Genomic DNA, 136,681 nt, shown 5'->3' on the forward strand with positions numbered 1-136,681 from the left:
ATATATAGCTTTGGATTTACTATATTAATAATGCATATTATTAATTTACTAGGATTATGATGTTATTACTGTAATTCTTGTTGTAAATCCGTGTATATTTTAATTTTTATATAAAAAAATAGGCTGTGTTGGCCTCACCCTAATGTAATTTTTTGCTTCCCAAATTGTTATTAACCAATTCTGGAACATAAAGTATTCTTACTCTGCTGTAACTTGCCCAATTTCTTATCCTCGAAATTCAACTTATTTTTCAAATTCGCATTTTAACAATTTGTCAACTTCCCGCAAGCAATGATTACTTTATATTCAGATTTCCATCATCCCCAATAACAATTGTGTTATTCTACTTCATCCCTATGCAATATAATATGATTTTAAATTTTAAATACCACATCTTTCTGTAAAAAATTAACTAAGTCACAAACTTATTACATGATTTAATACATAAGTAGAAAATATCTCTTTCAGAAAATAAAACCAAACATACATCATAATTTCCATTTTTTCTGAAAATAAATTTTCAGAAAATATTAGCGAAAAACTGAAAACGAATCCAAACATAGCTGAAGCATTTCTCTTACTCTGCTGGAAATTTTCCCGGATTGTTGTCCTTGAAGTCAACAAGTTGGGCAAATAAGTAAGCTTCCGCAAGAGAAAAAAGGGTGTCGATGAGAGCATATTCAGGCTCATCGAATGAATCACGAATTAACGTATTTCCATAAGTGGCAACTTTATCTTCCTTCGATAACTCTCTGAATCCATGATAAGCCACCTTTACATATTTGTGTCGATCCATCTGTTGATCGTACCAAATGAGAATTAAAAGTACATATAACCAGATTTCAAATTGAAAAAGAAAAAAAGAACCAAAAATGGTAAATGCATTACAAGTGAACTGCACCTACCTTTAATATATTGCCTCTCTTTTTATCCAGAACTAGTCCTCGGACCATGTAAGTCCAATCAAAGGACCAGTCCAGCAACTACACAAAGCCAGTTAACGTTAAGTATCTTCATTATTGAAGATAGGAAGTTAACATAAAAACAATGACACCTCCACATAACATCATTCTCAAAACAAACTAGGCAAAGTTCTTTTTGCGTGTAAGATTGTGGAGAAGCGGGGATTCAAATTATAATATATAACTAAAAGAACTTGCATTAATTACTGCTTCATCTATAGACATCATTATATGCTTTCATTCTTTAGACTCGTTCTACCGGAAATGGTTTAGTAAATAAAATAGTCAAACCTCATTAGGATACCCCAAATCATTGACCAGCTTTCTGACTGTGCCTTCATAGGCAAGTGATTCAAAAGTCTCTGATTTGTATTGTGCCAATGTATAATCCATATCAAATCCTACAGCGACGATATTCCTCATGTTTAAAGATCTATTGCAAAAGATTTGCTTTCCACTAACAATCGTCCGCCCTCCTGGGGATGACCACACCGATGAGTACTTATCACCCTCGCTGTCCATGATATTACTTGTATGAAGTTGATTATTGCCTGATTCCATTAAAAAAACAAAGAATGAAAAGAAAGGGAAAAAATAATGTTGCTGAAAATCAAACACCGAAGTAATTAACTCACAACATGGTATCTACAGAATTATAAATAAATCAGCAGGAGAAGATCAAATTAGTAATTCTGAGTCCATTTCTCTGCAGATACATGTTATTTAAAATATGTTTCTACCATAGTTCTTCAGAGAGATTTTGACGTTCAATTCTATTACATAGTTAATAAAGAATAATCAATCATAAGGAAATTGATGTATTTCACCAAGAATGGAGGCATCATATGAAAGTTTACAAAATAAATGCTTTCACTCAACATTTGATGGAGACGTATTCTGTCACCGACTAAATATATCCTTCAGAAAACATGTGATAATAAACAGTAGAAACCAAGAAAGGACGCTTGACTAATATAAACTCAACTCAAGAACAAAAACAACTTTGCATGAAACATGTGCGGACCGAGACCCAATAAAATCTAGGTGATATTTCCAAAGACTTAAAATTTTTCACTAAAGCTACATTGAATAGTTACTAGATTTTAGAGTCCGCCCTGAATAAACCATGCAAGAAAGTAAAACTTTCGAGCAATGAATAGAGCTAAATATCAGTCATAATCAAAACGACAAAAAGCTGTCCATGTTCAATTTCAACAAGATTTCATGGAAACCGATTACCAAAAAAAGAAGAAAGAAAAACTTTATAGTAAGTAGCATAAACCACGTCAGTCGAGCAAGTGAACAAACCTCTGCTAGGATTCACCTTCCTTTCACTATGAAAACAATGATAAATCGAAGAACAAAAAACCCCGGAATGAAAATGTGGACCTCTCGATGAAGAAGGTGGATACAAAAACTGCTCGGGAAACGTCAAGGGAGAGGAAAAGATCGAAAGGCAAAGGGAAATCGAACGGGCTTTCGGAACGCGCATCTTTAAATTATATACCCGTTTCCCAACATGCGAAGGAATTTCAATCAGCAGCACAAAATGCCAACCACGAATGGAATTCGATATTCCTTGCTGTTGCACCGGTTGATGCATTTAATACTCAGCTTCAGCAACAAGCCTTACTCCATTTCCACCAAGGAATTTCGCATATTTCTACCGCTTTTCAAGTTTCTCACCTTTCACTTACGCGAAAAGTGCGGAGGAATCTCAGCATCAAAATGATTCAAAGGCATCAAATTAGCTGTAATCGGAGTTAACTCCCGCCACGTGGCGACGGACAGCGGAGGTGCTCGTGGTGGCGTGGCGGGCGGGGCTTGGTAGCGGCGTAAAATGCGTGAGTAGCTGACGTGGCGGTGGTTGTGGAGTCTTATATAAATTTTTTTCTTCGGTAGTACATAACTGACAGATAGCGTAAAGGGCGAAGAGATGCCGGGTAAGGAAGCCACCGGCGTATTTTAGCAATGTTCAAAGGTTGTGGATGGAATTTTCTCCATTTAGTTATTACTAGGCAAGAGGACCTCAAATTTTTATGCCTCTAACTCAGATTTATAGTTCAATTATATGAATATTTATATTTTTTTCAAAAAGAACTAAACACGTGTTCATATTTCAGTAAGTCTTATTTAATAATTTATTTTTTGTTAACGTGTAATAAATAAGTAAATATGAATTAAAAAATAATTAGTGATTTTTTCGTAATTAAATAATATAACTAACAATAAATACTTCAAGTTTTAAGGTATTAATAAAAAATAATCGTGTCAAATATAAATGTTAAAATAACAAAAATTGGGAGATAACTTATGTCAACGTTAAATATGAGAAAAGTGAATTGAGTGTTGTAATGTATTTAAAAAATAAGGTATATTGTGATGGATCGGTTCTCACAGCTACGAAGGTACTTCAAACACAATATTCTCACTGAGCTTCAACAGCTCGTGTTTTAAAAATGTAAACACCGATTAATTAAGTATAGTTTGGTTTTAAACCAAGCGGAAGACACTCGAAATAATCATTCGTTAAGAAAACTGATTAATTTGAAAGTTTTTTTCCTTGTGTGGACTGAATAACTGAAATGAGGGGATCGGTTCTTGCATGTATCAGTTCAGTTATGGTGAAAACTGAACTGATAACAGCTCGAACTGATCAAATCAAATTGAAAACAATAGTTAAACAGTTAAAAACACAAGATATGTTTATGGATGTTCGAAGACTTCAACTGCTCCTACGTCACCTCTTCTGCCACCTCGGGTAGGATCCACTAGAAGACTTTGATTTATACAATGCCTTGTACAAACCCACTCATCTTAGGACTTACCCTACTGCCTAACTGAACTCCTAGCTTAGACTGAAGGCAACACCTTGTAGCCAACACTTGTTTAACGTCTATGTGTTAAAGACTGCATACACAAGTTTAACGTCTTTGTGCAAGACTCACTCAACTTATCAATACGCTCTATTTTGTATATATGTGAGTGATGGTGTGTGTGTGTGTGTGATAGAACTGATCTATGAATACAACACGAAAATGTTCTCGCACATTGAGGAAAATGTGCTTCTAATCTAAGCTGATAACACTTTGAAGTGTTCACTCAAATCTGGGCTGATTGCTTCTTGAAAGCTGATATACGTTGAGCGTGCCCTTCTTCTTCACACAGTTCTCTTATTGTTTTTGTTGATGGTCTTGGTCTTGTATTTATAGAGGCTACGTGACAGTTCATCAAGACTCGTCAAATATGTCCGTTGCAGTTTGAATTCGTTCCTCGATATTTGTGTCTTGTCCTTTCTGACAGCCATTTTGGAACGTCTTGACTTTAAGCTCTGCTGCAATGTTCATTATTGTCCTTTGACTGGACAATAGCTTTTCTTAAATGCGCACAACTGTACTCCACTTAGATAAGTTTGTCGTGTTCTGTAAACTGGTCGGCTCCTAACTGATGTCATGAACTGATCAGTTGAACTGGTCTTGAACTGGTTTGTTGAAATCAATTGGCTCGTCAGCTGAACTGATTTCACTGCTTCAGTTGAACTGTTCAGCTGGGCTCTTCATCAGCTGGCCGAGCTTCTGAATGTCTTCTGCTGACCTACCTATCAACTGGACAATCAGTTGAAATGGTTCAGTTTGGGCAATCAGTTTGCACTTTCAGTTTGCGTCTCGATAGATTCAGTTTTGGCTCGGTAGCTTTCTACGCATTTAGATAAATTCATTAAAAACAAAATAACAAGTTTTGTCAACATCAAAATCAAGACTACGAACATGAAATGTTCCAACATATTGGTTTATTTATATGTGATATGTTTGGGTATAAGATGATATGTTATATGTATAAATCTATAAATTTAAGAGTTTGTAGACTTTGAAATTTTAATCTTGCTAATACGTGTATATTGTAATGTATAAAAAGTTTATTGCTCCTATTTAAAAAGTGATTTAGCTAACCAGAACGAATGCCTTGAATATTATTATTTTCGGTTAAAGCCATATGTATTATGATTACAATGATCTTTTTTATTTTATATTTTTAGTTATAAGATTATTATTTCAGGCTGGAATTACGTTTAAGGAAATAAAAACACGAAATTAGAAGGAACATATAGAAGTGAAAATAGTTAGGAAAGAAAATTGAGTAGGGGATAAAGTGGAAGAAGTTTAACAATCAGTCCTAAATTGGACTTACAATATATGCTCATCTTAAAATCTAGTCATATATCTATTCCGCAAATAGCGTATTATAGATTTGAAATAGAATATCCATATTTAAATCGTGGTAGCGCCTATAAGGTTTTCACACCTAATAACATTATTGATGTTGGTAGATTTATGAATTTAGTAACTTTCACTTAAATATTAACTGTAATATGATCTATTAAACAATCAATAAGAGCACTTAAAACCTTAGTTTAATAAAAGAAATTTTGAAAATTGTTAATGTAGATAGGATCTCAACAAATATAAAGTTTTTTTATTTAAGAATTTAGTCGACATATTTATGAATTTGGTAACCTCAGTTTTTTAAGATATTTAAACATGAGAGTTAATTTAATTAGTAAGACAATCGAATTTTACGACAATGATGGATTAATAAAAGAAATTAAAGTATATGAATAGAAGTTGCTTGGAGCTCGTAGTAAGAAGAAAGAAAAGTTCAGTATCATGCAAGTAAAAGAAATTCACAGAGAGGCAAATGATATGCTGTAAAGAAACTAAAATGTAAATACATAGAAGTAAGAAATGGAAAATAGTTTCTATATACGTAGGTTTGATAAAGTATAATCTAAAAATTCAAATAAGTTTACACATATATTTTACAACTAAATATTTTCGTTCCTATAATATAACTGTTTTATGATTCATTTAATGTACATACTGGTTTTGTGGAGCTCGTTGATATTTAGGTCTGTCTCAAGCCATTTGCGTAGTCTAGCATAAGTGAAAGCTTTGAATCCATCCTAAGTATTCTTCGTAAGATGACTGCCCATACTGGGTTGGAGTAAAATCTTCTTATTAGTTTTTCAACTTTTTTCTGAAATAGATAGTTGTAGTGACATTGTTCGTAGTCGATACATGTACAGTAAGGATTGTTTTCCATTGGATTTGATTTATACACTGAATTTGCAGTTAGTAAAAGATAAGTATCGAGAAATTATAACATAGTAATCATGTTAAACTTCAAGTAATTAAGCATATGAATATATCTAATGTGGCGCCCGGTTTAGGAATTCATAAATATTCCCTTACTAAGTGCCACATTTTCTACAATCTTTCTTTATTGAACTGCTATCTTTATTTTTTCTATTATAATTATGAAAAAGATATTGTAGATAAAAATTTAAATATTTTCTACTATCATTAAAAGATTATATACAAATATTTACATTCTTATTTCAAATATGTACAAGTATTTTACAGCGGAAGTTTAACATTTATTTATAAACAGATCATCACAACTTTCAAATGCTCTTATTTAAGCTTCAGTTATTTTCCTCCTGTTCCAATTATGGAGTTCCTGTGTCTGAAAATTACAATAGAAGAAAAGAAGCAGATGGTTAAGTATTTGAGGACTTAGTGAGTTTAAATTAGTATATAACTTTTAAATAAATTAAAATAGCGCTTCATTATAATTATGCATGAAGTAATGGGCATAACAATTTAGATGTTATGAATGTTGTGTAATGGAATAATACATAAATGAAAATTTCATAAATTAACATTGGTGGCTCCAATTGAGAACTTTTTACGGGCCGAGTGAACCATTCTCCGGACCGAAATGTTCGGTGCGCGTTATTCAGATGAACCATATACCCGGGACTTTTGACCCGTTGTTCACTGGACTCATTTTTCGGGCCGAAGCCACGTTGTCCAGTGGACTCAATTTCCGGACCGAAATCCGTTGTCCATGACTCCATTCATTAACGATATATCAATCCATTCATAAATATGCAAGAAAATATATCATTAATTGAAATGAACCGTGGAGGATATTTGAACATTAAATAAATGCTATTGAAATTTCCAGGCCAAATGCCAAAGGGTTTAATAGAAGAATGAATAGTAATTTCCTCACCTGATAACTTACAGTTTAGGCTTGATTAATAATCCGAGTTGCTGGAGCAAGTCCTAAAAATATATTATGAATGATATTTATATGTTAGAGTTTTTAAGTAACTAGCTAATCATTTTCAGATTATTTTTTTTGTTCAAAATTTAACCCGGTTGATTTTACTTAAGATTGCAAAATTCATATTAATTAGAAAACATCTCCAAACATTACGAAAGTTGGCCAAAAAGTCGAAAATATCACCAGGAATGTTCGACCACCGGAAAACATGCGATACGGCGGCCCGTGCAGTACACGCGTCGGCGGTTCCGACGCGTGAGTGGCCTTCCGACAGCCACGCGCGGCCGGTTTTTTCCAGCATATGTAACTTTTTATGATCTTGAATTCTTATGTTGAAAGTATTTTCAAATTCCTACCCGATCAATACCAGATTTAAATATCGTCGTATGATTAACTAAGGTACTCTGGCATTCCGAAAATGTTAGTTCCGGCAATATTTTGGGACGACGGGCAGTATGTACCTTATCTATGCAATAAGAGGTACAACTTTCATGTTCAAGCCGACCTCTAGTTTGGTGTGTAGCCATAAGAAAAATGAGCGAAAAGTACCTAGCTTGAATACGGGATATCGTAGCCGTTTCTCGGAATATCTTTGTTTGATTTTCTTGTTCTTTGATCAATCTTTTTTCATCACCTCCAGTGCTATATTGTTTTTGGTTATGAGGTGAATAGTTGGTGATTTATCGGAATTTTTCGGAAAAGGGTATAGTTTTTTTCTTCTCTTTTTCCCTTCCTTCCTTCCTTCCTTCTTCGGTTGGTCTTCTCCTCTCTCGGCTGGTCTTGGAATTGCAAGGAAGAAGGTTCAAATATATATAGTGAGGATTCATGTTTATCCATTTAATTTATTTATTTTATTTTTATTTATTTATTTATTAAATGTAAAAAATGTTATGTTTATCCAAACTTAATATTATTATATTCTTGTATCTAATTATGTATTGAACCTAATTATAATTGAACTTAATAATTATTGTACTTAATTACTTAACATATATATTGAGCTCAATTATAATATTTTATTATATTTTGGGTATTTAATTTTGGAATGGGAACTTCATAGTGCTTGATTAATTTTTAATTGTATTGTGATGTATTTTAATGTATTTCTAGATACTTTGGACAAATAAAATTTGTACCGACAAATAATGTGATAAAATTTTAAAAATAAAAATAGTAAAATTTATACTAATAAAAATGCATTTATGCACCTTGGTTTTTAGGGTGTCACAATATCCACTCCTTTTAAAAATATGGTCATTAGATTTAAGAGTTATTGGAATAAATGAGGATATTGATATCTCATATCTTTCTCTGTTTCCCACGTTGCTTCTTCATTGTTGTAGTTTTTCCATAAGACTTTTATCAACTGAATTGGTTGACCACGAAGTTCCTTTATTCTTTGGTCCAAAATTTTCACAGGTTGTTCTTCCAGATCATCTGTTGGTGGTCAATCAATTGAGCTGAGTCTACTTTGCATTTCCTTAATTGTGATACGTGGAATACGTTATGTATACCAAAGATATTTTCGGGTAAAGATAGACGATAAGCCATTGTGCCTACTCGTTCTATCACTTCAAAGGGTCCAACAAATCGAGGATGCAACTTTCCTTTCTTTCCAGTACGCTTGATTCCTTTTCTTGGTGATACTTTTAGTAATACAAAATCTCCGACTTCAAATTCCAAATCTTTCCGCCTTTTATCTGCATAACTCTTTTGTCGACTTTGAGCTGTTTGTATTCGTTGCCTGATAAGTTGTATTTTGTCGATAGCTTCTTGTATAATGTCAGGCCTGATTGCTCGTTCTTGTCCATTCTTTGTGCCTCTCCATTCATCCATATCCCAGTTAAGAGGAGAGCGACATTTTCTTCCATATAATGATTCATATGGTGCCATTTTTATTGAGGATTGATAACTATTGTTGTATGAAAATTCAACTAGAGGCAAATGTTTTCCCCAGTTTGCTCCAAAATCCAGCACACATACGCGAAGCATGTCTTCCAATATTTGAATGGTTTGTTCAGACTGACCATCAGTTTGCGGATGCGCTGCTGTGCTAAAATTTAATTTGGTACCAAGACATTCCTGAAGTTTTTTCCATAGTCTTGATGTAATCTTCGGATCTCTATCCGATACTATGGTAGTGGGGATACCATGTAACCGTATAATTTCCTTCTGATAGAGTTCAGCCAGTTTTTCCACCCCATATTTGTGACTTATGGGTATGAAATGTGCTGACTTGGTCAAGCGATCAACGATCACCCATATGTTATTAAAACCTCCTGGGAGCTGGGGTAATCCAGTCACAAAGTCCATAGTTATTTGATCCCATTTCCATTCTGGTATAGGAAGTGGTTGCAAAAGACCTACTGGTCTTTGATGTTCAGCCTTTATCATTTGACAAGATAGGCATTGTGAAATGAAATTTGCAATATCTCGTTTCATTCCTTTCCACCAGAAGTGTTTTTTAATCTCTTGGTACATCTTAGATCCTCCTGGATGAATGATGATCCGAGACTGATGTGATTTTTCCATTATTTCCTTTTTTATGGAGCTAGGCACACAAATACGGTTATGATAGAATAGTATTCCTTGTGAATTGGTGACGAAATTGGGATCAGTACGGAGTTTTGAAACTTCTTGGTCCAATTCTCGATTTTGCTTGATTCTGGTATGAAATTCAGGTTCGATTCTCAATCCGGCCAAGTGCCCACGTGAATGGATGTGTACCCATTCTCTTTTTTCTTTCATTTCCAAACAAGCCATGTTAATCTTTCTACTTAAAGCATCAGCCACTACATTAGCTTTACCTGATTGTTAAAGAATGGAACAATCGTAATCTTCCAAAAATTCAATCCATCTTCTTTGCCTCATGTTCAACTCTTTTTGATTTAATAAATACTTCAAGCTTTTGTGGTCTGTATAAATATCAAAAGTGGAAACGTACAAGTAGTGTCTCCATTTTGCTAATGCAAACACTATTGCTCCTAATTCCAGATCATGAGTGAGATAATTTAACTCGTGATTCTTTAATTTTCTAGATGCATATGCAATAACTTTATCGTTTTACATTAATACACATCCAAAGCCTTCTTTTGAGGCATCTGTGTAAACCACAAATCCTTCTGTTCCTTCTGGTAAAGCTAATACAGGTGCACTAGTAAGCATTTCTTTTAATTTGCAAAAACTTTTCTCACACTCATCAGTCCACAAGAAAGGGTTGTCTTTGCAAGTTAGTTGTGTCAGGGGAACAGCAATTTTCGCAAAATTTTTAATGAATCTTCGGTAGTATCCTGCTAAGCCGAGAAAACTTCTAATTTCTGTGATGTTGATTGGTTGTTTCCAGCGAGATATGGCTTCTATTTTTGCAGGATCTACTTTCAGTCCTTTCTTAATGATAAAGTGGCCAAGAAATGACACTTTTTCTAGCCAAAATTCACACTTACTGAATTTGGCATACAATTGATGCTCTTTCAAAGTTTTGAGAATCAATCGTAAATGTTGAGCATGTTCCTCATGACTTCTTGAAAATATCAAAATGTCATCTATGAATATGACAACGAATTTGTCCAAGAATGGTTGAAATATTCGATGCATCATATCCATGAAAGCTGCAGGAGCGTTGGTTAATCCGAATGGCATTACCACAAACTCATTGTGTCCATAACGGGTATTAAAAGCCGTTTTGGATATGTCATCCTCCTTAATTCGCAATTGGTAATATCCTTGTCGCAAATCAAGTTTTGAATATACTTGAGACCCTTGTAAAACATCAAACAATTCTTCGATATGCGGTAGAAGATATTTGTTTTTGATGGTAACATTGTTAAGTTCTCGATAATCAATGCACATCCTTAGAGTTTCATCTTTCTTTTTGACAAATAATATAGGAGCACCCCATGGAGATGTACTAGGCCGGACATATTTCTTGTCCATGAGCTCTTGTAATTGAAGTTTTAATTCTTTTAACTCTGAAGGTGCCATTCGGTATGGAGTTTTAGATCTGGGTTGTGCTCCAGGTATTAGATCAATGGAAAATTCTACGTCTCTCTGAGGAGGTAAAGTATTGATCTCTTCAAGAAAAACCTCTGGAAAGTCTTGTACAACTGAGATTTCTGAGATCTTGAGTTGATCTTTTGTCTTATTTATCAAATAAGCTAGAAATCCTTGTCTGTTGTCTTTTAGTATAGCCCTAACTTCTGCTGTTGATACTATTCCCATGGTATGGTTAGCTTTGGAAATGATTGAATGAGAAGTTTGAAGATAAACTTCTTTTGTGTAGCAATTGAGCTGGGCTTGGTGTCTAAATAACCAGTCCATTCCAAGAATAATATCATAGTTCTTGATAGGTAATTCAATCAAATCTGCTAGATATTCTTTTTCTTGGAAGTGTAAGGGACAATTTTTGTAAATGATGTCAGTAATCATTGTTGTCCCTAAAGGTGAGCAAATTTCGAAGCTATATGGTAGCTGCTCCGAAAACAGTGGTAATTTATGTACAAAAACTTTTGAGATAAAAGAATGAGTAGCTCCTGGATCAAATAAAGTTTTTGCAGAACTGGATAATATGGTAACAGTACCTTCTACGACTGCAGTGGAGTCAACTTCCTTCTCTTTGTTTCCTAAGAGGGCATAGGCTCGAGCAGGTATTTTTTGCTTTGTTGTGGGTTGAGTCTTCTGCGTTCTTTTTGGACAATCTTGAATACGGTGTTGCGCACTTCCGCAAATAAGACATTTCCCACTTTTTCTCCAGCACTTTTCTTCTTCATGATTTGGTAATCCGCAATATCCACACTTTTTATTGTTGTTTCTTGGAACTTTCTTTTAACAGCTTCTCCTTGCCCGACTAGTTGTGTTCTCTTTTCAGATTTTCTTTTCCGGTTATTATCCTCAAAAAGGTTGGGCTTCCTGATTTTCTTTTCTTCTTCTTCTTTTTTAAGGAGTGCCTTTATGTCTTCTTCCACTCGTAGAGCTTGATTAACAGCAGAAACATAGCTGGCAACTTCTGTGGACAATGTTGCCCAATGAATATCTAGATTTAATCCTTGAACAATTTTTTTTCTTTTTCTTACCTCATCTTCCATGTAGTGTGGTGCATAATGTATAAGACGGTGAAATTCTGCCTCATATTGAGGTACGGTCATGTCACCTTGGACTAAATCCATAAATTCACGTTCTTGGGTATTTAATATAACTTGAGTTATATATTTACCTTCAAATTCTTGCAGAAAACTGTCCCACGTTTTTGGGGTGTGATTTTTTGTCCACTTATGATCCACTGTACGCCACCAGTTATGAGCTGCTTCTTCAAATACGTAAGTGGAAAAATTCACCTTTTGTTCTTCAGAATAATTGAGAATAGAGAACATTTTGTTGATTTTGCTTAGCCAAGATTATGCTTGATAAGCATTTGGTTTTCCTTCAAACTTTGGCGGTTTGAATCTCAAAAATCTCTCAAGAGCTCGATCATTTGCCTCAATGTGATGTTCTTGAGCTTGATCATGAGGTCGTGGTGGATTTTGATGACAAAACTGCACAAATTGATGCATTATTTCAAACATATTTTGTATGTTTTGTTCTTGGCGGGATTGTGTTGAGCGTTTCTGGAATTTCCACCAGTTGCCGAGTTGTGGTCATCTTGAGGGGGAATGTTTTGTCCGATTCTGGCTTGAGTACTATTTTGTGAAGACGTCATTCTAAACACATAAATGTAAAATATGAACATATCTTGCACTATATATATATCATAAATGCACATAGTTATGTCAGAGGATAAACAGTCAGTTTTATTTATAAACAAGACATGTTTCAAATATTTACAATACCCAAGCATAATATAAACAGAACTAGCAAACTGGGTCATCATGCCTACAAAAAGTGATGACTTTGATAATCATCATACCTACAAAAGATGATGATTATTAATACAAGTTATATATTAGTGCCAAATAGTCATTGTCTTCATTCGTCGTCAGAGAGATCTATAAAAGTTGTGTGGCTCGAGCCTTCATTTGTGCCTGTGGTTTCCATGGTAACATTTTGATCCGTATTTGGCAGTGATGTATGTGGTTCAACAGGGTCCGGTTCATAACTAAGCTCATTTTCATTTTCATTTTCAGGTAGGATAGTCATTGGAACAAGTTCATCTACTCCAAATACAAAGTTTTTCCACATGGGGTCAGGAAGAAATTCTACTTCCGGTGACTGCAACAGATAATCTGTTATCATAAAGGGGTTTTGATATATTGTTGTGTTCATGACTCCAGAATATTCTACAAAAAGGGCTGGTACATACGGTGGGATATTGTTAGTCAAGCTACTACCTCCGGTTTCAAATGTGCTAGTGATGGGAGGAGCTGTGGTCTGATTAGGTTGATTTGTGTAAGATGGACCGATAACACCAGGTTCCATTCCGTGGATAGATTGATAAACCAGTTCACGTCCATGCATGATTAAGTGGTCAATGTGGATCGACGGGTGTGATACTCCTTTTAAGAAACTAATCAAACCTCGGTCATAGAATTCATGCATGTCTAGTAAGTATATAAAAGCGCGGTCTCTTTCATACAGTACATGACCCAACTCTCCCTGATATGCCAGATTATCAGCCCTCATCCGTTCTTCAATAAATCCATGAAAAGTTTCAGTTGTTCCAAAGGTTTCAAAATGCTCTCGATACATATTCATTAGGCATTTCAAATCCGAGTTTTCTTTGCAAATTTTGTTATCTCTTCCTCCATTTGTTTGATGATTATAGTTTGTTTATTCTTTGATGTCCCACCAAACTCCATCATCCTGAAATGAGACATTTCAGTTATGAGGAAAACATAAAAATTAACATATACATTATAATAAACCTTAGGCTCATGTCTCTAGACTCTAAGAAACCATGCTCTGATACCACTTCTGTGGCGCCCGGTTTAGGAAATTCATAAATATTCCCTTACTAAGTGCCACATTTTCTACAATCTTTCTTTATTGAACTGCTATTTTTATTTTTTCTATTATTATTATGAAAAAGATATTGTAGATAAAAATTTAAATATTTTCTACTATCATTAAAAGATTATTTACAAATATTTACATTCTTATTTCAAATATGTACAAGTATTTTACAGCGGAAGTTTAACATTTATTTATAAACAGATCATCCCAACTTTCAAATGCTCTTATTTCAGCTTCAGTTATTTTCCTCCTATTCCAATTCTGGGGTTCCTGTGTCTGGAAATTACAATAGAAGAAAAGAAGCAGAGGGTTAAGTCTTTGAGGACTTAGTGAGTTTAAATTAGTATATAGTTTTTAAATAAATTAAAATAGCACTTCATTATAATTATGCATGAAGTAATGGGCATAACAATTTAGATGTTATGAATGTAGTGTAATAGAATAATAGATAAATGAAAATTTCATAAATTAACATTGGTGGCTCCAATTGAGCACTTTTTACGAGCCGAGTGAACCATTCTACGGACCGAAATATTCGGTGCGCGTTGTTCAGATGAACCATATACCCGAGACTTTTGACCCGTTGTTCATTGGACTCATTTTCCGGGCCGAAGCCACGTTGTCCAGTGGACTCAATTTCCGGACCGAAATCCGTTGTCCATGACTCCATTCATTAACGATATATCAATCCATTCATAAATATGCAAGAAAATATATCATTAATTGAAATGAACTGTGGAGGATATTTGAACATTAAATAAATGCTATTAAAATTTCCAGGCCAAATGCCAAAGGGTTTAATAGAAGAATGAATAGTAATTTTCTCACCTGGTAACTTACAGTTTAGGCTTGATTAATAATCCGAGTTGCTGGAACAAGTCCTAAAAATATATTATGAATGATATTTATATGTTAAAGTTTTTAAGTAACTAGCTGACATTTCCAAATTATTTTTTTTTGTTCAAAATTTAACCCGGTTGATTTTACTTAAGATTGCAAAATTCATATTAATTAGAAAACATCTCCAAACATTACGAAAGTTGGCCAAAAAGTCGGAAATATCACCAGGAAGGTTCGGCCGCCGGAAAACAGGCGATACAGCGGCGCGTGCAGTACACGCGCCGGCGGTTCCGTCGCGTGAGTGGCCTTCCGGCAGCCACGTGCGGCCGGTTTTTTTCCAGCATGTGTAACTTTTTATGATCTTGAATTCTTATGTTGAAAGTATTTTCAAATTCTTACCTGATCAATACCAGATTTAAATATCGTCGTATGATTAACTAAGGTACTCCGGCATTCCGAAAATGTTAGTTCCGGCAATATTTTGGGACGACGGGCAGTATGTACCTTATCTATGCAACAAGAGGTACAATTTTCATGTTCAAGCCGACCTTTAGTTTGGTGTATAGCTATAAGAAAAATGAGCGAAAAATACCTAGCTTGAATACGGGATACCGTCGCCGTTTCACGGAATATCTTTGTTTGATTTTCTTGTTCTTTGATCAATCTTTTTTCATCACCTCCAGTGCTATATTGTTTTCGGAAATGAGGTGAATAGTTGGTGATTTATCGGAATTTTTCGGAAAGATGTATAGTTTTTTTCTTCTATTTTTCTTCTCTTTTTCCCTTCCTTTTTTCTTCCTTCCTTCCTTCCTTCTTCGGTTGGTCTTCTCCTCTCTCGGCTGGTCTTGGAATTGCAAAGAAGAAGGTTCAAATATGTATAGCCGAGGATTCATGTTTATCCATTTAATTTATTTTTTTTATTTTTATTTATTTATTTATTAAATGGAAAAAATGTTATGTTTATCCAAATTTAATATTATTATATTCTCGTATCTAATTATGTATTGAACCTAATTATAATTAACTTAATAATTATTGTACTTAATTACTTAATCTATATATTGAGCTCAATTACAGTATTTTATTATAATTTATTATATTTTGGGTATTTAATTTTGGAATTGGAACTTCATAGTACTTGATGAATTTTTAAGTGTATTGTGATGTATTTTAATGTATTTCTAGATATTTTGGACAAATAAAATTTGTACCGACAAATAATGTGATAAAATTTTAAAAATGAAAATAGTAAAATTTATACTAATAAAAATACATTTATACACCTTGGTTTTTAGGGTGTCACATATAAGGTAAGGTAGAGGAAGCTAAGTGAATTTTCATATATTATTTGAAATAGGTTGTGTGAGAATCTAGATTTTCGAGTCTTGAATTAATTAATCACGTATAAGATTTTATTTTTATAAAGTCAATATTTGTATAAATTATCTACTCGATACCATAAATTCGAATCCATGATTGTATATTGATCAAATCTACAAACTATTAAAACTCTAGTACGATTTTCATGGCATGACAATTATTATGGAAGGATTTTTCTTATATTTAAAAGGGTGTGTATACATAAAATATATATTTCACATATATGTAATAATATATCACTAAATAATTAATTGGTGCTAGAATGTTTTATAGGTGGATACATGAGGTTTCTTTTGGTAATCAATCATCAAGATTGGAAGCCAAATCAACCATGATTAGAACCAATTCATGTGACCGAAATTTCGGAGCTTGAGTGGCTGAAATTTTACTCATGAAATCGCCTAATAATTAGACCATCTAATCACCCTAAATCTAGGCATCAATCCACCTATTAATTGAGGGGCTAACCATCGAAATTTAGGAGCCAATCATAGCCTTAATTCATGCTTCTCAGCCACTATATATATGCGTATATATATGCGTGTGAGTAGTGGAGAAAGGGCACCACTTTTTCCTAGCATTTTCCTTGCCTTTTTCGAGCTACTTGGAGGTGGAATTCATTGTGCTTCTTGGGGATTCTTGTTAGATTCTTGAGATAGTAGCAAGGCGTCACTCCGTCCAACATTCACGTTTCATCAAGTACTACTTTGTAAGTTGGGTTTTTTGCTATATTATAATTTGCACACTTGTCTTTCGTGAGTGAACCTTTGTTATGTGTATATTCTTTCGTAAGTGAGTTTTTGTTTGCCACACTTGTGCTTTGTAAGTGGGCTTGATTTAAAATTGTGATATTGTTACGCGCTCCTTCGTTTCTTTGAAATTTTGGTCAAGCATCATTATTCCGTTTTTCCCTTTTTCATATGATGATCATGTGAACTATGTTATGGCACTGTGAGGATTCCACCGGATATGGGAGGAAATCCCAAATATTTGAGATGACCCTAACGTGGTGGGGATGTAACTGATATATGGTCTAGCCCCCTTAGAAGAGTAAAAATTAGGGACTGACGTCAGTAAACCATATAAATTAGATGAATCTCAGTGTCTAAGAATAAGAAAGGAAGTCTATGTTATGAAGGATGTTGTACGAAATTATTTCGGCATGATATGTTCTTTCCTTCAAAATCATGTATATTGTTATGTATGTGCTCGATCGGGCCCTCATAGATAAGAACAAAGAGCAAATAGAAGAAGAGGAACAAGAGCAATTTTGGGGATGGTAGAAGATTTCGAGATATCCCCGAAGTATTAAATATTAGTTTATGTTTATCGCTTCCACACTGTTAAGACATTTTTCAGTTTATTTTGGCATTCAAGTTGTAAAGACAATTATTTTTGTTAATTATGAGAAATAAACTAGTTTAGGCATATACTGTACTACGAGGCTTATTGTTTAGCGATTATGTGATTGTTGAAAACGTCAGTGTCGACTAATCTCGATCTCGGGGCGTGATGTTTAAGTGGTATCAGAGCCGCCAGGTTTATAATCCTGATGGGGAAATATTTTTGGAAGTAGTAATCCGATTTAGGGCCGAGCTTACCTTTCGTAGGAAATTCTAAATTCGATTCCACCACTTGTTTTGAACTCCATGTAACATATGCCTTCAACCCATATGTTAATATCGAAAATTCCTATTTTCGGAAATTTTTCGGAAAAAAATCTTGTTCGATCAATTCGACGGTCCCATTTATTTCACAAGTCTACTGTTCAGTACCTTACATGTTGATTATTCATATCTTTGATTGTATTCTAAGCATTTCATTTTTCTTGATTTCAGGAAATGGCTCGTACCAGGATCACAGCTCGCAAAAGTGTAATCTCCCCTGTTCTAGACAAGGATTAGATTATCGAGAACCTTCAGGCATCCCTAGCTAAAGAGAGATAAGACAATGCAGAGTTGGTAGGATATTTGAATAAGCTTCTAACCACAAGACACGACTTAGAAGAGCAGAGAGAGCACCTCCAAGCAGACGTCTAGAGGTTCGTTCACTACCATGATAAGGTGGAACATGATCTTGATGCGACCAAAGAACTCCTAGCAGCTGCTCAGGCCGAGATAGCGGAGCTTAAGGCCCAAAGAGAACATATCTGCTTCACGGCGGTGCAACGTCATAATCAAGATGCAACGACAATCCAGGAACTGCAAATGTCCATGCAGAACTTAACCCTGCACAACGAACAAATCTTCAAAGAAGTCCATCATTTAGGGGAATTCCTTCTCAACATGCAACTCAAAATAGAACCAATGGAAGACCCAATTGAGGATGAGGCAGTGGGAGACTGCGAAATTGTAGACGATTGAGTGTTAGAGTCCCTGGTCGTAATAAGGATTTGTAATCCAATTTCTTCTCTTGCTTTCTTTTACATTTCAAAGACTTTGATCTGTATTTTCCTTCAATTGAAATCAATAAAAAGTTATTTGATTTATTCTTTGGATCATTTCGTAATTAAGTTATCGCACTATCCTTGTTGTTGCAACAATCTTAGAACTGTTGTGCTTTTATATGCAATGGATCGAAACAATCGCAATAATCGCAACCGCAACCGCAAACGCAACCAAAACACCAACACTAATAGCGGGACTGGGAATGAGAGTCCACCTCCACTCGGATTCAATCTAAGCCACGCGGTCTTAATTTCTATTGCCACAATCATAACAACTACCTTCCGAGATTAAGAAATCAGAATCCTAACCAACCACCTCCTCCACCTCAGAATGGGATCAAATTCCACTACAAATCCCTACAAAATAATAGATGCCCGGTATTTGTGAGTGATTCAGATCCTGAAGCAGCCCAGAGTTTGATCAAGAATGTGGATACGCAACTACGACTGCTCAAAATTCCTGAGATACTCAAAGTGGACGTGGTCGTACCTTTTCTGGAGGACAAGGGGAGTAAGTGGTGGGAAGCAGTTTCACCTGCCATGACCGCTGCAGGAGCAATAACGTGGCAATAGTTTAAGGACGTCTTCCTTAAGCAATACTACCCAGTAGAAGTTAGACTGCAGAAGCTCGGTGAATTTGAGAATTTTGTCCAGACTCCGGAGATGTCGGTGATAGAAAACACCTCTTACTTCAATGCGCTAGGAATGTATGCCCCGACGATTATGGCATATGAAGTTCTGAAGATACACTGATTTAAGAAATGATTGAACATCAGGATTCAGTCGGCGTTAGCAGTTTATCAAGCAGCCGACTTCACAGACTTGATGGGGGCAGCCATCCGAGCAGAGACGGCTATTCGACGTAGAGAAGGGGAATTCAACAACGAGCGACCCTTCTCTGGACAGTCTTCCCAGAATGGACAGAAACCAAACCAGTCTAATGGACCATCCAAGAAGCCTCCAATCGCTTCGGGCTACCAGGAGATAAAGTCATATCCAACCTGTCATGTCCGACACATCGGAGAGTGTCGTAAATCTAATGGCGCATGTTTTGGATGTGGGAAGCCAGGGCACCGTATAGCCAACTGCCCTGATGCAGCCAATAGGGCAACAGGACCCAACAAGGGAACCTGGCCAAATGCAGGAGCAAACCCCAACAAGCCGAGGGAGAAAAAACCTAACGAGGGTGTTTGCCATAACCCAGGAAGAAGTAGACGACGCCAATGATGTTGTGTCAGGTACCATCCAAATTCAGAAAGTGCTTGCTTATGTATTGTTTGACTATGGTGCTATGCATTCTTTTATGTCTAAGAGGCTTGCTAAGAAAGTTAGACATGAGTCTGAAAAACTAGAAGAACCTCTCAAAGTAGCCACACCTACGAGTAAGGCTATTGAAACTTCTGAAATTTATAGACAATGTAGGATCAATATCGGTAAGGGAATTTTCAGTGCTGACCTGATACAACTAGTTATGGTCGACTTCAACATCATACTTGGAATAGATTGGTTATCAAGGAATAACGCCACCGTCGATTGTAAAGGTAAGAATGTCACACTCCAAATCCCGGATAAAGAAGAAATTATATTCCATGGCAAAGCTAAAGAACGGAAATCACTTCTTTCCGCTTCCCAAGCATGGAAGGCCATGAAGTCCGGAGACGTAATCTACCTAGCAATGGTTAGTGAAATTAAAGGGACTATCGAATCCAGATTGGAAGACATTCCAATAGTGCAAGAATTTCTGGACGTTTTCCAGGAAGACCTACCCGGAATAGTCCCAGACCGTGAGATTAAGTTTGGAATCAATTTAGTTCCTGGCGCAACACCAATCTCTAAGGCACCATATCGAATGGCGCCAGCAGAACTCAAGGAGCTTAAGGAGCAACTCCAGGAATTTCTAGACAAGAAGCAGATTCAACCGAGTGTCTCACCGTGGGGAGCTGCAGTACTGTTTGTAAAGAAGAAAGATAGGAGTATGAGACTGTGCATTGATTATAGAGAGCTGAACAAGATCACAATCAAGAATAAGTATCATCTCCCTAGAATAGACTATATATTTGATCAACTTAAGGGAGCCGGAGTATTTTTCAAGCTTGATCTAAGGACAAGATACCACCAGTTGAAGGTTAAGACCGAAGATATTCCCAAGACAGCCTTCCGAACAACGCGCATTCATTATGAGTTCATTGTGATGCCTTTCGACTTGACAAATGCATCAGCAACTTTCATGGATTTAATGAACATAGTGTTCAAGCCATTCCTTGACAAATTCATTGTGGTATTTATTGATGACATACTTGTCTACTCTCCAAACGAAGAAGACCATAAGGAACACATGCGCCTGACTCTTCAGACGTTAAGAGAAAAAGAATTCTATACCAAGTTCAAGAAATGTAAATTCTAGCTAAGGAGCGTGTCTTTCTTAGGACATGTGATCTCACAGCAGGAGTATCAGTGGATCCGAAGAAGGTAGAAGCAATTGTGGATTGGCCAAGACCCAAAAATGCCATGGATATCAAAAGCTTCCTTGGATTAGCAGGTTATTACCGAAAATTTTTCGAAGGTTTCTCTTTAATAGTCGTACCTTTTACAAAGCTCACACAGAAAAACTCCAAATTCACCTGGAGCGAAGAATGTGAGAAATGTTTCCAGGCATTAAAGGAGAAGCTTGCATCCACTCCGATGTTAGTATTGCCCACTGAAGATAAGTACTTTGCCATCTACAGTGATGCATCGAAAGAAGGTTTAGGATGCGTGCTCATGCAAGAAAGAAGAGTCATTGCATATACCTCAAGGCAACTTAAGCCGTATGAGTAGAACTACCCGACTCATGATCTTGAGCTTGCAGCAGTAGTCTTCGCCTTTAAAATTTGGAGACACTACCTCTATGACGCTAAGTGTGAGATCTTCATAGACCACCAAAGCCTCAACTATTTGTTCACCCAAAAAGAATTAAATATGAGGCAAAGACGGTGAATAGAACTTTTGAAAAACTACAACTTAATCATAAGTTACCACCCGGGTAAAGCTAACAAAGTGGCTGATGCTTTGAGTCGAAAGAGGATGAGTAAAGCGATCTTAGCTTCACTCTCTACCCAGCCATGATTGCAAGAAGCTGGCATGTTGAGCCAAAGTCGAGACCCTGTATTGATAGAACTCAAGGAAAAAGTCAAAGAAGGGAAGTCTATAGAACTACTGATCGATGACAAATGAGTCATGGATGAAATGACGACTTTTTGTACCTGACATTGACAATCGATGACAAGAAGTAATACATATATGATGAAAGGAAATTTTTATGATGAAAGGAAAAATGTTTAAAGATATGCATGTTCATGAAAAGCTATTTTATTAAAAAGTATCTTTCACTGTTGCTTGTAAATATATATGTATTATTTGTTATCATGGTTAAGGTTTGCTGAATCAATAGGCTCACTAGGTATGATCGATGCAGGTGAGCATAATGTAGTTGATGATGGAGGACTCGATGGTTGAGCTAGCTGGACTTATGGTGCACATAACCTAAGGACCTTTGCTAGTTTTCCGCATTAAGATTGCTTTTAAGATTTTATGACTTTATGCTTTTAAGTGATTTTGAGAGATTTAAGAGTTTATGATTTATTTTGAAAAAATGCTAGTTTTAGGTTTGGTTTGATGATTTACGATTTTATGTTTTGAATTGCGTTTTTGGATTTTCAAATAATTAGTTGGTGAGTTTATTTTAAATGGTACAAAGTATAATCATATATATATGGCCGAAATTTTTTTTTACTATATTTTAAAGAAAAAAGAGCAGTGGACGTTTCATAAGGACATCTTTCAATTTAGTTGGTTATTTAGATGCAGACTATGCAGGCTGTAAGCTTAATCGCAAAAGTACAAGTGGATCATGTCAGTTTCTTGGAGACATACTGATCTCATGGTTCAGCAAAAAAAAAACATTCATCGCGACTTCCACAACTGAAGATGAATATTTAGCTGCTAGAAGTTGTTGTGCTCAACTGCTCTGGATTCAGCAACAACTGAAATATTTTGGAATAATAGCTGAAGAGTCACCGATCTTTTGTGACAACACTAGTTCCATTGCGATTACATACAATCCGGTTCTTCACTCCAGAACCAAGCACATTGATGTCAGACATCATTTCATCAGAGACCATGCTCTCAAGAAGGACATCAGACTAGAGTATATCTCAACTGAACAACAAGCAATTGATATCTTCACCAAGCCACTACCAGAGACTGATTTTTCTTACTTCAGAAATATCTTATGGCTTATTAATTTATCTTAACTGCTGATATCTTCACCAAGCCACTACCAGAGACTGATTTTTCTTGCTTCAGAAATATCTTATGGCTTATTAATTTATCTTAACTGCTGATATCTTCACCAAGCCACTACCAGAGACTGATTTTTCTTACTTCAGAAATATCTTATGGCTTATTAATTTATCTTAACTGCTTAATTTAGGGGGAATATTGATTTTCAGTAAGTCAAATGATAAGATAGCAGTCAGTTGTTCATACATTGAACTGTATCAGTTTCTAACTGATCAGTTGGTATCTGAATAAATTGATCTTATCTCATATGTTGACTAACTTTAATTCGTTTTAAGTTCCTTAATCGAAATCGTGACCAAGTACAATTTATTAATTTAAATTTTGAATTTCGAACTTCTTATTTCCGTTTTTATCTAATTGCTCAAACCAGTTACTAAATGACCAACGGTAGAATATCTTATTTATTTGGTCAAAACCTCTCACGAGCTGACAAGTGTACAAAATTTGAACGGACACGAGATATAAATAGAAATCGCCTTTCAGAAGTGTCTCACCATTTTCAAAACTTATAACTTTCGTATTTTCAGAGCTAATCACTTGTGTTCTTCTCTTTTTTCAGCTAAATTCATTCAAAACGTTGGCTGTGGTGATAGTTGAAGACAAATTATGATCTAGCTAGTCTTACTGCCTATGAAGACAGAGCAGTGTTTTAACAACTAGAATCTGATCTCATCTCCGTTCAGATGAAAGTGAAAAATTGGGAAATGGGACATCGGTTATATGTTCCAGTACAGACCAGCAGTTCAAAATCAGCCGAGGAAGAAATTCCAACTGAGTTAGCTGTGTAGGACTTTCCAACTGAAACTGCAGAGGAGCAGTTGATGGCTCCAGCTGAAACAGAGTCAATTGTGGTTCAACAAGTTGAACTAGTTTCAGAAGTCCTTCCTCCACTCTCCACCGATGAACAACCCTCCTCATCTGTATCATTGATTATCCTACCAGTTTTTGAACTCACAGTGCAGCCGTCCACATATATTGAAGAAGATATGATATTGACAAATGTAGATGATCTGCTGTAATAAGTTGCTGAGAATATTCAAATGGAATTCAAAGACGATTCATCTACTGATGACGTTGTTGAACCTACTGAAGATCAAGTTATGATATCAACAACTGAGACAGAAGTTCAAACTGAAGTTGAACTGAACAAATAATTACTCCCTCATTCCAGGAACCAACAGGTGCAACTGCTTTGCCATGCATCAACCAGCTGCTTCCTGAGACTTCTTTATGTCAGAAGTCACTCTTCAGTTTTTTGTTGCTCAAAAGACTGCCAAGGCATCCAGCTTTTCAACTGATCAACATGATCACCCTCACAGTTAGTCAGTTCAAGAAGAAGCAGTAGAAGAACTCGCAGCTGATATCGACCAAGATGTTGCCACAAATCAGCTTGCTGTCGTGGAATTTTCTCAAAAGGGAAAGGGGAAGAAAAAGTTCCTACTGAAGTATTCTCTCCTGAAATGCCACTAGCAGCTTCTAATCTACTCAGCTATTGCACTCTTTAAGTCTGGACACACTTAAAGATCATACCATGAAGGACTTAAAGAAGCTGAAAAAGGATGGAATAGCCCTTTTCGACTCAGTCGAAAAGATTAAACGAGAATTATTTACAATTCCTACCCTGCTCTACTCTCAAGAACTACACAACAATCAGATTGATTTTGTTCACATAAGTATCTATAAAAAGATTGACTCAATGCAACGTCATATGGCTGAGGTATCTGCTCAAGTCAGTTCAACGTTCCTCCTCTACACAAAAGTGGCGGGTGTTGACAAAAAGCGGAAGAACAGAAGTCAGAGGCAGCATGAGCAAGCAGCAAGAAGAAAACTGAACTAGACAAACCAACTGATAATGAACCAGCTGAGAAAAAGTCGAAGCAATAAATCGTGTCCTAAGTCAATTGTTAGTCTAAAGGATTGTTTTCTTTTTTGAAATATTTGTACGAATTTGTACTTACCTCTTTCAAAATCTATGAAATTGTTATTGCTAAATATGTACGAATCTGTACATTATTTTTTCTACAATCAGTTTTATTCTCTGTCATCAGTTCAAGAAATCTAAGTTTTGTCAAACACCGAAAAGAGAAAAATTGTTGAAATATTATAAGTTTCAGAGTTTGACAATTTAATCAATAAGAGAATTGAAGAATCTAACTGAACGAACAATCAAGTAATCGTAACTGAAGAATTCGCTTGAATTGAACTGAAAAAACCTTATCAACTAAAGTATTCGTAACTGATATGATATCAGTTACAAATGATAATGTCCAGCTGAGCTGATCGGCTGATCAGTTGACTTCTAATCAGTTGACCACATTATCAGTTGAAATATCAGCAGACAGACTGACAGGTCGTGCCCAAGCAGAACTGTTGAATCAGAACATAACAGTCTGAATACCTCGTACTATTGTAAGATAAAGTAACTATACGACGATTCAACAGATATTTGTCATTAAATGTTCATTAAATGCGTTCAATACGACCGTTGAGATCGAAGACTATATATAGCTGATCGAATTAGTTGAAGAAGGTTAATGAAAACAAGTTAACACACATGAACCAATCAAACAACAACCTTCAATCAGTTGCGATACATTTCACGAGTATATTTTCAATTTACAGATCGCATACTCAAGCTCTACATTCATTGTATTTATCAGTAGCATTCATGTTACCAATTTAGAGCGTTTCAGTTAATAACTGTATAAAAGTTATTAGACTAAGAGTTTCAGTTTGACAGTGTATAAGACCAGCTGAAGTGGATTATTATAATTTGTTGTAATATATCAAAGTCTTTTAGTAAAATAATATCCTCGTGATAGAAGGGGTGATGTAGGAATATTTGAACTCTCCAAACATCCATAAAAATATGTGTGTTTGTGTCAGTTATCATTTCAGTTTTGCACTATATCAACCCTAAGTATTCAATCTATATTTCAGTCAATTTCCACACTTTTATCAGTTGATTGATTTATATTAACAAACAAGATTTTAGGATCAGTTCCTCAAAAGAATTGATTCACATATTTGAAAAGAATACAAAAATCTTAAGTGTTTATTCAATCCTCTTCTAAACGCTTAAACTCCATTAACCGATCCTATCAGGAATATTCTTGGCATGTTGTGATATATGGATTTAATCACATGATTTATAGATTTATTTTTGTTGGAATCAGAATTTTGGAGTTTGACAAATTGAGCGTTTAAAGACTACTGAATTGATCAACACAACTGAACATATCGTAACTGAAATTACGTAACCGAAGTTGCTCAAACTGATTATTAATGAGCTAAAAATCGAAGACAACTGAAATGATAAAAGCTAACTAAAACTGTGTAGTTAACTGGACGATCAGTTAAGACTAGTCAGTTACACAGTCAGTTTATCGAAAAGCTGAGTAACAAACTGAACTATCAGTTACACAGTCAGTTCATCAATCGGCTATGAAAGCCAACTGATAAATCAGCTTAACACGTCATCAGTTGAGGAGTGTATCTATCAAGCGACAATTTCTACAAGAGCAGACTACAACCTGTAGTGGGAATGCCGCATATCCGAATGCCACAGTGTACGATTGTCAGAAGAATGATGACGTGTCTACTAAAGACAAATCAACGGATATAATTATTTGAACAAATTCAATGTTACTGTTGGGGAACAAAGCCTACAAATAGCCGAGAAGATCAGCTGAGAAGAATATTTTTGCGCGCGCACATTCATTCTTGAGTTAAAAGCTTTCAAAAATCAGTTACAAGAAGCTCACGCTTATCAGATTTATTCATAGATTTTAGGCTATATCTTGAGCATTAGCACATGCATTCATTGTTATTATATTCGATCTATTTTAGATCAGTTGTGCTTAGAAAAACACATCAGTTGCATACTGATAATATTGTATTGATACTAAGAGTTTCAGTTTGACAGTGTTAAGTCCAAACTAAAGTGAGTTGTTACAGTTTCTGTAATTAATCAAAGTCTTTTAGTAAATATCATATTCTTGAGATAGAAGGGGTGACGTAGGAGCATATGAAGTCTTCGAACATCCACAAATCTTTGTGTTCCTTATTTTCAAGTATTCAATAAGTTTTTCAGTTTGTTTCCGCACATTAAAGTTAACTGATCAACATTAACAACAAGATTATCAAATTCATTTTTTCACTAAACTGATTAATTCTTTCGAAAAGATTGGAAAATAGTAAAGTGTTTATTCAACCCATTTTCTAAACAATTTCACTCACTCACCCAACCGATCCTAACAATTTTATTAAGTCTCCAACATAACAAACTCAAACTCAATAAGAGTATTTGTTTGAGATCAAAATTCGCATTTCCACTCCATTTGTTTTTGGTTTATGAAAGCTGATTGTTTTCTTTGCATGGACAAAAACATGTGTAGAAGTAGCCATAAAAGTATAATCTTGTTTTTCCTCAAACTAAAATGACGAGGGGGTGTCTCGATCAATTCCATTAAACAATACTGTTTTCTTTTATGGAACTAGATCAAGAATATGATATACCTTATTGTAGAGTTTTGTTCGATGCATTCACAATATGCTTGAAGTCATTTTTAGCTTTTTAGGAATTGATATTTATATTTGATCATTTAATAAAGTGGGGGTCTGTTGAGTTTTCGGCACAATGTTGTTGAGGGGGTAAGTTTTTTTAGGCACTGTATTAGAATTTATTTTTCAAGGATCTAAAAAATTATTCTATCTACTAAATACTGTAAAATTAGTTCAAATTTTTCTATGAAATGGTTGGAGCATGATAGATGACTTATTAGACAAAATCTTTTGTTACACATCTTGGTTTTAAGCACCGTGTTGGCGTTGTTCACTAGTTATTATTATACAAAATGTTTGGGTCAATTTTATAAGACATAATTCTTATCCGAATCGATTTATGAATATATATTATTTTTTATGTCAAAAAATATTACATTTCGCTCAATATATAGATTAGATCGACCAGTGTTACGAAATATTATTATTATTATATTTTAATATCATTTTCCAAATTAAATTTTGAAGGGAAAAATTAATTCAGGGATTGATTTGATTAGTTTTAGAGAGCTCTTCCTATCTCATCTAAATTAAAAAAGAAGTTATTATATGATGAGTAATTTTGACTCCAAATATAGATATTATGAAACCAATTAAATACTAAATCATCAAAGAAAACTTCAAAAGCAAACTAAGGTTTGGAATAAAAAATTTAAATGGGTAATTTAAAACTTGTTAACGTTACTATATAAAGCCACAAATAGATTCAAAACATTTTATTTTGTGTTATGGCGATCATTAAATATTTTACTTTTAATTTTATAAAATATTCCGAAGACTTAAATTCAACAAATCAGAGTGGCGCAGCGGAAGCGTGGTGGGCCTATAACCCACAGGTCCCAGGATCGAAACCTGGCTCTGATAGAAGAGAGCAACTTCCCGCGTTAACTTATTTTCATAGATAATTTTACTATTTTGATAATTATTTAACAAATTTCATGCGAGAGGCACGGGAATCGATGCCGCTTCTTTCGATTTTTTTTTTTGCTGTTTTTCAAACCCATAACATCTACGGCCCAAAAAGCTTCCGACCAGTACCCCACCAGGCCGCCGTTCGCCTCCTCCCTTATCCCTTCCGTCCCTCCGGCCGTTAAGAAGTCCTTAAATCCACCATTTCCCGGACCATCCCTGGAAACTGAATCCATCTATCGCAGGAATGCAGCCATTTTGTATTCGTCAATTATCGCTTCTGTCCTATCTTCTTTCGTACGACCACTTCGGCTTCCGCATTCTCATTTGGCATCTGTACTCATTCTCCATTATTATATTTCATATATTAAGTATAAAATTGCCACGATTGTTCCCTGGTTGATTGTTGTTTTTTGTTTAATAAATGATTAGCAGGACCAAAGGAATGGTTTAAAGAGCAAAAGAAAAAATCTTACAAGTTTTTGTTGACGCATCGCGCAACTTCCTTCAATTTGCTTACCTCTTATTAAGCAACTTTGTTTCCATGGATTTGTTTGTTTGTTTTATTTTACTTTGGCATTTGATATTGTTGGCGCGCGGAACATAGCGGAACGTGAAGTAGAGTTCAGCAAAAAATGATTTGGAGCAGGTTCAGAAGCTGCTTGTTTCTGCTGCTGGAGATTGTGTCCCTCAGGACAGGAATTGAGGGACACAAATTCTTTTGTTGTACTCCAATCCAAAACTAGAGTTGAGGTAACTTCATTTTTTTTCGGTTAGTTCAACCTTAAAGTTTGTAGATATTGTTTTCTCCTTGTCCAAATTGTTTATTGTACCCTCTGTAAGAAAATTGTGACCCGTAAAATAAACGTGTTGAAAATGACGACGGTCATTGCCAACAATTGTTGAAAAAATTTGTACACGGCAGCCTCAAATTTTGAACATTGAGATACGTATACAAATTTGGTTTGAATCTCGAGCTCCCAAAACACTCGGTGATGGTATGAGTGTGCTTATAAATACCGAAGAAATTGAGGTCCCTAAACACACAATCTCATATAGAAAATACACCATCTAAAGGAGTGTTGAAGTGTTTAGAAGGCTTCAATCGAAAAGAAATAAGAAAGCTTCAACAAATTTTCAATGGCCGGAGGTAATTATTGATTAAGCTTCCGTATATTATATATCATGTTTATATATACGTAAAAATATGATTTTGATAAAAATCCCTAACATTTGGTATCAGAGCAGTGATACCTCTGCCTTGAAAATTTGTTTTCATTTTTTCAATCTTATAAAGTTTTGGAAAAATTTGTTTCTTGAAATTTTCATCAGAAACATGAAAATTGAAAATTTTAGATAAAACAATATTAAGAACTTACCTTAAGATTTTATTCTCGGTTGAAATCTTGAAAAGAGAAAGTTTATGAAATTTCATATACGAGAGGAGTTGCCGAAGGTTGAAGATGAAGTATCAAATAATGCATGAGAAATGAAGTCAAATACATGATAATGATGCATTTATGGAATCTGCCAATTGAGATATAAAGACTGTCGGCAGGTTATTTTTTTTTTAATTAAAAAAAATTAAATAAATAAATTGATTAAACATGTGGACGTGCCCACATGTTGGTTATAATTATTTTATTATTATTATTGTTTTTAAATAATAATAATAATAATAATAATAATAATAATAAATTTAATATTATACTTGCATTTATTTTTGAAGTTTTTTAAATGCAAATTATATTGAAAAAATATTTTGGTAAATTAATATTCACATTATGTTCATATTAAATTATATTGAGTTGTTTATAATTTGAAATGAACATATTAAGTAAAATGTGAATATAATAAAATAAAATATTTCAGATGTTCACAAATGAACAAATAATCCTCACTTTATCACTACTCTGATAAAAGAGAAAAATTGATGAGGAGCCCACATTTTCACGTAATGTGATCCTCACTTTATCACTACTCTGATTGAAGAGAAAAACTGATGGGGAACATATTTGTTCATATTAAGTAAAAAATGTGAATATAAAGTTATTTAATAAAAATTTTGGCTTATAAAGATTCATATAAATGTGGATAATTAAGTAGAATAATAATTATAAGGTGACGTAAGAAAACATGATCTGAAGGAGTTCTTCATAGATCGGTTTAAACTGCCTTGACTAGCCACTGGTCTCTCTGAGGAACGTTGCTCTGTCTAGGAGTTAGGTATTTAAAGTGCCTTGGCACTACCTATCTTTCCTGGGAGCACTCTTGGAAAGTGTTGATTGCGAAATAATTATATTATAAAGCATTAAGTAAAGCCAAAATTTTGTCCAGTGAACCGTATAATTTTAAATAATTGAGGAATAGCCACAGCATCCTTAATTATGAAAAATTATGCATTAAGTGGATTTGGATCACATAATGGACATCAATTGTAATTAATTATATAAACATAATAAAATTTACCCCACAGGGATTTTTATTATATTTATATAACTAATTAGGTTAAAATATTAAATTATATTTTTCTTAATTTACCCACAGGAATTAAGGAAAATACATTTTGATAGTTTTATTATAAAGTTACAGAAAAATCTTATTGAATTAAAATTTTAGCCCACATACAAATTTTATGTCACTGGATTTTTAAAACATGAATTACATTGGTAAAACATGATATTGTCTCAAAATTTTAAGCATGTGATATTTTGTGCAGTTATGCAACCTGCGAGTTTTTCTGATATGAAATGTGACATTCCCGAACTAAAGGGCGATAATTATAAAATATGGAAAGAAAGAATTCTTCTTCAATTAGGGTGGATGGATATTGATTATGCTATACGGAAAGATGAACCATCTGCTATTACTGAAAACAGCATTCCGGATGATGTTGATCTTTATGAAAAATGGGAGCGATCTAATCGACTCTGCGTAATGTTCATAAAAACCAAAATCTCTGCTGGTATGCGTGGTTCTGTCGACCAGCATAATAATGTCAAAGAATTACTGAAAGCTATTGATGAACAATTTCAGTCTTCAGATAAGGCACTTGCAAGCACCCTAATTATGGAATTCTCTTCATTAAGGCTCACCAGTGTGAGAGGTGTGCGAGAGCACATAATGAAGATGCGGGATATAGCGACTCGGCTAAAGACACTTGAAGTGGAAATGTCTGAAACTTTTCTTGTGCACTACATTTTATGCACTCTTCCACAGCAATATGGACCTTTCAAAATTTCTTGCAACACACATAAGGATAAATGGTCAATTAATGAATTAATGACCATGTGTGTTCAAGAGGAAGGAAGACTCTTGATGGAAACTAGTGATAATGTATTTATGACTACACAAGGAAAGTACAAGAAGGAAGCCAAAGTCAAAGGAAAAGGGAAAGGAATAATTCCACCCCAACCTGACATTAAGAAAGAATCCAAGTGTTTCTTCTGTAAAAAGACGGGACACATGAAGAAGGATTGCAATAAATTTAAGGACTGGCTTGAAAAAAAAGGTATTCCTATTTCATTTGTCTGTTATGAATCTAATATGGTTGATATAATTTATAACACATGGTGGATTGATTCTGGTTCTACAATCTATGTTACAAATACCTTGCAGGGTATGCAAAACCTAAGGAAGCCAATAGAAAATGAACGAAGCATCTATTCAGGAAACAAGATGTCTTCGCATGTGGAGGCTATTGGGACTTGCTGCCTTATATTGGATAGTGGTTTTATTTTAAAATTGGAAAAGACATTTTATGTTCCTAGTTTTTCTAGGAATTTAATTTCAGTTTCAAAACTTGTACCCATTGGTTATTCATTTCAGTTTTTGGATAAATCAATAAATTTGTTTTATAAATCAAATCTTATTGGTAATGGTACAATGGTTGATGATCTTTTCTCTATTTCTTTACAAAATAATAACACCACTATGCATGTTCAAGGAGGTATTAAAAGATGTGTTATAAATGAAGATTCCTCTATATTGTGGCACAGGAGATTGGGACACATCTCCATAGAGAGAATTAAAAGATTAGTAAATGATGGAGTACTAAGTACTTTAGATTTTACTGATTTTGAGACATGTGTGGACTGCATAAAGGGAAAGCAGACCAATAAGTCTAAAAAGGGTGCCAAGAGGAGTACAGAAATATTAGAAATCATACATTCAGATATTTGTTGTCCAGATATGGACATTCAAAGTCCGAAATACTTCATCTCTTTCATTGATTATTATTCACGATACATGTATATCTACATGCTTCATAACAAAAACGAAACACTAGAAGCCTTTAAGGTTTTTAAGGCTGAAGTGGAGAAGCAATGTGGAAAACATATTAAGATTGTGAGAACAGATAGAGGTGGAGAATATTACGGTAGATACACTGAGAATGGACAGGCACCTGGTCCGTTTGCGAAATTTCTCCAAGAACATGGGATTGTTGCCCAATATACTATGTCTGGTTCTCCGGACCAAAATGGCGTAGCTGAGAGGAGAAATCGAACATTATTGGACATGGTGAGGAGCATGTTTAGTAGCTCTAAACTTCCTAAATCCTTGTGGACTGAAGCTCTTAAGACAGCTGTGTATATATTAAATCGAGTTCCAACTAAGGCTGTCCCAAAGACGCCATTTGAGTTATTTAAAGATTGGAAACCGAGTTTGCAACATATACGCATTTGGGGTTGTCCTTCTGAAATAAGAGTCTACAACCCACATGAAAAGAAACTGGACCCAAGAACTATAAGTGGATATTTCATTGGGTATGCCGAAAAATCCAAATGGTACAGATTCTATTATCCATCTCACAACACTAGAATTGTGGAATCAAGAAATGCAAAATTTCTTCAAAATGACTTGATTAGTGGGAGTGATCATGACATAGTCTTTGATAATGATCACATTAATGCACAACACTCTTATTCAAATGACAGATTGGTCGTTATTCACACCCCTCAAGACCAAATAGGTGTTAGGCAACCGATTACTGATGTTCCACAAATCGCTGATGAAAATCCAGTAGATCAAGTTGTTAATGAAGAACAACAAGAAATTGTTGATCAACCAATCAACCTAAGGAGATCTACTAGAATAAGAAGATCAGTTATTTCTAGTGATTATGTTGTGTATTTACAAGAATCGGATTTTAACATCGGAGCCGAAAATGATCCTGAAACGTTTTCACAAGCTATGAGTTGTAATGAGTCAAAACTATGGTTTAATTCTATGAAAAAAGAGATGAATTCTATGGCAGCTAATGGAGTCTGGGATCTTGTTCAGTTGCCTGATGGTGTAAAAGCCATTGGATGTAAATGGGTCTTCAAAACAAAGAAAGACTCATTAGGCAACATTGAAAGGTATAAAGCAAGACTCGTTGCTAAAGGATTTACTCAGCAGGAAGGAATCGATTATAAAGAGACTTTTTCTCCTGTATCTAAGAAAGATTCTCTCCGTATCATTCTAGCATTAGTTGCACATTTTGACTTCGATTTACAACAAATGGATGTGAAAACAGCTTTTCTCAATGGAGAACTAGAGGAAGAGGTTTATATGAAACAACCTGAAGGATTCTTCTCTAGTAACGGTGAGCAATTGGTTTGTAAGCTTAAGAAATCTATATATGGATTGAAACAAGCTTCCCGTCAATGGTATTTAAAATTTCATGATGTTATCTCTTCATTTGGATTCGTTGAGAACCTCATGGATCAATGTATATACCAGAAGGTCAGTGGGAGCAAGATTTGTTTCCTTATTCTATATGTGGATGATATATTACTTGCAACCAATGATAATGATTTGTTATATGAGGTGAAACAATTTCTCTCTAAAAACTTTGATATGAAGGATATGGGCGAAGCATCTTATGTCATTGGCATTAAGATACATAGAGACCGAATTAGAGGTATTCTAGGCCTGTCTCAAGAAACCTATATAAACAAAGTTTTAGAGAGATATCGGATGAAAGATTGTTCACCGAGTATAGCTCCCGTTGTGAAAGGCGATAAATTCAATTTGAGCCAATGTCCAAAGAATGTTCTAGAGCGGGAACAAATGAAAAACATTCCTTATACTTCTGCTGTTGGAAGCTTGATGTATACTCAGGTTTGCACTAGACCTGACATTGCATTTGTTGTTGGGATGTTGGGAAGATATCAGAGTAATCCAGGTTTAGATCACTGGAAAGCTGCAAAGAAAGTCATGAGATACCTTCAAGGGACCAAAAATTATATGCTCATGTTCAGACGAGCTGAGAATTTGGAAGTAATTGGCTACTCTGATTCAGACTACGCTGACTGCATTGATTCAAGAAAATCCACTTCAGGATATATTTTCATGCTAGCTGGTGGAGCTATATCTTGGAGAAGTGCAAAGCAAACATTGACTGCTACTTCCACTATGGAAGCTGAGTTCGTATCTTGTTTTGAGGTAACCTCACATGATGTATGGTTGAAGAATTTCATTTCAGGGCTTAGAATTATGGATTCTATATCTAGGCCATTAAGAATATATTGTGACAATTCAGCTGCTGTATTTATGGCTAAAAATAACAAAAGTGGTAGTCGAAGCAAGCACATCGACATTAAGTATTTAGCCATACGAGAACGTGTTAAAGATAAGAAGTTACTTATCGAGCACATTAGCACTGAATTGATGATTGCGGATCCTTTGACTAAGGGCATGCCACCATTGAAATTCAAGGATCATACAAAAAGAATGAGACTTGGTTCTTTTATGTAATTTTGTTGTAAAAACAAAATTAATGAAATTCATTAATTTATGTTATTTTTCATATTCAGTTATGTACATATTCAGTTACCATGAAAAATATCAATAAAGTTGGACCTCGAATAAACATAGGGTTTATTCATTAAGTTATTTGAGAGATATAATACATTGTGATACATGGAAGATAATAATCGTTTTTTTGGATGACATATCACCATGATTCATGTATTTTAATTTCTCCTATGATAAATGAGATATATGGGTCAAGTGGGAGAATGTAAGAAAATTGTGACCCGTAAAATAAACGTGTTGAAAATGACGACGGCCATTGCCAACAATTGTTGAAAAAATTTGTACACGGCAGCCTCAAATTTTGAACATTGAGATACGTATACAAATTTGGTTTGAATCTCGAGCTCCCAAAACACTCGGTGATGGTATGAGTGTGCCTATAAATACCGAAGACATTGAGGTTCTTAAACACACAATCTCATATAGAAAATACATCATCTAAAGGAGTGTTGAAGTGTTTAGAAGGCTTCAATCGAAAAGAATCAGAAAGCTTCAACAAATTTTCAATGGCCGGAGGTAATTATTGATTAAGCTTCCGCATATTATATATCATGTTTATATATACGTAAAAATATGATTTTGATAAAAATCCCTAACATTTGGTATCAGAGCAGTGATACCTCTGCCTTGAAAATTTGTTTTCATTTTTTCAATATTATAAAGTTTTGGAAAAAGTTGTTTCTGGAAATTTTCATAAGAAACATGAAAATTGAAAATTTTAGATAAAACAATATTAAGAACTTACCTTAAGATTTTATTCTCGGTTGAAATCTTGAAAAGAGAAAGTTTATGAAATTTCATATACGAGAGGAGTTGCCGAAGGTTGAAGATGAAGTATCAAATAATGCATGAGAAATGAAGTCAAATACATGATAATGATGCATTTATGGAATCTGCCAATTGAGATATAAAGACTGTCGGCAGGTTATTTTTTTTTTAATTAAAAAAAATTAAATAAATAAATTGATTAAACATGTGGACGTGCCCACATGTTGGTTATAATTATTTTATTATTATTATTTTTTTTAAATAATAATAATAATAATAATAATAATAATAATAATAATAATAAATTTAATATTATACTTGCATTTATTTTTGAAGTTTTTTAAATGCAAATTATATTGAAAAAATATTTTGGTAAATTAATATTCACATTATGTTCATATTAAATTATATTGAGTTGTTTATAATTTGAAATGAACATATTAAGTAAAATGTGAATATAATAAAATAAAATATTTCAGATGTTCACAAATGAACAAATAATCCTCACTTTATCACTACTCTGATAAAAGAGAAAAATTGATGAGGAGCCCACATTTTCACGTAATGTGATCCTCACTTTATCACTACTCTGATTGAAGAGAAAAACTGATGGGGAACATATTTGTTCATATTAAGTAAAAAATGTGAATATAAAGTTATTTAATAAAAATTTTGGCTTATAAAGATTCATATAAATGTGGATAATTAAGTAGAATAATAATTATAAGGTGACGTAAGAAAACATGATCTGAAGGAGTTCTTCATAGATCGGTTTAAACTGCCTTGACTAGCCACTGGTCTCTCTGAGGAACGTTGCTCTGTCTAGGAGTTAGGTATTTAAAGTGCCTTGGCACTACCTATCTTTCCTGGGAGCACTCTTGGAAAGTGTTGATTGCGAAATAATTATATTATAAAGCATTAAGTAAAGCCAAAATTTTGTCCAGTGAACCGTATAATTTTAAATAATTGAGGAATAGCCACAGCATCCTTAATTATGAAAAATTATGCATTAAGTGGATTTGGATCACATAATGGACATCAATTGTAATTAATTATATAAACATAATAAAATTTACCCCACAGGGATTTTTATTATATTTATATAACTAATTAGGTTAAAATATTAAATTATATTTTTCTTAATTTACCCACAGGAATTAAGGAAAATACATTTTGATAGTTTTATTATAAAGTTACAGAAAAATCTTATTGAATTAAAATTTTAGCCCACATACAAATTTTATGTCACTGGATTTTTAAAACATGAATTACATTGGTAAAACATGATATTGTCTCAAAATTTTAAGCATGTGATATTTTGTGCAGTTATGCAACCTGCGAGTTTTTCTGATATGAAATGTGACATTCCCGAACTAAAGGGCGATAATTATAAAATATGGAAAGAAAGAATTCTTCTTCAATTAGGGTGGATGGATATTGATTATGCTATACGGAAAGATGAACCATCTGCTATTACTGAAAACAGCATTCCGGATGATGTTGATCTTTATGAAAAATGGGAGCGATCTAATCGACTCTGCGTAATGTTCATAAAAACCAAAATCTCTGCTGGTATGCGTGGTTCTGTCGACCAGCATAATAATGTCAAAGAATTACTGAAAGCTATTGATGAACAATTTCAGTCTTCAGATAAGGCACTTGCAAGCACCCTAATTATGGAATTCTCTTCATTAAGGCTCACCAGTGTGAGAGGTGTGCGAGAGCACATAATGAAGATGCGGGATATAGCGACTCGGCTAAAGACACTTGAAGTGGAAATGTCTGAAACTTTTCTTGTGCACTACATTTTATGCACTCTTCCACAGCAATATGGACCTTTCAAAATTTCTTGCAACACACATAAGGATAAATGGTCAATTAATGAATTAATGACCATGTGTGTTCAAGAGGAAGGAAGACTCTTGATGGAAACTAGTGATAATGTATTTATGACTACACAAGGAAAGTACAAGAAGGAAGCCAAAGTCAAAGGAAAAGGGAAAGGAATAATTCCACCCCAACCTGACATTAAGAAAGAATCCAAGTGTTTCTTCTGTAAAAAGACGGGACACATGAAGAAGGATTGCAATAAATTTAAGGACTGGCTTGAAAAAAAAGGTATTCCTATTTCATTTGTCTGTTATGAATCTAATATGGTTGATATAATTTATAACACATGGTGGATTGATTCTGGTTCTACAATCTATGTTACAAATACCTTGCAGGGTATGCAAAACCTAAGGAAGCCAATAGAAAATGAACGAAGCATCTATTCAGGAAACAAGATGTCTTCGCATGTGGAGGCTATTGGGACTTGCTGCCTTATATTGGATAGTGGTTTTATTTTAAAATTGGAAAAGACATTTTATGTTCCTAGTTTTTCTAGGAATTTAATTTCAGTTTCAAAACTTGTACCCATTGGTTATTCATTTCAGTTTTTGGATAAATCAATAAATTTGTTTTATAAATCAAATCTTATTGGTAATGGTACAATGGTTGATGATCTTTTCTCTATTTCTTTACAAAATAATAACACCACTATGCATGTTCAAGGAGGTATTAAAAGATGTGTTATAAATGAAGATTCCTCTATATTGTGGCACAGGAGATTGGGACACATCTCCATAGAGAGAATTAAAAGATTAGTAAATGATGGAGTACTAAGTACTTTAGATTTTACTGATTTTGAGACATGTGTGGACTGCATAAAGGGAAAGCAGACCAATAAGTCTAAAAAGGGTGCCAAGAGGAGTACAGAAATATTAGAAATCATACATTCAGATATTTGTTGTCCAGATATGGACATTCAAAGTCCGAAATACTTCATCTCTTTCATTGATTATTATTCACGATACATGTATATCTACATGCTTCATAACAAAAACGAAACACTAGAAGCCTTTAAGGTTTTTAAGGCTGAAGTGGAGAAGCAATGTGGAAAACATATTAAGATTGTGAGAACAGATAGAGGTGGAGAATATTACGGTAGATACACTGAGAATGGACAGGCACCTGGTCCGTTTGCGAAATTTCTCCAAGAACATGGGATTGTTGCCCAATATACTATGTCTGGTTCTCCGGACCAAAATGGCGTAGCTGAGAGGAGAAATCGAACATTATTGGACATGGTGAGGAGCATGTTTAGTAGCTCTAAACTTCCTAAATCCTTGTGGACTGAAGCTCTTAAGACAGCTGTGTATATATTAAATCGAGTTCCAACTAAGGCTGTCCCAAAGACGCCATTTGAGTTATTTAAAGATTGGAAACCGAGTTTGCAACATATACGCATTTGGGGTTGTCCTTCTGAAATAAGAGTCTACAACCCACATGAAAAGAAACTGGACCCAAGAACTATAAGTGGATATTTCATTGGGTATGCCGAAAAATCCAAATGGTACAGATTCTATTATCCATCTCACAACACTAGAATTGTGGAATCAAGAAATGCAAAATTTCTTCAAAATGACTTGATTAGTGGGAGTGATCATGACATAGTCTTTGATAATGATCACATTAATGCACAACACTCTTATTCAAATGACAGATTGGTCGTTATTCACACCCCTCAAGACCAAATAGGTGTTAGGCAACCGATTACTGATGTTCCACAAATCGCTGATGAAAATCCAGTAGATCAAGTTGTTAATGAAGAACAACAAGAAATTGTTGATCAACCAATCAACCTAAGGAGATCTACTAGAATAAGAAGATCAGTTATTTCTAGTGATTATGTTGTGTATTTACAAGAATCGGATTTTAACATCGGAGCCGAAAATGATCCTGAAACGTTTTCACAAGCTATGAGTTGTAATGAGTCAAAACTATGGTTTAATTCTATGAAAAAAGAGATGAATTCTATGGCAGCTAATGGAGTCTGGGATCTTGTTCAGTTGCCTGATGGTGTAAAAGCCATTGGATGTAAATGGGTCTTCAAAACAAAGAAAGACTCATTAGGCAACATTGAAAGGTATAAAGCAAGACTCGTTGCTAAAGGATTTACTCAGCAGGAAGGAATCGATTATAAAGAGACTTTTTCTCCTGTATCTAAGAAAGATTCTCTCCGTATCATTCTAGCATTAGTTGCACATTTTGACTTCGATTTACAACAAATGGATGTGAAAACAGCTTTTCTCAATGGAGAACTAGAGGAAGAGGTTTATATGAAACAACCTGAAGGATTCTTCTCTAGTAACGGTGAGCAATTGGTTTGTAAGCTTAAGAAATCTATATATGGATTGAAACAAGCTTCCCGTCAATGGTATTTAAAATTTCATGATGTTATCTCTTCATTTGGATTCGTTGAGAACCTCATGGATCAATGTATATACCAGAAGGTCAGTGGGAGCAAGATTTGTTTCCTTATTCTATATGTGGATGATATATTACTTGCAACCAATGATAATGATTTGTTATATGAGGTGAAACAATTTCTCTCTAAAAACTTTGATATGAAGGATATGGGCGAAGCATCTTATGTCATTGGCATTAAGATACATAGAGACCGAATTAGAGGTATTCTAGGCCTGTCTCAAGAAACCTATATAAACAAAGTTTTAGAGAGATATCGGATGAAAGATTGTTCACCGAGTATAGCTCCCGTTGTGAAAGGCGATAAATTCAATTTGAGCCAATGTCCAAAGAATGTTCTAGAGCGGGAACAAATGAAAAACATTCCTTATACTTCTGCTGTTGGAAGCTTGATGTATACTCAGGTTTGCACTAGACCTGACATTGCATTTGTTGTTGGGATGTTGGGAAGATATCAGAGTAATCCAGGTTTAGATCACTGGAAAGCTGCAAAGAAAGTCATGAGATACCTTCAAGGGACCAAAAATTATATGCTCATGTTCAGACGAGCTGAGAATTTGGAAGTAATTGGCTACTCTGATTCAGACTACGCTGACTGCATTGATTCAAGAAAATCCACTTCAGGATATATTTTCATGCTAGCTGGTGGAGCTATATCTTGGAGAAGTGCAAAGCAAACATTGACTGCTACTTCCACTATGGAAGCTGAGTTCGTATCTTGTTTTGAGGTAACCTCACATGATGTATGGTTGAAGAATTTCATTTCAGGGCTTAGAATTATGGATTCTATATCTAGGCCATTAAGAATATATTGTGACAATTCAGCTGCTGTATTTATGGCTAAAAATAACAAAAGTGGTAGTCGAAGCAAGCACATCGACATTAAGTATTTAGCCATACGAGAACGTGTTAAAGATAAGAAGTTACTTATCGAGCACATTAGCACTGAATTGATGATTGCGGATCCTTTGACTAAGGGCATGCCACCATTGAAATTCAAGGATCATACAAAAAGAATGAGACTTGGTTCTTTTATGTAATTTTGTTGTAAAAACAAAATTAATGAAATTCATTAATTTATGTTATTTTTCATATTCAGTTATGTACATATTCAGTTACCATGAAAAATATCAATAAAGTTGGACCTCGAATAAACATAGGGTTTATTCATTAAGTTATTTGAGAGATATAATACATTGTGATACATGGAAGATAATAATCGTTTTTTTGGATGACATATCACCATGATTCATGTATTTTAATTTCTCCTATGATAAATGAGATATATGGGTCAAGTGGGAGAATGTAAGAAAATTGTGACCCGTAAAATAAACGTGTTGAAAATGACGACGGCCATTGCCAACAATTGTTGAAAAAATTTGTACACGGCAGCCTCAAATTTTGAACATTGAGATACGTATACAAATTTGGTTTGAATCTCGAGCTCCCAAAACACTCGGTGATGGTATGAGTGTGCCTATAAATACCGTAGACATTGAGGTTCTTAAACACACAATCTCATATAGAAAATACATCATCTAAAGGAGTGTTGAAGTGTTTAGAAGGCTTCAATCGAAAAGAATCAGAAAGCTTCAACAAATTTTCAATGGCCGGAGGTAATTATTGATTAAGCTTCCGCATATTTTATATCATGTTTATAAATACGTAAAAATATGATTTTGATAAAAATCCCTAACACCCTCGGTTTTGAAAGATCATTTCTGTGTTTTGAAGTCAATCTTGGATCGTGTGTATGCTGTTTTTTAAAATTTACAGATACATTTTTTTGTGTTGTTCAGTGTCGGCGCAAATGTTCTTGCGTTGATTGCTGAACTAGGAAGCTTAGCTTTGTTAAACTGCTGGATGATTATTTATAATTTGTGCTCGTCGCATAAGATATCATACTTGTTGTAAGAGCCGTCTGAATCTGAGGTTGAAGACTCATGCAACTCAGTAAAACACGAAAAAACAGGAACTGGTCTAGGACCACTATCCATGTTTTGATAGCAAAGTAGAATTTCAGTAAGCATATGAGCTGGCTTACTATTGAGAAAACCCAGTTAACTGGGCTCCAGAATTTATTTTAATCTCAGTTTTCCACTTTCATATGATTTAACATATGATTTTATCCATTACATGTGGTTCTATTTTATAATAGTGCTCACTAATTGAAAGGACAAACCTCCTTTAGTGCTGGAAAAAGATGATTGCTGGTAATTTATAAGTGAGGAGAAAATGTATGTTGACGAAGTTTATGTTAGAGTAGGTTTCCATCAACTCAACTTGTGGCTTGAGTTTTATTGACACCGATGTAAAAGCGATCTTTATTTTAATAATATTTTATCAACTCAGTTGCCCAAGCATTGGAACAGATGTCTCATCAGTGATCCTAACATATACCGAGGAAGTTCCACGTAATTCGAGAGATTGTGGGAAGATGAGACATTTAAGTAGAGATGGTCGCATCTGCAAATAACACTGTTGATCCATTGACGAAGCCCTTACCAAGACCATTGTTTGATAAACGTCATGAAGCTGTGAGTCTAAGATCTATGGGTAGTTGGTTATAGGGCAAGTGAGAGATTGTTAGAGTAGGTGCTCAACAAGACAACTTATGGCTGAAACGTTATTGACTGATGTAAAAACAGTCTTTATTTTAATATTATTTTATGGTTTTATTTAATTATGACATTTATTTTATCTGTATACCCATCCAAGCAGGACAGATAAAGTCCTTGAATACATAATAGGTACCATGAGGTTTGCCTCTCAATTTAAAACCGTGAAACTCATTAGGAAGTGTACCATATATTTTAATAAGTTCCTAGTCGAATCAGTCGTCTAAAATAAGGATAAAGGCGCTTGAGCTTGAGACTAGCATCTGTGATGTAAACATGATGTTTCATTGGTAAGGACATGAAGATATCCTTTCATAGAGATAATTGATCATTTGTTGATTCACTAAACAACCCCCATTCGGACTGTCCAAGTGGTCATAATTTATCGAGTGGAATAATCGGTGGTTATGGTTGTATACCATTGGTCCTTTGACCTGGGACAACATGGAGGCTTTGCGTACTAGCACTGCACTTTGACTCGTTTACCGACTCCATTGAGGGTCATCGAGTGGCGAGGTTGAGTGTAGTTTTGAAATACGTAGGATCCAATGCATTGTAGTCGGAGATTTACCGTTTGCTTACAATTAAAAATATACTATGTAATATTGCAAGGTGTCTCTGGCCGGAGCAAGAAATGTGTTTTAGGGAAAGATGTTTTCCTAGTTACACATACGATGTCACTATTATTTCTCATAGATACATCACATCGTTATCAAATTCATATGCAACTCTCGATATACAAATGGTTGCAGATTCGATCTTGATATATAAGTTGAAGGCTCAAGGGACCGTACCGTACGCTAATAATAACTTAAGGTTCTTGCAGACATTATCAGTGATACCTAGGGGATCATGGGGTGATGCTACTAGACGCTCTTTCCATGATCCGATTGGTGCAATTAGAAATGAGTTCTGACATTCTTGATCAAGATGTTGATGAAAATAATTAATTAGCTCGAATAAAAATAAATGTTATTCTGAATCTCATGGAGATGTAAACCCACAACTAGTTGTATCCATGAACTATTGAATGTCACACAAGTATCGGATTCTGTGTTCCTATTGAGAAATTCAAGGAGTTGAAGTTGACGACTAAAGTTTGATCGAGATCTAATAGAAAGGCTATAAAAGAGTTTATAAGTTGATTTCATAAGATGAAAGAAATTGAAGTTGACTTAGTTATTAATTGAGTGAGGAGAGTGGGTGTAAAGTCCGAAAAACCAGCCTACGTAAACCACATGCATGCAAATTATTTTAATTGCTTAATTGTTTTAATTAATTGATTTTAAATGTTTGCATGATATTTATTATATGATTAAATGTATGATTGCATGATTAAATGATAATATGACACGATTACATGAAATTAAAGATTTTACCCGAATATTCGATAATAGGCAGGGGAAAGGAGACCGGGGACGATCAAGACAAGAATATGTATTTTTCAATAAATAATGGCAAGGCTTCCTAATATGATTTAAAAATGATTTAATTTTCCTAAAAATGTTGGAGTTCGAATTATTTTACGAGTCGAACTGGACTGTCTGTTTTGGTGAAGGAGTTCACAAAACTGACAACTGCCAAACATGGACAGTGAAAATTTCGATATTCGAAATTTTAATTTTCATTATATGAACAAAATTTGTATCATTGGTATATCGGCGATGTCGGATCGTCGATCGGAGTTATAATGAGTTCAAAATTATTTATTTAGTGAATTTTGAATTTACTAATTAAATAATAGTACTTAGTAGTAATGATTACTAACATGTACAAAATTCTCATGAGATATTTTAGAGGGTTATAGAATTAATTAACTAATGAGTTAATTAATAAAATAAATAATAGTTATTTAATTTAAATCAATATGTCTATGCATGTATTAAAAGTGGATGTTTAAATATATTAATATTTTTATATACTTTATTTATACGGTGATTTAAAGATGTGTATATATATATTATAAATATATAATATATTGTCAAAAGTTAATAAATAATGATATAATAATGATATGAGAATTTTAATTAATGAAAATTAAGGGTCCTCGTGAGACTAAAATTAAGAATCCTAGCGGTGTACAACTTGTGTATTTTAATAAATATATTATCAAAGGTTGATAACACATAACATTAAAAACACAACACAAAATTCCTTCTTCCCTTGCCAACAAGTTTCTGCCATCCCAAGTTTTGAAGAAAAAAATTCGGTCGAGATTTCTTCCTTGTGTCGCCGTACAGACTCCTGATTTCTGAAATTTTGGTGTCCTATTCTCAACGAATAAATTGTTTGTGATTTCTAGTGCAATTTAGACAAGGAACATAGTCTCTGATAGTTGGCTTGATATGAAGATCAAAGACGAGAGATCCGTTCGATGGGAGATAAAAGATGGTTTATCTCTGTTCAATGTAATTTACGTGAAAGTAACAATACTAAACACCTTATGAACGTTTAAATGCATACGACGCCCATGGAAAGTTTCGAGCATTGACACTAAAATTTTAAAATTCCGTTGCATCTTAAGTGCGAGAAACGGTGTCCCAACAATTTAATAGATGATATTTTATATTTTTCATTTTTAAAGGAAAATTAAATGCAATCTCCATACTCTTGCTTTTAGATGTGTGCATTCCAGTTGATTCTGAAAAATGCATCTTCTTTACTTGATGATAAAGATCCAATCAAGTTGGAAGCCGGTACCAAACTAAGTGTCTTATACAGTATGTTTTCATTTGGTTGATTGATCCTTAGCCTGTTGTTTCTTTTATATCTCCATTATCTCGGAATCATTTAACTGCGCACACATCAAAAGACTGGAACTGAGAGATAATGACCTGAGGGATTTAAAATTTCTTCAGCAGATTCATTCAAGAAAATTCCTCTCTTATGCAGATTCTTTGCATCTCTTAGTGGCATGACTAGAGAAGGGGATGTTCCTCTAACTTCTATCAGGTATGTACGGCAAGTGTTTTAATAACATACATCACGCTTTTCTAAATCAATTTTCAAATTTGAGAAACTTTTGAAAATTTATTGATTTGGAATGACAACATGTTATGTGTCAAATTTTACTGTCAAGCAGGCAAAGAGTTGTGTTGGGCTTAAGGATGCAATAACTTCTCTGAACAACTTTGAGCAGGGTATCAAGAATTGTCTTGAATTTTGATCGCACTAATTTTTGGCAAGGCCTAAACCACCACTTCTTGGACATGAATTTAAATGAATTGTGAAACAGGTGCATTATTGTTTATCACCAATTTTAGGCGCTGTTTATAGCGGCTTCTATGGAGACCTTGTATAGTTCACTCGGTAATGCAATGTCATGTTTGCGTATTTGTAGGCTTTTAATTTGATCTTTTGGCATACATCACTTTCACATGATATCAAAGTTATCCGACTGAAGCTTTAAAATTTTGATTTATATAAAGATTTTTTGATGTACATGGTTTCAAGTTTCTAGGTGACAGGTCATTTAGCCTCTCATTTTTGGCCAATCTTCTAAATCTTGACAAATGTATGTTAAAGTGTGAGTCCAGATATTTAGGAGCACCAGATCGGATTCCTTTGACATTTTTTGATTGATATGAAATAACAAAATGAAAAGACTATAGGCTGTGAAGCACATTCCATTTGTCAAGAACTCTCTGTAATTTGTAAATATCGTTTTGCATTTGTGGATTGCAAATGGAAGAGTTTAATGGTTTATGTGTATTTGCAATGGATGGGACTGTTCTATCTTCTTGTGTTGATATCATACATATGGAAATCATCCAATCACCCATTATAATTGCGTTGGTCGAAGCTTTTTGGAAATACAAAGAGCATGCTGATTTTCTTATAGTTCTTCATGGTAGTACCATGTAACATAGGCGCACATTTTATGCTAATGCCTTTAAATCAAGTTGAAGATTGCCAGACACTAGAATTGTTGCAGATTTATGCCTCAAAAAAGGTTCTGCTCCTCCATTCACGTTGAAATCTACCAGTTCAATTATGACTGCTTAAAGTTAAAGGACATTTGTAACTATAAAGTGAACCATTTTTGTTCTTTATTAATGCTTCATAGTTCTTTTAGAGTTGCGAACCGGATGATTTGCTCTCATTTAATGTGATCAAGTTCTATGAAAACATGTAAATGACACTCATAAGATTTATCACCTACCTCTATAATGTGAAAGTGCAAGTTTAATATGTATATCAAGTATTCTACTGAAACTTCGCCTCATGAAATTGTTTGATTGGGTGAACCAGAGGCCTGCAACAAATACAAGCGGCCACATGGTGTACCGTCATCTGGGTGATTTTGAATAGATCTAGGCAAGCTGCGCAACTTATTGAACAAATTTAGTGGATCTTCCAATAATCCGAAATTAGCATCTGGGTCACCAATCTGAGAAAGAGTAACATCGGAAAACCCTAGAGATGGGAGTAATTCATCAGGCCAATCACAGTAGAAATGAAAAGTGGAGCTAGAGAGTGTTGTTGCCTGTTTGTTCATGAAGTCTGCTAAGAGAACTGTATGGGTAAGCCGGCACTTTTCGGCAATGATTTTAAGTACTTTCATAGCCTGACAATGTGATAGATAGTACAAGATACCCTCCAAAATCCATACTGTACTCTTCTTTGGCTCGAATCCTGATATTTGAAGCTTTTGAAGCCAGTCATCTTCAGTCAAGTCAGCTGCCACTCTACTCAATGATTTGGCTTTCAAAATGGGTTGTTGTTTCTCATCCATTGCATTCACAGCTGCCTCAAGAATATCAGTTTTTGCTTTCAAAACTTCTGGAAAATCAACCTCGAACATACTGCTTTCTTTCAAGCAGCTGAGGCGATATGCCCTTGCATCCATTCCTGTGCAGGTAAGAAAGAACTTCTTTCATCTTATTTATTGAAATTTTGATATTTGTTTCTTGTGTTTCTTCCATTTTTATTAACTTTACTCATTATAAATAAGTCTTGAATTATTTTATTGTGTAATGATAGTGTCTCTAGGAAGGATGAAGTTTATACATTCACTACATCTGTACTTCGCTTCATCATTTGACTGGCAGTTTACAAACAGATTAGGGGGTCAAATCTAACTAAAGTTCCAAGATTTATACATGTTCTAATAGTTTTAATTGTTTCTCTGATACAGGGAAAACAGGAGATGAGGAGAGTTTCTGGTTTTCACTGTGTTTACATAATAACTGCAACGAAGTTTGAGATGGACTCTACTTCTGTGCTCTTTATTTTGGACAAGATTATGAGCATTTAAAACTTTTGGGCTTCAATATCATATATGGGTGATCATTAAAAAAATTAACTTTGTGTTAGACAAATTAACCAATATTTTCCGTGTAAGTAAAACGAAAATGTTACCACTAAAATGGTTGCTTTTTTCCAGCGGCTCAAAATTTCTAAAATTTAATGAATATTAGTCTTTATGTTGATGCTGAAATTTATGGAAACCCATTTTTGTTTTTTACTCTGCCATATGTTTCTTGGTCACATTAAATAATGTCTTGTACACAGTACCCGCAAGAAGGTGGGATTATTTACAATGGGAAGATGCTATTTTATCGATCACCAACAAAATTGACGAAGACAACTGTCATTTGTAAGTATAGCATTTCGGCTGAAAACTTACTTTACAGTGTCAACTAATTTTCCTGTTCCTATGGTGCTTCATAATTGAAAATTTGTAGTGCAGTGGTAAATTATCATAATGCGAATTTTGTGTAGTTAGTGGTTAGACTAGAAACTTTTGCCATGTCATTATGGTGTTGACAAGCATCTCCGAAATTATATTTATTCTGAATTGTCCAGTTTTTTCGTTCTCAATTGTCAATTTTTCCTTTTCCCATTTTCAGTATTCATACATTGGAAACACTGATACACCATCAAATATGGGGAACAGATGCTGATTTTTATCTGAAATATTAATAGTGTAGCAATGGTGATTCCAGTTCAATTTTCTATAATAGACCACTTCAAATTAAATCTTCTCAATGTCATTTCATTTTAGTAAATTGCAGAACCAAAACTATCTGTAGGATAAAATTCAAAGAGCGTTGACACCTTACCTGCACCCAGCAGCACCACCTGAGCTCCAGCACCATGAAAGGAATCGAGTGCCGCCTCGAGTTTCGAATCAATCCAGAGGGTTCGAACAGCAAGAATCACCCCTGAAATCTCCCTGGCATTATTAAGCCTGTCTTTCTTAATCTTTTCATAAATGCTCCTCAGGTACGTCTCGCCGGCTAGCAGCTCTGCTACCGGATCATGTATCATGTGTTTCCAAGACGCTCTTCCGGCTGCCGTCTGGCATCCTGATCGACGAAGGGAGTCCCAATCAGTTTCAATAGCTGCATGAAGAGTTCTAACGGTGCCATTACTTAGCAATTCAGGTAACTCAAACTCTGGCCAAGAATTGTCTTCCGGCAATCCATTTCCTTGACTCGTCATACTATTATTATTTGACTAGTGTTATCTTTCATTCAAATGAATAGATGAAAGGGAAGAAAGAAAGAGATATAAAAATTTATATAATGAAGAAGGGAGGACATTGTAGGTAGGGATAAGAAAAGAGAGCCACACACAAAACCAACGTCTCAGAAAGGTGCTCGAGTGTGATATCCAAACTAGTTTTTTGAAGGCCAAGAGAAGGTGAAGAAAGAACCACGAATTGCTTCCAATTCATATCTTTGTTGCTTTAAAGGCCCTTTTTCCCTTTCGTGCCTCTCTTTTGGCAAGTTGCAGAACATGTCCTGTCTGTGGTGGTTCCCACTTGCATCTTTCTAGCTAAGGTGTCGCATATAGCCAATTGCTCCCTTTCTTTCCATTTCATATATTTTATCGTACACTAGCTACTCCCGCTGTCCCCATTTTCTTGCCAAGTTTACCACTATAACAACCTGGCGTTGGGGAGTGATATCAGCTGAAAATGTTGCTAAATCCCTGTTGTAGGTTGAGGAGAAAAAGAGAGAATACGCCGGGGAAGTCTATGCTCCTCTTGGAGCTTTACTTCCCATCCCATAAATTGGCACTTGCTTTTTTGGGTTTTTTAACCGTTTACCGTGAGAAAAAAAAAATAAATTGAATAAATAACGCAAGCGATAGAAGATTAACAATATACCGTATCACGCCAATTTGATTGGCGTGAAAGCTTTTTGATGAAAAAGTCCCGCCATCCAAGATGACGGCGTCAAGTCACTCCATCTTGGATGGTGGGACTTGTTTTTTTTTTAAAATTCACCTTACTTTATTTTTTAGTCACGCGATGGTGTGACTTGAATTTTTTTTATAATTAATAATTATAATTGTGGTGGCAGAGTGATGGGACGTCACGAACAGCTCAAAATAATTTGCGATCACTGAGTGATGGGATGTCACGAACAGCTCAAAATAATTTGCGATCACTGAGTGATGAGATGTATCGATTGAAATCAATTAACACGCCCTGTTAAATGGTGTTTTTGACCGAATATTGAAAATTTGCTTATAAAATCGATGAACGTATAAAGAACATTTGTTATTATCATTCTTCGTTGGTCTGAAAATTTTTGAAGCGTTCTTCAAATTGTTTCGGCCGATTGAAGTGATACGTTTTCTTGCAGTGTTGAATATATTTAATTGTTGAAGCTACTCAATATCAGTTTCTTCTTTCACATACGAGATAAGGTACTTATACTCCAAATTAAATTTTGTAGTTTGATTGAAATTGTTAAATTCTTTATTTGTGATTATTTTTTGCTGGTAAAGTTTTGATTATGGTTAAGTTTGTTCTTAACTGCTTACATACAAATAAATTTTACAATTAATTTCGTTTTTGATTAATTTATTTGACATGCGTAGTATGAAAACTTATTATTATAAAAATTATTATTTGTAGTATTATTGACTTATAAGATACAACTAAGAATTATAATTTTTGTAATTTACAATACTAATTAACGTTTTTTTAAAAAATAATAATAATAATAATACTTATATTTATAATTAGTATTGATGTTGTTGTTTTATTTAGACATGCTTTAAAAAAATTAAGTATTACAATTGATATTTTTTACAAAAGTAATAAAAAAGCTATTATTATAAATATTTTTTTTTCTTACTTTATTAAATAAAAATAAGTATTAAGATGTTATTGTTAACTTTATTCGTATTTAATATGACCATTTATGTACTGTACAGAATTAATATAAATATTATTATTATTATAAAAAAATGGTTATTCAAAAAAATGTACATTAAAATGATTTTACTATTCAATTGTAATATAAAAAAAATTGTTATCACATTTTTGTTCTGTGTGACCTATTGAATTTTATTTTATAGGAATGGACAGTGTGCTGGTGTTTTTATTCGTAGGTAGCAAAGTTATTATAGGACATCACACTGTAAAATATAGTACAACTGCGTTGAGGGCAACACGAATACCAAGATCTATTAATTTTCATGAATTGAAGGAAGTAGTGTACCGTCTGACAAATATTGAGAAATCAAAATTTAACTTAAAATTGTCAACAAAATATTCCTACATGGATAAGTCACATTGTGTAGAAGTGCATCTTGACATCAATGATGACAATAATTTACAGTTTATGCTGGATTCTATTAACGAAATGCGATGTATCGAATTGTTTATCGAAACGGATTTCGTCGAGCATAATGTACATGTTGAGGTTCCTGAATCATACATTCCATGTATAACTAAAGGGTTCAATTTGATGGGATTTAATGATGAAGCCGGTACTTCCGCTAATGTTTTTTCGAACCAATAGATGAAAATCGATTTAATTCGGATGATTGAACTGGGGATGGGATCGGTATATTACTGGCACCGTAGAAGAAAATGTTAATTGGCCTATTTCTACACGAAGATGGGATTCTGGTGCAAGAGGATGGTACTCGGTTGACACAAATCATGCAGGTTTCGATTGTTCACCGAGTGTGCATCGTAGTGGATCGAGTCATGTATTGACACCTGTCGCACTTGATGAACAAAGATCACATGAGTTGTCAATAGATGTTCACCTTCACGCCACCGAAATATTTACTGAACCTGATACAACTGCAAGTGAAACAGATGAAGATGAGCATGAAGACGAAAATGCCACATTTGCTGATATTGGTCCATCTCAAACCGACTCCGGTGATCATATGCATGCATATCCTTTTGAAGTCATTTCAAATCTTGAACACCGACCCGATGCAATACCATTATCGCCTGTCGGTGTATCCTTATATGACGTACCTCAATTCTTTAGTACAATATATGATGAGCAATGCCCTGATTCTGTTGGAATTTCAGCTGCATCGAATTTGAGTTATTACAATGCAGATAGAGGAGAACTTTGCACAAACATGATTTTTAAAGATAAAAAGCATTTGATAGCAGCAGTTAAGGACTTTTCGGTTAGAGTTGCTCGACGTGAATATCAAGTTGTGGAGAGTACAAAGACTTTGTGGAAAGTTCGTTGTAAAAATAAATATTCAAATATCAACTGTACGTGGGTTCTTCGTGCATCGGTAAAATCAAAATTGGGGTATTTCAAGATCACGAAATATGGTGGTTCACATACATGTATGTCTAGCCAGGTGGGGTTGGACCACCATAACTTGGACAAAAATATGATTGCAAAAACACTTGCCGGTATTGTTCGGTGTGATCCTTCGTGTGAGATTAAATATGTTATCCAACTTGTCAAAGATCGATATAAGTATCAAATCTCATATGGTAAGGCATGGTACAGTTTAAAGCGGGCGGTGGAAAATGTATATGGTACATGGGAGAGTTCATTATGTCTTTTGCCAAGGTACATGGGTGCCCTTGTGAAGTACAATCCAGGCACTATTGTAAAGTGGAACCATTTACCGAGATACAATTCTGAATTGAAGGTGTTAAACTATGTGTTTTGGGCCTTCCGACCATGTATAGATGGGTTCGCACATTGTCAAAAAATAATTAGTATTGTTGATACTCATTTATACACGAAGTATAAGCACAAGATGCTTATAGCTGTGGGTTTAGATGGAAACAACCAAATCTTACCCTTAGCATTTGCCATAGTCGATGAGGAAACCTACGACTCCTGGAAATGGTTTTTGAAACTTCTATGCAAGCATGTGGTTCGAGGATCAACAGGTGTGTGCCTTTTCTCCGATAGACATCGTGGAATCATTAATGCTGTTGAGGAGATACCCGATTTTAGACATCCACGTGGCATACATCGTTTTGTCTTACACACGTATGTTCTAATTTCAATACACATTTCAAAAATGTGCACCTAAAAGATCTATGTTCGAAAGCAGGCACACAACATCAAATACGTAAATTTGATTCCATCATTGATGAAATTAAAAATCTCGAATCGAGAGCTTTTGTTTATCGCTCTGAAATTGATAAACACAAATGGACTCTTGCTCACGATGGGGGATGGCGACGTGGTGTTATGACGTCCAACATGTCAGAGTGTCTTAATTCTGTTCTGAAGGGTGCTCGTCGACTTCCTGTATCAGCGTTAGTTCAGTTGACATTCAATCGTTGTGTGCAATATTTCATCGATCGTATCACACGAAGTCAACGTATGATTCAGAGCAAGCAGCCTTGGCCTGATTACGCCTTTCGACTGTATGAGAAATGGTCTTCGAGATCTAGTGAACACACGGTTGTTCGTACCGAGATTAGAGACCAATCGACATCTGTTGTTGGAATTCCGTGTTCACATGCAAGATGTACCGCCAAATGGTATGGATTAGATCCTACACAATTTGTACAACGTTGGTTTCAAATGAGTGAATACGTAGACACGTACGAGGGAAGATTTCGTCCAATTGCTGATGAGGAATATTGGGATGAACAAACATTCGAATTCTGTCACAACCCGAATAGGCGTCAAAGACGGAGAAAAGGGAGAGACCGAACTACAAGAATCAGAAATGAGATGGACCGGCCTTCCACACGAGAAAGACAACGCATCCAGCGAGAAAGCTCATCACAACAACGTCGTAATCAGAACATGTAAAGGTAAATTTTTTATCTTTTATTTTTATATTTCAATCATCATGAGAAAATAATCTATTATTTAAGTGTTTACGTGTTCATTGGTTGCAGGTTTGAAGGAACAATATGAAATTCAATGTGTTACGATTGTAATTGNGATGACTTTACACAACAAATAACATATATATACCTAAATTAAAACAACATATGACATACGATCCAATTAAAACAAACAAACCNATGTTATTTGTTGTGTAAAGTCATCTCGTTCTGTATTTTATTTTATACATTCACCATTATTTCCTAATTATAGATTGTGTATCAACAAATATATATTTATCGTATCATATGTAACACCTATTTATCTTATTTATTATAGCAACACAATCTAATGTAGTTAGTAAAAAAAACAAATCAATTATTTAAAACTCAAAACAAATAGATTTACTTGTATTCAATACACATAACTTATACATTCAAATATTTTATTTTTTATTCCTACCCAAACGATGTCCAGTCCCACAATCCCGTGGATTTGGGATTCGTTTACTTTTACGCACCAACTGTGGGGCATCAACTTCTTCTTCTACATCTTCTTATTCATTAACATTGACTCGAACGTTGGCAGACACGTTTATATCAATGTTCAGGGGAACCTGACTTGGCCATTGAGGATGAGAATATCCCAAGTATGAAATTGGTGATACGTTATAATTTGGGCGGATTTCTTCGTACTGCTGGAGATGACCGTCAAATAAGAGTTCCGTAAAAGAAGGTTCGTAAGCCTGCTATGGAGTTTGAAACTCATTATCCGTTCGCGAAGTACCTAACCCAAAAGAAACATTTAAAGAATCCTTATTTGGCCAATTAGCATACGAGGAAGGCACACTATATGAATGAAGTGGAGCTCGAAATACAGAATCTCCATGCGAAGTTCCCTCCCCTGAAAGTTAAAAAATATGATGTTGAATAAAAACATATTCTTCGATAATATACTTCGATAATGTAAAGAAATTGCATTGATATTTTAAAATGTACCATGTGAAGTGGGAGCCCAACCGAGAGTTACGGGCAACTGTGTAGTCGTACCATGCGAAGGATCATCAACTAAAGGTGAAATAAATTACTATTATAAGAACATGAATGTGAATTTAAACAAAGTAGTTAGATAATAAAAACATGTACCGTGTGAGGTGTGAGACCAAGAAAGAGTCGTGGGAGATTGTGTACTCATGCTTTCTCGCCAGTCAGGAGTTGAGAATGATGGTTCATCGTCTACATCATCAACTCTCGGTCGTCGCCTTCTGTTTGAAGACTTATCATGATGATGTTGTTGCTCGGGTGTTCTGACGGCCATTTCATACAGTAACTCACCGGTCTGGATAGTATTTTTAACAATTTCGGCTAGTGCTTCAAGCGGTGTATCGTCAACAGAGAGTCCTCCAAACAAAATTTTTTAAAATTGATGCCTCTCTAATATAAAATAAATTAAAAAAACTTATCAAACACATGCATAATAAATTGTAATATAATAATGCAAAGTGTTGAAAATATATTGTTTAACAAGCACTTACCACAATACGTTTGAAATATACATCTCCGGGCTGATAACCGTAATCGATTTGTTGAGGCTCAATAGGAGATATGAAACGTCGAGTTATAGAATCATACCATGTCTCATAATCATATCCCATGCTATAATTTTCAACCAAATCACTCTCAACAATCAGATTACGACGATTTTCCCACGCATCCACCATCAATCTATGATGTTTGACCCAATCGTAATTTTTGCGTCCTCGTCTTGAGCATTCACGTAAATGATCTCCATCAAGTGCTGATATTGGAATGTTTTGTGACATACCAAGTTGCCGAAGAACTCGATTTGGGCAATGCATCTCCACAATCTGAAAACATATCAATGAGCACGCACTTCGCCAGAGAGTGGGATGTCTACATTCTAAGGGCAATGACAAAACATCCACAGCTTCGAGGTCGTAAACAAGTCATTTGAACTACAAATAATGAAAAAACGAATCATGTACCCAACCGATAATATATGACATACACGAAATTTATATTTTATGTAAGGTAAACACCTGACAATCTCCCATCTTGTCAAGTACATCACGAATCATTCGCACAGAATGTGTAGGTGTATGTGTCCAAGTGAATACATTTTTCCATCTGTATGCACATTAAATTCGTAATACTATAAAATAAAGTTGACGTTATCAATTTTATATCATATGTTGCATTTATTACCTTGCTCCGTATGGTGGAATTGGAAGAATGGTGATTTTCAGGTCGAGCGATGAGACATAAGGGAATCATTCTTGACCATGCCCAAATCTACAAAACAACCGAGTTTAATAAATGTGTATAAAAAGAGTATATATTGAAATAAAAATTGTAATAAATATACCTGCAATATGTATAAAGGGCCTGCGATTTCTTGTTTTCCTAACACAGATGCGGAACACAATTCATGATATAAATATGCAAGTACAGCACTTGCCCAACTATAACTACGAACCTTACGCATATCTTGCAGAAAATGCAAGTACAACAGTTTGACCGCACAACCTTCAGAATCAAGTAACATACACCCACCGATAACCAACATCGCAACACATCGGGAGTATTGTGCCACTTCTATGTCTGTACTGTTTTCATCAATTATTGTTTGTGTACAGTGTAAGTACAGAGTAGTCAACTTTAAACTATTGGATCTGAAGTCTGCCTGAAATGGCATAAAACCTAACCAATCATAACAATAATCCTGCCATACACTAAACTTGCAATATACATCAGTCCCGATGATAGGATCACCATCAACATTTATCACCCAAATTAACGCAACATCTTGTAGCGTGATTGTGGCCTCGCCAATTCGTAGGTGGAAAGTATGAGTTTCTCGGCGCCATCGTTTCACAAGAGCGGTTATCAAATGATTATCATAAACACAATCACCACATAAGAGTATGCCATAAAATCCCATTTCGTTTAGACATGATCGGACACGATGGTGTAGTATACCACTTTTCCACAATTCCCAAATTAAATTATCAGATCGACGCACTCTTAGGGTGTTATCTAAGTTGTTAGGCGTAATAAAATTAGATATATGTGTTTATTGCTGATAAAGAATAGTAGGATAAACATGTTCAACATGTAACGACATCCTATAATCAATAATAAGAATATATTATTATTATTATTATTATTATTATTATTATTATTATCTATCACAGTATTGTATAAACAAAAAAACAACTACAATATCAATTATCAAAAGAATTATAATATAAAACATTAACTACAAGTAAAAAATAATAAATACACTAAAAATAATATACTTACATTGTACGAGTTTTGGAAATACCAAGTTATTTTAAAAATAAAAATTTAAATACATACACAAGATTTAAATTTTCGAATCTATCTTAAACAATTATTTGAATCTAACATTAATGTAGTTAATAATAACGATTGGAGAATGTATTTTATTAAAATATGTATTTTATTAAAAAATTTAAGAAATTTTTTATTATTTTTTAAAAAAATTAACAAAAGTCACGGTTTTTTAAGACAAACAAGTTGACAAAAATCTAAATACAAAACATATTATATTTAAAATTAGTTTTATCTTAACATGTGATTATAAAAACATTATAAAAATTAACAATAATCAACAAAATAAACATATAACATTATCGTTACTCATAATTAGCGGATAACGTATTTTTTAAAAAATAATTATTCAAGTTAAAAAAATTTATAATCAAACATATGTCAATAATTAATAAGAATCTATTTTTTAAAAAATAATTTAAAAAAATTATATCACTCTAACACCCGAATTACAATTAAAATTTTTTTAACTACGTTTTTGTAAAATTTAAAAAATAATTGAAACAAGCATATGTCAATAATTAATGTCAATAATTAATAAAGATGAATGTAATTCTTTACGAAAGATGGTTTTTCAATAACAAGAGTCACAAATTATTTTTTTAAAAAAAGTAATCAAGTCACGCCTATTCAATTGGCGTGACTTGATTATTAAAAAAAATAATTAAATAAGACACGCCTAATTAAGTGGCGTGACTTGCTTTAAAATTATTTTTTAAAAAAAATAAGCAAGTCACGCCCAGTACATTGGCGTGACTTGATTTAATTTTTTTTTTAAAATTTAAGCAAGTCACGCCCAATCAATGGGCGTGACTTGGTTTTAAATTTTTTTTAAAAAAAATTAAGAAACTCACGCCGAGTTAATTAGCGTGACTTACTTTTATATATTTTTAAAAAAAATTAAGCAAGTGACGCCCAATCAATGGGCGTGACTTGGTTTTAAATTTTTTTTTAAAATTAAGCAAGTCACGCCGAGTTAATTAGCGTGACTTACTTTTATATATTATTAAAAAAAATAATAATAAATACAAAAAAATAATAATTATAATTATAAGAACAAATATAAATCAGCATAGCAAACAAATTATATTTTAATATAAATAGTAATTTTTTCTATAAATTTAATATTTAACATAAATAATTATATTAGAATACATTCATTATATTAACGGTTGAATCAAAATTTATCTGCAAAAAAATTAAAATTAACTCAAAATTTGAGTCAATCCAATAAAAAAATTACATAAAAAAATTAAGAGAACTTACTCGAGATGAAAGTGAGAAAAACTTAAAACACAACTCTTCCTAATATATAGGCAAAGTGGGGGGATGCTTTCAAAACAAAAAAGAGCACATGTACATGGCTTTACAGTCTTTCACTACCCTCCAATTTTCAATAAATCAATCTCACGTGGCTTTTCAGCCTTTGACCAATTTTATTACATTGCATCGATCAACGAAAATATTATGCAGCTTTAATATTGCATATGCTTGTTGCAGTCTTTGTCTTTAATATATGTGATGAGGCGTGAAATAATTAAAGCAACTCATATTATTATTTTTTTTAAAAAAAAAAAGAAAAATGTAAGTCACGCCTTAAAAAAAATAATTATTAAGCAAATATGCCATCTCAGATGGCGTGATTTTTTTTAAAAAAAAAAGAATTAAACAAGTCACGTCATCTGAGATGGCGTGACTTGTATTTAAAATTTTTTTTAAGTCACGCCTCTTGAAGAGGCGTGACACGGTAGTTTGTCAAACTTTTTTGTTTTACTTTATTTTACTAAAACATTACGAAATGTGCGGTAAACAGTTAAAAAGTCCATTACACAACCAAAATATAGGAAACTAAAAATATCACACACTAATAAAAACCTAACAAAGAAGATTTTTATAAACTTAGGGAATTTCCACAATGCAAATATTTTTATTAGTTTTAAATTGTCAATTAAAGACTAATGGCCCATATCAAGAGTTTCTGATACTGCTAAACTAATTAGAAATCGAAAAGTAGTGGCATCCATCACATATGAATATGTTTTCTCATAGTCAATCCCAGGTCTCTGCGATAAACCTTGGGCTACGATCTGGACCTTGTATCTTACAATTTCACCATTTTCATTTCTCTTTCGTACAAAAACCCATCTGTATCGTACTGAGATTACATTTTCAGGTGTTCGTATTACAGGTCCAAACACTTTATGTTTTTTTAGTAAGTCTAATTCAGTTTGTATGGCCTTCTTCCACTTTGGCCAATCATCTCTTTATTGACAATCCTTAACGGATTGTGGTTCTGGGTATTCATTGTGTATGATGTCAATGACGACATTTAGGGCAAAGACATTGTCAACAATTGTGTTATTTCGATCCCACAATTTTCGAGATGATATATAATTTATTGAAATCTCATTATTTTCATGAGAATTTGATTCTTCAGAAATAATATTATCCAAGTTTGGTTCATTGATTTCTCTTACTATATCATCCAAGATTTTTTCTTCGGGAGCTTTTGAATTTTCTTTCTCTTGTACTTTTCTTTTTCGAGGTACAGTATCCTTGGAACCAATTGGTCGACCACGCTTCTGGCGTATTTTAGATTCATTTACAGGTTGAATAATAGCTGATCCTATGGGGACATCAATTTTTACAGGGGTATTCTCTGCATGTATATGTGACTTTGTCTCATTCTTTGTATTAACAAAAGCATCGGGCAATTGATTTGCAATTCTTTGCAAGTGAATGATTCTTTCAACTTCTTGCTCACATTGATTATTTCGAGGATCATAATGAGATAGTGTTTTCCCATTCCAACAAATCTTTTGTTGTTCTTCGGGACACAACTTTATTTCCTCTAGATTTGGAAATTCCAATTCATCGAAGTGGCAATCTGTAAATCTCGCAGTAAACAAGTCTCCTGTTAAAAGTTCTAAATATCTAATAATAGATGGTGAATCATATCCCACATAAATCCCAAGTCTACGTTGTGGGCCCATTTTGGTTCGTTGTGTAGGTGGGAGAGAGACTTGTACTGCACAACCAAGCACTCGAAGGTGAGAAACATCAGGCTCTCGACCATAAGCAAGTTGTAAGGGTGAGTATTGGTGATAATTAGTTGGCCTTATACGAATCAATGATGCATCATTTAATATGGCATGGCCCCACACATATGATGGAAGTTTGGTTCTCATCAGTAATGGTTTAGCAGTTAATTGCAAACGCTTAATAAATACTCTGCTAAGTCATTTTGTGTATGAACATTGGCAATCGAATGCTCAACTGAAATCCCTATTGACATACAATAGTCATTAAGTGTCTGCGATTTAAATTCAGCAGCATTATCAAGACGAATTGTCTTGATTGAGTGATTTGGGAATTGAGATCGTAATTTAATAATTTGCGCAAGTAATCTAGCAAATCTATATTTCGAGTTGAAAGCAAACTAACATATGACCATCTAGTAGACGTATCAATCAATACCATGAAGTATCGAAATGGTCCACATGGTGGGTGTAGCCCAAAAATATCCCCATGAATTCTCTCCAAAAAGGTTGAGATTTCAACATCAATCTTTGTAGGGGAAGGTCTTATAATTAGTTTACCTTGTGAACAAGCTACACATGGATAATCATTGTGTAAAAGAATTTTTTGGTTCTTTAGAGGGTGCCCATGTGAGTTGATTATTATTATGCGCATCACTGTTGCCCCAGGGTGACCAAGTCGATCATGCCATAATTTGAAGCTCTGTTGGTCAACAAACTTCTGGTTTGTGACAATGTTTGCTTCGACTATTTTTATTGTTGTAAAATACATTCCAGAAAGGAGTGCACATAATGTTTCTTTTATCTGCTTCTGGCCAGATATAATAGATGTTATGCAAAAGTATTCGAAATTATTTTCATTTAATGTTTCAATATGGTATCCATTTCGGCAGATATCTTTAAAGCTAAGGAAATTTCTACTGGATTTGCTCGCATATAGGGCATTTTCAATATATAGGCTTGTATTATTTGGTAAAATGATTTTTGCCTTTCCATAACCTTCAATAATTTTTGATGCACCCGATATTGTTGTAACATTATTTTCAGCTAATGTTAACTCCAAAAAATACCTTTTATTTTGAAGAATGGTATGTGTTGTACGACTATCCACTAAGCATTCATCCTGACATTTCATCGTCAATCTAAAATAAAAATATAATACAATAAGCTAAATATGTTAAATAATGTGTAAGACTTTCAAAAGAAAATATTTTATTCAATAATGAAAAATTTATTGAATAACAAAATAAAGCTCCACGACAAATCCTAAACATGAACTGAACATCAAAATAAAAACGAGAGCACGATAACTTAATAAACAATAGAAATTCAAAGTAAGAACAAGACCAATGAAAGTAATTACTTATTATTTTCTAACACACCACCACCAATCAAATTATCTATATTTCCATCTGGATTAGCAAAGAAATCAGAGACGTCCAAGTGAGTTATATCAATTGGATCATCATTGTTCACAAAATTTATCTCAGTTTTTCCATTTTTCTTGATTTATTTTTTGTATAGATCCACAAGATGTTTTGTCGTATGACAGGTACGAGACCAATGCCCTTCCATTCCACATCTATAACATTTTTCTTCATATACTTTGGAACTCTTCTCCTTTGCTACTTCATTATTGGAATTCAACTGCTGGTGGCTTGTTTTATGTTTCTTTCTATTTTGTTGCTGATAGTATCTTCTTTGGCTACGCCCACACCCACACCCACGTTAACTTTCATTGTTATGATTTTGAGTGGAATTAGCATTCGCTTCAGGAAATGCAATTTCATATTCTTCAGGAAATGTAGTTCCATTTGCTTCAGGAAATGGTGTGGATCCAGTTGGGCACATTTGGTGATTTTTCATGAGCAGCTCATTTTTTTTGTTTAGCAACTAGTAAGCATGAGATGAGTTCAGAGTACCTTTGAAATCAACGTTCACGATATTGCTGCTGCAGGAGCACGTTTGATGCATGAAAAGTGAATAATGTTTTTTCTAACATGTCTTGATCAGTGACTTTCTCTCCACAAAAGTATCAGTGTGGAACTAGTCTTGAATAATGCAGAGTTATAGTCACTTATGGACTTAAAATCTTGTAACCGTAGGTGCATCCATTCATATCGGGCTCTTGGAAGAACTACAGTTCGTTGATGGTCAAATCTTTCTTTTAGATTTTTCCAAAGCTCTCGTGGCTCTTTCACAGTGAGATATTCGACTTTCAACCCATCATTGAGGTGATGACGAAGAAAAATAAGTGCCTTTGCACTGTCCTGCTGGGATATTTCATTTCATTCTTTTATTGTATCTCCTAAATTCATAGAGATAAGGTGGACATCGGCATCCAAAATCCATGATAAATAATTTTTTCTAGTCAAATCAAGTGCTTCAAATTCAAGTTTGTTGATGTTCGGCATTGCAACTTTAAAAAAAATTTATATAATTAGAATTATGACAGAAATAGAGTAAAATTGCATTACTATTATTGAAAATAAATATTATAACAAATTATGCACATATTACCTCTTTTACCATGCAATTTTGTTATTCTATTTGTTAAACTAACATCGATGCATATAAATAATGAGTTATTTTATCTAACCATTATCTAGTTTTCATTTGTGCATAAAAAAATATATATATATGAACATGATATCATTTAGTCTATCAAATTTGGTGTACATTGAGATGTACTCAACTACTAATTTATGTATCTATTTCAAATTGCACTAATTACAAATTATTGCATTATAAACTAAAGAGAAAATAAAACTCTTTTATGCACAATTATTCTAAATAAGTAAAACTAATATCACATAATTCTGTCCAACTTCGTAAACAAGGCATATATTTCTTGAAAAAATAAATAAATAATAAAATCCAACACTTTGGACTTAAGAAATACAAATTAAATTATAACAAAATTTATGTCTTAAAAAAAATTACTCCCACACCTAGAATTTCTCACATTGCTGTTGCGGTTGTGAACAAAAAAAAATTTATTTTTTTGTCCAATTAATATCAATTATAGTTTTGTGATTGACTCAAAAATTATCATAAAACTATTAAATACTTGTATTCACATAATATTTTAGCGACTAGTTAAATCATCAAAATCCAAATAATATAAATCTTAAACAAGCAATTCAAGATATGATATAAAAAAAACTTGAATCAAAACAACAATACATTTACAATCAATATTCTTCAAGAATATTGTCGAAACATATGATAGTTATCTAAATTCTTCATGAATATGATGACGTTATATTTTATATCAATATTATTCATAGATATTAATAGATCTTTATGATTTTTAAATCAAGATTTTTCGAGAATATTGGTAAATCTTATTCATCTGTATTTTATTCATAGATATATCAATTTTTCAACATGAAGTCGTGTTATGCTACTTCAGGAGCATCAACATAAAATTAAAAGTTGTGCTTCTTCAGGAGCATCAATATAAATCTATAATTTGAGTTACTTCGGGAGCATCAATATTAAATCTAAATATTGTGCTTTTTCAAGAACATTCATACAAGAATAAGAATAAATTATTTATAAATTTTACATTGAAGACACTCGTGCTGATAACGTGTTGTGAATAGTAGAAAATATAGATAAAAGAGAATGATTTCGTTATAAAATAAATTTACAGAATTTGAATAGTTAATAATATCATTAGTATCTATCATATCTTTTCAATAATACTTTTCAACTATTTTTTTTAAAATATAATCTCCAATTTTTATGTTTATATATTCCAATTCTCATCACCGTCAAATACTCGCATCTGAAATTTCCGGGATCCAATCCCAGCCGTCGATTACTCTACATAACCTATCCACACCGTTCAATAAATAATGCCCTTTTCACCAACCAATCAGCTGCTTTGCAATCTTTTATTATCGCCGCCTCGCTATGAAGCCCACACCAGCTATTTAGCTCGCTCTTTTTTCTTAGATTTCGCTTCGTTGATTCTCTTTTGCGAAAATTTCTTTCATATTATGTTGTATCGTGCGACGATCTGCGTTTCGATCATGGATTTTTTCTACGATATTATCCGTTTCTGGGACCTTTCTTTCGGTTCCGTTCTTGATTTCGATCGACCAAGCTCGGGAGATTTGTGGAGGATTTCGACTGATCGATGAAGGTAGTTTACGAATCTACTCGTAGTATCCATGGTCTTTGATGAAGGTATTTTATGACTGTTTTGTATTTTTAATATCATTTTACCCTATGCAGAGATGATCTATGGCTGAATTGATGAAGGTTTATGACGCAAAGGCCGTATTCCTCAAGAGTCGTGTGTCTATGACCTCTGGCGAGTTTTCATTCGGATTTTCTTGATTTTGGATTGTTTGGATCTTATTTTTACCTTTTTTGCTATAGTTTACGTCCGTGATCTTATTTTTTTTTTTCGTGTTTTGATTGATCTTAAATCCTTAGGTGATCTTTGTTCGATGACAAGGTTTTTCGAACAGTACTTCGCTCACCGGATTCAGCCTTTTTCTCCCGTCTCAGATACAATCGATGCGTGGAGGATTTATGCAGTGGAATAGCGAATACCATGCGGTTTGAAAGTTTTTAACAAATAATTGTGTTTAATTGCATGTTATTGCTTCAATAGCATCGTTGTGTGATTTGTTGTGAAAGAATGGTGAGGAAATAGTCGTGTAACATGGTGGTTTATGTGTTGCTAGAAAGATGAGGCGATCGGTTGTCGATTTTGACCTTTGCCATGATGGGTGCGCTCGCATGGCAGGTCTCGAATTCAATGAAATTTTTTTTTTTGTTTTGGAGGGGAGATGGTACGGGAAATTGCCCGACTCTCCTCTCTCGTGCGCGTTGTGTCTTTTTTTTTCTCTCTCTCTCTCTCTCTGTTCTTGCCATTTGCTTTTGTTTCCTTCTATGGTGTTGGTGCGCATCCGGCAATCTATCCCGCAGTTTGGCCTTGAATGGGATACTGATTACAACTAATCAAACTTTATTCCAATCCATTCATTACCTCACTGAATCTCAATTTTGCGAGGAAAGAAGTAAGCAAGCAAACAAGGATTCTCTATCACCCAAAGTATCAATGAATTCAAAGGTATAAATCAGCTTTCCTTCGTATCTTGTTTGATGCATCGCCCAAAATGTTCACATCTAATTTTTTTTGCAATTTTCACACATCAATTTGTCTAATAAATTTATGATAATTGGATTCACAAAAACGAAACTTCGTGTCTTTGTATGTTTAACTGATTATTATCAAAATTCAGAACAATGAGAAGGAAATGTTTAACTTATTATTATTATCAAATTAAGAACAATGATAGTTTTCTTTATGAAGGACGTTGTACGGTTACAGCCATCACAATGTTGTGGGACTTTCTCAGTTCTTGAAAATTTTCTTTATACCATTTTAGCTGTAAAATTGGAATATGAGGTTTTCCATCTACAGGCATCCTGATGGGGTAAATGTTAATCATGCAATCCAAACAGTTCTGCTACACTTTCTTCTTGCAGTAATCACAGCAACTGTGTTTGTTGGTCATCGTCCGATCCACATCTAATTTTGTTCTATTAACTAGTCCGTGATTTACATACGCATCGGTGTTTACATTATGCTTCTGATGTTTGGCATTGTGTATCATAATTTATACATTTCGTCATATATTTCCAAGTTCTGCGAATTTTCTGTTGTACATTAGAAACTATATCAATTAAGCCATTGAAACTTTTGTTACACTCTGAGCTATCAATGGTCAATATGTTGTAATGTAGAATATGTTAGAGGAAAGCTTTGTCATGAAAGTTTGGGAGGCATCTGTCAATTGTAATAGATGAGCAATCTTCACTCTGTGGCTTGCCAATTGACTGTTGGAGCCTGGCCATGAATTGCTTTCACGTTTTTGTACTTGTGGAACTGCTGTTACCCGTGCATGTTTATTATGAGATTCTGTTGTTGTGGTGGTTGGAAGATCGGTATTTGAATTGCTTATCTACCCTGATTCAAACTGTCAGCTTCATCCATTGAGCTAAGAAAGATATATGGTGAATATTAGTTTGCTACTCGGAGAAAGAACTTGGTTCATCTGTTGAAATTTGTGAAGATATTATTTAGTCTAGTTGCGCATGATGCAGAAATTTGTCGTCAAACGATCCGAGGAAGCGCTATTATTTTTAGGTTAACAGGGCTATCATAACCAGGTTCTTGGAGGTGAATATGCTTTCTTGATATATGATTTGACGTTTCAATTTATGTTGCCGTGTCCTTTTGTTTTGGTTATTCATTATTTGGCTATTCATTATTCGGAATAATTCCGTTTTTATTAAGTTGCATGAAATTTTACCTGTGGAAACTTGGTACATGAAGACCTAAGGCTCGAATGATCCTCCGAAGTTGTCTTATTTGGACTCGAGTTTTTGTGACTTTTCATGTTCCGGTCAATGTGGGGAGAAGAATCGGACATATAATTTTTTCTGGATCATAATTTTTTAAAAAATAAGTATTATTGGTTTTTAGCTCAAGAGAGAAACTGAATATCGCATTCAACAATGGTTAGCAGATGGATAAAATAACCAAATTTCTATGTAAAATTGAATTATATTATGTGATACAATATAAAACAGACTTTATGTTATATTATAGTACCTTATATTGTGACAGCCAATTTTTTCGTTTTTGTGAACTTTTAGTTTGAGGGTCCTTTGAAATTTAAAAAAAACTTCATTCTTTTTTCTTACTCATGGATACCAGTTTCTTGCTTTCAGTTTGCTCTTTTTTGTGTTTTTGGGTGTTCTCTCTGTGTTTTTATCGTGTGAAGATATTTGGCAAGTGTTTGTTTCGTGAACAAAAGTGCAAATTTTGAACCTTTTTCCCTGCCCGTTTCTGCTTTTAAATCATATTTCTGGTTTGATTATTAAATTTTTTTTGCATTGATATTTGAGATTGTTTCTTATAGTGTCTAAAATCAATATACGTATGTCGTATGTATAATTTATTAAGTTAATTAATTTGAATGAATTAAATGGTGTAGTTAACATGTTTAATTTATTTTAAATATTTATATGTTTATTTTATGAGATTTAATTGTATTTTTTGGGTTGAATTTTTCAAATGAATATTGGATGTATAGTCGGGAATAGGAGATTGGGACGATTGATGTGCTAAAATTATATGTCATTTTTTATTTTAAGTCAAGAAATTAGTTAATTTAAATGATTTATGAATTTTAGCATTTTAAAGTCAAGTTTAAAATTTTAGGTGAATTGAAAGATTTTAAAGAACCTAATGAGCAAATTTAAAAATTAAGAGATTTAATTCTTGAACATGGTATTTAATATTTTATTATTTATTTTATGTTTTAATTAATAATTAAATTGTTATGTTAGCATTTAAATAAATTTGCATAGTTTTTTTTTTTTACAAAAAATTATAAACGCACACACCCACCACATGCGCGCACACACGCACAAAAAACCTAACGTTTTTGGCTCTTTAGCTGCCACCACCACTTCTCCTTTCCTATATTCATACTTCGGTGAGTTTTTTTACAAGTTTTGTCAAGGAAAAACATTTTGCGATCGTTCTCCGTTCATCCTCCACGTTTTTTTGCATCGATATTCGTTTATTCGAGTTTTTATACGTAAAGACCATGTTCTATATCTTTCTTGACGGATCAATTTTGTTATATACTGCTATTTGATGATATTTATGCATGAAAAACGTTTTTATATACGAAATCTTGAATTAAAACATATATTTGTATGATGAAATTTTTCTGCGCAAGACCCTTCAAGAGTTTATGATTTTTGTTGCGTAGGCGTCGTGTGGATCATCCGGGATGTTATTTATCGTTCTTTCAAGGGTCGGAAGTTGTTGGTCCCACGAAGAACATCGACGCGCTTGGGGGTTGCTCTTCGGATTTGGATGGTTGGGGGTAGGTTTGGGCTGGGCTAGGACAACGTGTTAGGTTGCTGGTCAAAGTTGAGTCGAGTCTCGAGTCGTGAGGGTAAGTCGACAGAGGTTTTAATTAATTCGGGAGTCGTACTGGTAAGATGAAAGTTTCCGAGATGTTTTGAATTGTAAGTTATAAGTGGTGGCACCGGGTCCGGGGGTCGATCCAACGAGGTCCACGACATTCTTAAATAAATATAACCTGCAAAAATATTATTTTTGAGTTATGTAAGTTGTTTTATGACCAAATTCTGCATGTACGGGTCTGGAAGATGGAGAACGTGTCTGGGGACTTTTTCAACTTATCTTATGAGTATCTTATGGTTGGTAGTGAATATCCAGTCTAAGGATTATGGTCATCCTTGTCGGCCAAGCGTTGTGGCGTTAGTTTGATCAAACGAATTATGTTATGGTGCCACATTTCAATGAATAGAACTCTACGCAAAATGATTATGTTTATCTTATGTCAATCATGAAGCAAGTTTATGAAATTATTTATGCAGGGAAGTCACGTCGTATTTATTTTTGTCCAAGTTATTTTACATATTAATTTTGTTTAAATCACATGGTTTGCTTTTATTATGTAGTATTTGCTACTTACAGTTTATATATACCGAGTCTTTAGATTCATTAGACTTGATTGATGCAGATGACGTTGTTGAGGAAGTTGGAGGCGATTATCTGGGAGCGAACTCGGGCTTTAGGCAGTGCAAGCCCAATGACCTTGCAGTTTATGAGTGTTAAAACTGATTTAGTATTCTGATTTATTTTGTTTAGTCATGGCTGAGAACAAATTATTTTGTTGGTTCGTTGGGAATATTTTATGGACGTTGACGTGGATGTTTTTTTTATGCCTCAAAATAATCAGCATTTGAATTATTTTTTTTTTTCAAATTTTAGGTTTAATTAGTGAAATTTTCGAAAATGATGTGTATGTTGTTATTGAGTTTAAAAGTTAAGAATTATGAAATTAATTAGATAGAAAAATTTTATTTTTCGCATATTTTATGTAGTATATTAAGTATAGGTCGTTATAGTTAGTATCAGAGCAAGTTAATGATAAAAAGTTGTGCCTGCTGTCTGTTGCGAGAAGCTCAGGAAGTTACGCCTCAAGTTTATTTGTTTTTGCAATTTTAAATGTAATCAATATTAAAGTGCGAGTTTTTTTTAATTGCGTGTTTAAGTTTTGAATCACATTTAATATGTTATATGAATATTATTGTTATGCATGTTGGTGATGTGTTGGTTTGGATTATGGAACAGCATACCTCTCCGACGCATGGTTGATCGCGAGGACCGTGGGGCTCGTGAGGAGGAGATAGCTTACCTTCCACGTCCACCACCAGTTACAATCCCTATTTTACTCTCGTCTTAGGAACTACTAAGCAACATGATTGATTTTGTCCACAAAAGTCTCTCAAAGAAAATTGACTTGGTACCAGATCAACTAGTTGAAGTTTCTGCTCAAGTCAGTTCAGTAGTCCTTGTCTTCACTAGATCAGCAGGTGTTGACAAAAAAAAGGACGAACAGCTGACAACAACAGTGGGGACTAGCAGCAAGAAAAGGACTGAACCAGACAAACCAACTGACAAAAGAAGTCCAGGAAATGATCAAGAGTCCTAAGTCAGTTGATAATCTATTGGACATCTGTATTTTTTTTTCATTTTGAAATGTTTTACGAATTTGTACTTACCTCTTTCAAACTCAATGATCTTTTCTGATTATGTACAAATCTGTATATTATTTTATCTACAATCAATTTCTTCATCAGATTAATCAGTTCATCAGTCCAAGACATCTAAGTTTTGTCAAACACCATGTTAGACTTAATTTTGTTGTGGAGATGTTAGTACAAAACCAGTAGATGTAAATAAGTAGAAAACCAGAAGCACTTGTGCCGCGCTAAAACCAGTAGCAGCACTTATCAAGTACTGCTTAATCTAATTAACAAATGACTTCTTAGCTAAAACCAGAACTAGAAGAAATACAAACTCGAAATAGACACTAGCAGATTGTTGCGTATCTCAAGTCTTTAAATATTACCGTTAATCTATTAACGTGATACTAGCATTTATTGCTTCATTCAATGCCATTAAATGTTGTACGGGAACATTTAAGACGGTTTATCATTTTTGGTATGAACTGAGACTGATTGCTTTAATGTATTCTGCATAGTCCATTTTCAGCAATAAAGCTGAATCACTGAAAAGTCAAAAGAGCCGTTCAGATTTTAACGTTGGTTTAAGCCTATATATGAAGACGGAGCACTTTTCAAGAAAGAAGAGTGAACAAATCTCAATCAAAGAATATCATTCGAGCATCGCTAGAACTCTCAGTTATCTCAAAAGCTCAACACTGAAAAAGCAGCACACGCTTCATTGCATACACTTGATCATTTGAGATCATTTTGTGCTAGCTATTTTCTTTATCTCTTCTTAAGCTATTCACTTCATTAATAGAAGAATCTGTAACTGGAAAAGAGTTCTTTCCAGAACTTAAGATCTTTCAAGTAGTTGAATTGTATAACTAAGAGTTTCAGTAGGCGAAGGGTAAGTCCTGTTGAAGTGGGTGTGTACAATTGTTGTACTGTATTCACCAAAGTCTTTTAGTGATACCTTCTGAAAACAAAAGAAGGGGAGACGTAGAAGATTCATCTTCGAACTTCCAGAAACAAACCTTGTGCCATCTACTGCTTTTCTGTTTCGCTATTTTTCACCTATTAACCAACAGCTCGTTTCCGCACATTATCTTGTGATCTGCTGGTCTTTAAGCTTGAACAAGAATCTGCTAGTATCTCTAACAGGACTCTAGCACATCATTCTGAAAAATCGATTAAGTTTGTCGTTGAGTTTATTCAACCCCCTTCTAAACTCAGTCCGATCCTCAACACACCAAAAATGAGGAAATTTTTATAATATTATAAGTTCAGAGTTTGACAAATATATTCGCAAGAAAACTGAAGAACCAAACTGATCAGACAAATCGTAATTGAAATAAGATTTAAATCCAATGACGTAAAAGTTCAATTAAAGAATCAATATTTAGAACTGAAAACATCGATTAACTGAACTGGGAGAGTCCTCGTCAACTGAAGTATCCCAAACTGAAAGAATATCAGTTTGGACTGAAAATGTCCAGCTGAACTGATCTGCTGATCAGTTGACTCCTGATTAGTTAGCCATGACATCAGTTGAAGTATTAGCCGATAGACTGCCAGTTCGTACATAAGCAGAACAAATGTAACATAGCAGAACAGTCTGATATTTCGTACCATTGTCAGATAAAGTCAACAGCTTGAACTAAACGACGATTCAACGAATATTTGTCATTAAATGCATTCAATACGACCGTTGGGATCGAAGACTATATATAGTATATCGACTCAGTTGAAGACAAGATGGTGAACATATTGAACACATTATTGAAGATCATTGAGTTGCGATATTCTCTTCCAGCATTTTTTAAATCTACAAATCGCACACTTACGCTCTTATTTTCATTGTATTAATGCATAGCAGTCAAGCTACTTGTTAAGAGCGAATCAGTTTTATGATTGTAAGGAATTTGAAAAACTAAGAGTTTCAGTTCGGAAGTGTATAAATCCAACTGAATTGGATTATAACAATATGTTGTAATACATCAAAGTCTTTTAGTGAAAAACATATCCTTGATATAGAAAGGTTGGCGTAGGAGCATTTGAAGACTCCGAATATCCGTAAAATTCGTGTGTTCTAGTTGATTAGTTATTCAGTTTTCACAGTATTTTACACTGGTATTCAATCTATATTTCAGTCTATTTCCGCACTATTATTAGTTGACTGATTTATTTCGACATACAATATTTCAGGATCAGTCATATAAAAGACCGATTCATCCCTCAAAAGATAACAAAAAGCCTAAGTGTTTATCCAACACTCTTTCTAAACACTCTGACTATATTAACCGATCCTGTCACTGGTTGATCTCTTAGAATGGTCTGATCATCAGCGGTTGGATTGGTGAGATTTTCAACCACTTGCATCTGAGCATCAGCAGGTTTTCCTGCACTCTAAATGACCATATCCGAACTGGTCAGATTCTCTGGATAAATAATTGGAACAACTTGTATTTATGTTTCGTTCAAAGTGGTTGGCAATGATTCTACCCTAGAATGGACGTCTTCAGCGATCTGGTCTTGCATCATTGGAGAAGAAGGGTTCATATTTGACTGGTCAAACTCAAATCGTGAGAGTGACCTAACCACTTCATCCATTGAGCTTAACGGAATCTCTGGGAGATCTTCATTTTTAACATTCGAGGGAGGAGCAGTTGTAACATATTATGCCTTATTTTCTGTTTCGGTGGCTTGAATTTGTTCTGACGTTACTACCTTCTCAATAGCTGGAACATCTGCCACTTCTACATGAAAAACTTCAGATTCTAGCTTCTCACTAGCTTGACTTTTCCTATGTCAAAGACAGGAGAAATGTAAGTCTTCTCAGCTTCTAGGAGTTCATACTCCGGCCTCTTCACTTTAACCATCATCGACAGAGACAGGGCATCCATTTCGAGCTGACCGATGACAGCCGCATCATCCTTGGCATTAGGTCCATGAGCGGTAAAGTTCTCTTCATTCTGTTGCATTAATTACCGTAAGAAACTTTCTTTCAGCTCAAGATCTATGAATTCTCGCCGTTGGAGAGCTTAAGAGATAACACATGTCTCTGCCCATAGCAGAATCCTCTGTTCCATTGTTCTTATCTCTTTCACCTTCTTCTCTTTTATAATAACTTCAAAGTGATGATCCCGTGATCTACCCAGCTGTCAAACTCGGCCATATTTTCCTTTGCGAATTAATTAACTCGCTCCATAACAAGATTGATGGTGGCTTGAACTAGTGAGATTTTGGGTGATTCTACAAGAATACCAATACCTTTGTCCTTTGGATCAATTAGTGGCAGACTGGACCGGTGAAATGATTCTTTTGGTTCCACGATCTTCATGCCTTTTAAAGAGGAGATAGGAACGACTGGAGTTGGAGCTGGGCAAAGTTGTTCCGAAACATGTTTGATTAGTTTTATCTTTTTCATGTTTGGTTTTCCTGTCTGTTTTTCTTTTTAGAGAATATTTGTGTAAGAAGGACCTTTTCTCTAGCATCTTAATATGAATCTGACCGAGCATGACATGATAAATCTTGGAAAAAGATTCAAACAGTTGCATTTTTCGATCATACAAGCTTGAAAATGATTGAAGAATTTGGAGAGGTATGAATGGATTGCTGGATGAGATCCTCCTTGTAACACTTTAGAGTGAACTGGTTTTGTAGTCATTCTACATATATACAGAAATAAACGTCATCATGAAATTAAACAAGGAAAAAAAAGGAGTGAAATTAAACAAACAACTACTGTATCTATCTTTTCTTTGTGTATTTTGAAGGTACCACATAATCGAAGAATACAAAGGAGTTCTGAAAATATGAATGATCGAATTAAACGATCCGACGCCTCGGACGCGCATTTCTAAAATTTATATAAATGGATTCCAGCATTTAAAAAATGATATTAATAATATTAACTTTCCCAGTTTTCACTAAGCCGTCTTAGCTCAGCTGGTAGAGCGCATGGCTTTTAACCATGTGGTCGTGGGTTCGATTCCCACAGACGGCGACTCGCCAACTCTTTTTTTCCCAATTTCATTTCATAAAATCATGACACAACACAACATAATATAGAATGGAGAATATTATTATTTATTTTGTATATTATATAAATAAAACCGAATATTTGGTTTGAGGTTTGAACCCGATTTAAAATTCATTAATTTAGTGAGAGATATATAATTTCAAAAGCATATATGTAGATTCTAATTTTATAGAGATTATATACAAACATTGTTGCCAAGTCAAACTGACAAAAGCGACTGAAACAATTTATTTTACGAATTTGTCTTGTCCCTATCCATGAGCGATTCCAGCAAGCATTGTCCCTTGAATTAATCATGTTCTAATCATATTTCATCCTACGTTGACAGTGTGCTCGTTGGAAATCATAATACGATCACATATACGTAAAAACGTTGAATACTTTTGAAAATATTTGACAAAACGTTAAACCATCGAACATAAATATTTTCAAGCACAAACAATTGAAACATACATATTATGATTTGAATGATGTGAAAAATGGTTTAGAAAACGTGTCGTTGCGTTTAAAATGCTCGGATATGTGATCGTCGGCGAGGAAGGACGAACGGACGACAAAGAATCCTAACTTTTCTCCCTTCTTAATTCTTGAAAATTGTATGTGTGTGGGTGTGTATTTTTGGCTGGTATAAGGTGCTTGAGAAGTCTAGGTAACATATTTATAGATTTTAAATTTGCAAGTTAATGGGCTTTAGTTTTGAGCCTCCAAGTATAAGAGCAATTGGTCCTACTCAATTTAGTTAAATTGAGCCCAATAAATCTTATTTAATTAAAACTTAAATGTTTATAAAATTTAGTTTCAAAAATAATATTTTTGATATTTTAAAAACTCTTTGTTTGCTCAACCCGAGAAAAATCGAGCTCGACTTGTAAAATAATTCGAACTCTAAAATTTTTAGAAAAATTAAATCATTTTAAATCATATTGAGAAGACTTGAAAATATTTAGTGAAAAATATTCATTCTTGTCTAGGTCGTTCCCGGTCTCTTTTCTTTTGCCTATTATCGAATATTCAGGTAAAATTCTTCAATTTCATGAAAACATGTCATATAATCTTTTAATCATGCAATCATATCTTTAATCATTTAATATGCATCAAGTAAACATTTAAAATCAGTTAAATAAAACAATCAAGCAATTCAAGTAATTTGCATGCATGTGGTTTACGTAGGTTGATTTTTCGGACGTTACACTGTGTTGTCCCAAAGTGTTGCAACACTTGGTGCGGAAAACAAATGTGCTTACCTTTCTGGCATGATCCACAAACATATGCACTTCATGAGATTAAAATGGGCTTATATCGTACATCATCATACTTACTAAGTTTTTTAATGACTTGAAGTTTGCATGTCCCAAATTTTGATGTCACAATTCCAATTCACTTACTTTGGTATATCGGCAAGCATGATCCTCAACCAGTTGATAGCAATTATCAGCAGATCTTGTACCTGACATGACACAAACATTAGCTTTGTCCAAAACTTCACAATTATTTTTATCAAACTTAACATGCAAGCTATCATCACAAAGTTAATGAATGATTATTAAGTTTGAGCTGAGTCCTTCAACATGGAGCACATTGTCTAGTTCTGAAAGTTCATCCACATTCAAAATTCATTTACCAACAATACTACCTTTTGCACCTACTTCATAAGTCATACGTCCATTTCTTAATTCAACATAGTCAGTGAGGTTCCTTAGACCCTGTCATGTGGCACGAGCTCCCACAGTCGAAATACAAAATACTTCCAATGTTAGTTTTCAATGATGTATAAATAACAGAGCATCGAATTTCAGCCTTATGTACCAAAAATTTTTTTATTGGAGATTTCATGTTGATAGTGTTGTGCTTGGTGTTGGGCAAAACCTTGTGCAACATTCGGTTTGCTTCTCAATTCATATAATATTCTCTCAACTTGAAGCAAAAGGGTTTGATGTAGGCTGGATTATAGGAGTAGTGGCAAATGAAATGTCGCTTTCTTTACTTTGGCCTTTGAGCAGAATCTTGCTTCTTGGTTGTTGAAGCTTTGACATAATAAGTATCTCTTGCAGAGTTTGAAGTATATTTGATTTTCTTCACAAAAACAGTAGGTTGTGACCAAGATTTGGAAGATTCTCCACACTCAAACACATTATTTTTAAACCCTAGATCAGTCTTCTTGTCTTTTTTCATTATTAAAATCGATTCAAGTTTTTTTGAGCTGGAGTTAAACTTGGTCAGTATTTTTGATGCTCTTTCGAGATCATCCTTGACTTTGAACAATTCTAGGTCCTTCTTACTCAAAATTACTTCAAGTCTTGACACACACTCTTTCAATTTTGTATTATTTTTTGAGAGGATCGAATTTAACTTGTTTCTTTTGATCTAGTCCTCGTACAGTTCTTCATACATTGTCTGCACATTCTCTAGGGTGATTTCATCTTCATCCACTTCCTGGGTTTCTCGATTACTCAAATAACCAAGAGTTTTTGCATTGAGGTACACTGATTTTGAAAATATGTTGCGACCAGATGTTGCAACACCAGAGGAAACACCTAGCAGATTGACTTGCAACCAGCGTTTTTCTTCATAACATCAGACAGAGGTGAGTGATTTTCTCCTTTATTGGATTCATGCTCTTCTTTAGATTCTTCATCACTTAAGGAGACAGTCATATATTTGTTCCTTCGATGTTTATTGGCACATCATTTGCTTAGTGGTCGAATCCAGAACATTCTCTGTACTAAACCGATTCTAATCTTTTGAAACCTCATTGAATAAGACCTTGTTGACCAGTCTTTCATTTGACATTGGATCATCGAGACTGAAGGCTTCATTTTCAATATCACGGAGCCTACGATCATATTAAACAATTGTCTCGTTATCTTTCATCCTCAAGCTTTCGGATTTAGAGGTTAGCATCCTTATCTTTGTTCTATAAACACTCTCAGATCATTCACAGTGCTTTTGAAGAATTTCTCATGCATCTTTGTCAGAGATGCAGTTGGTGATCAAATTAAACATGTTGATGTCGACCGAATTAAAAATTCCATTGAGTGCTTTGAGTTGAAATTCGAAGTTTGGACTTATCAGTTGTTTATGCACTCTCTGGTTTGATGCGAATTTCATCATCCGCATCCACAATTCTTGGTGGAATCCAACCATCTAAAACGTGCTGTCATACTTTTTCTTCGATGGATTTTATGTAAATCCTCATCTTAACTTTCCAAAGAGTATAATTTGATCTATCCAAAACCGGTGGTTAAAAAACATGATTTTCGAGCGGTAAATGGAATGAAATTGATAGAAAAATAAAAAGGACCATACATCCACCAACACACACAGTGGAACTAAAAAGATTAAAAAAATCCCCCGTTTCAGCTCATCTCCTAATAGTTTTAATTTTCCCCTACAATAACTTATGTAATTAAAAATTTTTGTCGATTAATTTCTTGTACTCTAATCAAAGCGTGTACGTTAGAAAGTAGACTCCTTCACTGTAGGCAGCCGAAGATTTCCTTGTGTGGCAAATAGAAAAATCCCATGTTGGCCTGTCCTTTTTTATCCCTGGGTTTTATCTGATTCGGGTTTGTGAATTTTTTCATATATACAAACATTGGTCTCGGGTTGCACATTTTACAATATTCACATTTGAGAAAAGATGGGAAAAGGTCATAAACATCCGCTATCTTTGCCTGATCACTTCCAAATTTGTTGTCCCAAAAACCCAACTTCATTGGTTAGAAACCCTTTGTCTGCTGTTGTTGGAACTATTTTATGAGCTCACATAATTTAATTAATTGTATATAGAAAAGTTATCTAATAAATAATCCAATAAGGTGATCTAATTAATTATGGGTTTTCAAATATTAAACAAATTGATATGGTTCACCTTATGTGTAAAAACTAAGCTCAATTAAGTCTTCTATGATGGTATGAACACTGCTAAGATTATATAAGTTTATGGTCCCTGAGGCACAGAATAACACAAAATATATACGGTACATGTATTATAGATCTCTCTCATGCTCTCATCTGAGACAATAATAAGGTGGTTGATTCTCTTTTGTCTTGGAAGATCCATAACTATGATGCTAGATCAATCAATGGATTCTGCTACGTGTTTACTATTATTTATATTTTCGGATAATTCGACAAGAAGTCAAGATCTGTTGTGATATATGGATTCAATCATATGATTTATTGATTTATTTTTTATTAAATCTTCAACAAGTGGTATTAGAGCCACGTTCATGTTGAATTATGATAAATTTTTTAATTAATTGATTGAAACATAAAATTAGTTTTATAATCATTTGTGATTTTCCAGTTTATAAAATTTTTGGATTCAGATATGATTTTTAAGTTTTTTGAATTTGGTTCTAAATAAATTCATGCTCTTTGGATCTAGTATTTTTGAATTTTATACCCAAAATTCATATTTATTTTCTAAAATAAAAAAACGGAAATTATATTTTTTTCAAATCTGGGTTAGCGCCACCGGTTTCAAGCAAATCTGACATTCTCCGACCACTTTCAGGTGGCGGCTGTTCAGGTAAAATATTGCCCATTTTGGATCTCCATAACCCTCTGTCAATTGGCCATAAAAATTTCTGGAACAATCAGATTTGGCCGGAGTTTGGCTATGAATCGCGTGACCATATTTAAAAAAACAAAACAAAATGTGATTTCCGTCCAAATCGTAGCCAGAGAAGATACATATGTGGTCGTCCATGGCTGGTGATGTATGGGCTGAGGTCGTCGGCGTCTGTGTTCGCCGGATGAAGGAGGTGACGACAGTTTTCTTCTTGAACCTAGGGTTAGGGTTTGATTTTGATTGGGGGATTTTTGGTTGGATATAAGGGCATGTTATTTATTGTCAAATTTCCAACTAGATTTTGAAATTCAAAATTTTGACATTTTATTAAACTTTGATTTCCTCAATTTTGATTTGCGAAATTAAATTTTACGATTTCAAAATGCATGAAATAATTAATATGAATTTATTCATTATTTTATCGCTTTTTTATTTCGATAAAATATTTATGAATGAATAATTATAAAGTGGAAATATGTTATTTCTTGAATATTCGATCTATATACTTTATTTTGTCTAATTAAAGTAAATTAATTTTATTTTGTAAAAACATTGAGGTAAATAAATATCTTATATCTCAAATTTGGTTAAATTTAAATTACATGTCATTAAAGTGATTTTTTGATACATGTGGATATTGTTAGATTTCAAAAAAAAAAAAATTATTTCAATTTATGCGAAAAATAGTCGGCTCAAATGAATACTATTTTTTAGTCAAGTTGCAAACACAATAGATCATTTTAAAATGAATCTAAATATATGCGGAAAATAATCGACCCAAAGAAAGAATATTTTCTCACCATATTTTAGGTACAATATATTTTCTTAAAGTGTGTTATATCAATGCGAAAAATAGTCAGCTTAAAGGAAAGACTATTTTTTGGTCATATTGCAGACACAATAAGTTACTAAAAGTGTGTTTATGTCTACGCATAAAATAACTGGCTCAAATGAAAGTTATTTTTGCAGATTATAAGCACATAATTATGTGGTCTTAAAACGTGTTAAACTATGTGGAAAATAATCGGTCCAAATGAATATTATTTTCTTCCCAGATTGTACACATTATATGATATTAAATTGTGTTAAATTTATTCAAAAAATTATCGTCTTAAAGGAAGGCCATTTTAAGGCAAAAATTTAACAAAATATGTGGTATTTAATATGTGATAATTTTGGATTTATCCATGCATGCAATTGTTGATCCAAAGAAAAGCGTATTGTTGGCCGGATTTATTATCAGTATCTAATAACTATTATATTTAAGTGTACTACTGTAACGTCCAAAAAACTAACATACGTAAACCGCATGTATGCAAACTTATTTTAATTGCTTAATTGTTTTATTTAATTGCTTTTAAATACTAGCATGATATTTATTATATGATTAAATGTATGATTGCATGATTAAATGATAATATGACAAGATTACATGAAATTAAGGATTTTACTCGAATATTTGATAATAGACAGGGGAATGGAGACCGGGGACGACCAAGACAAGAATATGTATTTTTATTTATCAATGGCAAGGCTTCCTAATATGATTTAAAAATGATTTAATTTTTCTTAAAATGTTGGAGTTCGAATTATTTTACGAGTTGAGCTCGATTTTTTCCGAGAAACCGGTTTTGGGCAAACAACTAGTTTTAAAAGATCAAAAATATTATTTTATGGAAACTTATTTTATAAACTTTTATGTTTTAATTAAATAAGAGTTATTGGACCAAATTTAATTAAATTAAGTAGGTCTAATTGCCCCTAAACTTGGAGACCCAAAACCAAATCCCATTAACATGTTAAGTTATTTATAAATATGCTACCTAGGGTGAGCAAGATTTCGGTTAAATCGAATTAACCGACCAAACCGAGTCAATTCAGAAATTCGATTCGGTTATTTTGGAAATTCGGTTTTCAAATTAAAAAAATTCGGTTAATTCGGTTCGGTTACGGTTTTCAAAATTTTGAAATCGGTTAACAAAATTAACTGATATAATAAATATTATTATTTAATAGATTTTTATTATTTATCATTTTTATATATATTTAAATTTTTTATTTTATAATCAATCCTAATTCTAAATGCTTTGGCTTTCTCATTCTCACTTCTCTATTCTCCACTCTTGACTTCATCCGCCGCCCATCCATCTCTCGTCATCGGTCGAGACGCCGCCCGCCCATGTTATGTTATTTTATAAAAAAAACATGTATTAATTGTGTTCAAACAAAACTTATACATTTGCGATGTGTAATTTTATGTTTTTATGCATTTATGTAGACTGTAGTGTTAAAAACATTTACATATATAATTAAAGTTAAATCACAAATTTTTTTTAAAGATACTGAATTAACCGATTTTAATTCGGTTCGGTTTTCATCGGTTATGAAAATTAATTCGACCGAACCGACCGAATGCTCACCCCTAATGCTACCTAGGTCTTTTAAACCTCACAAATCATCACCTAGCATCCGAAAATTCACTCTCACACACCAAACAATTTTCGAGAATTCAGGAGAAGAGAAAAGCTTTTGTTTTTCATCGTCCGGTCGTCCAACGTGGCACCCTTGCCAACGATCGTCTATTCGAGTGTTATAAACGCAAAGACACGTTTTATATAAACGCAAAGGCACGTTTTATAAACCCTTTCAAACAACATACAAATCATATTATGCATGATTTAACTGTTTATGTATGAAAAATATAGGTGTTTGTTGATATCTTTTACGGTAAAACATTTATTTTCAAAAATACAATGATTTCACGCTTGTTTTAAAAACGTTTTTGAATTCAACGAGTACGCTGCCAATAAATGATAAAATATGAATGATTATTGGTTAAAACATGATTGTGGTTCAAGTGGCTCGATTACTATGCATGGGGCTTGGGGCTCGGCCACGGCTGGCTGGGGCTCGAGGAAGGTCAGGGGAGAGGGCCTGGTAGAGTCTTAGGAGGCTAGGACTAGCTCAGCAGGGCTGGGGAAGAGTCCTCGCTGCATAGGACTCTTCCCGAGGGGGTTTTATGGTGTGGCTGAGTAGAGGGGCTCACGGCTGACCTGAGGGCGAGCCAGGGTGGTCTGTCAGGGTCCCAAGGAGATGGTCCAGGGTTTGGGCAGGGGCTGAAGTGGCTTGGGTCGCTACTGGCACGAGCAAACGTGGATGAAGCAACTCGCGCACCCTGGAGAGCTGTAGCGCGTGCGGCTGTTGTCTTGCTTCATGTGGCTCGCGGCGCTGGTCAGGGGTCTGGGCTGGGTTCAGTTAGGTCTGGGTGAGGTCTAGGGATGGTTGGGGTGTGCTGGGCTCGATGGCTGCTGTTGGAGTAGAGTCCTGGTTAGGCTACAACTCTAGAAGCGTAGAAAGGGTGAAACGCGCAGCTGCTGGTTTCCTGAACTAGTGGCTCGGCTGGAAGTGTCCTGGTTTGGCTAGGAGTCTTTGAGTGTGGTTAGGTTCTAAGGGCGCAGCTAAGGTCTCTGTCGAGGAGAGTTTGAGCAACCTGAGCTAGGTTCTATGGGCTGGGCTTGGTCAGGAAGGTTCCTAGATGGGTTGGCTTGGGTTTGGCTCGAGGTAGCTTTACCATGGCTCGAGTATTTTAGGAGATAGCTCGGTGTGTCCTTTCATGTGTCAAAAACAAGATTTTAAAGATTAAAATTGGAACCATGGGTCCACGGGTGTGGTTCATGGCTCACAATGGTAGAATAGGTAATACAAATGTTATGTTTAAAATTTGGGATCAAAATAATGAGTTTTGATATTATCCGAAATTTAATCGCCTCACGAAACGTTAATTAAAGAATTAATTAAAACGCCTATTTTTAAGCGGAATAAAATTATGAAAAAATATATTTAAGCTTAAATAATTATTTAGAATAATCTCATGTCATTAAAAGTGATAAAAAGATAAAATCGAGAATTTTTACGTCTAGGAGCAAAACGGTAATTTTACACTTAGAAAAATACGAAAAAATCTTGGCAGCGTCCCGAAGTATCATAATACTTGTTTAATGATATTTTATGATTTAAAATGATGATTTTGGATGATAATATATTATTTTATGAATTATGGTAAAGCTGTGCAAATTATACTGTTTAAAATGTTATTTTTGGAAATTTATGCTATTTTATATTTTTAAAGAAGAAGAAAAATATTTTGAGAGATGTGATTTGACTGTAACACAAGATATGATATATGATATATGATTTTGTGGGGATGACTTGAGGGCCAAGGCCCCAGAGAGAGCTTATATTCGGGCGAAGGCCCCAGAGGGACCTCGTCTATGGGAAAAGGTCCAAGAGGAATCTCGACGATCGTATTTCCACAGTGGAGCCTAGTGCACACCCCCATGGACCATGTGGAGCGAAGACTGCAGTCGACCAAAGGATAAAAGCTAGTCACTTTCAAGGATCAAACTTCAACCAAAATGCTATATGATTGAAAGCTTTACGATTAAAATGATTTTTATGATTGTAACGCCTCGAAAATTTTAATTTCCACGCAAACCACGTGCATACAATTATTAAATTCCTTTGTATTATAATTAAATGTTTTAATTGTTGCATAAAAATATATTTTTAAAGGTTATTCGAGTTGCGATCGAGGAACGGAGACCGAGAGCTGAAAAATAGAAAATATTTTTATTGGATAATTATTTTTAATTATTTAAAATATGATAGTTGGTTTTTCATATTTTTTAAAATAAGGAGTTTTGAGGTGATTTTATACGTCGGGACGTAAATTTTATCGGTTCTGGTTTTTCAACAAAAATGCAAACGTTTTGGCAATCCGGCTAATGAATTCACAAACGTATTTAAACAAAATTGTTTATAATAAGTTAATTAAGTACGGATGTGCCTAAATTACCTACTTGGTGGCCTTAAGCCTAATTAGAGAATAATTAACTAATTAATACTCAAAAAAACCCCACCCTAAAATCATCATAAGTCACGCCACTTTCTGAATTTTTGCACCCTCAAGTTCTCTCTCAATCACACGATACACACACTCAATATTTTGAAGAAGAATTTTCGGATATTCAAGGGAAGCACCAAAGCCATCGTCTCCTCGTCCCCGTTCTTCATCGTCAACGTATATTCGTGCGTTTAAAATGCAAAGGCACGTCATACATCTCCTTTTCTCATCTATCACATCGTAGTGTCGTTTTAAATATCGTGTGCACGAAAAACACGAAGTTATTTTGTTTATTTTCGGAATATTGCACATACATGTATTAAATTCATGAATTTTGATCCAAAAACTTGTTCTATATATGTAAAGGGGCTGCCATGATGTTAAGTTATGATCAAGTATTGTTTACACATGATTTAGAGTCCTACACACTCACCTTAAGGCCATCTCCAACCATAAAATCTATTTTGGTGCAAATTTCACACTAAAATAATGCGATTTCTGCACCAATACAACATTCATCTCCTACCCATTTACTTCAAATCTCACACAAAAAAGAATATTCTCGAAATATTCCTTTTATTTTACATATATTAATTATTATCTTTTACTTAATATATTTTTAATTATGACTAATGTGTATATTATATAATCAATATTATATTATTAATAAATTTAAATAATAATATTTAAGTTTATAATTTAATTATATAATTTGAATGACTATGTTCATCTCACAAATGATCAATTAAAACATTTCGTAGTGCGAAGTGAACATCTTTATATTAAATTATATTATTTATAAATCATTAAATCAAATTATTTTTTAATTATTAATAATTAACATAAATAAATATTTAAAAAATCAATAATTATTATTTTAAATTTTTATGTTTAGATATCTCATTATTAAAATAATAAAATAAATATTTTATTATTATTTAAATAATATTTATATTTAAAAATAAATAATAAAATTAATACATATTTATAAGAATTAAAACAAAAAAAATTATAAAAAAAAGTGCCTATGTGCCCTCTTGCGCCAAATTTGGCGCAAAATAGCGCAGCCTCTATTGGAGAAAGGCATGTGAAGAAAGATTGTCTCAAATATGTCAATTGGCGTGCAAAGAAAAGGTTGCTTAAGTATCCAATTGCTAACTAAATGTGAAAAATACATTATATGGAAAATAATAATAAGATTGTTGGTGTTTTAAAAACTTTATTTAGGAACTGTTTTTATTTCCTGGTATTTGAATTTTGATAACTTTTTTGTTGCACTATTTTTTAGAGTTAAATTTGATTTTAGTTTCATGTTTAGAAAAATCAAGTGTTTCCTTTATCCATGTGCTAATGAAACTTTTCAGTTTTTTCGAAATTCAAATATGATTTGTATTAGTTCTTTGATTGATAAGCTCATCGATAATATGTATGCATGTAATTATGAAATTAAATGAAAATTAATTTCGTATGTTGATTTTAGTGGGAGTGAGTAACTAGGAAAGTCAATAAAGTTGCGGAGTTTTATCTCCAACAATGATCATTGGTCTAAGAAACCATTGATGATCAATTTTGATAATAAAGCTGTTATATTATATTTATAGAATAATTGAACTTTGTCAAAGTCAAAATATATTGACATGGAATTTCTAGTTGAAGTAAATATTTCAGAGTTGTTATATGTCAATTGAGCATGTTATTGCAAACTCTATAATTGCGGATGCATTTGTCATGGGTTGGCCACCCAAGATGTTTATGGACATGTAAAACACATTGGTGTCCATATAGATGCTATGTCTTTACAATGTGAGTTTGTACTCGGCTTGAGCATTGACTCATTTGAAATTATTTAAGTTTTTGTACAGACTAATATTTATTTGAATTACTCTGAAATAAAGTGATGACTTTCAATTCAGTTTAGCACCTGGTTGAAAGTTTATTATTGGACTCTTTGAGTCATTAGGAGGACCAGTTGAAAATGCACGTTTTATTGTTAGATCACATTTATGTATTTCCATGTTACACATCCATACTCGATCTATATTATTGATAATACTGATATTGTGATCATTGATGGATCTAGTGCTTTGAAATGTAGTGATGACCGCTTTGGTTCAATATTGGTATAATTGATAGACCATAATGTTAACGAATATTTTGGTTTAGATGGCAAGAGCACAATCCAGTTTTTGTATGTACAATATTTGTATAACTTAGTGGCCCAAGTGGAGAATTGTTGGAACTATTTTGTGGGCTCGTATAATTTAATTAATTAATTGTACATGAAAAAGCTATCTAATAAAAGACTCAATAAGGTGATCTAATTAATTATGGGTTTCCAAAATATTAAATAAATTGGTATGGTGATGTGTAGAAACTCAGCTCAATTAAGTTTTCTTTGATAAGTTGAAGACTGCTAAAGTTATATAAAATTATGATCTCCGAGATACATAAAATAACACGGAATGTATACTGTACACATATTTTAGATCTCTCTCATCTGAGACAAGAATAAGATGGTCAATTTTCTGTTGTCTTGGAAGATTCATAACTACAATGTTGTATCAATAAATAAATTATGGTACGCGTTTACTGTTATTTATATTTTCTGATAATTCAACATAAATTCATATCATATTATGATATATAAATTCGATCACATGATTTAAAGATTTATTTTTTTATTAAATCTCCAAAAGATGTCACATCCATGTTCTCCCCTGTCAACTCTAAATCATGTGACATTTCATTCCCAAGCTTTCCAAGCCATCCCACATCTACGTCCAGACGATCATCAAAGATCGAATCACTTGGCAAATGTCAAAGTCGATCAAATGGATACTCAACAGAAGGTAAGATAAAGATGTACAACTCACCGGTTTCCAGTGATTCAGATGAAAATGATATGACAATTACATGTTCGGGAATTGAGAAGAAAAGCAAAAAGACCATATAAAAGAAATCAAAATCTAGATTTTACTCCAGCTTCATCTGTCTGCTGATATTGATGATACCCGCATCATGTTTCTTCTCCAACGAGCTTCAACTCATCTTGTAGCTATAGTCATCCATCAAATACTATTACTGAAGAGCACTTCAATTAGAGAGAGAGAATGATGCAGCAGAAGCATATTGGATCACGAAGATTTAAACGATTCAGTTCAAAAGAATGGAAAGATGATGAGGTGACAGTGCCACTACGAGAGTCTGCCCAAAAAGAAACCAATATCAGCGAGGTTAGCGCCACATATTGTGATGAAGGGGTCAGTCGATCCCTGCTGGGGTTTCAAGAGATCGATCTTAGATATGATTTGGGACCAAAAAATGTCCGATCCCAGGGAAATGAAAATCTGTTGATGAGATTCCTCTCTCTCAATTCAAGACAGTGTCATAAAGTCATCACAGATGCTTTTGCAGAGATTTCGAAATAAATGAATTGTGGATCATGGAACTAGTCATGTAACTTGGGACGCAGCGATGTCATCTTTATTCTTTACTTTTTCGAGTTCTTAGCTCAACTCAATTCAAGGATGGAATATCAGGCAGAACATATGAAAGACATTTTGGTGCTATCATAATTCGGATTTCTGAAAAAAAAAAAAANATATTTCGGATTTCTAAAAAAAAAAAAAAAAACATAAGCAAAGACATATGCCATAGGAAGGTTTTTGGAAGATACTCCTGACTATCATATTTCGGATTTCTAAAAAAAAAAAAAAAAACATAAGCAAAGACATGTGCCATAGGAAGGTTTTTGGAAGATACTCCTGACTTTTGACAATTTTCCTATCAATTGAAGCTTTTCCTTGAGTTTGTATATGTTAATGGGGAAATTTTCAACTAACACGTGTCAGGAAGAATGGACCGTACAAGATGATACCATACAAAATATCCAATAAGCACCATTTATATATATATATAACAATCGTCTTTTAGTTCTGTTACACTTCAGTGAAATATCCAATAAGCACCATATATATATATATATATATATAACATGAAATAAAACATAATTTGGAATAGAAAATCTGGAGTGAGCACAAAAAATAGCTTTACTATTAAAACCTTGATCTGGGCACGCCCTACCCTAAATCAATGAAAGGTTCGAATAGTATATAATATCACACTAAATTGGACAAAAAAATATAAAACTAGACAGGAATCGGCAAACCCTTCTTTGCCATGCTATCAAGAATATCGTTCAGAGCTTGGCACAACCCTACAATCTGCCAATAAGAAACCTCCATAGTCAGTACAATCAGCATAATAAATATAATCAACAGGGCATGAAAATATTTAATGCAATTTAGTGATATGAGCAAGCCAATATCATATTTCAAATTGAACCATTTTGCATCAATACTGCCATATTTTATTTCAAATCGAACCATTTTGCATCCATACTGCCATATTTTTGTTATTGAACACAATGCCAGAGTTAGGAGATGGCCACCAGGACTTGCAAATTGACATTAGCGGAAATGAAAATAGATAACCAAGTATTCCTACTCAGCAATGATATTGTGTGGTACCTGTTGATCCCATTGTCGCAGTTCTTCAGTGTCATCTTCAAAATGAATGACAGATTCAACCTGACGAAAAATTATTAGGCAGCTGTTGAATTCCAATGAAATTGCTCGTAACAAAGCAAAGTATGATAAGAGTCGATGACAAGCTGATAGCAAAAGTTTCACAACTTCGGAACAAAATAACAATCTAACCCACGGATCAAGGGGGTAGCTCAAATTGTTACATTCTAGTAAAAAGGCAAGATTTACCTGGTCAATAGATCCCCTCATTCTATCTTCACATATCATTCTAGAAGCTATTTTCTCAGCCTGTGAGAATACAATGTTTTTGTGAGTATTTGTATGGATAGGTTCTGTAATGGTACATGCACTACAGAAAACCGTGTCTCTCTAGTGTAAGAGCAATATGGTTCGCAAGAGTACTAAATGTTATTCAAAGAGTCCAGGTCAAGCCAGAACATTATCATCCATTAAATTATATGGCCGTTTTCCTTCAAATTAAATTTACCAACAAAACATTGAGAAATAAACGCATTTTTTTACATCCTTTGTCAATCATTATATACGCCCATGAAGCAGCAATTAAGATGGAACAGAACCTTCAGAGGAGCAATACCCAGCAATGTGCCCAACTCATCAAAGCTGTACACGAACATTGTTAAAATTAAATCAGATATAACATCTAGGACAGCCCAATATCTTGAATGAGTTGATTGTTCACCACTAAAGTGAAAAAATCCAAAGGTTGCTAGACTTTCCACCCACCTTATATTTGTGTAAAGTTTGCTAGCACTCAAGAGATTGTGCTCAATCATTGCACGATCAAGAACCGTAAAATTGTCGGGTAAAAGTGCTTTCTGTCAATAGGAACTCCAAAGAAAAATTATTGAAGAAATTATAACGAACCAACAGTTGGAAAATGAAATGCCACAAGCATATATAAAATTCTAGCCTGATGTGGTTTCAATTCTTCAGCAAAGGCATCTATTTCTGGTTTTCTCAAAATTCTCTCTAGATAAACCTGGGAAGTTCCATGCCAAACTTTATCAATTAGCAGGCGTAAAAGTATGTTTATGCATATGTGGGAACTGATGACAAGGAGCATGGGTGACATTGAGATTTGAGACTTAGAAGAAGAGGTTTGACAGGAATTGTAGTTAAGTTATCAAGCAAGAACAGATCACCTTCTGCAAGATTGGGTAAATCTTAAGCTTAGAGCAACGTTCATCCTGGTGAAAGACATGGAAAATAAACACTCAAACTTAAGAGAAAAGTAACCTAGCTTCAAAATAAATTTGCCAGTACAATCAGTTTCAGAGAACAAGGTAATCTCATCCATAAGGCGGTAGTGCCAAATGGAAAAAATTGTTACTTAAAAAGAGTAGGCTCCTAATAAGTTCAAGGATTCTTCATATTCAACAAATTCTTTTCTAGCACTATTCATGAAATATTATACATTTACATTTCATGCCACATAGTCTCTTCGGCGATCTACAGTATCGTTTCACCAGTCTTATCGTCCCAGTGAAGGAAAAAATTATTCATGGAAAGAAGATAACATCAATTAAAACCATAGAAAAAACTCTGTACTAAACACGACCGCGTTCGATAATTACATTTTATTCCAAATAACAGGTAGCACAAGTGCCACAAAAATAGTCAATTTTGCAGTTCCCTTCGCCGCTAAGAGAGTAGTGTGCGGAAAGCCAACAAAGCAATCCTTCAGAGAAAAATAATTTAATTTTGACTGGTGTCGTAAACCAGAAGGCTTATCAACAAACATAGACAAACACCTGGCTCAATGGACAAACAATTTCTTATACCTTGTACAAGGTGGCAAGAACACGAGAACGTTGAGGGCCTGCAGCAGCCAAAATTGTGCAAGTCACAGCAGCAGCTAGAGCTTGCTCCAGAGCGTCTTCATCGATCTCTCTGTAACGTGCCAGTGATTCCATAAGCCAACACATACCAGCAATCCAATTATTCCCAGGAATTTAATTGGAAAAAAAAAAGAGAGAAATCCCTATTTTTTTAAATGGAAAATAATATAATTCACTCAAAGATGTCTATCTCGTCATGCTTACTCATCTCCAATTTGCCGCTTCTCAATTTGTGAGATGCCATAATACCGTAGGGCAGCTTCCAAGAACTTCCTCTTCAAATCTAGTATCCTAGCATAGCAAACCTGGTAGAACAAATATATGTAGCGAGTAATGTTGACATTTCAGACCACGACTCAACACTGTCAAATACCAACCTTGTACTGTAAATTCAACACTTCATGTTGACTGTTGCTAACCAAAAATGAAGCTTTGTTAATAAAAGCTTCCGCATTAACAGCATCATCATCCTAAAAACATGGAAAAAGAACATGATTCCAGCTACATTTCGACAGGCACATTGTACAGGGTTTCAGATAATAAAGTAATAAATAAAAGTATACGAGCTGATACTTGAAACAAAATGCAATACCAACCTCTGCTCACAATCCATACAAGCACACAGAAATAAATATAAGTTGCCAATAAATCCTTTTGAAGGGAATAAACAAGATCACGAGAGATGTAATTAAAAGACAACTACACCTTATATATAAAGCATCTAATACATGTATTCTACACTTCACAAAGAAAGATTACCTAGGGTAAAGCCACTTGGTCGTGAAAAAGAAATTAGGTACAAATTTTTGTTGGTATTTTGCAAAATGAGAACTATAACAGAAACACTAGGTGCAGTATTACACATTGAGCTACTTGGAACTGCACAGGACTGATAAGAAAATGGAGGGCTTCAAGGAGAGATGGGAGAACTTAGCATACAGAGAATAAATGTCTGGTTTCTTTGCCACGTCATCTCTTGCTTGGTTGAGATATGTTATGATAATGGTATTAAAATGCTAACATGCATGCAGGGATCGTAGTTCGAGACAAGAGGACCCATTCTACTCTCTCCATACCATTATAATCATGAATGAAATGCCACCATCAGTTTTCTATGGATGCAATTTTAGGTTTCAGTCATATGTTATCACCCAAAAACACAATGTGATTTCTATAAACTGAAATTAAAGATTTTGGACAAATTTTAACAAGGAATGCCATAATCGCTAGACCTATGTTTACTTGCATGCATAACAGATGACGAGTCTACAGAAACAGGTACTTCAATATAAAGTTAAAGAATTAGACTTCAACACCAGGACAAAAGTACCTCAAGGTAAAGACGAGCAATTTGGACACATTTTGAAAGCCTAAAGGTGTCATCAATCACCCTGCACAGACAAGAGAATCATAGTATATTTCAAGAAATTTCAAAGGTAGCTGAAGAAGGAAGTCAGTTAGATACCTCATTCCAGAATCCAGATCAATGCCACTGAGCATCTGCGCAGCTTTTGACCATGCTTGTTCGGATTCATACAATTCAGCCAGTTTTTCTCTAATTATCAACACCTGTACTCATGATTACACAAACAAAGTTAGTTGGAAAACATTACATGGTAAAAACAGAGGTAAGAATGAACAGTTACGATTTACATCACGATGGTCAAAATATACATTATAACAGGGAAAGAAGCACAACAAATGCAGCAATTTCAGAGTTCTGATGATATAAAATGAAGTATCTTAAATACAAACTCGTGCCGCAAAATGTCATGGGTGATTGTGCAAATCAGTAAACAGCTACGTGCAATTTCTAGGGCCAAAATTACTCCAGCCCACCACATAAAATTCAACAAAGATTAGTTAAAATTTAAAACATAAATTCTGTCTATTAAATAGAGCAACTATAATTTTCAAATAAGCACATACCACAAAATCAGCACTGCATTCAATACTTTAAGCTAATGAATCTATTGACCTCCATGTCAATCACTTGCTTTTGTGCCAACTCTAAAAGCTCATAAAATAAAGATTTCACTGCTAAATGCCACTAAGCAACACTTAAACATGGTTCCCATTCCTTTTAACACGTTGCCCAAACATATGCAACTCGTACAACAACTTTCACGTGGGAGCAACAGCAACTTTATAACGTGTCATGGATAAGATGGAAAAAAACCCAGCCGATAGTCCTGTCTCGGCTAAAGCAAATTGAAACAGAAAGGCAAAAAAAAAAAAAAAGTGAACCGGAAAACTAACCTGCTCTTCGAAGGAAACAACACGAGGTTGAATTTGCTTGAGCGTATAATGGGAAATTTCCTTCTGAAACTCCGGCTCCAATTTCCCCAGCTCCTGAGCAAACGTTTGTACCAGCTGCCTCGACACCACAAGCGGAACATCGTCCGATAACACTGAAGATATAGACAAAACGTTTTAAATAATTAATGGAACATGAATAACGATAAAAATTGAGGACCCTTAACTGTGGTCGATGAATTTTTTCGCCTGCCCGACGTCGTTGGAGGAGAGGACGGTGGATAGAATGTGCTTGTACTGCTCGATCTTTTGACGCTGGTCACTGATCGCAGAAGCGCTCGCGAATGCACTCTCCATGATTTGGGGTTTAGGGTTTGAGACAATGGATTGCTTAAAATTTCGATCAGACTACGTCTAAACTTATTAAAACATTAAATTCTACCGTTCATTTTAAAACTTAGATCGAAGTCCCGGTTTAACATAAATCACACCTAAACATCATCAAACTTTTCCAAACTTAAACATGACTTAAGCACGCCCTACCAGACCTTAAACTTGTAGACAAAACTTTTTCAGAACCTTGAAATGCACCTGGAAGTTGCTGGAATTTTCCGCACATTAGAAGACCGAACCCTAGCTACATGTTCAAGCAAAAAACTCGACCCTACATCGAACTAGCCCAGACCAGACCCAAACCAGACCTTCCTAGACCACGAATGGACCCTCATGGACTGATATAACCATGGACCACAGCCCCATGCACGCGGACATGCATGGTTCGACCTAGACACCTCAAAATGCAACCCCCTTCGAACCAACCGTGCGCCTACCCCTAGCCCTTCGAACCAACCATTCACCGTCCATCTAGGACCTCAAATCAAACCCTTTGGAATCTGAACCATAGCCTGGAACGGTACTATGCACAGCAGCCCAGTTGGAACATTTCATGTTCACAATCTTATTTTGACGTTAACAAAACTTGTTATTTTGTTTCTAATGATTTATCGAAGTGCGCATGAAACTGTAACTGATCAGGCTTCGAACTGATCAGTTAACTGAGCCAAAAATGAAGCTTTCGAGAAGCGAACTGAAAGTGCCAACTGATTGTCCAAACTGAACCAGTCCAACTGATGTATCAAATACCAGTTCCACTGATTGTTCAGTTGATAGGTGATTCAGCAGAAGACCTTCAGAAGCCTGGCCAGCTGATGAAGAGTTCAACTGATGAAAAGCACAGTTGTCCAGTTCAACTGAATCAGTGAAATCAGTTCAACTGACGAGCCAACTGATTTCATCGTATCAGTTCAAGACCAGTTCAACTAATCAGTTCAAAGTATCAGTTAGGAATCAATCAGTTTGCAGAACACGACAAGCTTATCTAATGGAATTCAGCTACGCACAACGATACAAAAGCATTTGTACTATCAATAGTACAATAATGGATGATGCAGAAAAGCTTAAAGCCAAAATTTTCCAGAATGGTTGTCGGAAAAGTCGAGACACAAATTTCAAAAAACGCATTCAAGCTGAAAAAGATACAATTATTGAGTTTCACTGTACGATCAAGTTTCTCATCTATAAATAGAAGATGAATATCAGTGAGAAGTAAAGCGGGACAAAAACAAGATAGAAAAAAAGGACACACATATTGCATATCAGCTTACAAAGAAGCAATAAGCCCAATTGAGGGATTACACCAAAGTTATATCGACTTAGTTTAGAAGCTTATTTCTCTTAGTGTGTGAGAAAACCTTCCTGTTTTAATTATTGTTCAGTTCTCACACACACACCACTACCACTCACAAATACATAGAGTTGAGCTTATAGAATAGTTGAGTGGGTTTTGCACAAAGACATAAAACTTGTGTATGTATTTTTGACGCACAGACTGTAACGCTCCAGATTTGACGACTGTCTTCACTGTACCAAGATGAGTCTTTCCAGCGTGCTTATGTCCCCACTCACACGCACCCTAGGAAACTTCCCAGAGGGTCACCCATCCCAAAATTGTCCCAAGTCAAGCACGCTTAACTTTGAAATTCTTATGTGATGAGCTACCATAAAGAAGATGCACCTTCTTGATATGAGTAGTACATATCAAATCTTTTAAGTCTTCTTCAACTGCACAGTTCCATACCTGAACAGTTTCGGAATCCCTCTCCTTCCGGTGTAAGATCGGTTCATTCATGTTCCCTCCGCCTAGAAGCCTGCCAGGAGCCGCTCATTGTCCGTGCAACCTCATGGCATCGGCGATCACCCCTGCCCTCTTCGGCCGCGGGCCTCACACAGATGCTAAACAAGTGTTGGCTGAAAGCTGCTGTCTTCAGACTAGGCTAGAAGTTCAGTTAGGCAGTAGGATAAGTCCTAAACTGAGTGGGTTTGTACAAGGTGTTATATAAATCAAAGTCTTCTAGTAAATATGAAGGAGGTAGAAGGGGTGACGTAGGAGCAGTTGAAGTCTCCGAACATCCATAAACATATCTTGTGTACTTAACTGCTTAACTTTCATTTTAAAACTGATTTGATCAGTTCGAGCAGTTATCAGTTCAATTCTTATCATAACTGAACTGATATATGCAAGAACTGATTCCCTTTACTAAAGTTAATCAGTTTAAACAAGTTAAATTGCTTTCAAATTAGTCAGCTTTCTTAACGAAAGATTACTTCGAGTATTTTCCGCTTGGTTTAACACAAAACTCGATTTAATTCATCGATGTATACATTCTTAGAACACGAGCTATTGAAGCTCATGGATAATATTGTATTTGAAGTACCTTCAAAGGTACTCGAACCGATCCTTCAAGCCCCTTGCCAAAGCCCGATCGCCTCCAACACATCCAAACCGAGCCAAAAACGTGAAGTCCAATCAGCCACCTACAAGGACTTGTTCCAGATATGATATTTCCACCTAAACCCTCTCTAAACCTCATGTAGATCGTCTCCTAACCATCAAAACCTGGCAGCCCCTTCATCCAGATCAAAAACGTGAGCCATAAACAAGTTTTCCAAAGATATTTCATGTCAAAACCATGTAAACCAATGCATATAAGTGGATCTGTAATATGACATGCAAGATCAATAAAAATATTTCATAATATGATGTGAATGATGAGAAAACAAAAGTTTAGGGCGTGCCTTTGCGTCCAAACTCTCGAAAAATCTCAAGAACAATGCGTAGAACGAACACCGAAGAGACAAGACGATTTTCCTTTCATATTTACCTTGAAAAACTGATCAAAATTTGCTGGTGTGTGTGAGTGTGTGCAGCCGTGAGGTTGAGGGGAGGGAGGCTAGGGTTTTAGGGTGTGTGAAATGATGAGAAATAACAAAGAGATGGGCCAAATCTTGATATACAAAAGTGTAGTGAGATATGCCCAAAAATTCTACTAAAACAGGCCCATCCAGCTCAATGACGTGCACATAAAATATTTCGTTTTGGTACTTTTTCGAAAATATTATCCGATACCTCAAAAGTCCTCAATTTTGTCAAAAATCGACTGTCGATTTAAAATATTGCTCGACGTGTAAAAATATCATAAAATCTTTATTTTCAAAAATCACCTATTAAATACATATTATATTAAATAATTAAAAATAATTATTTAATAAAAACATTTTCCTTAAACTGTCACCGTTCTCCGTTTCTTGTTCGAGCATCGAATACTGCAAAATGTCCTATTACATGCAATCTAGTAAATCATGCAGTAAAACATGTAATCATGTCATAAACATGTATTTAATTCATTTGAAATATTTAATTAAACATTTTTAATACTATATTAGATTTGCATGCAGTGAAGTTACGTCGTTTGAATTTTTAGACCTTACAGTCATTTTGTTATTTTTGTTAACGTATTCAATTATCGGTTACTTTATCACTTTTACTTTTATCTAATTTTAAATAAGGGTTTTTTTAAATCTTTTACTTAGAATTTTAAAAACAAAAGTTTCAAGGTTTTATTAAGAAAATTTTTAACTAATTTTTTAAAATAATTTTTACTTGAACATATTAAAGATAATATTAAATATATTTTTATTTTTCCTAATAATATCAAATTTTATAAATTAGAATTATAAATTGATTTTTTTAATATAAGATTTACATAAAATTCTAAAAATATTGTTTTATATTTATATTTGTGTAAACTACTTACATTACCTTCATATTATAATACTCTTATCTTATAATATCATACACATCAACATCTTTAAATTTTTAGAATATGTTCATCTAAACACTTTAAAAATTTATTTTTAAAATTAGACCTCACGGCTTATAAACTTCTAAAACTATTTATACAACATAAAAATTTATAAATTGTTTTAAATAAATTTAACCAAACACCTTATAAATTTAAGCAAATGAAAAATAATAATATTTAATAAATAACAATTTAGTTGACGTAGTTTTTTTTATAGTTTCTTTTATTACTGTTATAGTTAAGTATACATTTAATTTAAATTTATATATATATATATATATCTATACTATTATATTAAGTGTGAGGACATGATAATAACTATCTAAAAAAGACATAAATTTTTTTTTTTCTAATTTTACTCTTATATGATATTAATATTAACTTTTGTTTTTTGTTTTAATTTCAACACACACTTTTATTTTTATTTATTTTTATTTCAACAATTCAAATATCAATATAGTCCATCCATAATTTGTCAAATTTCACTTTAGTCCATTGATAATAATAAAAAAAATTGTACACACACACATCGCGTGTGCATACTAACTAGTATATATATATATATATATATTTTGAGCATATAAAAATTAAATATTCAAATAAATAAATAACTAGGATTTTTCAGTCGATTTCCTAAAGCCGAGTCGGGAAATCAAATAGTCCCTGCGAAGCTTCAGGAGCCGCCAAACCTTAGTTATAAGAGCAGACGCGTGGCTTGCGTTTATCATTCCAATATATGTGAATCAAATCCAACGATTTAACACCACGAACCCTGAAAACCGATTTATTGTGAGCAATTCTGTTGATATACCGTTGTCGAGGCTTTAAAACTTGATCAGATTGCTCCCGGTCCATCGATATTTATAAAGGTGAGATTTTTTCCTTAATTTTTTCCCAGTAATTTGTGATCGATGAAGAGGGATTTGGATTATGGATGCCGGTAATTTTGTGCGTGCGTGTGGTTTTCTCCTCAATCATTCTTATATGTTTATTAGGATGGGAAAGGATGCAGGTATTGGTATTCGTTTCTGTTTAGTTTTTAATCTGGCATTAGTTTGTTGTCGAGCACTACTGGTGGGAATCAAGTAGAATTTAATTTTTTCCTATCAACTTTCTTAGCACATTTTCTCTTTATCAAAGTTGTAATTCTCAGATATGCGGATCGACTAATTGTAGTAAATCTTGAAGATGTTTCTTGCTGTTGAATTTTCATTATTACACAAAGAAATATGTTTTACCTACTGCGCCACTTGTTCAAAAAGCAGAGGCTAGATAATTTAGGCATATAAATCATGGATTATTTATAGTAAAGTTCTCACATGATACTTCAAAAGTATGCGGTTTGTTCTAAATTTATGATAGCAATTCATGGAATAATGTCATATTATTTTTATCATCTTTACTTCATTGTTTGCACTTTCATTTGCCAGGTTTTCTTGTTCCACCTATTTGGTGAGGAAGGGGCTCCTATTTCCATGAGTATTGCATAGATGAATTGAAGTATGAAATTATCTTTTACTAGCAGTTCTCGTGGCTTAACCGTTTGTATCAAAAAAGTTTCTTATTTTCATCATTTGGGCCGATGAAATGCCATCTAATTGTTTCTCTGGCCTTTCGCACGTAATTCGAAAAGGAATATGGGGAACAAGATCTGGAAAAGAACGTGGAATCCAAGGTCAGGTGAATGTTTTGATTGACCAAGGGAAGAAGCTTACTGGCCAATCAAATTCTTTATCCTCTGGGAAATTCACCGTTCTTCACGTGTTTATGCGTTCTGGCAGTCTTGCTGCCGCTCAGGCAAATTTTCATACAGCCAATCGAAGAAAGAATATTTCAGTTGTTGGAGCTTTTTCTCGCGCGATTTCTATACCGTCTGTATCAGGCCCTTCATTTCAAGTTTGTGGATATCACATCGAGTGTCTGCTAGCAGAGCCTAATCAAGTTTCGGGCAATAACTCTCAAAAGGAACTTATGTCTGTTTGTGGATCTAGGTCAGCTCTTGCTGGCTGCTCTATCAGTAATTTGAATTCTAGGCCTGCTCAACCTGATGTCGCTGCGTACCATTCTTTCAGTTCATACTACAGAAGAAGTTTTTACATTAGTAGAAAGGTGAGCATGAGTTTGGGAAATAAAGAGCAGCCGAACAACTTCTTTCTCTATGGGTATTTCACATACAATGCTGTGAAGCGAAAGGGAAATGACCATACATTCCTGGGATTTGGTTTTGAGGGTTTCCATCTGTCGTCACCTGCTTGTTCCTCGGCTGGCACTTCTCATGATGTGTCCTTTGAAAATTCTGCACGGGAGGAACAACATTTAAGTTTTGCCGATTCATCAGAGCTGTATGTTTATTTCATTTCTATTTGATTTTTAATATTCATGAAGAGCTATACTTTATTACAGATCGAATTTTTCTTTATAGTTTCACCTCCGCTTATTAAATGTTTGTTAACTTATTTAACTCTGATGTGTGCGTAACTTTCTGTTATGTCTTTGTTTGTGAGCATTTGATTTTGTCGTTAGAATTTGTCTAACCCTTACAAGTGTAAAACTCTAAACTCATCAATTTTTCTAAAGAAATGTTTTCCCACACCCATTTTTTCTGCAAGACCTTTCTCCTACTGCTTCATCTGTTTAAAATTTTTTCCCGTCCGGGCATATCAATTAATCCTACAGTTTTTCCGTCAGAGCATCATCTAATTCTACATCCAGGTAGCCAGTGAGGTCTTGCTGTTCTCATCAGACGCTATTTGGAAGTCCATCTTAATGAGAGATGTGAAAGCTCTATGTCGAATTATTTTGCCATTTCTACTTTGGATTTATTCTTCTTTTTGTATTCAGGAGCATCCCAACGGGCAGGACACTGAGGCTAAAATCTGGGTCATGTTACCTGCCTCATCCTGACAAAGAAGAAACTGGTGGAGAGGATGCTCATTTCATTTGTACTGATAAACCAGCAATTGGTGTAGCTGATGGCGTTGGTGGATGGGCTGATCTTGGTGTCAATGCAGGGTATTATGCTCGTGAGTTAATGTCTAATTCGGTTAATGCAGTGCAAGTTGAACCAAGAGGTTCCATTGACCCAGCCAGAGTCCTAGCGAAAGCCCATGCCAGCACAAAAGCGAAAGGGTCTTCCACTGCTTGTATCATTGCTCTCACAGATCAGGTATCTGACGTAAGCACATAGATATTCTATTATTAACATTACCATTTGTAATTGGGGATCATCATGCTTCACTCATCGAAAGTTGCTCTAGGAACCTTAAGAAAATTATTGCTGCAAATTTCAGCTCTAATCTATCCCTGATTTTTAGATGTTAAGATTTTATAAGAAACAACAGATAAGCTCAATGCTTGCAAGTTGCATGGATATATCAATCATGATTCCTTTCTTATGTAGGGTCTCCATGCCATTAATTTGGGGGATAGTGGGTTTATGGTTGTTAGAGACGGATGTACAGTTTTTAGATCCCCTGTTCAGCAGCATGATTTCAATTTCACTTATCAGCTGGAGAGTGGTGACGCTGGAGATCTGCCTAGCTCTGGACAGGTAGATTACCTCCTGTTTCCTTTATGGTTACTTTCTACTTATTGTTCTGATACACATTCATAGATATAGCAATAAACCATCATTAGTCATCATAGCTTAATTTTTTCATTGAGTTTATTTCCTCCTGATGTTGCACGCACTTGGGTGTATCTGTAAAGTGACTGGATGAAAGTTATCTAGGCTTTGATAGCTCTCTAATGCCAAGTTCTCTAATGCCTGGAAATAAGGTTTCTGTGCGCTTCCCTTGCATTTTAGATTCTTTGATTGTGTGTATTAATCATTTTACTTTTCATTGATGGTTGACAACTGAAAAAAAGTACCTTGCAAGGTTCCAGAAACTTAGTTTTTTGAACTATCATCATTGATTAATCCTGCTCACTTCTGAGTACTAATTCCTGCAATATTTCAAGTATCTAGTCCTGGCTTTGAAAATATGCCCTCTCCATTGACCCTTGTTTAGGAGGACTGTTGCCCCTTGTCTTATAACAAGCACCTGCCACGTGGATCCTTTATTTGAAGCATAGTATTGTATATAAAACTAGTCCTGGCATGTACCTGTATACGTATTTACCAGTAACTTTTACCTACTTCCATGGACATGTCCCTGATTCTATGTTCAACTTCTTCTATGTCTTAAAAGGACTTGTTCAATGTATTGACTCTGTCTTTGAAAATCTGACTCCTAATGGGAGTTCTCTTATCTTTTTTATCAAATGGATATTACACAGTTTCTTTTCAGTAATGCTGTAGATTTTTTCACGTTTTGTGAGTAGTTTTCCACGTGATATATATTCTTAATTGGTTGTTCATGTCTTTATGAAGTAGCATTCAAATGTTATTTCTTTCTCCTTGTTATCAATCACTTTCATCGTTGTCTTTTACTTTACACATGGCTTGTTATAGTCTGGATTTTGGGGATGAAGTATGAACTATCTGAAACTAAAGTCTGTTTAGATAGAGAAACTTTTAATTTAAGGCGTTTAAAAAACTGATGTTTGGATGAAGAGGCTCGTTGAAAGGGCTTAAAGCACACATTTTCCATAATTAATGATTAAGTTTATTCTCTAAACTGAAAGAAAAATGTATGTCATCATGTATCCAAATATTAAAAATGCTTCTGCTTTTTTGGGGAAAAAACACCTAAAAAACGCGAGCTTATTGAAGTTCTTTTCAAACTATAAGTTTGTTATTTAAACAGGTCCTAAATGGTCTTTTATGCGTTACACAGGTATTTACCGTCCCCGTTGCTCCCGGTGATGTCATAATTGCTGGGACTGATGGCCTTTTTGACAACTTGTACAACAATGACATTGCTGCAGTTGTGGTCCATGCTTTGAGAGCTGGTTTAGCACCTCAAGTGACTGCACAGAAAATAGCAGCGTTGGCGCGGCAACGGGCACTTGACAAAGACCGGCAGACTCCTTTCTCTGCTGCAGCCCAAGAAGCTGGATTCCGGTATTATGGTGGGAAGCTTGACGACATCACCGTAGTTGTATCTTATATCACCAGTGACCAAAATGTATGGACTCCTTTTTCTCCCAAATACACACACACCGAGTTACATACAGAGATTGAGAATTGGTCTGTGCTTGCTTGCATTCTGTAAACTCTCTCAGAACTTCTCGCATTCTGTATTAGTTTGTTGTGGGCAATATGACTCATTTCTTGCATTATTCGATGTAATCCGGATTTGTTTTTTCTTGAAATCAAATTGTGATGCTCGTACCCGTTCTTGTGCAGGAGGAATGCCTTCTAACGAACGGCTCTAAATAGAGAATCAGTGGTACCTGGTGTGGTTTTATTTTATGATGTTCCAAAGATAATTTCATGGAATGTTTTGGCCCTATCCTGAGGTTGATGTATAGGGTTATGTTGTTTTTGTGTCGTATGCCAATCTCGTTGTCTCTTGTATATAATATACTCGCTTTGGCATTTTGGGTGTAATTCCAACTCCCAGATTTTAAAAATTGCTGTACATAGAAATAATCTGAAAAGGGTGAGTTTTTTACCCCTTGTTTTGTCTGTTTTTGTTTTGAGAGTGTATTTCATGGATTTCACAGCTTGTTGCCACAATAATCTGGATGTTTCCGTTTCTTTCCATAATCAAATACTTTTCTATGTAACTTTGTTAACATTCTTGTCTAGATCCATTAGGTTTGGTCAGATTTATTACTAGAGAAGTTTTTCCCCGAAAAAGGTTGGAAACCTAAATGTATGCTTTAAAAATTATACCAATATATACATATATAGAACACACATTTTATAATAAATTTATCTAAAATATAACTTATAAATTATTGGCATATCACCGGGGAGCTCATCTCACCCCTTGGGAAAACAATCGGACAATAATTTCCTTGATCATTAATTAATACCTTAACACCCGCATTTGGTCAGTTGTCAACTGAATTAGGTAACTGATGATTGCGCAGTCCTATTCCTGTACGAAAACTAAGTCAACTTTTGGCTATCAGCCAGCCAGCTTTTATAGAAATAACCACAGTCCCTGCTCTCGAAGCATGCAATCAAACCTCGCTTGATTCCTTTCACGCATCGAAACCCACAACTTTGCCGCTCCCCTTTAACAAAATTGAAACATTATTGGTTTTTTGAAAGATTGTTAAGGTTGGGTGGTGTTTGAATTTTCTTACTCGGGGTTGTGTAGGAATTTAGTTTCAAGGAAATGGCGGGTGGTCGGAAGGAGAGGAACGGCCCATTGTCGGGCCGTGGATCTCGAATCACTGCGGCAATTGGGATCGGGGTTTTAGCGGGATGCATCTTCGCATTCTTGTTCCCCCATGGGTTTTCCTCCTCCGAGCCGCCTACTAAAATTCGTCCGCTCTCCAAGTCTGATCTTGAGGTGTGCAATTCCTTCGTCGTTCTTTGTTGTTTCTTAAATTTTTTTCATTTAATTTGTTGGTTCCTCCATGATTCTCGTCAGTCGTTATCAAGGGGGAACCTAGGATTTTGGTAGCGTGCGATTCAGTGATTCGGGGCAAAATCAATATTTTTCAGAAGGAATCTATATAAAATTCCTTTTTCCCCATTTTGAGTTGTGCTACTACCCCTAGTGATTTCGTAACGTATTGTTAATTCATCTTGGAAGTGGTGGTGTGTTTCAAGGATTTAGTTGGTGCAAAAATTACTTCTTTTTTTGAATTCAGAATGGGTTGTTGCAAGACTTTTAGTTGGTTGGAATGACACGGACTTTAGAATTCTTTTTCTCTAGTTGTTATGAACAGTATAATATGTGAATTCATCTTTGATAAAAGTGTAGAGCGAAAAGGGCAGACACGTGCTTGATGTATATGTAGTCTCTAGGGAATTTAACTTTGAATGTAACCATGTAGAGGTCCTTCCTTATGTGGATATGATAGAAAATATAAATGTGATGATGTCTGATGTAATCTTATATTATTCCATAGGTTGATTCTTCATGTGAATCAACAGAAAAAATAAATCTTCTGAAAGCTGATATCATGAAGCTATCGGACAAGAATGTTGAGTTGAAAAGGACAGTTAGAGAGTTGAATGAAAAGCTACACCTGGCTGAGCAGGGAAAAGGTCGTGCGCAAGAACAGATTATGGTATTGGGTGAACCACACAAAGCTGGACCTTTCAGTACTGTTAAAGGCTTGAGGACGAATCCAACTGTCATTCCTGATGAAAATGTGAATCCAAGACTTGCAAAGATTTTGGCAAAGGTTGCTGTGAATAAAGAGCTTATTGTTGCAATTGCCAACTCAAATGTAAAGTGGATGCTAGAGATGTGGTTTACTAGCATTAAAAAAGTGGGCATCCCAAATTATCTGGTAGTTGCATTAGATGATGGGATCCTAGATTTTTGCAAGTCAAATGACGTCCCTGTGTACCAAAGGGACCCTAATGAGGCTATTGATTCAGTGGGAAAAACAGGTGGTAACCATGCTGTCTCAGGACTGAAATTCCAAATATTGAGGGAGTTTCTGCAGCTTGGTTATGGTGTACTGCTTTCAGATGTCGATATAGTTTACTTGCAGAATCCGTTCGACCATTTATACAGAGACTCTGATGTGGAGTCGATGTCTGATGGTCATAGTAACATGACAGCTTATGGGTACAACGATGTATTTGATGAACCTTCAATGGGTTGGGCTAGGTATGCTCACACAATGCGAATATGGGTGTATAATTCAGGTTTCTTCTATATCAGGCCTACAGTTCCTTCGATCGAGCTCTTGGATCGAATTGCTAATAGGCTTACTCGAGAAAATGCTTGGGACCAAGCGGTTTTCAACGAAGAACTCTTCTTCCCGTCGCATCCTGGTTATGTCGGGCTTCATGCTGCTAAGAGAACAATGGACCATTACCTCTTTATGAACAGTAAAGTCCTTTTCAAGACCGTCAGAAAAGATGCGAATTTGAAGAAACTCATACCAGTTATTGTTCATGTAAACTACCACCCGGATAAGCTTCCAAGAATGAAAGCTGTTGTCGAGTTTTATGTAAATGGCAAGAAGGATGCTCTCGATCCTTTCCCTGATGGGTCGGAATGACAGTGAAGCTAGTGATAGAATTCATGTTTAAGTTGGTCTTTTTTCTTGTTTCTTTTTACTGTATACGGGATTCTCAGCAGATTACATGTTTTTGGAAGGGGTCGTTTACAAAAATGGCTTAAACATCTTACTTTTGTTTCATATATCATGTTCTTATTATGATGCTAAGAGTTCACACATGGCAATTGATTGGCCAAAAAGTCAACGGACAGGCAGTTGTTCCCGCAAGAAAATTTATGGGCTCATTGTTTTGAAAATATAAATTTAGGCAAAATCAATTGCTTTTCTCTAAACATTGTATATAAAGTTTTGTATCTAGGTAAAAGGAATCGACCACGAAATTTCTGACCACGTGTGGTGGCTGGAGCACAGCCACACTCCTGAAGGCGGTGCGTGCTTTACACGCGCCATACCGATGGTCGATTATTCGGTTTCCGAAGCTTTCTGCACTTGATCTAGGAAGGTCCTGAAAGTTTCATTAATTTTCAACTTGTCCACGATTTATTATGAATTTTTAAAAGCATAAATCAAAGTTCTGGTTCAAGTTTTGTTCAAATACGAATTTGAAATATCAACCACCTACTTTCAACTTTAACCCATGTAAAGTACATTTATATTTTTAGGAGTTATACTGGCTTATGATTGACTACCAGAGCAAGCTTGTAAGTTATCAAGGTGAGATATCTTGAATAATATTATTTGGAATTTTTCTTGAAATTTACAATTATTTTCATCAGCTATTACTTTTACATTGCATCACATTGTGCAATTTTAATTTAATTGTTCATATTGTAATGTATATTTTATTGTCTGGTATGTTTGGTTCCTGATTATTTATTAATCAACTATTGTAAATGAGTGAACGATTGGATCCTAGACACCGGTTGTTGGAACATTTCATGTTCGCAATCTTGATTTTGATGTTAACAAAACTTGTTATTGTATTTCTAACATATTTACTCAATTGTGAAGTTGCAAACACAAGAAGCAAACCGAAACTGAATTCTGCACAAACTGAATTTCTGGCAAGCTTCGGTGTTTTAATGATATCTCTCAACTGAAAGATCCAAATGACAATCCGCCAACTCGACTGATCAGAAAACTCAATTTGGAACAAGTCGTATTTCACGTCAGTTGGGTAAAATGGATGTTATCATGGTCTAACTGATCGCTGAATTACCGAACTGATCACACGAAAACAGCAATCAGTTGGGTATGAGCAGTTGCAGTATTTTGGTCATATCTCTCAGCTCGATTATCGAAATGAAGGATTCAGTATGAGTTGGAAAGATAAGACGAAGATCTACAAATCATCTTTAGAAGTCAAAGTCTGAATCGAAACTTAAGATACTGATAAATGACGATGAAGCTACTAATTCTGCACAAACTGAAATCAGTTAGGCTGATTTCAGCACACAACTGAAACTGAACCAGATCATCTGAACTGAACTAGCTGCTTACCAGTTGAACTGAACAACCAGTTGACCAGTCGGGAAAAAGTCCAGTAAAGCGAATTTGACCGTTGCAATTTCAGAAACAGTACAGAAACTTTCCAAACGGTCATATTCTTGTGTATAACGTATATATAATTGTTGGGGCTTATAAATACATCATCTTGAAGATCAAACAAGAGCTTTTGAAGGACATTCAAAGCATGAGCAGTTAGCATGAATAAATCAGCTAGTTGAGAGCACAAGCCCTTGTGTAAGGATACATTTGAGATGTACACTGTAACTGATAAATTCCTCATATACAATCACTCACACATATACAAGAGAGTTAAACTTCAAAGATTAGTTGAGTGAGTCTTTACACAAAGACGTAAAACATTGTGTTTGTAGTCTTTGCATATGAGACATTAAACAATATGCTGATTGTGAGGTGCTGCCTACAATCTTGAGTGCTAGAAGTTTCAGTTATGCAAGAGATAAGTCCTAAGTTGAAATGGGTTTGGACAAGGTGTTGTATAAATCAAAGTCTTCTAGTGAATATCCTATCCTTGTGATAGAATGGGTGATATAGGAGCATTTGAAGTCTCCGAACATCCATAAACAAATTCGTGTCTATTTGTTTATTTCATTTATTTATCATTTTCATAGTTTTAAAGATGCATTGTTGAAGCATTTTACATGTTCTTCAAATACAAAAATATTGCATACAAGTGTTTGATAAAATGCTTCAACCAAAATATTTTTACTCATTCAACTTGCATATATTTTAAATGCTTTACAAAATATTTAATCGGTTTCTACGAAAGATTATTTCGAGTGTTTTCCGCTTGATTTCATATCAAACTCGATTTAATTCATCGGTGTTCAATATCTCAAGAACCGAGCTATTGTAGCTCAACGATTTTCCCCCAAATCGATCCCAACACCGGTCAATGTAGGATTTCTAGTCCACCAGAAAAAGCGGCTTTGTCCCAGAAAGTGAGTCCAATGAAAACGGATGCACAACCAGGGTACATGTTTCATCTGAACAACATGAATTTTGTCCGGTATTGTGAGTTCACCTTGGCTCTTAAATGATCGGTTGTATCGATCCTACTTGTGGAAAATTGTGCTATATTGAATGTTGGTAGACGCCACCTCATTAGCCCACATTATTCATTTTAGAATATAGAACAATCATTGTATTATATTGAACATTAATTCACTGTCACGATTTCATTACTACACGACATAGCATGTTGAATTTTGTGATGATATATTAATTTTTGACTTTATGTATAATCACTAAGTTCTCGAAAACTTAACCTCTATTTTCTTTTTAATTATTTTAAATCTCAAATACAGGAGAACCAGAGTCATTTCAAGAATAAAATTGAAAAAGGGATTGTTGGTTAAATCATGTTATGTTATAATATATTATGTCGCACTATATGTCGTATCGCCACTTTGGCCTGAACTGTCTGAGACATGGCACTGTAGTTATGTAACAACCTCAAATCAGTCCACGTAAACCACATGCATGAAAATTATTAAATTGTTAAATTTTTTAATTAAATGATTTTGGATGCATGAATGATATATTTGAGTAACTAAATGATTGATTGTGTATTTTAAAGATTTTCAGGCGATTATCGGTCGTTGGCCGGGTGCGGAGGATCGAAGACGATTAAGGTGTTAAAGATTTAAAAGTCAAATTTTTATTTTTAGTTGAGAAAATATTTATTTTAAATAATTTAAGAATTTTAGCATTTTTGAGGTCAAATTTAAATTAATTAGTGGGAGAGAGGAATTTATGTATTTTATAAGAGATTTTTTTAAAATGTGTATTTTCAAATCTTTAAATTTGAGGCCTAATAATTTTATAAATCTTAATGAGCCTAATTTATTAATTAAAAACTAGGATTGATTAAGCTCGTTAATTATGTAATTAAGAAGCCTTTTTGTTTTTTTAATTAACTAACCCTAAACCCTAAACACACACATACCTACACGCACACATCGAAACACACACACAAAATTCATGTGAATTCACAATGAAGAGCAGCGGCCGCAAAGGATAGTTAGGCAAGGAAGTTTTGAATTTTTTCTGCTTTGTTCTTCGATTTTCTTCTTCGTTCTTCCTTCTAACAACGATCACCCGACTCCCTTGCATCCCAAGGTGGGTTTTCGATAGGGTTTTGACGAGAAAAATAGGGTAGAAAAAGGTTAGAAATCGTCTTCCATTCGTCACCAATGTTCCACCGCTTCGGTATTCATATTTCGAGCTTTTTAAACACAAATGCACGTTTCTACAATTTCTTTTTGCGTCATTCCAATCATAATATGTGTGTTCTATGTTTTGAAGCATGAAAATTATATTGATCAAATTATTTAACACTTTGGCGATTATTTTCAAAATTTTTGGCCTTTTTACATTGTTTGATTCGTGTTATGATTCCTAAAGGGTACGCTGCCAATATGAGACGTTTAAGTGACGAATAAAGTGTTGATTAAGGGTAGGATGATGGCTGGTCATATGCAAAACGATCCGTGCTTGGGTGAGGCTAGAACCTAGGGTTTTCAAGAGTTTTTTTGGAAATTATGGGACGGCTAGGGGGGCTGCTGGACCAGGGGCTCGATCAGGCGTGGTCAAGACCCTGTGAGGACTGCGCTGCATCCTAGGGATAGGAAGAGTCCTAGCATGGCTGGACTCGTTGATGAATGGATCAAGGGAGCCGCAGCCACCATTGAAGGATTATGGTTCGGTTTTGGCGTGGCTAGGTTGTAGGGTGCGTGGGGCTGGTGTGCGTGGTCTAGGCTGGTGGGTGAGGGTCCATGAGAGTACGTTAGGTTGGACGTGGTCTGGTCCAAAGTGGCTCGATGGTGGATCAAGAGTTTTGGGGTGCGATGGCTTGTTGGGAGAAAGATGGTTCGATCATGGCTTAGGAAGGAAATAGGGTTTGAACCATGGGTTTAGGTTGTCTGGTTCATGGTTCACAAGGGTAAAAAAGGGTCGAAGAAGTCATGTTTTGAATTTGGGAAGGAAAGATTAAGTTTTAAATTTATTTGGGTTCAAAACGATTTACAGTTTAATTATTAAGTCTTTAAATTGAGAAGCTCGGGTCTTACGTCTAAGAAAAGTATTAGAAGTAAAAAATAAGATTATATTATGGTTTGGGATAGGCTCGAGTCAAGAAAATTAAGAAAAAGTCAAAATCGAGAAGTTCGGAGTCTAGGGGTAAATTGGTCATTTTACGTTCTGTGTAGTTCGAGAGGTCTAGAAGTGTCCCGAAGAATCATAATACATGCTAAATGATATTTTAAAATGTTTATAATGAAAATATGATTTTTTTATGATTTATGCAAATGCTGTACGATTTTCTCAAAAAAATGTTATTTTAAAATTTTTGGAAGAAAACGATATTTTATAAATAAAAGGAGAGGAAAAATATTTTGAAGGATGTGAATTGACTGTGACACAAAGGATATGCTGGGGATCCGTTTTAAGAAGGAATGATGAACTTACAAATGAGAATATCGTGAGGGGTCGGAGGAGGCCCCAGAGGGAGCCCAGTGATCGTATTTCCATATTTGGCCATGGCTCAGTGACAAGAGTTGCTGACGCTCCACCCCCAGGTACTTCGTGTCTATAGATTGATCAGTCGACCAGAGGATGAATGATAAAGGATAGTACTTTCAAAAATCATACTTCATCCAAAATGATATATAATGAGGAAATGATTTATGATGTTATATGATAAAATGATTTACGTTGAGGAAGCTGAATGATATTACATGTTTAAATGATTTACGAAAATGATATATGCTTACAAGTTTTATGCCAGCTTATTTTAAATCAAAGTATGATTTTTAAATGCATGTGCATGTATATGTATTATTTGGTACGTATGGTTAACGTGCTGAGTCATTATATTTTTAAACTAAAGTTTTGAGGATTATGTTAGTAAAGATTTTGTGCTATGGTTTGAAGTTTTAATGTCGAGTTTCTTTTAAATTGACGTACGAATTTATGGTTGACGATTTATGGATTTTTATGCATTTAAGATTTTTAAAATATTAGTTTTTATGTTGGATGGTTTTGAAATTTAGAGGAAAACTTTATTTAATAGATGACTTGAGATCCATGGTCGGGTTTACCTTCTGCCTTGATGTTTACAATTTCAGTTGATGTTTTTCTAATGAGAACACATTCCCCTCTTTACTTCTCTGGCATCCTGGGGTCTCCTTTTCAAATTTGTTTTAGGTAAAATATTTTTAAAATATGGACCGTTTTATCTCATTAACGCGCTTTTTTTCCTTCTCGAAAATAGATAAAAAGCTAAATATTTTTCACAATATATATTGTGGTCGCCTCAATCACAATTCACAATAATCTCACTCAATATCTTGTAGATATTAACTTACGGTTGGACTCTTTTTTATAAACATAAGACATATATCTTGTGTTTTACTATTTTGATCTTGTTGATAGCTGTCGATTTTATGTGTCTGAGTACATTGTTTTCAATTATTTGTTGCATGATTTAATCGTATCATATTCGTAGTGAAACGTCTAATATTCGTTTTTCTTTAAAATATACTAGAGTTTTTTTTTAGAAAAAACTTTCGGCCAAAACTACTTTTACATATATGTATATTTACTTTGCACCATTTAAAATAACTCAACCAACTATTTTACTCAAAATCCAAAATATAGTGCAAAATGTAAAATCATCAAACCAAAATTTTAGCTAGCATTTTTCAAAAATAGCATAAACATCTTAAATCCTCTTAAAAATCGCTCATAAGCATAAAAGTCACAAAATCTTTAAAGTACTGTAAAGTCATAGTAGTAAAGAAAACTATCAATGATCCTCGGGTTACTTGCACCATCAGTCCAGCCAGTTCAACCATCAAGTCCTCCATCATCATCAAAATTATTCTCACCTGCACCATTCACACCTAATGAATCTAATTACTCAACATACCTTAACTGTGATAACAAGTTGAAAGGATCGGTTAATAAGTGAAATGTGTTTAGAAGGGGGGGTTGAATAAACACTCACAGATTATATTCGTTTTTCGAAGGTTGAGTTCAGTTTAATGACAAACTGAAACATAATATCTCGTAAGTCAATGACAATCAGTTTAACTGAGAAAACAGTTGCGGAAGTAAACTGAATGAAAGATAGAATAACTAAAATAAAAGGTAACTGAAGTAAAAAGTACGCGATTTGTTTCTGGATGTTCGGAGAATGGAATAACTCCTACGTCACCCCTTCTATCACGAAGATAGGATTTCTACTAAAAGACTTTGATCGAATACAATATTTGTACTGACCCACTTCAGTTTGGTCTTATCAATGCCACAACGGAAACTCTTAGTTACAACAGGCTATTTCAGTTCGTGACTGATCTTAGCACAACTTAACAATATAGCAGAGATTATAGTGTGCTAACAAGCTCAAAGATGGTAGCCTTGAATGCTACAGATAGAACTTAGTAAGAGAGTGAGCTTTTGATTTCAGCAGAGTAACAGCTTGAGTAAAATAGTAGTTCTTATGTGTCGTATACTTCAGCTGCTCTGTTCGCCTATTTATAGGCTTCTCTTCCAACGGTAACTTGATATAATATTCGAATTTATATCACGTCGATATTTTTCTGACAATCGTACACTGTAGACTCTGAAATGTGGCGTTCCACTACGAGTTGCAGTCTGCTTGTACTGATGTCGGTTGAACATCCCTTTCATTTGATGACGTGTTAAGGCTGAGCGATCAGCTGATGAAAGTAGCTGATAAGCTTGCGCTGAGTGAATCAACTGATCAGTTTCCAACTGATTAGTCAGCTGTATTCAGGAATCCAGTTAGGTTCAACTGATCAGTCAGTTAACTTCGAAAGTCCAGTTCGGTTGGATTCGGTTGCCTTGATACTTAACGTGATACTTCAGTTGCTTAATACGAATACTTGATCAGTTCGTTCCGTAGATAAATGGTTTGTCAAACAGCCGAAATTAACTTTCCAACAATTTCCCCCTTTTTGGTGTTTGACAACACTAAGCAAACGATAACTGATCAGTTAAGCTTATAAACGTCCTTCAAATCGGTTGTAGATAAAACAATAACTTTCGTGTACAGATTCGTACAATGAAAGAATGAAATAATCTGTATAAGTAATTCCATGTACAAATAAACGACTGTAGCTTAGGTCTCTATTCCTCCTTTTTGTCAAACGCCTCCATTCTGATAGATAATATTTTAACATCAGTTGACAGAACTTTAACAGAAGTGGCTACGTCTGATACTGCATTCAGCATAGTGGTTTGCATCAAGTCTATTTTTCGGGAAACAGATGTCTCCACGAAGTCAATTCTCTTGCTGATTACATCTTGGGTGACAGAGAGACTTTCAGCTAAGCCTCTATTCTTTCTAATCTCTTCTATTGCAAGGGTAAGAGAGGTCACGGTAGCATTAACAGCCTTCAGCTTTTCTGAGTTGAATACTTCTGCATGTTCTAGTTTTAAAGTATGAGCGAGTTGAGTTCGCTGAATCTGGGAAACTTCAGAAAGTATTTTGTGCATAGTATTCTGAATGTCTTGAATTTCTTCAAGAACTGCGTCAAGATCACCATACGACTGAGAAGGTAATTGTGAGACCCCGAGACTAAACACTGATACAATAGCTTTGATGGCATTTTGGTAAATAAGTTGAAAAATAATGAATTAATTTTAAGGGCAAAATGATAATTAGTGTCATATCTTTTTCATATGAAGTCCAAATGATTTGAGATTTGGATATAACATAGAAAACTCAAAGATAGAGAAGTTTCATGTTTTGAGTTTTGGAAAATGTGATCGTTTGACTGGTCCAAAGAGATATACTGGCGTTAAAATGTTAAATAGTATATATTATACTCACATACGTGAGTTTCATTCTCTCAGAACCTATAGCAGAGAGGTGAGAAAGAAGAAATAGGGTTTTCGATTTTCTTTTCGATCGTGCGACTTATCGGTTTATCCAATCGACGAACCGACTTCAGTTCTGGGATCGTTGACACGAGGTCTTCGATTTGAGGTATAAATTTCATATTTTTGATGATGTTTGAAATTCGTTGAGTTTTGGAATAAATCCGATAAATTGTTAAATCATACAGAAATTGAAAATTGTTGAATAGTGTATGATTTTAACGAAGTAGAGAAGATTATAGTGATTTTATTTTGAATTATTCTTAATTTATTATAATTAGAGAATTTTAATCATTGGATTGAGATTGAAGAATTATTTGTCAGTTATTATTAATTCTGATAAATATATGCGGTAGAATAACCGACAAGAAGCTACGTTTTGAAGTCGGAATTGAATTATGCTATGATTTGAATTTGATATGAATTTGTGAAGTTTCAAAAGATATTTGAAACTTATATTATTGATTTTAAATTATGTTATTGATTGAAATGAATATGTTATTGATGTAGATAGATTTTTATACTGAAATCTAAAGCTACAGTGGACTGAAAACGAAGAATTGAGGTATGTTGCGACCGGGTAACATACGACAGGTATCTGTATTATATGATATATGTTTGATTGATTGGATTGAGAATACATGTCTATATGCCTTATTTGTTGAGTTTATGTGGCATACATGACATGCACGTTGAGCTATGATCCTTGGATACCCTGATATGATTTGATTTGATTCTGGGGTTTGTGAACACGATGCTATGTTTGGTATTACATGACCCTTAAAGCATAGACATTAGTGGCCCCGATGATTTGATTGAGATTTGGGATTTGATGGCGCTTTGTCGACGCTATCATACGATTATCCCTGATTGAGGCCGGTGTGCCAGCTCGAGCATTGATTTGATAGCGATTCGATTGATTCTGACATGTGCTCAGTGGATGGGCATTTGACNTTATGTATCTATATACCGGGGTATGTCCCGAGGATATGATTTGTTGTTGTATGAGTTGCTTTGATTATGTGTGGGCATGTTTTATGATGTGAGATGAAATACTATTTTTAGTATTCAAATAGCATATTTTGGGCTCATTGTAAAGAAATTTTAAACTCGTTTTCCGCTGTAATTAATTAACCCTAATCAAATTGCATTGTAATAACGATTAGGAGCTAAGGGCCCCACACGGAGTGGTATCAGAGCATAGCTGGGAATGCTCGATTGAGTCTTGTGTACACTTGAATAGGCACAAATGAATAGTGCGTTTGTGTTTGAATTATTTGTATTACTTGTTCTTACTTGATTTGATTTGAGTAAGTATCTGATGAGATTGATGATATGAGATGGTGATGATGTGAAATTGATATGAAATGTGATATTCATCTTTTGATTTGTAGATGGATCCCACAAATGAAACTGCGAGTAGTAGTACTGAAAGAATGGTTGGACAATTCGAAGGGTTGTCCATGGATGTAGTAATGGCTCGATTCTAGGATCTGAAACCACCGAGGTTCTTTAGCACCGAGAGTGCAGAAAGAGCTGAGGCCTGGTTGAAGGATGTTGAGCACTTGTTTAATATTATTGAATATTCTAAGGCTCGGAGAATGAAACTTGCTCTGTATCAGTTGAAGGACCGAGCAAAATCTTGGTGGGAAGCCACTGAGATTGGCTTGAAAGGGGCCGAGATTGAAGTCACATGGGATGTCTTCAAGGCCCAGTTTTTGGAGCAGTATTCCCCTCCTTCTTATTATACTGCCCAAGAGAATGAATTTAATAGTCTGCAGCAGGGAACGATGACTATTGCGGAATATGCTTCGAAGTTTTCTATTCTGTTGAAGTATGCACCTCACGTAGCTGGGAATGCGAAGGCAAAATATAACAGGTTTGTGAATGGTTTACATCCTGCTTTATATACTTTTGTTGTTTCCGGATTGCCTACCAGCTACGCAGAGGCAGTTGAACGAGCCAAGGCAGCTGAGGCTGGACTCAGGCGAGGAGGTCCACAGTATACTCCTTTACCACCAGTTTCAGTTCAGCAGCCTGCATTGCGTCCAAGGGGTAAGAAGTTCAAGTAGACTGGTTCTGGTTCTTCGTCTTCTTCGAGTTCGAGTGGATTACATCGAGGGAGTTATGTGATTGCTCCCTACTGTAGTTATTGTGGAGGTAAACATACTATCGAGCAGTGTCGAGGTATGTTTGGTACTTGTTATCAGTGTGGGCAGGAAGGCCATTTCTCTCGAGTATTTCCGAACAGGGGTACGACTTCTTCCCAACCCCAGCCAGGAGTTAGAGGTGGCCCTAGCATGATGAGACCTGCTGTTCCTGTTCCCTCTTTTCAGCAATCGAGTGTCCCACGATATCGAGGACCAGGTGGTCAGAGTGCCCAAGTCCCTCCTCAAGTTCGAGTGTATGCTATGACCGAGGATCAGGCAAAAGAAGCTCCTGGTGGTGTGATTGCAGGTATTTGCACGCTTTGCGATTATCCTGCACGTGTTTTATTTGATACAGGAGCATCTCATTCATTCATATCTCATGCATTTGTTGCATCTCATGGTATTGAGTGTACCCCGTTGTATGATGTTTTGTCGATAGCCACGCCAGCAGGAAAGATAATTTTGTCTGAGAAAGTTGTGCATAATTGTGTATTGATATATGAGGATAATGTGATATTCTTGAATTTGATTGTCCTCCCAATGCACGACTTTGATTGTATTGTTGGCATGGATATCTTGACAACAAATCGAGCTACTGTTGATTGTTGCCATGGAGTGGTTCGATTTAGACCTATTGATGGACCCAAATGGAATTTTTATGGGAAGGGTTCTCAAGCCAAAATTCCTTTGGTATCCTCTATGGAAATGTCTCGATTTTTGTTTAGCGGGGATGAGGGTTATCTTATCTACGCTATTGATATTTCGAAGAAGGAGCCATCTTTATCTGATATTCCTGTTGCGAAAGAATTCCCGGATGTATTTCCCGATGAGATTCCTGATTTTCCTCCTCATCGAGAAGTTGAGTTTAGTATTGATCTTGTGCCGGGGACTGCACCTATTTCTAAAGCTCCTTATCGCATAGCACCATTGGAATTGAAAGAATTGAAAGAACAATTACAGGATCTTCTCGATAAGGAATATATTCGACCGAGTGTATCACCTTGGGGAGCTCCAGTTTTATTTGTTCGAAAGAAAGATGGTACTATGCGAATGTGTATCGATTATAGGCAGTTGAATCGGGCTACTGTGAAAAACAAGTATCCACTTCCTCGTATCGATGATTTATTTGATCAGCTTCAGGGTACTTCGGTATACTCTAAGATTGATCTTCGATCTAGTTATCATCAAGTACGAGTTCGAGAAGAAGATGTACCTAAGACTGCTTTTCGTACCAGGTATGGCCACTATGAGTTCTTGGTTATGCCTTTCGGTCTCACGAATGCTCCTGCTGTCTTCTTGGGCCTAATGAATCGTGTATTTCGAGATTATCTTGACCGATTCGTTATTGTATTTATCGATGATATTCTTGTATATTCAAAATCGAAAAAGGAGCATGCTGAACATCTGAGACTGGTACTCCAAACTCTTCGTAATGGACATTTATATGCTAAATTATCCAAATGCGAATTCTGGATGGATAGAGTAGTATTTTTAGGCCACGTCATTTCGAGACATGGCATATCTGTTGATCCTGCTAAGGTTGAAGCTGTATTGAATTGGCCGAGACCTACGAATGTTCCTGAGATACGTAGCTTCATGGGTTTAGCTGGTTATTATCGTCGTTTTATTGAAGGATTTTCGAAAATAGCTAAACCTATTACTCAACTGACACAGAAGAATCAGCGATTCATTTGGTCAGAGGAATGTGAAGCTAGTTTTCTTGAATTGAAGACGAGATTGACCACAGCACCTGTGCTTACTATTCCCTCAGGTACCGGAGGATTTGTAGTGTGTACAGATGCGTCTGGTAAAGGTTTGGGCTGTATTCTGATGCAACATGGCAAAGTGATTGCTTATGCGTCTCGTCAATTGAAATCTCATTAAACACGTTATCCTGTTCATGATCTTGAATTGGCCGCCATTGTATTTGCTCTGAAGATTTGGCGCCGTTATTTGTACGGAGAAAAGTTTATTATTTATTCGGACCATAAGAGTCTGAAATATCTCTTTTCTCAATCGGATTTGAACATGAGACAACGCAGGTGGATGGATCTCCTGAAAGATTTTTATTGTGAGATTCAATATCACCCTGGATAGGTGAATGTTACTGCGGATGCCCTTAGTCGTAAGGTGCATGATTCTGTGTTAGCATCTGTTTGTGTCGCCAAAGTACACGAGGATATATGTACTTCTGGTTGGACTTTTCACTCGAATTGGAATTCTGTCATTGTTTCAGCATTGCAAATTGAGCCGAACTTGATATCTAAAATCTGAAAGGCCCAACGAAGCGATGCTCAAATTCAGAAGTCGAAAGAACTTGTATCTGCAGGACATCAGTCTGGATTTCAGATTTCTTCTGATGGTTCTTTACGACTTAATGGTCGGCTGGTAGTTCCTGATAATTCTGGTTTGAAATCTGCCCTTCTTCGAGAAGCACATTGTAGCAAATACAGTATTCACCTTGGAGATCGAAAGATGTATTTGACATTGAGACCCCAATTCTGGTGGAGACGTATGAAGAAGGACATTGCTGAGCTTATTTCGAAATGCTTGGTCTGCCAGCAAGTGAAAGCCGAGAGAATGAAATCGGGAGAATTACTCCATAGTCTCGAAATCCCAAGATGGAATTGAGAACATATTGCTATGGACTTTGTGACTCATTTACCTCGTTCACCCAAGGGCTGTGATGCTATTTGGTTCATTATTGAGCGGCTTTCGAAATGTGCACATTTTATTCCGTATGAGCGGACTTATCCTTGTAAGAGAATGGCCCGTTTATACATTGAGAATATTGTGAGACTGCACGGTGTGCCAGTCTCAATTGTATCAGATCGTGATCCCAGGTTTGCTTCTAAATTCTGGGGTAGTTTCCAAGAAGCAATGGGTACGCGTTTGGCTATGAGTACTGCTTATCATCCTCAGACTGATGGTCAAACGGAGCGTACAATTCAAACGTTAGAAGATATGTTACGTGCGATTGTGATGGATTTTAGAATGGGATGGCAAGATGCTTTACCATTGGTGTAATTTTCTTATAATAATAGCTTTCAAACGAGTATTGGTATGACACCGTTTGAAGCCTTATACGGGAGACGATGTAGGTCATCGTTATTCTGGGATGAAATTGGTGAAAGACAATTGACTGGACCTGAAATGATACAGGAAATGAATGATAAGGTTCAGTTGATTCGGCAGCGGATGAAAGCCGCTCAGGATCGTCAAATGAGTTATGCGAATAAACGAAGACGACCCTTGGAATTCCAAAAAGGTGATAAAGTGTTTTTGAAAATATCTCCCTTTAGAGGCACCGTTCGATTTGGCATGCGAGGGAAGTTATCTCCTCGATATATTGGTCCATACGAGATCCTTGATCGAGTTGGAGATCTTGCTTATCGGTTGGCATTGCCACCAGCTTTATCTGCCATTCATGATGTATTTCATGTTTCTATGTTGAGAAAATATGAACCAGATCCATCGCATGTACTTGCACCTGATGAGGTTGAACTTGATCCTTCTCTTTCCTATGTTGAACAACCTGTTTGCATTATGGATCGGAAGGAGAAAGTATTGCGTAATAAATCGATTCCGCTTGTTCGAGTACAATGGACACGACATGGTGTAGAGGAATCGACATGGGAGTTGGAAAGCAAGATGCGAGAGTCATATCCGCATTTATTCGATGCTATTCCAACCGTTCCATTGTATTCAATATATACTAATCCGTTTACTGATTTTAGTTTTGATATTTACTATAACTGGTGACGTATTATATGTTTGCCAATGTTATGTATATAGAGATGTTTGAGATTTCGAGGACGAAATCTTTTAAATGGGGGAGAAATGTGAGACCCCGAGACTAAACACTGATAAAATAGCTTTGATGGCATTTTGGTAAATAAGTTGAAAAATATTCAATTTATTTTGATTGCATTTTCGTAAATAAGTTGAAAAATAATGAATTAATTTTAAGGACAAAATGATAATTAGTGTCATATCTTTCCATATGAAGTCCAAATGATTTGAGATTTGGATATAACATAGAAAACTCAAAGATAGAGAAGTTTCATGTTTTGAGTTTTGGAAAATGTGATCGTTTGACTGGTCCAAAGAGATATACTGACGTTAAAATATTAAATAGTATATATTATACTCACATACGTGAGTTTCATTCTCTCAGAACCTATAGCAGAGAGGTGAGAAAGAAGAAATAGGGTTTTCGATTTTCTTTTCGATCGTGCGACTTATCGGTTTATCCAATCGACGAACCGACTTCAGTTCTGGGATCGTTGACACGAGGTCTTCGATTTGAGGTATAAATTTCATATTTTTGATGATGTTTGAAATTCGTTGAGTTTTGGAATAAATCCGATAAATTATTAAATCATACAGAAATTGAAAATTGTTGAATAGTGTATGATTTTAACGAAGTAGAGAAGATTATAGTGATTTTATTTTGAATTATTCTTAATTTATTATAATTAGAGAATTTTAATCATTGGATTGAGATTGAAGAATTATTTGTCAGTTATTATTAATTCTGATAAATATATGCGGTAGAATAACCGACAAGAAGCTACGTTTTGAAGTCGGAATTGAATTATGCTATGATTTGAATTTGATATGAATTTATGAAGTTTCAAAAGATATTTGAAACTTATATTATTGATTTTAAATTATGTTATTGATTGAAATGAATATGTTATTGATGTAGATAGATTTTTATACTGAAATCTAAAGCTACAGTGGACTGAAAACGAAGAATTGAGGTATGTTGCGATCGGGTAACATACGACAGGTATCTGTATTATATAATATATGTTTGATTGATTGGATTGAGAATACATGTCTATATGCCTTATTTGTTGAGTTTATGTGGCATACATGACATGCACGTTGAGCTATGATCCTTGGATACCCTGATATGATTTGATTTGATTCTGGGGTTTGTGAACACAATGCTATGTTTGGTATTACATGACCTTTAAAGCATAGTCATTTGTGGCCCCGATGATTGATTGAGATTTGGGATTTGATGGCGCTTTGTCGACGCTATCATACGATTATCCCTGATTGAGGCCGGTGTGCCAGCTCGAGCATTGATTTGATAGCGATTCGATTGACTCTGACATGTGCTCAGTGGATGGGCATTTGACCTGATACCTCCACGACATACATGCATTGCATATCATATATCATTGTTTAGATATCTGTGGTATATATTTTGGTTGCTTCAGACTGAGCTTTGCTCACCCCAGATGGGGCTGTTGTTGTCTTTGTATGTGGACAATGACAGGTACTCCAGGATATCAAGAGACCGGAGAGGGTACTTCTGGAGGGAGTCATGTTTGATTTGAGGGTTCGTGGTCTTTCCCATTATATATTTATATGTATCTATATATCGGGGCATGTCCCGAGGATATGATTTGTTGTTGTATGAGTTGCTTTGATTATGTGTGGGCATGTTTTATGATGTGAGATGAAATACTATTTTTAGTATTCAAATAGCATATTTTGGGCTCATTGTAAAGAAATTTTAAACTCGTTTTCCGCTGTAATTAATTAACCCTAATCAAATTGCATTGTAATAACGATTAGGAGCTAAGGGCCCCACAGTAATTGTCCAGAAGTTCCAGCTTCTTGTTCTTTAGAGACTTGATCAAAGACTACCAAGGTTCTGTCAGATACAACTGTCTCGGCCATGGTGTGTCCTGGAACAACTGAGTCAGTAACCTCTACTTGCGCTGGAGGAGGAGAAGAAGGATCCTGAATGGCAACTGAGCTGTCCTGATGTAGAGGTAAATCTGTAAGACCTTCAGTTGGAGGATAATCAACTGGTGCTTCTGCCTGAGTATCAGCTGATATTTGGGCTGGCTCGTCAGTTGAAATATTATCAAAATTGAGCAACTGAGCCTCCACATTTTCAGCGATTTCTTTATCTGTGGATGGAGCTGGCACATCAGTTGGATCATCCTGCTGAACGGGCTCTTCAGTTAAGATATGTGCCTCTACAATTGCTTGATCAGTCGAGTGCTCAACTGATTCAGAAATGAGCTCCTCTGGTTGAGATTCCTATACTACTGACTGAATAATTTCATCAATATTTGCAAGTGTTACATCAGCTTCTGAGTACAGTAGTGGATCAGCAACAGAGGTTTCAGGCACATCCTGAGCTTGCTCTTTATTTGGTGATGAGGGTTCTTCCTCTTCATCTGAAGACCCTCCATGAATAACTAATTCCTGATCTTGTTCTCAAAATCGTATCTGTACATGCAGGGAAGTAAGATCTGAATCCCACTGAGTAAGTATAGCTCGATCATTGTAGGCAGTTGGATTCGTCGGAATGTAGTTGGTTTTCAACTTTTCAACTAATTGAGCCAAATTCTTGGCTCTCATCAAATCAAAGAAATAATTTTTTCGTTCCAAAGCGTGCACAATGGTAGCAGCTTTGACTACCCTCAAAACGATGGCTTCGAATCTGATAAACTTTTTCAGCTGAGACTTCTTCTTCAATTGTTTGGCAAATGTTTGAGTTCTGTATGTGATCCAAGCCTCATAATTTTTCAATTTGGATGCGGCAAAAGCGTTGACCTGTTCTCAAATTAGGTCAATGTGGGTCTGGATAGCATTTGTTGGCCTGAGCTCTTTAATCAACTTGCCCTTGCCTTTCTCATCAGAAAGAATATGTGGAATATTCAGACCCGAACGAGTCGTTTCCACCAGTTCTAGAATAGTGACCCTTTTGGGTCGAGCCTGAGCAAAAATTGTAGGGCGATTGACAGTTTGTAGAGAAGATACTGCCTTGACAGATTCTTTTTCCTTCCTTCAGAGGAATAGCCTGAATAGGCTGTTGAGCGTCGGAGGATTTCAGCCTTTCAGTTGCTTCCAGCGAGACTAAATGCTTTGTTTTCTGAGTTCTAGGCTTTTTGGTGACTTTGGGAGATGGGGTTTTCTCTGTTTCTGATTCACTGACAATCAGGTTCCTTTTGGAGGACTTCAGCTGTGCCAGAGTTTTTTTCCTTTTTACAGACTTGGGAGCAGCCTGCTGTGCTCCAATCTCCTTTTTGATGTTGACGAATTGATCATGAGATAGATCCAGTTTGGCTCTGGGCGGCAAAATATTTTTAGCATTGAAAACTTTGAATTTTGATGATCGTTCAGAATCATCAGCCACCAGCCCTTTGACTTTCAGCAAGTAGCTCAACTGGACAGCAAACCCTTTAGACTGTTTGGCAGATTGAAGCATGTTCTTCAGTATGTTGAAGGTGAGTCGCCTCCAGTTGAGTCTCCGGCCTGCCATGATAATGGTAAGGGCCTGAAATTTTTCCAGCGTAAGAGTAGCAAAGGATCCTACCTTTGCCAATAACCCCTTGGCCACAATGTCAGCCAACAACTGAACCTCATGTTTGAGTTCTTTCTTTGGATCGGAAACTTTGATTTCCGTCCATCGGCTGAGAGTTGAGTCTGCATCTCTTCAATATTTGATGCTTTAACATCAGCAAGGTGTGCCAACCCATCAAACGGCAACAAAAATACCTCACCAAAGGAGTCCTCTGATATGGTCAACAACTAACCATTGACAGTAGATGAGATGCTCCCATCCTGATTGATAAATGCACTGGAGTAGAAATCGAAGAGCTCCTTTGGATAGATCTCCTGGGAAGATTGTCCCAAGAAAGTTCGGAGACCTGCTGATTGAAGCTTTTGGAAAACATCCTTAACCTCGGCTTCTTTAATCGAAAGGACTGAATCAAAATTGATTGCCATGGCATTCAACATATGCGTTGGGATCTGATTTGCCATTTAGATCTGAAAAATTTTCTGCGAAAAAGAAGGCGTGAATTTGCTTTTGCTCTGAAGAATTTGGATAAACGTAAGAAGAAGAACTGAAATGGAGCGGGAAAGAGTACTTTTGTACGCGACTGTTCGTATTATTGGACACGTGTCAGTCCATGAAAATTTTGCAGTAATAAAAACGTGTGTTAGTGTGGTAAAGACGTGTGTAGTAAGTATGTGGATTATATGAGTCCACGATTCAACTTGTCAGTTGCTGAAATACAGCATTAAATGCTTGATAGACAGTCACGTCACTTAATTTGGAATAAAAAATGGTTAATTGGTTAACGTATGTGAGAAGATTAGTGAAATATCCGACTGAAAGATCAGTTGTAAAACTGTGTCAGCTGAAGATTGACTAACTTCTGTCTTCTCAGTTAACCACTTAAAACCAATATCCCCCCTTAATAAATGCATATAAATATTAATCGAACTTAAACAAGTTTAATTAAATAAAATCCTATGCTTGGAAGATTAATCGTCTGCTGCAGTGACTGAGCCCTTTCATCTTCCTTGACCCTGCACTATAAATAGAAGTGACTCAGTTAGTATAAAACACATCAGTTACGAATATTCAGCAAAGAATATGGCAGGTGCAAGTAGCTCAAGACTTCCGGATATGGCTGAAGAGTTTATGACCGCAGCTCAGGAGAAACAGAAAGTCGATATAGAGGACGAAGTTTTTCATTAAATTCTTCGTTTTTGGGAGGAGCTGCAGGGACTTCAGTTCCTCTATGAATGTGGAGAGGTGAACACTCGTAGATTGTTGGCGAAGCTGAACAAATATAGAGAGCGTTTGCACGTCGCTGAGACGGTGAACCTCTTTGAGGATAGTTATCTCTACCAGCTGATGCTCTACAAGGAGAGGACTATTTTGGAGAGAATAGCTGATTCTGATGGTTTTCTGAAGACTGCAACTGACGAAGTGTCCGGTTGGATGAAAAAATGGAGAGCTTTTGTTGAGGAAGAATACTTTGATGTAATTCGCAACAATTTCTTTAAATGAAGATTTATTTTGATTCAGTGTTGTCTTTTATTTTTCTGCAATGGTTATACTCATAAAAAAATGACTAACTGAATCATAATAACAAACTGACAAGCTAACATCAGTTAAGAATAGCACAAATATATCAACAACTTAGATATAAGCAAGGAGAACTAATTAAGATAAGTCTATTAAACCAAGTATGTTGCGAAAGTGAGAAAACTTAGTCTTGAGTAGTGGTTTGGTGAAGATATCCGCTGCTTGCTGCTCAGTTGAGACGTATTCCAGCCTGTTGTCCTTCTTCAGGGCATGATCTCTGATGAAGTGATGCCTGACATCGATGTGCTTGGTCCTTGAGTGAAGAACTGGATTATACGTGATATCGATTGTGCTTGTATTATCACAAAATATAGGCGATTCCTTGGCTATAACTCCATAGTCTTTCAGTTGTTGCTGAATCCAGAGCAGTTGAGCGCAGCAACTTCCAGCAGCAAGATATTCTGCTTCAGACATGGAAGTAGCTATGGATGTTTGCTTCTTGCTGACCCAAGAGATCAGTCTGTCTCCTAGAAACTGACATGATCCACTTGTACTTTTTCGATCAAGCTCACATCTTGCATAATCTGCATCTGAATATCCAACTAAATTGAAAGATGAGTCTTTAGAATACCACAGCCCAACATTTTGTGTGCCCTTAAGATATTTTAAAATCCTTTTGGCGGCTGAGAAATGTGATTGCTTAGGATTTGCTTGAAATCAAGCACACATGCATACAACAAATACAATATCAAGACGACTAGCAGTTAGATACAATAATTAACCTATTAAACCTCTGTATAATGTCGCCTCAACTGATATTCCCCCTTGATCATTGTCTAGTTTGACTGATGAACTCATGGGAGTGCTTGTTGCTGAGCATGATTCCATGCCAAATTTCTTAAGCAGTTCCTTCGTATATTTGGTCTGACTGATAAAGATACCAGTTTCCAGTTGCTTCACTTGCAGCCCAAGGAAAAATGTCAGTTCACCCATCATGCTCATTTCGAATTTGTCCTGCATCAACTTAGCAAACTTCTCGCATAATTTGGGGTTAGTTGACCCAAATATAATATCATCAACGTAAATTTGAACAAGTAGAATATGATCATTCTTAGAAAATTTGAACAAGGTCTTATCAACTGATCCAACTGAAAAATCATGATCAGTTAGGAATTTTGAAAGTGTTTCATACCAAGCTCTTGGAGCTTGTTTCAGACCATATAAGGCTTTGTTCAAATGGTAGACATGATCGGGAAAAGTATGATTGATGAAACCTGGAGGTTGCTCTACGTAGACTTCTTCCTGCAGCTGACCGTTTAAAAATGCGCTCTTCACATCCATCTGGTAGACTTTGAAGTTCTTGAATGATGCATAGGCAAGAAATATTCGGATGGCTTCCAGTCTTGCAACTGGGGCATATGTTTCATCATAGTCAATTCCTTCTTCCTGCCTATATCCTTGTGCTATTAGTCTCGCCTTGTTGCGCACAACTGAACCATCTTCGTTCAGTTTGTTCCTGTATACCCATTTTGTACCTATAACAGTTTTTGAAAGTGGTCTTGGAACTAAGTTCCAGACATTGTTATGGGTAAACTGATTCAGCTCCTCTTGCATTGCATTTATACAGTTTAGATCAGCAAGAGCCTCATCAGTTTTCTTTGGTTCAAATTGTGATACGAAAGCTGAATGAATAAATAAATTAAGCATCTAATTTCTTGTTCTTACCGGATCAGATGGATTACCTATTACCAATTCTGGAGGTTGTGATTTCTTCCATCTGAGTTCAGTGTTTGTTGTATCCAAGTTGGTAACTGCTTCTGTATCAGTTGGAGCTTCATCAGTTGGCAGTTGAATGTTCTCAATAGACTCCTCCAACTGAACATCAGGAATAGCTTCCTGTTCAACTGGTTGTTCTAATACTTCTGGCTCTGGTGTTTGGAGGTTGTTGTGATTGATATGATTGCCTTCTTCATCTTCATCCTCCAAACTGATCTCTGTAAGTCTATCAATTAGCTCAACTGGATCAGTTGGCTTATCAGTTAGAACGTTTTCCTCAAAAACAACATGGATAGATTCTTCAACATTCAAAGAATTTTTATTGAAAATTCTATACGCTTTACTAACTGAAGAATATCCAAGAAATATTCCCTCTGCAGATTTTGCATCAAACGTTTTTAAATAATCTTTACCATTATCGAGAATAAAACATCTGCAGCTGAATATTTTAAAGTAGGAGACCACACTTTTTCTTTCATGCCAGATCTCATATGGTGTTTTCATATGATTCTTATTAATCATCGATCTGTTCTGAGTATAGCACGCAGTGTTTACTGCCTCTGCCAAAAACCTTTGAGAAATGCCTGAATCAGCAAGCATTGTTCTAGCAGCTTCTTTAAGCGTCCGGTTTCTCCTTTCAGCTACACCATTTTGCTGAGGAGTTATAGCTGCTGAGAGCTCATGCTTAATTTCAGCATTTTCTAAAAAATTTGAAAGAATTTGATTGATGAACTCAGTTCCTCGATCAGATCTGATTCTATCAATTCCAACTGATTTTTCATTTAATAATCTTTTGAAAAGCTTTATCAGTTGTGCAGCAGTTTGGTCTTTGGATTTGAGAAAAATAACCCAAGTAAATCTTGAAAAATCATCCACAATCACCAAGGTGTATTTCATTTCCCCTAAGCTCATGATTGGTATTGGACCAAAAAGATCCATATGTAAAAGTTCTAAGCAGCGGGAAGAAGATTTACGGCCCTTGTTTTTAAAAGAAGATTTTACTTGTTTACCAAACTGACATGCTGAACAAATTTTATCTTTGACAAAGTCCATTTTGGGCAAACCAGTTACCAGATCGTGTTTACTCAGATATGCAATGGATTTAAAGTTTAGGTGGTTCAATCTCTTATGCCACAACTAGTTTTTGGAAATTTTTGAAGCAATGAAACATACTGGTGCATAAGGTTGATCATTCCAACTGACTTTGTAAGTGTTTCCACACCGTTTGTCAGTTAGAATAACCTCATCACTTGAGTCTTTGACTGAACAAGAGTGTTTGTCAAACTGAACTGAGAATCCGTTATCGCATAACTGACTGATACTAATCAGATTATACTTGAGATTCTCAACTAATAAAACATCATTAATCGTAAAGTTACCATGGATAGGCTTACCCTTACCCACAGTTTTACCTTTGGAATTATCTCCAAAACTCATGTTTGGTCCAGTGTACTTGATCAGTTGAGATAATAGATCTGCATTTTCCGTCATATGTCGTGAGCATCAACTATCTAAGTACCAGATTGATTCCTTAATTGTACCTGTTACCTGCAATCGCACACAAGATATAATCTTTGCTACCCTTTTCTATTTGGGTCCTAAACTGATTAGTCCTTTAGGAACCCAGACTTGGATTAGTCTGACTGACTGTCCAGTTGCTGTATTCCAGATGGTCTTTCTCGATTTGTGTGTGTTTGGTGTGTAGTGTGCAGATGATACAACATGTGATTTAGCTTTGTTTGACTGATTGTTCAGCCGATATCTTTTCTGAACTGGCTTGCTGTTATAGTAACTGGAGTAGCCATTTGAATATTTCCTGCTGACTCTTTTTGATGACTGACTATGTGAGTCAGTTGAAACTTTTGTGCTATAACCAATACCATATCTTCTAGCCTTGTTTGTACTTTCAGTAGGCTGTTCGACCAGTTTACTTGGCTCAGCTTGTTCTTTGAACATAACTGATTTGACAAAGTGAATGTATTTCCCTTTATCCATAATCAGTTTTGGTCGAGTATCATTGGGAATCATTTCATCTTGGGTGCTGAACCCTAAACCAGTTTTATCAGTAACTCATTTATGTGAGTTCTGCATTTCAGTTAATGCAACAGATGATTTGTTCCAACCCTGTATGAGCTCAGTTTGCTTTGAATTCTCAAGCGTCAACTTTTGAATCATTGATTGATTCCTGCCCCTTTCAGCATTGAGCTCAGCAATCTCCCTTTTCAGACTCAACACATCAACTGATTTATCAGTTTTAGTTTTATTGTCTATGGGATCAGTTTGCTTTGCTATGGCCTTTTCAAACGATAAGACAAGCTTATGATACTCAATAACCATGTCATGAAGAGTTGAAATAAGTTCTTCTATAGTGAGTTCAGTTGAGCTGAAGTCAAATACCTGTTGACTGCTTGACTCCTCTTCTGTATCACCAGCCGTTAGACACTTCACTTCCTCTTCACCATCACTCTAACTGCATGAGGTTTCTGGTTCTGACTCCTCGCTGTCAGTTTCTGCCCATTTAAATTTGCTTTCTTCAGCTAGGAGTACCTCATGCTTCTTCCTGAAAAAATTCTTATCATCCTTGGATCTCTTTCTATGCTCATATGACTTCTTTCTTCTTTCAGTCGAGCCATGACTGTCCTTCTTGGGTTTTGGACAGTCAGCAATGAAGTGACCGGGTTTGCCACAGTTGTAGCAGCCATTTGATTCTTCTTTAGAATTATTTCTCTGATAATTCTTCTGGAAGTTCCCTTGATTTCTTCTCATGAATCTTCCGAATTTTTTAATAAACAATGACATAGCATCATTGCTCAATTGATCAGCAGAATTCTTGACTGAACCAGTTGGTTCTGTTCTGACAGCAGCTAATGCAGTTGTGACTGCTGGAGTGGAAGGCTCTCCTTCTCGAGTTCGAAGCTCAAACTCATAGGCTTTCAGATCAGCGAATAGATCATGAAGCTCAACTCTGTTCAGATCCTTGGATTCCCTCATTGCCATGGTCTTTACGTCCCACTCCTTGGGAAGACCTCTGATTACCTTTAATGCAACTTCTTTGTTGGCATATACTTTTCCAAGTGCATTGAGTTCATTTATGATGCAGCTGACTCTTTCATCATACTCATGCATCGATTCTCCAGTTCTCATCTTGATGTTGTCAAACTTCTGCACAGCAACAAAAAGTTTATTTTCTTTGGTTTGTTCTTTTCCTTCACACAGCTGGATCAAATTTTCCCAAATCTCCTTAGCTGTCTTACACATCTTGATCTTGCTGAAGGTTACTTTGTCCAGTGTCTTGTACAGTATGTCTTTTGCCACATTATCCAGATTTGCGTTTTTTTTGTCTTCCGTTGTCCATTCATCTCTGGACTTTTCAATGTGGTGAGGTGCCCCTTCAGTAATAGCCACTGCTGTATTGACTTTCAGAATCTTCATCGGTCCATCAGTGATAACGTACCACATGTCATCATCCTGTGCAGCTAAGTGAGCCTGCATTCTTATTTTCCAATCATCAAAGTCCTCTCTGGAAAACATAGGGATCTTGTTGAAGGCAGACATAATGATCAGTTTGAGAGTATAGATATTCTGAGACGAGATATAAGTACAGCTCTGATACCACTTGAAAGGATCGGTTAATAAGTGAAATGTGTTTAGAAGGGGGGTTGAATAAACACTCACAGATTATGTTCGTTTTTCGAAGGTTGAGTTCAGTTTAATGACAAACTGAAACTTAATATCTCGTAAGTCAATGACAATCAGTTTAACTGGGAAAAAAGTTGCGGAAGTAAACTGAATGAAAGATAGAATAACTAAAATAAAAGGTAACTGAAGTAAAAAGCGCGCGATTTGTTTCTGGATGTTCGGAGAATGGAATAAGTCCTACGTCACCCCTTCTATCACGAAGATAGGATTTCTACTAAAAGACTTTAATCGAATACAATGTTTGTACTGACCTACTTCAGTTTGGTCTTATCAATGCCACAACGGAAACTCTTAGTTACAACAGGCTATTTCAGTTCGTGACTGATCTTAGCACAACTTAACAATATAGCAGAGATTATAGTGTGCTAACAAGCTCAAAGATGGTAGCCTTGAATGCTACTAATAGAACTTAGTAAGAGAGTGAGTTTTTGATTTCAGCAGAGTAACATCTTGAGTAAAATAGTAGTTCTTATGTGTCGTATACTTCAGCTGCTCTGTTCGCCTATTTATAGGCTTCTCTTCCAACGGTAACTTGATATAATATTTGAATTTTATATCCATTGATTTGCCACGTCGATATTCTTCTGACAATCGTACACTGTAGACTCTGAAATGCGGCGTTCCACTACGAGTTGCAGTCTGCTTGTACTGATGTCGGTTGAACATCCCTTTCATTTGATGACGTGTTAAGTCTGAGCGATCAGCTGATGAAAGTAGCTGATAAGCTTGCGCTGAGTGAATCAACTGATCAGTTTCCAACTGATCAGTTAGCTATATTCAGGAATCCAGTTAGGTTCAACTGATCAGTTTATAACTGATCAGTCAGTTAACTTCGAAAGTTCAGTTCGGCTGGATTCGGTTGCCTTGATACTTCACGTGATACTTCAGTTGCTTAATACGAATACTTGATCAGTTCATTCCGTAGATAAATGGTTTGTCAAACAGCCGAAATTAAGTTTTCAACACAAGTAATACGTATACATCCACAAACAATAGAGAAAAATACTTTTAATAAAATAATTTTTCATGAACAAGTATAAACTTTAAAATCTTTTTTCCTTTCATCATAACTGTTTTCTTTTAATCATAAACACATACGTTGCTTTTTTTTTATTATTGAATTTAGATAATTAATTGTGTTCGTATCAGCTGTTGGTCGATTGATCAATCTTACTTATTACCATGATACCAGGCGGCGAAGATATCAGCGACACTCTCACCCGTCAACTGAGCCTTGACCTTACATATCATCATATCTTTTTGTATTCGTATTCTTATTAGTCATAATCAAGTCACCTCCTTCGAAGCCTTTTATTATATCCATCACTTATAAAAATTCATGCATAATATCATTTTCTTTTAAACCAAGCATGTAACACATTTTTAGCATATGTCGTTTTCTATCATAAAATTTCATAATCTTTCAAAATAAACATTTTAGCATTCATTATAACATTCATGGCACTACCAGGACGTCTAACATTTTTCAGGTGTAAAATGACCATTTTGCTCTTGAAACCCTAACTTTCCCAATTCACCGTTGTACCTTAAAACGACGGTCCGAATCCATCCAAACATACCATAACACCTTAAAATGCACCCATAAACATTTCTTAGACGTAAACTTAATCTCATCGACTAAATTCGTAATTCATTTCAAAACTTAAACCGACGTACCGGTTTTAACCCGAATCGACTCGAAACTTAACCAAACTTAAATCATAGCTTACTAACACCTAACTAACCATTTTTAAATCCAAATCAAGCCAATTGAAACCCACTGAATAGCCTAGTAACCTTCTGAAATTTTCTTCACAAAACCCTAGACCCTAGCTTTAACAACCCATGAATTCCTTCAACTATAACTCTTAACCAACAAGTCCAGACCCTATGCAACCTTTCTAGGACTATGACCGAGCCCTTAAAAAGCTGCTGGATGAGACCTAATGAGCTATTCACCTGCAGCCCTCAAGCCACGCCTCTACAAGGCCCACGCGCCCCCATGCTCTCGACTCCAGCCCAAGCCCTTGCACCAGCCACCCCCTACTCCATCTAGGACCATGACTTGACCCTCTTAGGACCCTTGAACACCTCCCAACATCTGCCTGTAGCCTGAACCTTCCTAGGCAACAAAATCGAAACTCTAGCCCCTTAAAACTCAAATTTTGATTCAGCCTATTTCCCTTCTTGTCCAGCCCTTAGCCATGTCTCTATGGACCCTTAAACATAATGAAAAACATCCCTTCTAGTAGCTCTGCCTTGACAGCCCTTTTGTGCATCAATACCATGAATTTAAAAGCATGAAAACTCAAGTTTTATCGTGTATATGCCATAAAAACGAAAATAAATGAGAAGACATCAAGTTTTTCATGAAAACATGTATAAACACACATAATATGGTATGAACGATGAGCAAGGAAAGATTAATGCGTTCTTTTGCGTGTTTCACGGACGAAAAATAATTCTAGACGCGAGGGACGTTGGCGGAGAGAGGCGGGGAACTTGATGCATTTTCTCCCTTGAAATCACGTGAATCAGCCTCTTGGACGCGTGTGTGTGTGTGTGTGTGTTGTTGGAGAGAAAACGTCCTAGGAGTCTAAAGGTTGTAGGCGTGAGTCTGATGTAATTCTAGGGCTTGGGGAAAACAAGTTTTTGATATAAAATACCATGATAGAAACTAGGCCCAATCACCTTAGTATAATAGGCCCATTATAATGTAGGTAAAATATTTCGTTTAGGAAAATTTTCGAAAATATTAGCTAAGTTCCCGAAAAGTCCTTATTTTCGTCAAAATCGATTAACGTTTAAAATACGACTCTTCACGTAAAAACATCTCAAAAAGCACTATGTTCAAAAATACCATTTATAATATACCATATATTAAATAATTAAAAATAATCATTTAAAAAATATTTTTCCTTTACAGTCTCCGGTCTCCGTTTTTTTATCGCGTCTCGAATAGCCTTTAAAAACACAGTTTTATGCATTCTAGAAAACTATATTTTTAACATATAAAAATATCTATCCCATTTAATTAATGCATTTAAAATAATTAAATTAGACATTTTTTTTTTAGATTTGCATGCAGTTGAATTACGTTATTATATTTTGGACCTACACGTAGTTGTTCATTTATTTCATAGTTTGTGTATTTGGTTCCACATCTGAAGCATGAATCTTCTATATTATTATTGATCGCCATATTTAAAATAGATTGAAAAATTTTTTTTACTCAATTATCCAATTAATTTATTAATAATTAAATTTTTTGTAAAACAATTTTTATAATAAATAATTAAAATCTAATTATTAATTATTTGTTTTATAATAAAAATGTTAAATTTTATCAAAAATTATTTCAATGGTAAATATAACAAATATTTCATAAAATATAAATTTAGCACACAAAAATATTATGAGTGTNACTGGGCCTGTAATGGGTCATTACAATAAAAGACGCCTTTTATTGTAACGACCCATTACAGGCCCAGTGGACCGCCCATACGGCCCACTGCCCCGATCGACCCAAGGCTATCCCGATCTTGGGCTCCCTCAAAGGGGCCTTTTCCCTCACGGACTTTCCATAGGCGTCGTACGGGTTACTCATAGGATCTCCCCCTCCCTACCAAGGGGTTTCTTTCGCCTCACCAGGACTCTTGATATCAATGTACTTATCCTATAGGTCATGGGATCGAGTCCTGGGGAGGCGAAAGAAACCCCTTGGTAGGGAGGGGGAGATCCTATGAGTAACCAGTACGACGCTTATGGAAAGCCCGTGAGGGAAAAGGCCCCTTTGAGGGAGCCCAAGATCGGGATAGCCTTGGGTCGATCGGGGCAGTGGGCCGTATGGGCGGTCCACTGGGTCTGTAATGGGTCGTTACAATGAGATTCGGAAAATTGTCATGTGGGCCCAAGTCAAAAATGGAAAGGACAGGGCTGCACATAAGCCTTTCGGCTCTCGATCAACTTGGGCAGTCGTCAACAGGCACTTGCCAGTTCGCGCAAAGCAGTGTGTTACGCTGCGCAAAAACAATGTTCAGCATACTGCATGCAGTATTAGAGCTGCCCGCTACTCGCGTCTTGGAACTATTCTGGTAGCGTAGAAAACTCTGTCTATGATGGGCAACCCTACCCGCTACCAACTGTCCGAAACTGTTCCGGGTAGCACATAAAAGCTTTTTTTTTAAAATCAAATTTTCTAAGCTCTACAATTTTCTGAAAGCTTTTCTGATGCGGTTTAAAAAAAAACAAAAGAATCATACGATTGAAAAATATACGCTCTGATACCACTGTTGGAATAATGTTTTCTAACATCCAAAATGCAACTGAAATTTAAAATTTTAAAATAAATTTTAATTTGACAATCAAAAATTTTTGGGCGTTATATGATTTAAATCTCCACCATATGATGTCTAAACAATGTATATCAAACTATTCCAGAATTTAAGGAGAGATAATCCTTATATTTTCCTATGAAAAATCTACTGTATTAAAATCCTTCTTCAATTTTTTGAATTAGGTCAACGATTGAAGACGATGATCTTTTTTAAAATTTGTATTAAAAAATTGGAAAAGATTTAGGTTGGGACTAGATTTGATTCCCCCGATCAAGGGTTTTTTTTAAAAATAATATAATTTTAAAAAGTATATATTAAAGTATTACAAAAGTGGGAGGTATGTAAAAATAGGGTTTTTTTTTTTAAAATAATATTAATTAAAAATGTATTTATTAAACTATAACAAATCTAAAATCTTTTTAAAAATATAACAATCCGTAGAAACTTTCCACGGATTCAACATTTTTTTTTTAAAAAAAAAGAAAAAGTGTGTGTCACGGATTCTTAGAATCCGTGACAATCCGTCACTCCCCCCCTATTTAAACTGCCCCGAGCCTTTCGAACACATACACCGAGCTTTCTTTTCGTACATTTCGATATTTCTTCTGATTCATTGCCGAAAATCCATCTTCCGCATTTCTTCTGATTCATTTGCGCACAACGATTCATGGCTTTATTTGTTCAGAATTCAAGAGAATTGCGCCGAGTATCAACAATTCAGAATTTGATTTTGGAGAATTGTGCTTAGTATCAGAATTTGGGAGAATTGTACCGAGTCTCAGTCGATTCCTTATTTTTCCTTTCAATATTGTGTTTTTTTTATAATATGTATGATAATTTTTATAATATGTTTGATAATGTTTGTAATTTATTACAGATATTAAACATCGTTCGTTGCTTCAATTACAAATTCCGTACAAGTACGTTATTGCAGAAGGTCACATATTCTTAATCTGTGACCTACACCCGTGACATCCCTCCCCTTCTATTTAATTGCACCTTGCCGATCATTCCTTTCGCATTTTAAATTCTTGTCGATCATTCCATTCGCATTTTAAATTTGTTGGCTTCGGTATTTCCATTCCTCATTTCAATTTGTTGGCTTCGATATTTCCATTCGCCTTTTGAATTTGTTGGTTGTCCTCGGCGATCCAAGTCTTCGGTATTTTTATTTGCGTAACATCAATATTTCCGTTTGTTGGTAATAATCCTCGTCGGTTTGTTATGCTAATAATTTTTTTGANAGGTATTTAATTTCCAGAATAAGAATTAATATAAGGTTCATCTATGTCAATTTTACTNTCAAGTATTATTTTATTTTATTATTGTTGAATTAATATTGTTTTATAACGTTTTTTTTGTAAGAATGTTTAACATTGACAGGTTATTATATTGTTCGTTGATTAATCATTTATTTCATACGAGGAAATCTTTACAGGTAACGTTATTATTTTTGTTCATTATATTTATTATTGTTCGTTTATTGACTGAACTAAATTTGATTGACTGAATTTTATTATTGCAACAATTTATATTATTAAAATTAGNAACCATTAACCCTTATATTACATCAAATTCCAAAATTTAAATGAAATCTTTTATCATTTCAATTAAATTCCAAGTTACAAATAAATAAAGATCATTGTTTAGTAATGGGATGATTTAACACGAATGTTTTACCCTGTCATTCAGGCTAATATATGAAATATAAATATTAAAAACTGTAAATAAAAATAAAAACAGTAAACTTACAGAGATGTAATCAGAAGAAGAAACTTTTATACAAAAGGTTGAAGCTTTTATTAAGAAGGGTTGTTTACAAGAGAGGAATAGAGGGGAGCAAACTCGACCGTGTTTCTCTAAGAACACAGAACTAACCTATAAATAGATGGAAAGGCCGGACATGAAACCCCGGATTCCAACTAAAATTAAAAACAGTAAAATACTTTATTAAAGCAAACAGTAACAATATAAAAAGTCAAAAAGACTATAGTGAGATTCCACTAGTCTTGTGATATGCCACCCACTTTTTGATGTGCTATTCCATCATCTTTTGGACATAAAATATCCGGAGAATAAAAGATGAATATCCTAATCATCTTTAATATTATTCTTTAATGAATTTTTGAGATTTTCAAAAATATCATTAATTTGAGAAAATTGAGGAATATCTTCCTCTGGATCCTGTGCATCCTGCATTTGCATTAGATGAATGAATTGGTTCTCACTTGAATCTGAAGCCATTGATTTGTCTGATTTAGAATCAGAGCATCCGATATTCTTATAAAGATATTTCTTCATTTCTTCAATATAAACTTCAATCATTTTTTCTTTAGAATAAATCTCAGAATATTTCTGAGTCAGAATCTTAAATGGACTCATAGATTCTTTTTCTTTTTCTTGTTTATTATTGAATTCTTTTTGATATAGAGAAATCTTCTCCTCCATCTTTTTAAGAGTTTCATAGCCATAAAGCTTTACAGTGTCTGGATCATCTCTTAATAATTTTTCCCAAAATTTTGTGGAACTGACTCTACAAATACAAGGAATGCCGTCATCAGTGTAACCGAATTCTGGTTGTCATCTCCAGATCCATGGGATTCCAAATTCCATGAAAAATAGACATATAGTCTTGCCATCAATCCAATGTTCTGAAAAAGATTTGGTAATACTTGGGGAAACATTTAACCAAGTATTCATTGGTTTTATGAAAACCTCTGGCAAAATTTTTGCTGATGGACCAAATATTTTCCACCAGAATAAAAACCAATGTGGAATAGGATAATGGAAAATATTTTCACATATTTTTAAAAACCATGTATGTTTTCTTTTTTCATTTTCATAAAATAGAGTTTTATTAAAACTCTCAACATAATCCCAAAAATTGAATTTAAAACTCATTTTGTGGGGTTCAGAATGAAATTCTTTTTCAACCAATGGAGATATACCCCATTCTTCAATAGA

The 136,681-nt window shown here is 34.9% G+C and overlaps 4 protein-coding genes, 4 long non-coding RNA genes and 2 other non-coding genes across 16 annotated transcripts in view; 5 read left to right on the forward strand and 5 right to left on the reverse strand.

Annotated features, from left to right (window-relative positions):
* Positions 1-2,982, reverse strand: part of LOC140967552 (uncharacterized) — a 10,556-nt gene extending 7,574 nt beyond the window's left edge. Inside the window, exons 1-4 of the mRNA XM_073428151.1 lie at positions 2,271-2,982; positions 1,254-1,513; positions 906-983; positions 582-796 (exon numbers count right to left, since the gene is read on the reverse strand). Coding sequence (XP_073284252.1) covers positions 582-796; positions 906-983; positions 1,254-1,513; positions 2,271-2,565 — 848 coding nt within the window. The 5' untranslated portion in view covers positions 2,566-2,982. The remainder of the gene's footprint in view (positions 1-581; positions 797-905; positions 984-1,253; positions 1,514-2,270) is intronic.
* Positions 2,983-28,395: 25,413 nt separating this feature from the next.
* Positions 28,396-28,467, forward strand: TRNAI-UAU (transfer RNA isoleucine (anticodon UAU)). Its single transcript has one exon. It is a non-coding gene; the product is annotated as a tRNA-Ile (tRNA).
* A 17,284-nt stretch (positions 28,468-45,751) lies between these two features.
* Positions 45,752-47,395, forward strand: LOC140967567 (uncharacterized). The gene is made up of 3 exons (XR_012173598.1): positions 45,752-45,959; positions 46,090-46,242; positions 47,259-47,395. It is a non-coding gene; the product is annotated as an uncharacterized lncRNA (long non-coding RNA).
* On the reverse strand, positions 47,033-49,499 carry LOC140967559 (uncharacterized). Its single transcript, XM_073428165.1, has 2 exons — positions 49,073-49,499; positions 47,033-47,858 (listed from the first exon to the last, which is right to left on the reverse strand). Exons 1-2 carry the CDS (start codon positions 49,452-49,454, stop codon positions 47,230-47,232), a joined length of 1,011 nt encoding a protein of 336 aa, XP_073284266.1. The 5' UTR covers positions 49,455-49,499; the 3' UTR covers positions 47,033-47,229.
* A 1,831-nt stretch (positions 49,500-51,330) lies between these two features.
* On the reverse strand, positions 51,331-55,205 carry LOC140959471 (uncharacterized). The gene is made up of 3 exons (XR_012171981.1): positions 55,033-55,205; positions 54,884-54,937; positions 51,331-51,802 (listed from the first exon to the last, which is right to left on the reverse strand). It is a non-coding gene; the product is annotated as an uncharacterized lncRNA (long non-coding RNA).
* Positions 55,206-55,582: 377 nt separating this feature from the next.
* LOC140959476 (uncharacterized) lies at positions 55,583-56,289 on the reverse strand. Its single transcript, XR_012171982.1, has 3 exons — positions 56,260-56,289; positions 56,094-56,181; positions 55,583-56,009 (listed from the first exon to the last, which is right to left on the reverse strand). It is a non-coding gene; the product is annotated as an uncharacterized lncRNA (long non-coding RNA).
* An 8,022-nt stretch (positions 56,290-64,311) lies between these two features.
* Positions 64,312-70,001, forward strand: LOC140967574 (uncharacterized). 5 transcript variants are annotated; one of them, XR_012173603.1, is made up of 4 exons: positions 64,312-64,643; positions 64,719-64,770; positions 64,896-66,651; positions 68,258-69,242. It is a non-coding gene; the product is annotated as an uncharacterized lncRNA (long non-coding RNA). The 5 variants fall into 5 exon arrangements; XR_012173602.1 differs by having other exon boundaries at positions 64,312-64,599; positions 64,692-64,770; XR_012173601.1 differs by lacking the exons at positions 64,719-64,770; positions 68,258-69,242 and adding an exon at positions 69,655-70,001 and having other exon boundaries at positions 64,314-64,643.
* A 3,966-nt stretch (positions 70,002-73,967) lies between these two features.
* On the forward strand, positions 73,968-74,040 carry TRNAK-UUU (transfer RNA lysine (anticodon UUU)). The gene has a single exon. It is a non-coding gene; the product is annotated as a tRNA-Lys (tRNA).
* A 13,499-nt stretch (positions 74,041-87,539) lies between these two features.
* Positions 87,540-92,613, reverse strand: LOC140967589 (COP9 signalosome complex subunit 4). The gene is made up of 14 exons (XM_073428204.1): positions 92,445-92,613; positions 92,221-92,372; positions 91,427-91,530; positions 91,292-91,352; positions 90,339-90,431; positions 90,166-90,266; positions 89,905-90,013; positions 89,266-89,310; positions 89,034-89,102; positions 88,847-88,938; positions 88,681-88,723; positions 88,331-88,390; positions 88,085-88,144; positions 87,540-87,778 (listed from the first exon to the last, which is right to left on the reverse strand). Exons 1-14 carry the CDS (start codon positions 92,572-92,574, stop codon positions 87,704-87,706), a joined length of 1,194 nt encoding a protein of 397 aa, XP_073284305.1. The 5' UTR covers positions 92,575-92,613; the 3' UTR covers positions 87,540-87,703.
* A 4,454-nt stretch (positions 92,614-97,067) lies between these two features.
* On the forward strand, positions 97,068-104,640 carry LOC140967600 (arabinosyltransferase RRA3-like). 3 transcript variants are annotated; one of them, XM_073428213.1, is made up of 6 exons: positions 97,068-97,288; positions 97,850-98,761; positions 99,261-99,594; positions 99,820-99,969; positions 101,198-101,488; positions 103,395-104,640. In XM_073428213.1, exons 2-6 carry the CDS (start codon positions 98,007-98,009, stop codon positions 104,502-104,504), a joined length of 2,640 nt encoding a protein of 879 aa, XP_073284314.1. In that variant the 5' UTR covers positions 97,068-97,288; positions 97,850-98,006; the 3' UTR covers positions 104,505-104,640. The 3 variants fall into 3 exon arrangements, with proteins under 3 accessions (XP_073284314.1, XP_073284321.1, XP_073284329.1); XM_073428220.1 differs by having other exon boundaries at positions 99,261-99,585; XM_073428228.1 differs by lacking the exons at positions 97,068-97,288; positions 97,850-98,761; positions 99,261-99,594; positions 99,820-99,969; positions 101,198-101,488 and adding an exon at positions 102,402-102,829.
* The last annotated feature ends 32,041 nt before the right edge of the window (positions 104,641-136,681 follow it).

This window comes from Primulina huaijiensis, chromosome 2, assembly GCF_012295235.1.
Source record: "Primulina huaijiensis isolate GDHJ02 chromosome 2, ASM1229523v2, whole genome shotgun sequence".
Classification (NCBI taxonomy): Eukaryota; Viridiplantae; Streptophyta; class Magnoliopsida; order Lamiales; family Gesneriaceae; genus Primulina; species Primulina huaijiensis.

What these genes read in the sequence shown, in the direction of transcription:
- LOC140967559 (XM_073428165.1), bottom strand. Translation starts at nt 49,454, where the DNA reads ATGACGAGTCAAGGAAATGGATTGCCGGAAGACAATTCTTGGCCAGAG. An exon ending in GGTGGTGCTGCTGGGTGCAG is followed by an intron (nt 47,859 to 49,072) that starts GTAAGGTGTCAA and finishes TTACCTGCACAG; the next exon opens with GAATGGATGCAAGGGCATAT.
- LOC140967600 (XM_073428213.1), top strand. Translation starts at nt 98,007, where the DNA reads ATGCCATCTAATTGTTTCTCTGGCCTTTCGCACGTAATTCGAAAAGGA. An exon ending in TTTGCCGATTCATCAGAGCT is followed by an intron (nt 98,762 to 99,260) that starts GTATGTTTATTT and finishes TTTTGTATTCAG; the next exon opens with GAGCATCCCAACGGGCAGGA. An exon ending in ATCTGCCTAGCTCTGGACAG is followed by an intron (nt 99,970 to 101,197) that starts GTAGATTACCTC and finishes TGCGTTACACAG; the next exon opens with GTATTTACCGTCCCCGTTGC.
- LOC140967589 (XM_073428204.1), bottom strand. Translation starts at nt 92,574, where the DNA reads ATGGAGAGTGCATTCGCGAGCGCTTCTGCGATCAGTGACCAGCGTCAA. An exon ending in GATCTGGATTCTGGAATGAG is followed by an intron (nt 91,353 to 91,426) that starts GTATCTAACTGA and finishes TTGTCTGTGCAG; the next exon opens with GGTGATTGATGACACCTTTA. An exon ending in TTCTTGCCACCTTGTACAAG is followed by an intron (nt 89,311 to 89,904) that starts GTATAAGAAATT and finishes GTCTTTCACCAG; the next exon opens with GATGAACGTTGCTCTAAGCT.